This window comes from Saccopteryx leptura, chromosome 3, assembly GCF_036850995.1.
Source record: "Saccopteryx leptura isolate mSacLep1 chromosome 3, mSacLep1_pri_phased_curated, whole genome shotgun sequence".
Lineage (NCBI taxonomy): Eukaryota > Metazoa > Chordata > Mammalia > Chiroptera > Emballonuridae > Saccopteryx > Saccopteryx leptura.
Window position 1 is genome coordinate 160,771,832 of NC_089505.1, and position 131,064 is coordinate 160,902,895.

The 131,064-nt window shown below is 38.7% G+C and overlaps 1 protein-coding gene and 2 non-coding genes across 3 annotated transcripts; 1 reads left to right on the top strand and 2 right to left on the bottom strand.

Moving 5' to 3' along the window:
• The first annotated feature begins 19,022 nt into the window (after nucleotides 1–19,022).
• On the top strand, nucleotides 19,023–19,161 carry LOC136401620 (small nucleolar RNA SNORA29). Its single transcript, XR_010750643.1, has one exon. It is a non-coding gene; the product is annotated as a small nucleolar RNA SNORA29 (small nucleolar RNA).
• A 1,849-nt stretch (nucleotides 19,162–21,010) lies between these two features.
• On the bottom strand, nucleotides 21,011–110,979 carry ZNHIT6 (zinc finger HIT-type containing 6). The gene is made up of 10 exons (XM_066376698.1): nucleotides 110,125–110,979; nucleotides 108,943–109,008; nucleotides 108,750–108,856; nucleotides 108,579–108,664; nucleotides 88,090–88,193; nucleotides 44,022–44,090; nucleotides 42,561–42,641; nucleotides 40,393–40,470; nucleotides 26,986–27,110; nucleotides 21,011–22,005 (listed from the first exon to the last, which is right to left on the bottom strand). The coding sequence occupies exons 1-10, from the start codon at nucleotides 110,781–110,783 to the stop codon at nucleotides 21,965–21,967; spliced, it is 1,416 nt and encodes a 471-aa protein (XP_066232795.1). The 5' UTR covers nucleotides 110,784–110,979; the 3' UTR covers nucleotides 21,011–21,964.
• A 7,623-nt stretch (nucleotides 110,980–118,602) lies between these two features.
• LOC136401923 (U6 spliceosomal RNA) lies at nucleotides 118,603–118,709 on the bottom strand. The gene has a single exon (XR_010750846.1). It is a non-coding gene; the product is annotated as a U6 spliceosomal RNA (small nuclear RNA).
• Nucleotides 118,710–131,064: the final 12,355 nt, after the last annotated feature.

The following is a 131,064-nucleotide window of genomic DNA, read 5'->3' on the forward strand; positions in this document are numbered from 1 at the left end:
ATAAGAAATGATGACATAGGATCTTTTACAACAACATGGATGGGCCTTGATAACATTATACTGAGTGAAAGAAGTAAATCAGAAAAAACTAAGAACTATGTTTCCATACATAGGTGGGACATAAAGATGAGACTCAGAGACATGAACAACAGTGTTGGGGTTACAGGGTGGGGGGAGGAGAGGAAGGGGGTTGGGGGAGGGGAGGAGCACAAAGATCATGGCTTTTCAGCATTTGCCATATTCCTCCCTTAATCTACAGACAGACAGCAAATATTTATGTATGGTGTTCCCAGTATAAAGACTGTTGTCTTAGGGACAAATGCTGATAAACTATTTCAGCAGTTCCTCCTTCTTCAAAGACTTATATGTCAACATAGAGCTCCATGTTTCATAGGACATACTCAAGCTCACTCCATGCTCCCTGGAGCTTTAGCACAAGGGAATGCCTCCCCCCCCCCTTTTTTTTTTAGTATTTTTTCTTTTATTTATTTATTTTTTGTATTTTTCTGAGGATGGGGATGGGGAGGCAGTCAGACAGACTCCTGCATGCGCCTGACTGGGATCCACCTGGCATGCCTACCAGGGGGGAATGCTCTGCCCATCTGGGGTGTTGTTCTGTTACAACCGGAGCCATTCTACCGACTGGGGCGGAGGCCATGGGGCCATCCTTAGTGCCCAGGGTGGCTTTGCTCCGGTGGAGCCTTGGCTGCGGGCAGGAAGAGAGAGACGAAGAGGAAGGAGAGGGGGAGGAGTGGAGAGGTAGATGGGCGCTTCTCCTGTGTGCTCTGGCCAGGAATCGAACCCGGGAATCCTGCACACCAGGCCAATGACTCCGACGGGTCTACCATATCATGCTTTTTACTTAAAAAAAAAATAAAATAAAATAAAAATTTACATTTCTTTTGAATACTGATGAACAGGAGACACCAAATCTTTTTCACCTGCAAACTACTACCTTCTTTATTAGATCTAGCTAATAACACTGTTCTGTCTTTTTTCCAAATAGCTCCAGATATATGGAAAAGATTTATATAGGCGGATGGGGATCCTCAAACCCCTCAGCGAGATCTTCTGAGAATGGCTTTTAAAATACCTAGAGGCAGAAAAAGCCCAATAGAGATCAGGGGAACTACCAGCTTTTAGGATACACCCTTAAAGGCTCCAACGCCCCAAAGGGGTCTCATAGGATGCCATCTGGGTCCTGCTTCAATAGTGGAAAGGAAGGTCATTGAGCTAAAGCCTGCCAGGCTTACACGCCTCTGCTGTGAGGAAACAGGGACACTGGAAGGTGGGCTTCCCCCTCGCTCCTCTAAGGGAGGGTTCAGTCTCTTCCAGCCCTGCTCCAGCCACCTATGACCTAACCGTGCCCAGAAAGCTAGGGTTTGCCACTGAAGGCTGAAGGTGCCCAGGGCCGTTGGCCCCATCTACGTCACTGTGGATGAGCCTAGGGTATTTCTTCCAAGAAGCAAGTAAACTGATCTCATTTGCACAAGGGCCACTTAACTATGTCTTGCCTGAATAGTCAGGTTTTTTATTCTTCCCTCAAAGATCTCTGTTGTGGGTGTTGATAGTCCTATTTTCTGCTGCTTTGCTTAATATATAGTGTTTCCTTTATCCCTCCTACCTCAATGCCCCACTCATATTTCAGGCTGGGACCTACTCCTAATTTAGAGCTCTCTTTCCTCCTTTTGCCAACTTGTATTATGAATTTACCTTTGCCACCCAGCTTAGTGTATCCCAAGGTTCTCTTACCAGGCCACAGTCACAGAGCTCCAGGGAAAAGCAACCTGGTCTCAACAATCCAGGCAGAGGACAACAGAAGCTCCATATCCACGCATGCTGCAAATGGCTTTTTCCAGTCTACCTGAATCACTACCAGCTAGAAGCAGCGGTCATTGGGACTTGGACATGAGCTGCAAAGTATAGAATGGTGACAACAATTCCAGTGCCATGCGGACTTTTCCTGTGGGGAACTTTCCTGGACTCCTGCTCCCTGTGACAGCTCCTAACAGACTGAACTGTGGTTGGCTTGCATTTTTCAGGGATTTGGCATGGTGATGGGGCCAACTTGGACTTGGTGAACATGTTAAGGACACTACTCTTTTAGGGATTCTTGCTGTATTGGCCAAGAGTTTGCTTAAAGGCTTTTAATCACTGTAAAAAAAAAAAATAGAGGACTGGATGAAGAAGATGGGGCACATATACACCATGGTATACTATTCAGCTAGGAGAAATGATGACATCGGATCACTTGCAGCAGAATGGTGGAGTCTTGGTAGCATTGTGTGGGGTGAAATGGGCTAATCAGAAAAAAACAGGAACTGCAGGATTCCATACATTGGTGGGACATAGAAGCGAGACTAAGAGGCATGGACGGGAGTGTGGTGGTTACGGGGGGTGGGGGGAGGGAAGGAGGGAGAGGGGGAGGGGGAGGGGTACAGAGAGAACTGGATGGAGGGTGGCGGAGGACGATCTCTCTTCGGGTGATGGGTATGCAACAGAACTAAATGACAAGATAACCTGGAAATGTTTTCTTTGAATGTATGTACCCTGATTTATTGATGTCACCCCATTAAAATAAAAATTTATTTTAAAAAAAAAAAAGAACACCATTTAGTCAGGAGTGATAAGAAAATATAAAATAATTCTCTGTTCAGATTTAATTTTCCAAACAATAAAGTTTCTAATATTAACAAAAAAAAAAAAGTACACTTGCTGGGTCAAATGGTATGAATGTACTGAATTTTGATAAGTACTGACAAATTCCCTTCCAGAAAGATTGACCAGTTTATGCTTCTGTCAACAATGAAAGCGTGCCCTTTGTTCATTCACAATCTCATTAACAATAGATACGGCCAGTTTCTAAAGTTTGGCAGAACTTTTTGGCAAGAACAAGGTACTTACTTTACATTGTCTTTACGTGATCAGTAGTAAGATTAATCATCACGTTTAGTCTTTTCTTTTACTATGTTGCAATGAAAGACAAAACTGAAGGTGTGGTTTTATTTATTTTCTATACAGTTGATCAATGAAAACAGTGATAATTTGAGATACTGACCCCTAAGAAGATCCACATTTGAATGTTACATGTTTCCATGTTAGAGAAGTCAGTTATATTTGATTTCATAGCAGGCATAGTATAGTTGGGGGTGACCTCCACATAGCAAATATTTTTAAGTTTCTTGATCTCTGTGCTCAGGGAGTCTAATTCCATGGAGAAAAATTCTAATTGGCTTTACTTGGGCCTCAAGGGAAGGGAGGCTCTTAATTAAAGTCCCAACAGACTGAATCTACTGGGGAAGAGATCTTTCTTCAAAAGGAAATTAGGGTATTGTTAGGAAGTGAAATGGACGCTAGTTAGCCGAAACCAAAACAAAACTATCCTCTACACTAAACTTTCCAATTGTCACTTCTTTCTTCACCATTAAACCTGTCCAGTTCCCATAGTCACCACAGATGACCTGACAGCACACTGCTTACATACAGAATGGGAGCCCATGGGCAGAACAATGCAAACCATCATATTCTTTGCATATTTGTGCAATGCTTGCTCAAGTACTTTTCACTATTCCAGCCCTCAGATCAACATATTTAACTCTTAGAATAACAACCACACTGAAAGGTTTTCCTATTGGCCTTTATTCATTTTCCTTTCTCCTTGATTATCCTCAATGCTTAGAAATTCTGCATATTCACTTATTCATTTGTTCATCTATGCTACCACTGTCTATAGAGTGACCTTGTGCTCCACATTGTTCAGGGTGCCCAGGGAACAGCAGTGAAATGGAAAGACAAGATCTCTGTCCTGGTGACAGATAAGGCTGGAAGGAGTGGTTGGAATTTGGACTTTTGAACTTTATCTGTAAAGCAATAGAAAGCTACTCAAAGGTTTTGGGCAGGCAAAAAACATGACCAGATTATATTTCAGATACATTATTTTAATTGGTGTGTATTTCATGGACTGCAAGGGGAAAAAAAACAGAGGCCAAAAGACCAATCAGAGGGCCAATGAAGTAGCTAGATGAGAAAAGATGCTAGTCTGGACTAGTTTGGTGGCCAAAGAAATAAAGAGATATGAACAGAATAAAGAGATTTAGGTAGAATAAATATCAAGTGGTAGGAGTGTTATAGGAAAGGGAAGAAACAAAGATAATTCTGATACTTTTGAAAAGAGCAACTGGATGGTGATGACAATGGGTAACCCAGGAGAAACTGCTTAGGGCCAGGTTGAGAAAAGGATGAACTAGCTCTGGGTCACACTGAGTACGTGTATGATTCTCATGTCAAGTAAGCAGTCAAGAGAGAGATTCAGAATGTGAAGTTATTGGTGGTCACTAAGCCAAGGAGTTAGAAGTTCCCCAAGAAGAGGATAGAGACTGAACAGAGAGGGTCACTGTTGGACAGATAAAATATATTATGCTCACTTTGTTAAAGATGGAAGCCTGTCACCCAGGTGATATTAGTTGCCCTTCTTGGGATGGGTGTGATTAACATGTTTTGGGGCGGGTTGTGGGCAGGCAGGATCCTTGTAGCCTGGCACTTGGTTTTAGGACTAAGCCTTTCCACCCTTTTTGATGTGGGGTGGTACAATCCCATCATGCCTCAGATAAGTGACTTTGTATTAGAGACTTCCCTATTTTGTATATTGGATTAAAGGTTTTGATTTCTGCACTATAAAGTGGGGCAGACTGGGAGCTTGCTCTCTCGGTTCCTGGGATTAGCATTAGAGAGGAGAGCAGAGAAAGGCCACGTGGAGGAGGCCAGGAGAAGCAGCCAAGATGGCAGAGTGCTGAAGGAAAAGCCAGTTTGTGCAGAGTTTGTACAGGGAGAAGGAAGTTGATGGGGAACAGAGATGAATAAGTCTGGTGAGCTAGAAACCTTTGATTTTAGGAAACTCGGATAAGTCAGCTTTGTGAGCACTGAATGAGTAGGTTTTGGAGCCCAGAGTGTGTTTTTACTTGCCCGCTGGGTGCAAGCTAGGATTAAAGAGGATGGCCCATCAGATTTTGGCTCCGTTGTTTCTTTACCGACTGTCCGAATCCAATGTAAACCTGCATGGGCCAGGCAGCTGTGATGGTGGCAGTGCCTACTGGCTTTACAGTCACCAACATTGAACTAATATTTTAGATAAGAAAAACCTGTAATATTTGGCCTCAAGAACTATAACTTCTGTCTTCTGTGGAGTTCCACATGAATTCTTCTCTGCTGTCATTTTGTTTCTTCAGCATTAGCCAGCCTCCTCATAGAAGAAGAATAACTTAGGCCACATTCCTAGTGGACTCACCATTTGGACAAACTTGTAGAAAGATTCCCAACCAGTCTGCTCAGGTCCCCCAGTGGTCGGCAAACTCATTAGTCAACAGAGCCAAATATCAACAGTACAGTGATTGAAATTTCTTTTGAGAGCCAAATTTTTTAAACTTAAACTATATAAGTAGGTACATTCCTTATTGAGGTAGCGCCTGCACGTGGTATTTTGTGGAAGAGCCACATTCAAGGTGCCAAAGAGCCGCATGTGGCTCACGAGCTGCAGTTGGCCAACCGCTGCTCTAGTTTGAAAGAAGTGGTATTCCTCATCATGTTCACATCTGCACACAAATTTTCCACTAGAGCCTCCCACCTTTGGTTCAAGGGCTTATCGGTGTCCACGGCCATTGGATCCAGGGCTACACAGGCATATGGTCAATGGTGGTGAGATGGTGGGGTCCATCCACCTTTGAAGATAGCCCAGCCCTTCTACTCTGTTCCTTCATCCTCACAGCAGATTTGAGGATCGCATCCCCTCCACACAGTCCTCTCTGGCCTTATTTGCCCCTCTCCTGCCTCCCTTCCTCACTCCAGGGCTAGGTTACTCAGTCATTGGACATGGAAGGACGGCACTGAGTGAATCCTTTGGTTCTTTGTATCTGTTTCCATCTGCAATGCTCTCAGGTTTCAGGAAGAGAGAAGAGATATGCAGGAAGCCCATTCATAGGCTGAGCTAGCACTCTGCCACCCTTTCACATGACAGGTCACCTACAGACAGATGATTCAAAGATCAACCAGGCCAGGTGCCTTAGGAGGCTGGGAATGAGGGTGGAAAGATCAAACACCCAAGCTGCTAAAAACCACAGTTTTTTGGTAAATATATATACAATTTCAAAAATGTATTTGCAAAAATGTAGGTGTCTCCGGTCCAGCCCTCCTTATTAATCAAAGAAAATGCTTGAGCTTCTTGGCCTAGTTTATGATCCTACTTCTGACCACTGCTGCTCATGAAGGCCTCAATGAATTCCTCTTGAAGCCTCCAGACTTCCTTGGCTGGAGACTTGTTCCTCTTGGGACAGCTTCCGCCTGAGCTGAGCAGCCTGGCCCCCAGCTGTGCTGGGCCCTCCCTCCGGTAAGAGGAACTGCTTTCAGCTTAGTCTATTAACACAAACATTCAAAAGCAAACATTCAAAAGCCACAGATCATGTTCGAATAAATAAAATAGGATTGAGAAAAGCTTCACCCCATGAAACCAAAGGGGTGTTTAAAAGCTGCCCTTGCCTTCCAAGTAGGCAGGCAGGAAAGCCACAGCAATTCCAAAGGCTTGTGCGCTTGGGAGAGCTGGGTGGCTGTGGCCACAGGCCTTTGAAGAGGAAATGCCATGCCTGGGACAGGCAGCCAGCCAGCTCCTGAGTCCTGAAAGTACCAGAGAGAAGCAGAAAGCAGTGGCCAGGAAGGGGGAGCACAGCAAGGAAGCAAAAAAGAGGAGGAAGGTGCAAGAGACTCTTCCTAAATCCGGCCGGCCGCACCCAAACCGAGGAACCACTAGACAGAGCAATTCACTGTGTCCCTGAGGCAGCGCTGGGCAAGGAGAGTCCTGGGCGGCGGGCACAGCCCAGAGTGACTAAGGCTTTGAGGAGGGGTGTGAGTCGTCGCTGAGGGGTGGAGAGGGGTGGTGGTGTCTGGGCTGAAGGATGCTTTTGCTTTGAATGCTTTGGAGGAAATTAACTTTACAAGGTGCCTCCCTGTCTCCCAGAGTTATTAAAAGAAAGGAGGGAGCAAAAAAGAAATGGAAAAATGGTAATACTTCAGGAAGGGCTGTGTGATCCCAACAGAAGGAAATGGGAGGCAGATTAAGTGACTGACGAATGTGCAACCTCCCCTCAGGGAGGAAGAGCTCTGAATGTGACCTTGTACAAATGGAAATAAAGAGAAAAGCCACAACCAATGTGGCCAAGGACAACACACACACACACACACACACACACACACACGCATGCACACGCATACACACACGCACACGCACACACACACACACACACACACACGCACATACACACCTAGAGGTGAATGACTAATTAAATACCCCTAAAAAGCTGCAAATAAAAACGTCGGTTAGAACTCCCGTTTCTGTCTACGGCCACACCACCCTGCACGCGCCCGATCTCATCTGATCTGGGAAGCTAAGCAGGGTCGGGCCTGGTTAGTACTTGGATGGGAGAACTCCCGTTTCAATAAAGCAGCACTGCGTGTCATAGGAATGGCAGTGAGAGGGGGCGTTGGCATAAATCATGGGATCATCAAAAGGTACAACCCTAGGAGCCTTTGTGAGTCCTACCAGTGGGGCCCGGGGATGGGTATCTAAGCATTGAAGAAAAAAGAAAGCATTAGATCTAAAACTCTTCAAAAAAGAGGAAGCCAACTGAAGCCATCTATTTCACAGGGTAGGAAGCCAGGTGTTTTCCTGCATGTTAAAAAAACTAGGATTTAAATTTTAAAACCCTCCTGCCTGACAATAATCCTCAGAGCAGATGAGGCCACCCTCGCCCAACGCTGGCAAGCCCAGTCAGTGTTTGAAAGCACAATCCTTGGAAGCCCGTGCCTGCCCAGACACATGCACCCGGCGACTTCTCTACATTTGGAACTGTGCTCGGGTGGGATGGCAAATTGCAGGCTAAAAAAATACTGTGGGAGAGAAACACCCCATCTGCTGCTCCTTTTCTGTCTCTTCACTACTAAAGCTTTTGGTCTCTTAAAAGCCCTTTGGATGGAAAGTCTAGAGGACTTGGATGCTTCTAGAGGTTTAGACACTCAGAGTGAGTGACCTCCTGACAGAGGGAATGCCTCCCACAGTACCATTTAGAAAACTGGTGAGGGACACATCTCCAGCTGGTTTCTGTGGGCTCCTTCATCAAAGCTGTGCTCTGAGCCTCACAGCTCCGCTGCTCCCAATGTGGGAAGCCCTAGGAGGCTTGGGAATTTTCTTCAGGAAATTAAGAGTATCCTGATTGAAGGACTTCAGGACAGAAACGGGCTAAACCAAAGTATACAAGCTCACACCTCCAGTCTTCATGGACTAATCTTTATTTTCCTCTTTTCTTGTTATTTTGTGTGTGTATCAATAGATTTAGAAACCATCATACGTACAGCCAAGATGCTTTATATAGTACGTCCTCACAAAATGCTGATAGGTTCTGAAACTTTAAGTGAAAAGACATACAACAAAACCAATTTTACCACAGGCTAATCAATATGAGCAAGATTTATGTTCCTATAGCATCTCATCAACATAACGAAATGACATTCAATGAAATGTTATTCAAGGACCTCTATATGTAATTCTCATAAGCCTCAGACAGGTACCATATTGTGTCCTTGGTTAACTGAGGCTTAGAGAAGCTATACAGCTTGCAAAAGGACATTCAGCTAGTCAGTCAGAGTCAGGATATGAATTTAGTTCTATTTAACTCATAAACCAGTTCCTTCCATCAGTATACTGAATTGGCTCTAGGGGCCAAAGACAGGTTTATTCCTACAGCAGGGAGACATTGATAAGAAATACCATGCTGAGTTAGACCTTTAACTAGTATAATTAAATGTTCTATCTCTGATATTGTCTAGCGGGGACATAAGATAGACAAGGTTAGGTTATTGTGTTAAAAACGTTGAATAATCTCCTAAATATCTCTTAATCTTTCACTGATCTAGGTTAAGCCCAACTAATATTTTCAGTACACATCAGTCTATCGAATTCTGGGTTACATACATTTATTATTCTTTATTTACTACATTTTTATGTATCCTGCAATTACTTTTGTTGAGTTCAAGGGCAGCCCTCATGCTGTCACTCCCAGATTTAATATATTGGCTGATAGAATCAAGATCCAAAAAAATCTCAACAGACTGAAATGATGGAATGAAAATAATAAATTACAAATCGTAAACTACGGTTCAAATAATTAACCAGTTAACTAGACTGATGGTTAAAAAAAAGAAAAGAGAAAGAAAACTAGACGGTGTCACTCAATGGTCAAACATGGACATGGTGATTCCAGGCTGCCTTAATAAAAACACAAGGTCCAGGAGCTAGATCCACTAGTTTAGCCTACACTGTATATATGTGTTCTAGACACACAGTGTTAATAACAACAAAAAGATTTGAGTACTAAAAAAACTCAAAATAATAAGAAAATGCTGGAGTGAAAATCACATTGCATGAAGAGGGTTGGTGTTTGCGTGCGTGTGAAGTGAAGGGGGGGGGAGAGTAACTAAACGTTTGAAGGTGGGTAGTGGCTTCAGAGGGAAAAACTGGAACCAAATGTAAAGAAATTTCAAGGGATTGATTTTGGGGTAGTATAAGGGAGAAATTTCTGTGAGAACTGCAAAATGAAATGTGCTGTCTCAAATGGTATAAGCGTCCCATCCTTGGAGGTGTTCAAACAGAGGCTGAATAACCACTTGTGAGGCGTGCTCTGGAAGGAACTCTGACAGTGGACGAGACTTCATGATATCTAGGATCCTTCTAGGTATAAGATTGCAATCTCTCAATGTTAATTTACCATTTGGGCAAGCCCTAAAAAGGCTATTGAACTCTCAAAGCTTCAAGTTCCTCTTAAGTAAAAAGTATTCCCTTAAGTAAAAGTATTACTTTAACACCTGTGAAATCACAAGTTTGATGTGAAAATGCTAGTTGTATTTTATTAAGATTCATTATACTAATTACATTTATTAAAACTTAAAATATTCATGAATCACCTAAAAATCACCTGCATCAACTCTGAGGCACCTTGGGATCTCTAGACTAGTTAATCTCTATAAATCCTTTGGTTCTAAGATCCTAAGATTTTGTGGTTTTGTAGATTTCAATCACATATGTTGAAGGTGCCACAGGGGAGAGCTGTTTGGAGAAGATGACAAGACCACTAGAAGGAGGTACTCATTTAAATTCCCCCACACTTTCTGTATCACTTAGACAACTTTGTTATTGTTGTTGTGGCAAATGAGGGGGAAGCACTCCAGAATGACTGGAAAAGGAAGGCAAACCATTGTTACTAGGATCCATGTCTGAGCTCTCCTTCCAGGTGGATTCTCAGGCTGGCTCCCTTGTAGCACCCAAAATGGTGACAGCAGTTCTGAAGCTCACATCCCCACATAAGTTAGCCCAATGGGGAATAGAGATTAAATTCTAGTATTCCCAGGAAAAAACTGGGTCTCACTCTGGTATGGATTTACTGTGACTAAGAGGGAGAATGGGGCAAACAGGGTATTAGTCCCAACCAAACCATACACTTAAGAATGAAGGCAAGTAGTTCTCAAAGGACGTGTGGAGAACCAGATCGAAGGACTAACCAACGGGGAACAATCCAGCCTTTGGCTGACTATCATCAACCCACAGCTTCCACATATTCAGGTTATAGCTCTATCCCTGCCAAAGGGAAGTAATATGAAATCTCATCCAGTTACTAAAGCTAGCTCCAAGTCCAGCATTTCATGCCAATGTGCAAATCATGTCAAGTGACTCTTCATGGTTCAGTAATCTGTGGGTAAATAATTTTAACCCTACATCTAATAGGAGAGACAAAACACAACTACAATAAATATTCCAAAAATTGTAAAGGGGATCAGTCTTCACACACAGGACAATCTCCTTGGACAGAAATGGCAAAGACTCCCTGTTCTACAGTAAAATTTTGGGGCAGCCTTTATTTCACTATGCAACAGGATCTCCCTGGTCCATTATTTCTGTGAGAGCCTCTTCGGAGGACTAGGCAGTTTCACAGCCACTGCTTGTTGGGCCCCGAGGACAGACTTATGGGTTGGGCAATCAACTTTGTCAGAGTTGGGGATTTATCTGTGATGGAAATCTCTCATAACTATAGTTGGCTCCCATCTTTGTGTTTTTGGTTGTGATGGTTAATTTTATGCATCAACTTGACTGGGCCACAGTCAAGGATGCTCAGATATTTGGTCAAACATCATTCTAGATGTTTCTGTAAGGGTGTTTAGGATGAGATTAACATTTAAATCTGAAGACTAAGTAAAGCAGTTTGCCTTTTCTTAGGTGGGTGGGACATAGCCAATCAGAAGATGGCCTGAATATAACCAAAAGGCTGACTCTCTTCTTGCTCTGAACTGGGATATTCCTCCAGGCTTGAAATGAAACATCGGCTCTCCTGGGACTCTAGCTTGCCGTCTCACTAGGCAGACCTTGGGACTTACCAGACTCCATAATCAAACTAGCCAATTCCTGTAATAAATCTATTTCACTCTATCTATATATCTACATCCTATTGGTGCTGTTTCTCTGGAGAACCCTGATTAATACACTGGTCAATTCCATGGGTAGTAACTAGCGATCTAGTTGATTAATAGTTCTCATTTTATAACATAGGTTTAGATGGCTGTAAATTAGTGGCTTCTGATTCCATATAGGCTTTTGTATGGGACAATGCAAAGCAATGACCAGGAGAGGGAAGGAACACCAACTGTCCTTTTTCTGGAAGGCTGCACACCACCAGCATCTTTTCAGGGACAAGAATGTCCCTTCTGATATGTTTGGAAGGGTATAACAAGAGGATTCTAGAAGAGGCCTGGAAGATCACTTATTTCAGGTCCTAATCTTTCTTTATTATAATTTTCCCTTCTCCCTTCTTTTGCTTAAATTAACAAATTGAGGAAGGAATTTGGCTTTTCCATTGAGACAAGGATCCAGACTACTGTACTTAGTTGACTTAGACTGCAGATCACAGGCAGAAAGTGTTTCTTGTAGCAAGGCTTTATTTCATTCCTTCTTGGTTTTTAGAAGCATTAGTTTCAAAACACATCTCTCTTTTCTTAAAAGATTTACAAAACACATCCTATAGCCTGAATTTTTTGTCCAAGTCTCTTAATGCTGCAGCAGTCCAGGGAGACTATGTTCTGATGGTGCCAATATATATTAGACAATGGAATAACCAATTATTACAGTACCACAAAGCAAGAATTGCTAATAGCCAATTGTGGCAAAGACTGTTATTTCTCACTTAATCCTTCCACTTAGTAAGATCTGTAACTTTTAATTAGGCACATTGCCACCCAGAATAGACTCTTCCATTTCCTCGCAAGTAAGTGTGGCCACTTGGCCAAATTCTGCAAATAGGTCAACAGAAATGTTGTGTGCAACTTCTATAAAATGTCCTTAAGGGGACAGTTAAGATTGTTTTTCCTTTGTAACCCCTGCTAACATTCTAAGCCGAGGATACAGAGGTTCTCCTTACCATCTTGACTCAGCCAATTCCATAATCCAGGGCCTATAACTTGCCACACTTCATTTCCTGGTATTAAATTCTGATAGAGTTGACAGAAAATCCAACTTAAAGAAACTCAAATAAGAAAGAAATAAAAAAGGAATGTACTGGCTAATACAACCGAACATTCCACAGGGATAGATGGCTTGGCTTAATCTAGACCTAATCAGCTTCCTCCGAGTTGTCACCAGTTTCAGGCTGGCTGTCCTTAGAGTAGCAAAACAGGCTCACCTGCTTTGAGCCTCACCTCTTTACCGCAGGGAGGAGTCTGTGCCCTGCCTGTGCTGTGGTTCCCTTAGATTGCACCTTTGAACCAAGCACTGATTGGTCGCAGGTAGGACATTTTGCTGTTCAGATTGATGAAATCCTGCTCAGTACCTGACGTTGGGCTTAATCCCATCTAAACCAGATAGCTGACGGGGGAAGCTGGTAGTTTCCCAAAGGACACAAGGTATGGTTACCAGAAAGCAGGTGGATGCATGCTGGGTGGCAAACAACAGATTTTCACCATACCCTTTAATATAATTTATACTTGTACCATCACTTGGCCTAAGCATTATAGAATCATGACTACTCTTTGGAGAACTATTAAATAGGAGTATAGGAGATTACAGATTATAAAGTACTTTTGGGTGAGCTAAGTTACAGAATTTCAAGTAAGGTACTTTTGATGCACTAAAAGACCTGAGAAAGAACTTGCTTTCTCTCTCACCCATAAGGGGCACACCAGTTCGGCAGGGGAAAGAAGACTATGATTGCTTAGAGAAAAAAATCACATCGAACCTTACAACTGCTCTTCTTGTCACTCGGGAAAGAGAAAAAGAACCTCTGGATCACGCTCTCCCTTGGCCTGTCCACACACAGGTCAGCCACAAACAGTAGCTTCCTTCTCAGAGTCCCATTAATTCTTTACCTGGAAGACCGGCTGCCCGCTCGCACTTGGCTTTCCTTGCCACCTCGAGTTTTCCATTTCCAATACTTAGAAGTTTTGTTTGTGAGGGTCCAAATGTGGCAGAAACTATTTACAGGCTTCTTAGCTGCACTAGCTGCAGAGGCCAAGAATGTTGGCTGAACAACTGACAAACCTTTCCAAGCAGAGATCTGAAGCAGAGACTTTGAAAAAACACCTCCCAATCTGTCAGGAACATGGAAAAAGTTGCTGTCTCTTCTATGTTGGCAGGGACCCTAAAGCACAGCATCACAGCATCTGGTTAACCAACCACTGAAACTTCAAAACACAGAGATCAGACTCTACTGTTTTTCTTTAGGAACACAGAGCAGCAGTCAAGAAGCATAGGACCACAGGGCTCTAGGAAAAATAAGAAGTTATTGGGCTTTAGGGACTGTCTTTGCACCACAGATTCATACCATATGGACTTCAACTAGAATCAACTGTTCAAGGAGCCAAAAGAAATCATGATACCAAGAGGTAGTGTGCAACAATCTCTTTCCACAGCAAAAATAACTTCAAGTACTTAGCAGAAACCTGGGAGAAGGGGCGTTTTTCTGAAATACAGAAGGCAAAACCACTATTTGATAGTTACATACAGCATTACCTATCCGATAGGAAACTGCCCTTTTGAAAATCACGTGGCTTAGTTTAGCTCTCCTTGGTTATATAGTTCAGAACATGAACACTTGCTTTAATTCCATGAAATTAAGAATTAAGACTCATATTCTACTGTTTACAAGGCCTTTTATTTATTTATATGCTCCAGCCTTTTCATGAATTTTCTCCAAACATCCCATTTCCACTTCTGAAGCCATCATTTCCCCAGAATTCCAACAGGTCCTGAAATCACACTTCTTGTTTGGTTGTCCTGACTCCCCCTAGCCTGACCCCCAAGTTGCGCTGTCCAGAGACAATGCCCAACAGCTTTCAGACGGAGCCACCAGCATACCAAGCATGTGTTCCTCCTGCAGCTCAATATAAAGTCACGGTGACAGTCACTAACAGTTGTCTTTGCATCCCTATGCCCTTCACCAATGTAGTCCTGGACAGCTACATTCCCTGAGGTCTGCTGCTGCCTTGAGCTGTGTTCAGTTCAGTGGTGCGTAACTCATAATGGACACTGCAACAGACTTGATACTAATATCCTATCTTTGAATCCACTGAAAGAAAATAGTATTAGCATTAATAGCTGGTTTCAAACTAACGGAAGTGATTAAAGTTGTTATGCCCAAAACAGCAAAACATGTAACATTATAAAAGACAGAAACTAAACCTGCTAAGAGAAGCGCAGCCTGTAGTCCAACATTGAAAAGCCTCCAAGAAAAGTAGTTTCACAAATTATGAAGAAACTGTCCTACCTTTGCAAAAAAAATAAATTGATCAAGTAGCTTATTAAAATAATTATTTCCATTTTTAAGTGGCAGTAAACTACAGTATTCACTCCAAATCATCATGAAATACAGTAGGACTTTAGGATGGCTGAGCCCACGGAGGGGGTGACCTCTGAAGCCCAGCTTGCCTCGGTTTGAATCCTGGCTCACCTACAACATTTACTTCTCATGTGACCAATCTGTTTGGAACTCAGTTTCCTTGCCCGTATAAAATAGGGGTGATCGTCCTGTACTTACTCGACTCTAGAGCCTACATTGTAACATCTCTGAAATCTTTGGTCTCAAACAGCTTTAGGCCAGGCCAGTCTTGAGGCTGTTACTGCTTGTGTACATGTAGACTTGGTGGTTAATTTTGGAGGCATGAATGGACAACTGCAATCCTTCAAGATTTCAGTCCACAAATCATTGTCCTGATCATGGACAGAAGCCCTTTTGTTAACACCTGGTCAAGAAAACCAGCATCAGACCTTGTAGAACTTCGACGAAATTGCAGAAACAGTGGTGAAGTACTTCAGTGAGAGAAGCCGCACCACGAGGTCTCTGTCACAAATGTCAGACGGAATGTGAAGTTTAGGAATGGCTTACCCAGCTAATTTCACTTATGCTTTTCTTTTTATATAAGCAAAGAATGATATAAAAACTTGTCTTGATGCTATCGTACATAAATTCTGCACTTTTCTTTTTTCATATTTTACAGTGGCAAGCAGGGTGTGTCACACAATTAAGTAAGCCATGTTCTCAGTGGTATACAAAATACTGTGTCTTACAACTGATGGGAGTCAGGCTGATGAAATAAAATGCCAAAAAGAGCTCTTTATAGATGAATAATCATTCTAAATTGAATTTTTAAAAAGCATTATGTCATAACCCTAGAGAAGCAGCCTGTATATATCTAACACTTTGTTCACTTGCATTTAAGTTTAGAGGAAGCCCCAAGTAAAACAATGGACATGTATATAGAACTATTGCTCTTACTTACATGGTTTAATTATATTAAGATACACAAATTTAACTTGTTTTAATGTAGGCAAACTTAATTTTTGTCCATCTTACTGTTGATGTTAAAATAACATTCCTCCCCTGCACATTCTTTTCTTGACTCAAATGAAATATGAATGTATGGTTAAGGTAGGTGACAGACATGGCTGAGACAAATGCCTTAGTAAATAGCAATAACTTTGTCAAACTAAAAAAAATAAGCATTGTCATAATTGGTAGAATTTTTTCTTAGTGTTACATAAAATGGCACATTTTATAATAAATGACATTCTAGCTTCAATGAAAATAGCAGTGCCTAACCTCATAGAATTGTGAAGAGTTGATAATTAACAGTTGTGATGTGCTTAGAATGGTGCCTAGCTTATGATGAGTTCTAAGTTTTTAGCTATTAATACTATCCTATTAGTCAGGGCTTTGCTATAGATTGAGAGATAACAATCTATCAGACAGCCTTAATTTTTTTGTTGTTGTTTGTTTTCAACCTAGAAAGTTTCCCTACTGCTCCCACCTCATCTCAACACCCAGTCTTTATTCAGGAATTACTTTATGCCAGAAACTGGACTTGATGCTGGGAAGATGCAAGTATCAACCACAGATTTGGTTCCAAGCCCAGTTAAACACAGAAGAATTTTATCAATAATTACATAGACAGGAAGAAAGATAATGCCAGGCAGAGAGAGAAATTAAGAGAAGAAAAACATCCAAGCTCCATTATTTATCATTTAATAGTTTGACCTAAGAATATGCTTTTTGCCCTGGCCAGATAGCTTGGTTCATTAGAACATCGCCCCAAAGCACAGAGGTTGCCAGTTCAATCCCTGGCCAGGGCACATACAGGAATAGATTGATATTCCTCTCTCTCCCTTCCTTTCTCTCTAAAATCAATAAACACACACACAAAAAAGAAGCTTTAACCTCTATGAGCCTTGGTTTTCTGATCTGTAAAATGATTTATAGCCCTTCCCATCATTAATGCTGCCCAAAATAACATGAGTAAGTTCCCTTCTTTACCTAGTACCTGTTCATAAATTCATGTGGGCTCAAAGTCTTAACTCTTGGTGAAGGTGAGGATTATGAAAGTAAAGGTAAAGCCAGGCGAGGAAATGGCAGGCTGTCTCAGGAAATGGGGAGGCACAGGGTGGGTTTACCTCCGATCAGGTTGATGAAGTGGGCATCAACTACCTGAGAGATTCCTGGATTCACTCTGTTATCCTAGAAATACAAGTCAGACACAGGACCAACTCAGAATTGTCCCCACTGGTATTTTAACCTGGATGGACCTCTGCCACCATGTAGTGCCAAACTACAGAATGGATTTTAAACCTATAGTTAGGTGCTAGCAATTCCTAGAGAGCTAGCTGTACAGGCTCATCATGGACCCAGTTGGTGTTACTGAGTTTTTAGTACTAACTGCAGGACTTGACTGTTGTAGGATTGCTGTGAAAATTGAAAAGAGTTGCTGTTTTTAAAGTGCTTGTTAGTGCTTGGTATTTAGTAAACTACTGATACATATTAATTACTACTCTTATTACCAGTATGATACTAAAATCATTTAACAACCAGGATGGCATTAGCTTCAGCCAAGCAGGAGACATACACCATGAACACAAACACCACGTCCACATGGGAGGAACGCTGCCGCTACTGCTCAGCTGCTGCCCCTCAGGACAGGTAGAGCACATGCGTGTGGAGACAATGAAAGAGCAGAGGCCCTTTGGGCGGGGAAAAGCCTGATGCTCATATGGTAACCTTCATGTTGTTTTGTGACTGAAGGAAAGGGTGAAAAAAAAGAAGGAATGCTGCCAAGTTAGGTTAGGGCCCAGTCCTGGGAACCCATGGAGGGGAAGAATTTTGATAATTATTCAGCAAGAAAATAAAACCTAATAGCTGAGTCGTGTAGTAGCTCATCAAAGGTTAAAGAATGCATTTGGTTATGAAGTTCAAAACGAGTGGTCTGCCACACTTCAATACGGGAAATGTTTACATTCTAGTTCATTTTGAAGAACACAGGCACATATCCTCTAGATAGCTTCCACTGATCAAAGTTGAAAGAAAAGACTTTATAATTAAGTACAGATCCCCAAAGATTTATTTAAGGGCCAACTTTTACTGTTGTTGTCTTTATTTTTTCAAGCATTTCCCCTCAGTACAATTCTAATTTCAAAATGAATATTTCTCTAAAATGATTATTTCTCTAATGTTGATGCAATTGGAAGTTCCCAAATCCATGATGGAAATGGACCGGTGCTATGTGAATCTATCTGATCAAACCAGTAGCAACACAAAATCAAAGGCAAATGTAAAGCATTTCTTAAAAGCCCGTAAAGGCAAATCAAAGCAGTAATGGCATCAAAGGAATTAAAATTTCTAGTTAAAGCCACTGAGGGATTGTTTGTGTTAATTTTGAAAAGTTACTACATATCAGAAACTTCTTGCTACTCGAAATTCAAATAGCATGCAGTGGACACCTGTGACTTTTGTATTCTCAGTCACTACCTTTCCTCCCGTTCCCTACACGGTTCCTTTTTCTGATAATTTCCCTTTTCTCTGGAAGAACTTCTCTCCTGATCAGCTCAGGGATAAAATGTCATCTAATTTGGGAAAAATCAAAGTTCTTCCCCCAAATTTCATATCACCTGCTACCATGCTTTGGTTATGATGACATAAGCAGAAACTGTCAACAGTTGCCATCTACCATCCTTACTTCACTGTCTCTCACCCCCAACAGAACAGCCCCAAAGAGAGTCTGCTGAGACAAGAAAACCAATCCAAGAAGAAAAAAATTAGAGGCAAGTATGGCAGACAGAAAGATAGCTTCTTTGGGTGTTTGAACCCAGTCATGTGTGGACTTCCCTGTACATGACCAATCAACTGCACTTTAGGCTGACACCAGTATGAACTGAGTTTGTTACTTGCAACTGAGGGCCAACTGATTAATAATCCAAAGTGCACAATATCTTCCTGAAAATAACACTTTTTTTTCTTCTTTGAGGAGGGGAGACAGTGACAGACTCCTGCTGCATGTGCCTGACTGGGGTCCCCCTAGCAACCACCATATGTGGCTGATGCTCAAAATCAACTGAGCTATTTTTAGTGCCTAAGCTGATGCGCTCAGACCAACCTAGCTATCCTCAGTGCCCAGAGTTGACACTTAATTTAATGACTATTTTCTCCTAATAGTAGATTTTAGTGGCTATGCTAATGGGATAGGTTAAAACTGCCATGATCTGAAGAGGGAGGATTTGTTTCTGTCTTCTTCCTATATGAAATGGCTGAACAGAAAAAAAATTAATGACAAATATGAAATCAAGTACAACATATTTGTATACGTCAGCCAAATTATACAAAATATATAAAGAAAAAGTTTTGGCATTATAGTTAACATGTTTAATGTTTTACTCTACATTGTGAAATCGGAATCCCACTACTTGCTAAAGGGAAACAAATTGGCTTAACTACACTTTGGATTCTTAAATATCTTTATATTTAAATTATATAGTTAAATTTACATTATATTTAAGTTATACTTAAATTATAGAGTTAAATGATAGTAATTCTCTTTAATTTATATTTATAATATGAACAGGTGCAAGCTTTGTTTACTATAATTTATGGCTATTAATCCCATATGTGATAATTAGCAATTATGAAAAGCTTATCTTCACTTTGAAATCATTGTTTAAAAAATAAAGAAGGCCAGGTGGAGCTTTTATCCTTTTAAAATATGAGTCATGAACAATGCATGATGTTGCACTTACCATAGGTCAGGGAATTTGTTTATGCATCAGAATTTGTTAAGCATCCAAAATAGATAGGGTCATCAAAAAAAGAAATTGGGTCTCAATACTATAAACTTCTAGGTCTCTCAATAAATTATTCCAATTTCATCCCCTCCAAGCAGTTAACATGGTTATTCACTAAAACATATGTTTACTGTAAATCCTGTGGGAATAAATGTACACATTACTCAAATGAGCTGATAGTTATACTTAAAGGAACTGTGCTAAATTCATTCTTAAGGAATAGTCTATAATTGAAAAGTCTCATAGAATTCTAGACAATAGAGATGGCAAAGGTGCATTATTAAATCAGGCAGATTTTTCCCTTTCCTTTTCCTTCTGGGCAGGGGCAAAACATAGGATAAATTCTTTGGGTTTTGTCCAGTATTCAGTTTAAATTCTAGAAGGGATGGAACTCAACCCTTTTCTTGGAAATGAGACTACATCATAACAGATTTCACTGTCAGGAAATTCCTCTCCATCCTGATGTTCAGATCACATGTTCATGTGTACTTTATCCCACTTTTCCCAATAACAATTCTCTTCATCTACTCACACTTTTGATTAAATTCATCCTATTTCTTGTCTGTTTCAAGAAGACAAATTTCCCTTTTAGATTAATCTCTTGAAATCCCATTTAGTTGTCTCCCCAGTAATATTGTAGAATGACATAATTCTACACAAATTTTTTGTGTGAGAGAGAAGATTTCTGATGTTGCTTTAGAAAGTGTATATATATTTCAAATTGCAAGGCCTTATTTCCTATTAGACCCATTTCCACCATTACTTTTATACCAAGGGGCTCTGTGGCATTACTGTCTTTGGATTCTCTTCCAATTTCTACCCCAAGTTATATATATTTGTGTTCCACAAGTTTCTTCTAGGCTTGTCTTCTCATTTTTTCCCCATATTTCTAATCTTTACAAGTCTCTTCAATTATTTATTTATTTTTTACAGAGACAGAGAGTAAGTCAGAGAGAGGGATAGACAGGGACAGACAGACAGGAACGGAGAGAGATGAGAAGCATCAATCATTAGTTTTTCATTGCGCATTGCAGCACCTTAGTTGTTCACTGATTGCTTTCTCATATGTGCTTTGACCGTGGGCTTTCAGCAGACCAAGTAACCCCTTGCTAGAGCCAGTGACCTTGGGTTCAAGCTGGTGGGCTTTTCCTCAAACCAGATGAGCCTGCACTCAAGCTGGTGAACTTGGGGTCTCGAACCCAGGTCCTCTGCTCTGCATCCCAGTCCGACGCTCTATCCACTGTGCCACCGCCTGGTCAGGCAAGTCTCTTCAATTAATGCCTCTAGTTTCCTTTTGGTCTAAAACTTATTCCAATTATAAACTAAAATGCATTCCATTAATGTCCAGTTTTATTGTTGTTTTCTTAACTATTAAGTACACAGATGCAACACAGATGTAATAATCTTTTACTCTTTTCTAGTCATGCATGTTACAACTTCATAACTGTATAAATTCCAATAAAATTAGAAAAATTTAATTTCAATATGTGAGATCATAATGTATACAGAACTGCCATAAGGTATAAATTAAACCAGGTATATCTTAAATACACATATACATTACAACAACACTAAAGAGTTCCAAGTGTTTTTCTCTAGTGAACGCTAGATGTTTCAAAACATAGCATAAAACCAGGCATCACAACATCCCTGTGTGGCAATGACGATTAGAGTGGAAATGGCATGAAAGACACAGAATTCATAAGATACAGCTCAGTGTGTGAACAAGTGTGGCCAAATTTGTGAGCAGTGATGGTTCAAAGAATGTGGAGCCACTGATTTTCTGAACTGAATATTAGAAATAGTAGCCATTTGTATTTATTCAGCCTTTATACAAGACATCATACTGGGTGCTACCCAAGTATAAAAGACCCATTCAGTCATCTCAAAAGGGTTAGTTACATATAAATTCCAAAGCCAAGAATGGGCAACGGATGCTAGCTAGTGTATTGCGTGGCCTTTGACAACTTTGTGGCTAACACAGGTTTGGTCTTGCATCCACACAGAAAAGTTTTCAGCCTACACAATGCAGTATACTAAAAGTCAGGATCTAATTATAAGAAGCACTATGCCAATCAGGTGCAAAAGAGGAGTTCTTAATAGGAATAAAGGACCTTGTAAGTCAATTCAAGAGGCTAGAAAATACATCTTAAAAAAATTTTTTAGGTTAATTACTTTTCAGAAAAACAAAAAATTGCATCCACCCACTAACAATACCACAATCACCCAACAGCTAGTCAATGCACGGTCCTCTGCAATCTGGGAATTTCCTTCCTCCAGAAGTGCTCAATTTTCATTGCCAATGTTCTTGGTAGATTCACTTTTCACTGAAAAAAAATAAACATACAGTCAAGTGTTTGTACTGTTTCTATTTAGCCTGTTGTTTCCCCTCGTCTCTCCTCCCTTCTGATGCATACCAACAGCACTGCTCACAGGCACAGACAAACCATATCATGTCCCAGGCAGCCGGGATATATGATTCTGGCCACTATAGATAAAAGATGTCTGAAAGCAGCAATTACATTTTGTGAAGTAACATCCTTCCTGACTTTGTGGAAGACTTGGGAATGGTCACTTCAGTGTGGTTATGATCCCATACTTGTGCACCACTGAACAGATCACTATTATCACATAGGCTAGCCAAGAATGGTTGGGATAAATTTTTCTGTAATTTTTTTTTTAAACTTAAAATTGAGGGTCAGTATAGATTGAGTGAATGTGGCTGACAGAAGACTAGCTAAGTGCCATCTCCTTCCTTGCACGGAAAGCAGGCGCAGAGCAGAAGTGGAGTTCCTTTCAAGGGTCTGCCTTGACTAGAGCAAGCAAGTCTATGATTGCTCACTAAAGTGAGAGGACCCTGGGGACAGACTCTAGACCTTTCCTCCTTATGTCTATCCCCCAGTGTAGTGCGTCTGCTGAGTCAATATAAATGCAAGTCACTGTATCTTTTAATTTTTTTGTTTTTAATTTGAAATAATGGGAACCAGAATGTTCTATTTATTTCATTGTATGGTGAAGCTAAAAAGAGATAATGCATAAAAACACTATGAAAATTAAGGTTAAAATACAAATTATTTTGCTTGAAGCTTATACTCATTTATTTCCATTGTATACATAAGAAAAATGAAGCTCAGAGTGAATGTTCAAGGGCCCAAGCTAGTAAGAGTTGGTGCTAGAAAAAAAAATGTGGATCTTGCCTTATATTCCAATTGCCAAGTTCTTTGGAGTTTGCTGATAGTACCTAGATTTTAGATTGTACTAGCAACCAAACTGGTGTTTATTCAGTTCTTTTTATGAGTAAGGCCTTAAAATAGCTTCCATCCAAGATATGTCTCAATCCTTGTGGAATTTTATAAACTTTAGTGGAGTCCTTCAAGTGTCTCCATGATATTACAAATTAGTTGTTTTCTCTTCTGGCTCTTTCTGCACTTAATGCAAACTCTATTATAGTGCCTACTGTATTATAAAGCTTACATCTGTGTTCCTGTGCCTGAGATCCATCCCTTATCTTACCCCTTTACCTCACACACACTCGAAGAGAAAAAAGGAGAGGTAAGGAGGGATGAGAGGGAGAGGGAAGGAGGGAGAACGGATGAAAGGATTCAGCCAAGAAGAGACTGATGTATGAATAGCTGCTATGTCAGGTATTTTCACTAACTCAAGTAATCAATTCTGGGTTGGATTCCTTCTCAAAGGCAGAGGCATTTTCTAATTTCGAGTTATCTTGAACAACAGAGAAATATATTCTGCTGGTATTTTTAAATTAAGAGGGCTTTGTACTATCTGGCATTACAGTTTGCAGAAAACTTTTCCCTCTCTTTGCATACTGAAGCTGCCTAGTTTTCTTCTTTTAATAGAGCTCCATTCTTTTTTCCTTAGACTGAAATGCAGCATGCTTTCATCGAGTCATCTGATCTACTAGTTAGTTTTGGCAAACAAGGACCCGTGAAGCAAGTAACACTATTCTGACCACTTTGCACTGGACTGATACAAGATGGGTGGTTAGCACTCTACATCTCCCATCTAGTGGGCTACAGTAACTGCTTAACTTTTTAGTCAACTTTTTTTCATTCCTTAAAATGCAAAAAGCTAACAAACTTGTCTATTGCCCATCAATATAGGCAGATTTTTGAAAAAGTAAATTATGGCAATCTACAATCATAACAAAGATTATAACAACTATCAACTGTGAAAACTACTAAATCCCAGCCCAGAAACACATTTTCCCAAATCTAGAAGAGAGATATCTTGTGCTATGAACTCAAGATTAAAATCCAACTTCTGGGTTCTGAAGAAAGAATGTCAAGGCTTTCCAAAGAAAATGCCCTGTTCTTTTTTTCTTTTTTTTTACAGAGACGGAGAGAGTCAGAGAAAGGGATAGATAGGGACAGACAGACCAGAACGGAGAGAGATGAGAAGCATCAATCATCAGTTTTTTGTTGCGACACCTTAGTTGTTCATTGATTGCTTTCTCATATGTGCCTTGACCGCGGGCCTTCAGCAGACCGAATAACCCCTTGCTTGAGCCAGAGACCTTGGGTCCAAGCTGGTGAGCTTTTGCTCAAACCAGATGAGCCCGTGCTTAAGCTGGCGAACTTGGGGTCTCGAACCTGGGTCTTCCGCATCCCAGTCCGATGCTCTATCCAGTGCACCACCACCTAGTCAGGCGAAAATGCCCTGTTCTTACAGAACCCTACTTCTGCATTAAGGGACCACCTGGCAGAATATCCAATGCTGTGAGAAGTACAAAAAAACAGACACCTTGAAGTGCTTGCACAAAGATATATATGTATAGGGAAGACCTGGCATCATCATTCTTCTTATTTATTGATTTTAGAGAGAGGAAAAGAGGGAGAAAGAGAGAAACAGCAATGTGTTGTTCCTCTTATGCATTCATTGGTTGATTCTTGTATGTGCCTTGACCGGGGACTGAACCTACAACCTTGGCGTATTGGGACGATGCTCTAACCAACTTAATTACCCCTCCAGGGACCTGGCATTTTTTTTTATAGTCTATGTATTTATGATGTGACAACACTGGTGTGGTTCTTCAAATCCTGTCAGATTGTCTTTAGTTCTTTGGCTACAGCAGCTCTAAATGATCCTCTAGACTGAAAGTACGAGCCACTAGTGCTTCCTGTAAATAAGTCACATATCATATACCCAGCAAAAAATAGCAAATGTTACTGAAGAAGGTTCCAAGTACACTACAAAAGTAGCCTTTTCTTTTTGCTTCATTACAGGAAGCCTTACTTCAGTGTGCATTCCTAAACAAGGTGAAAGAGGAGCTGTGTGTGCTATGTTTATTTACACAGACAGTGTTTGCACTGGCTAGTAATCCACATTACTAAACAACTTTCCCTGAAACCAACATTTATAGAGAGCTATGTGAATTATATTAAGGAAAAAGTAACCTTTTAAAAAGCGAAACTGGTTATTTAAAATTAAAATTTCTAATTTAATTTGAGAAATAAAATTGAATAGTCTTACACTTTGAAAAATACAGTCAAGAATTAACCTCAAGATTTAGAGATCTATAACTGATTATTAGAAACTTAACATTTCCTAATTAAAAATCTAGTTTCCAACAATGGCACTGACAAAATGTTGGCCACATGGAAAAAAACATTTTCTCCTATTAACTTTGCCAAGGAAAAAAGCTACTATACACAGGTACAGAGAACGCCTTACAACAAAGGTTAATGCCTGTTACAGTCTATAATGCTGGTATAACAATAAAACCCAAACTAGGTATTTCAAGTAATATTATCTTTAAAAATAGAGTTCAATCCAATCCAAGGATTGTATGGTACTGTGGAGTTTGTTACAATGAAACTTGGTCTGTACCTATAATTCTTTTTTATTTAATTCTTTTTTATTTATTCATATTTTTAAGAGAGGAGAGATAGAGGAAGAGACAGAGAGAGAGATAGAGAGAGAGAAGAGGGGGAGGAGCAGGAAGCATAAACTCCCATATGTGCCTTGACCAGGCAAGTCCAAGGTTTCAAACCCGTGACCTCGGCATTTCAAGTCGACGATCCACCCACTGTGCCACCACAGGTCAGGCTGTACCTGTAATTCTTAGCTGAAAGTGGTAGCTAATGGTTTTGAGTTAAGGTAAGTAGCTTCTCTCCTTTTTAAAAAGTAATTTTTGGATTTTACTCATCCTCTAGAATCTGCATTCAGAAACACAATTAGCTTACTTTCATCAATACTTACAAATATGGATAAGTCATTTTATAACTAAGCTTTTACATACACCACTTTCAGCTCTATCCAGCATTTTATCACAACTCCACTGCTCAGCAAAGAGGGAAAAGTATATACTTCTAAAGAATCATGAAAATGCCAAGGAATATAGGCAAGAAAACAAATTCAAAGACTTAAAACAGTGGGTTTAGAAATAAAAGGCGATAAAGGGTTAAGGCAATGAATGGCACCTGATCCTTATGGCACATCATTTTAAATACAGTTAAAATTTGAAATGTAATTTTCCTTACAACATTTCTATTTCTATATGGTAGGACACTAGGAATGTTTTTGCAATCTCTCATTTTAGGTATCTCTTAAAAAAAGACTTTTTAACTAGGGAGTACATTTATCTGATCATGACAGACAGTTACTTAAAGACTACTAGCTTAAAAGAAGACAAAAACGTAAATGTCCTGGTTGGATAGCTCAGTTGTTTAGAGCATCGTCCTAAAGCACAGAGGTTGCGGGTTCAATCCTCAGTCAGGGCACATACAGGAACAGATCAGTATCCCTGTCTCTCTCTCACTTCCTCTCTTGCTAAAAATCAATGGGGGAAAAAAAAGGCAACACAAAGAAGCCAATAAAGCAGAGAGTATCTTTTGATAGCCAGACATTTAAACTAATTCATTCATTTTGGTTTTTTAAAATTTATTTATTTATTTATTTATTTATTTTAGGGGGGGGGGAGAGAGAGAGAGAGAGAGAGAAGGGGGAGGAGCAGGAAGCATCAACTCCCATATGTGCCTTGACCAGGCAAGCCCAGGGTTTTGAACCAGCAACCTCAGTGTTTCCAGGTTGACACTTTATCCACTGCGCCACCACAGGTCAGGCTCATTCATTTTAAATTGATACTATAAGCTCACATGCTCTCAAACCAGATAGAAAGAGCAGCTCCTTCATTTAGTCATTTACAGTATTAACTGTAGCTACAGAGTAAATTCAGTTAAGTGTGTAAATCTAGTGGGGAAAAAACACATAGAGAAACACAGACAGCCCTAATTGCTTCAGTTTCACTAGAATTATTCTCAGCATTACAGAAACAAACTTATACTTACCTAGGTGAAGAACATTCATGCCTTTATTGGATTCTTTTAATACCACATGTAATGTTGGGTACTCAGTAATCACTTTGTTCCTCAAATTGTCAAGGAGACTTTTGTGAGGATCCAATTCATAATATCTTATAATAAAAAAGCAAAACAAGAAAGTACTCTTAACATTAAAAATACTCAGATAAAATATGGCAGAGTCCCTTATATTAAAGAATTTATAAATGGTGATAATATTAATTCAGTAGTTATTTCTTTATAATATAGTAAGTTAAATACTACTAAAAAAACAGGTAAAAGAGCCATTATTATGGAGGTTCTAAAGCTGTATCAAAAGCATATCAAACAAATTGACATTAGGAAAGCTCTAGAATAAGTCATTCATTTTCATATCATAAGAAATAAAGACTAACTTTTATATAATATCTATGTTTAATGTATCATAAAATTTTCTTGGATAAAACAATGACTACCTAAAAATGGAAATTCTTCAAATATACTTAATTTTAGCCTTAAAAGAAAAACAAACATTATCCCATGCAGAATAATTTCTAGTAATATATATCAGTAAAATAACTGGCTACAACATACTTTTGTAAATGTTCATTCTAAATATAGTTTCCAGAAATTTATATTGGTAAAGAATTAAATATGACCTTCTTTTATTTAAAAAATTTAAAAGCCAGGTTTGGATTTCTGAATGAAGCAAAAGCACAAAATATAAGAAATATGGAGTTTGTCAGTCATGGTATCATATATGACATAGCTGTCAAATATGTTACAGGTAATTAGATGCTTATATTCCTTAAGGTATGAGATTCTCATGTCCTTACTTTTTTAAAAAATTGGTTTGATTAAAGATGCATTCCGCTAAGATTCTCCCTTGCCTGCTCTCTTGAATAAGAGAGAAAGTGGTGGGATTTCAGCTAGCTTTCAGGGAGTCACAAATAGGAATGTGTTGACATGTGAGTATCATGTCATGTCAGAGGAAAAAGTAGAGAACATGTCCACAAATACACAGAAGTTCTCTACTTTTTCTTCTGTACCAATGAGAGATGATATCCACGTGCACAACACACATCCCCAGGGATACCCAGCCTGATAGCTGTAACTCCATCCTTTCCCTCCTGCTCAAAAAAACATACTGGAATACAAATGATCAAAAGTGAGGTTATCATTAGTATACATTTGAATCTGCTATAATTTTAAGAGTAAATCCTTCCCAAACTTTGGTATTTCTTAATCAGTAACATATTATTTACCCCATAACGTGCAGCTGACTGAAACATATAGCACACTTACTAAGAACTGGTGTAGCGATTTCTTTGTGTTCTAGGTTTGTCCCATGTAATGGTTGTCAAATAAGGGAAAACAGAAGAACTTAACAAAATGCAAAGTCAAGCCCACTGTAAAAAATTGATTTCTTTTTAAAAAGTAGGTGACAAAGTGAGAGAACAAATGTTAAACCAAAAGTTTACTTATGTTTGCCTGACCACACACCTCAACCCTGGAATTAAATTCTTTATTTTAGAATCACAGAATATTTTTTATGTTGAAAAGAGACTTGAAATGCAAAATACCCAGTTTTCCTAAACCAGCCACTCTAGTACCCAAAGGCCACAGAAAGCATACATTCTCTTCCCCGTGTAATGTAATACAGATGTGCTTATAATACTTTTAAAAGTGGTTCCAGCATTCAAGGATTAAATGTTTCACATCTTTTAAGCATTATTTCTCTTTGAAATAAGCAGCATTAAAAAAAAAATCTAGCAGTTAATTATACAAAAAAAAAGATGAGACTGAATTAGTCACTAAAGTATAACATTAACTTATAAAATAAAATACAAAATGGATTTCACTAAATTTTTCTTAGGAGAAAAAAGACGAATTCTCAAATAGAAACTTTTCAAGTGGTATCCCTATGAAAACTCGCAGTAATTTATCTTCTGTGCAGTTTAACTGAATCATCAGGCTTCCATTAAGAGAAATTTCCCAAATAAAAAAATATTTTCTACTTATTTCAACTTCTGATAAATAATTTTCAGTGTATACTTAATGTTTTGGGTATTTTCTTTTTTTTTTTTTTTACAATATTAATATTTGTTAGGTTTCTGTAGATTTTCAAAGTTGAAGCAATTAAAAAATAGAAAGAAATTCTTCAAAAGCCACATGGTATCTAGAGCCTAATATTACTGCTAATACAGTATAACATATGTTCCCAGCCCAGAGACATTTAGAGATACTTAAAAATCACCGTGTTTTAATAAGTTATATATTATTTCAATCTTAAACTAGAATGATTACACTTGCTAAGCTTTTTTTTTTTTTAATTTGGTCCCTATTTTATGTTCCAATTAGGCACTTGCACAAAATATAATACTTAGGATGCAAATTTTTATAAAAATTTATAATGAATAATTTAAAAAATATATTATTCAAGTGCAAGGGAAATCTGGTTTGTTGTGTGGTTTTGATTAGAACCAATGGATTTTATTTAGTGTTTACTCTAAAATGTGGCAAACTTCTAATCACAGCAATATATAAATACATATATATTTTTAGCAAGAGAGAGAGATAGAGAGAGAGAGGCTGGAAGGGAGAGAGGCTGGAAGGGAGAGAGGTGAGAAGATCAACTAGTAGTTGTGTCACTTTAGTTGTTCACTGATTATTTTTCATATGTGCCTTGATCAAGAGGCTTCAGCCAAGCCAGTGACCTCTTGCTCAAGCCAGTGACCTTGGGTTCAAGTCAGCGACCACGGAATCATGTTGACAACTTCATGCTTAAGCTGGCAACCCCGTACTCAAGCTTGATGAGCCCGCACTCAAGCTGGCGACTTCAGGATTTTGGACCTGGGACCTCAGTGTCCCAGGTCGAGACTCTACCCACTGTGCCACCACCCATCAGGCAATACTGCTTATTGAGTGGGTCAGTAAGCTTCTAGGCCTTAGCTTTCTGGTCTATTAATAAAAGATGTCAGACGTTATTAGATAATCTTTTAGCTGAAATTCTGAGTTTCTTTGATTTTTTACTACGGTGACTATTCTTAGTCTACTACAGCGATTTTCAACTGGTATTACTCCAAGAATTTTTAAATCATACAATATCAGGGCCACTGACCCCTTTACCCTTAGATTGTCAAATAGAAAAATGACAACAGCCAACACAATAATAGCCACTCAGTGTGTATAAATCAAAATTTTACTATCTTTTGTCACACTGGCAAAATAATGCATTTTTTGGTGTGCCACAGAATTTTAATAATTAGCTTTATGTGTGCCATAAGATAAAAAGGGTTGAAAATTGTTAACTTAAGGCAGGAACACTATTTTACATTTGTATTACCTAAAATAACAATACATTCTTATAGAAACTTAGGACAAAGTCATCAAACTTCTTTAATAACAAAGAATAGCAATAGTTATATAAACACTGAAATACATATTTGCCATTCTATGCATTTTACATTTAAATGTATAGCCTTGCAACTTTTGGTAAGACCTTCAAACCATTATTTTGTATCACATTTACTTCCAAGATGCTAAAAGTACTTTGAATGTTTGTTTCTATTATCTTGTACCATATTGTACAGTCCAGCGTGGCATTGCCTAAAACATTTAGGCTTCAGCTCTTTTGCAAGCCATTAAGTCACTGAATCCTAAGAGACAGTTCTATCTTTTTGAAATTTTCAAAATCTCTGGTGTTCCCATTAGTAGAATAGCTCTACTACCATAAGACAAACTACTTAGGTTTGGAAGAGTTGAGATACCAACATTTGTCTTTTCTTTTTTCCTTAGGGGACCCTCTCACACATTTCCTTTTGTAATTTCACTTGCTTTCCCTCACAGGCTTGCTCGCTGACCCTGCTCCAGGCTGCTTCACAGGAGCATAGAAGGGCAGCATGGCTCAGTATGCTAAACAGGTGGTACAGTGATTGATATTATATGAATAGAAGTTGTCTCCATACTTAAGGGTATGCTTTTAATCTTGGCTCTGTTACTATTTTCAAAGAAACTGGTCATACTCCTGAACTTCTTTCTCTGCATTTTATTAGCAAGATAAAACAAAAACCAAAAAACAAAACTTCTCATAACTCAAAAGGACACAGAGAATAAAAAAAAAAGTCACTAGCCACTATTTTCCATTTGATCACTGACATCCCTTAGAGATCATTTCCCCTTTGATCCCCTAAAAAACACTGAAACTAAATTTGAATATTCTCCAACTTTAACAATATAATAGCAATTCCTAGATTACAGATTTTTTTTTCACCATAAAATAAGGTCACTGGATAAGGCAGTTACCAAGATCCCTCCAGCTTTAAAATACAAGTTTTGATATGTGTTTGCCAGAGGTAGCTCTTAACCAATATTCTTAATAGTCATACTTATTTCTCAGTCGAGATTTCTAGGTTAAAAGCAACTAACTGCCCTGGCCGGATAGCTCAGTTGATTAGAGTATCACCCCCAAGCACAGACTTGGATGGTTCGATCCCGTGTTAGAGCATATACAAGAACAGATGGATGTTCCAGTCTCTCTCTTACTCTCTCCCATCTACTCTCTAAAATCAATAAAATAAACATTAAAAAAAAAAGTGCAACTAACTGATTCCAAATGTATAAAGCTGAATCTTTGGATGTTTAAAAATATTAAACCTAATATAAATCAGTTAATGTTATCTGGAAACTAAAGGTTGTTAAAGTATGGCTCCACCCTGGCATTAGTGAATTCAGTACAGTTTCTGAATCAACTAGAAACTAAATGTTTTAGATTCATACTTATCAAATTCCTTTAAACTAACACAATCTTAAAAATACTAAATTTACTTTTAAGAGTAGAAAGAGAACAAACTGCTTTCAAAATCCAAACAAAAATGAAGAAGTCACATTGTTAATAAAGACTCAAAATAGGAGAAATAAAGATATATAATCAAACTAAATATATATATAAAATCAAACTAACTACAGAGGCAGACAGTTTTAACTCTTCTGTTCAGAAGAAAAAGGTATTATTTGAAATGTCTCCAAATAATACTGGGTGACAGTTTTTGTAACTCATACTGCCCCACTCCTATCAGAAACAGATCTTGGCAAGATAAAGTTTTTTCTTATCTAATCTTTTAGTTTTCATATTTACAAAATACAGTAATTGTATTAGTGGTTTGGTGTAATTTGCTTTGGGACTTTAATGTATCCATGTAGAAACAGATTATACATGCTTGACATGTGGCACTAGTCATGAGTTGGTTAGTGCAGACTGTATGCCTTTATTCAGAAAGCTCAACAGTTCAGAACTGCACTGGTAAAGGATCCTCATCTATCCATGATATGAAAGCTTTGGGATGCAGTAAAATAGCGACAAGCTGTGCATTTTAAAACATCCCTTATAGAGGGTTTTATAAGGCTCTTACTTGTTCTAGATACGACTTGTTCAGTCTTTTCTTATCCTAACTGGTAAGGTCAATTACTTTTAGATCCAGAAGGCCTGGCTTCCAGTCTAATCACTGATCCTATGAGCTGTGACTCCTGAAGGGTACTCAATTTTCCTCATCAGTATAATGATGGAAAGGATAACTATTCATCAGTTAGTTTGTAAAGGTTCATTGTAATAGGTGAAAATGTTTCTAAAATGTAATTTGCCCAACTAGTATCAGTAATAATAGTCTAACTCTACAAGAATTTAGTACCTCTCACAGGGAAATGACATACTTATCAGGAATTATGTTCATGATTTATGATGAAACTAGTTAGTAGAAAAAGCCTGAACTCTGTAGATAAACAGACCTGAGTACAAACCCTGGCTTTGTAAAGTGTAACATGGTTTCTTTGGGTAAGACAACTTCTCAGAGCCTAAGATTCATATCTTGTAGATTTACAATACCTACTTCATGTGAAAATGCAGTAAACAGTGCCTGCAATTTGTTCATCAATTAATTCCCCAATTATGTATTCAGGTCTACCATGTATAGATAGTCTGTTAGGTAATGGTAGTTCGTAGAAATAAATCTCAGTTTATTGGTGGTGCCAGTCAAATAAACTAGCACATTCTCGCTGGGACAAGATTCACCCTAGAAATCTAAAGCTAAGTAGATACTCAGTAAGCACTCTCTCTTGTTCCTTATCCACCGGCCACTGTTCTTTCAGGCTCACCATGCCTTCCATACCTAGGCATTTCATTTGCTAACCCTAGCTCTCCCTCACTTAATTGGTTCTTACAATTCCTCTTCCTCCACAGAGTTTCTCCTAATTAACATTGGGAATTTTAATTAGCCTAACCTTTGTTAACAAAATATGTCTCCTCTGGTGCTAAACCGAATGCAAAATTCTGATCAGTACAGACTCATATCTTCCAATCTTTATTGGGAAGTGTCACTTTCAAAATATGATTAGGTCTTTCAAAGAAGCTTTTGCTTAAAGGTCATATAGTTCATGAGTTACTACATAATAGAATTATGCTAACTTTAGAGTTAGCAAGAACTATGCTAGTCTTTACTGTCTTCCAGGTAGGGGTACTGAAACTCTGAGAAGTTAAGTATCTTACTCAGAATCACTCAAGGAGATGCAGAGTTGGGACTAGAAAGTAGATTGCTGAGTTCCTTTACTCAATTGTTTGCTTGTTTCTTCTTTACTCAACACATATTTACTGAGATCTACCATGTATCTATCACACACTGCTCCAAGCCCTGGGAATATAATGGTGAAGTATCAGGCATTCACTGAAGGTAAAAAGATGAAGGCTTTCTAGGAACAAAGTGTATACAAGGTGGGGCAAAAGTAGGTATTGAGTTGTAAATACACGAAACACTGTTTATTCTTGTACTATAATGTTCCATACAAACTGCAAACCTACTTCTGCCCTACCCAGTATACAAAATAAGAGTCAGGAATGTTTGGTGTCTAAAAGACTGAGTACAGCATGGATGTAGGAATACACACAGAATTCATATAGTTTTCGTATTTATAGCAAATTACAGTGAGAGGTCTGGTTGGAGAGAAGGTTAATGCTCTTTGGCTAAAAGGAAGTATCTGAATCACCTAGAAATTTCAAGTAATCAAGTCATTATTCCATCTGAAGAGTATGTATAGTTGCTTACAAATTATTATGTAAGAGAAGCAGAGTGGACAAACTGAAGAACAGATCCAAAAGGATGTGACAGGCCGATTCTTAGCAGATTATAAGCCTATAATTTACTTACTGATGCTCTCAATGCAAATATGTACTATTCTGATTATTGGTTAAGGGAATTATGTGAAATATAAAATGTTTTCTCTAATAACTTGGAAAATATATCTTAACTCTCAACTTGATTTTAAATTCTCAACAGTCACTGAAAGTGATTTGCTATGTGCCAAGCACTGTGCTAAGGAGCTAATAGGAATTACCTCTAAGTACTCTTCACAACCATGCAGTATTATTTGTCTTGATCCCCACTTTCAGATAGAAAAAGAGGGTTAGTAACTTTTTAAGGTCTGTATCAAATTATTACATTATTTTGATTTTATAGAGAATCTGCTTTGATACAGGTTTTTGAAGAAAAGCAAAAAGGTTATTTCAAACATAGCATAATTTGGGTTAGGTTTGAGAAGCAGTGATTTAATAAACTTAGTACTTGGTAGACCAAAAGTTTACCAAGTCTAACCTGAAACTTTAAAATAAGGCCTACTTCTCCATAGACTATATATTCTGAAAAAATAATATTACTATTTCTTACTGGAATGATATAATTTCACTCTGAAGGAATCCTAATAATAAAGTGTTAGTAAAAAAAGGCCATTCTTTTTGAAAATACTGTTTCCGAAAATGATGGCACTTTTACATGAAACTCAACATGCCTTAAACCTGTCATCCAGAAAACAAGTCCATCTCAGAAAATAGGTACATGACAGAAATCTCAATCACCTTGGCTTCATGTCTGTTTTCCCTATAACAGAACCTATTTGTTCTTGTATAAATTTCAATTTTCATTTATATATATAAAAAATTAAATGTGCTTAATAGTTTCTGAGCTAATTTGAAAAAAATTATTCCACAAAAGCTTAAACCACAAACTTGTCAAAACCAGAGTTTTATGTAACATCAAAGCATTTATGAAAACCAGAATTTTATATGTCAAAGCCGCAAAGTAAACATAAAGAGTAGAAAATGCATCAGAACTTCTTTATGAAAATAAACTGTTCTATTAGTAAATAAAAATATAATCAAGACCCCAAACTTAATAGACTTGGGAAATTACAACTGCACGGACAACAGCAAAGCTGAGAGAATTCTAAACTCTTCAGTAAATAACTGCAGTGAGCAGCAGTACATGGTTGCCGGATAATGCCGGGCACGACCAATGTAGGATTTTCTGCTTCAAAACCATTCATTTACATTCTGAGTGTAGAAAGCTGGTAAGAAGGGCAAGTCTGGTCTTACTAACACAGGCATCTTACATGAATTCTCCTCCCCATGGAATGTAAGCTCCACAGAGGCAGGAATGGTTTTCCTTACTGATATCACCCTACTGTCTAGAACAGTATCTGCACTATAGTAGATACTCAGTGTTTGGTGAATGAATAAAAGATTTTACTTAAAAAGCCATATTAGCTTTTATAAGACACAAATTCAAAACCTGTATATTCTGGAAAGAAAACTCCCAAATAGATCAACAGCAAATTTCTTAGCGTTAAACATATGTTTATCATCACCTAAATCTAAAAATAAAAGTTGTGTATGGCAAAGCTAAATCCTGGGAAACATTTAATATTACTCTAACTTATTAGGTATATCATTAGACAATTGTTATAAACCCTCAAAATACGGAAAACACAACCAGTGGAAATTGGCAACATCAAGTATTTGGTTTAAAAAAAAAAACCCTCCTTGTGTAGTTACTGGAATGTTCTAAATCGTAGGATACATTTAAAATCAAATAGCCACAAGGAAACTACTTGCTTTTGCCTTTAAAGCACTTTTCTGGAAATAATAAAATCTTTTTACTTAGCATGCTTATCTTGTATTAGAAAACTAACATTTTATAACCTATAATAACAAAATCTCTATCTTAATGTATCTCCATAATATCTAATTTCATTATTCATGATTAGATAATACTTACAATACTGGGGAGTTTTATAGAAATTAGGGGCCCTGGGTGGTTGGTTTAGCGGTAGAGTGTCGGTCTAGCATGTAGAAGTCCCAGGTTTGATTCCCAGTCAGGGAACACAGGAGAAAAAAACATCTGCTTCTCCACCCCTTCCTTTCCCCTTCTCTCTCTCTCTTCCCCTCCTGCAGCCATGGCTCAAATGATTTGAGCAAGTTGGCCCTGGGTGCTGAGGATGACTCCATGGCCTCACCTCAGGTGCTGAAATAGCTTGGTTGCTGAGCAATGGAGCAGTTGCCCCAGATGGGCAGAGCATCGCCCTGTAAGGGGCTTGAAGAGTGGATACCAGTTGGGGCACATGCAGAAGCCTGTCTCTTACTTAATAAAAAAAAAAAAAGAAAAGAAATTAGAATAACTATATCTTAAGGCTGACTTAATTTAAAACATAAGGATAAATCTTATCCCAACTTAGGTCCATCTTAGTAGCTACCTAAATAGGAGTTTCTGTCATTATTATTACCTTAAAGTGATGTCATTGCTACTCAAAGTTAAATAACGTAGGAATTTTTAAATCCCAAATTCCTGGACGTAGGCTGTAACCATCTACTTCTTTTTCTTTGGTGGTATTTTCTTATGTCACATTGAGTTCAAGCAAACAACTGAAATGGGGAAATCTGAAGGAAAGTATTCTACATAGATAGATAATAAGGTAAAGTTAAAGCACTTCTCATGTTACTCAGTCTGGTTCAGGTTTAGTATCAAAACAGCCTATTCTAGGTATTCCTTCAAGTTAACACCATTCACCTTTTACTTTATTAATCTATCATTTCCTCCTTTTTGGGAATAAAGATTAACCCAAGGCCCAACTTTGGTCCTCCCTGGGGTTCCCAAAGAAGGAAAGTTATAAAGTAAAACAAAGTAAAGGATCTTAAGGAAAATGAAGTACAGAAAAGCTGAATGCTTAGAATCAGGTCATCTGACCTTCATTTCAGTTCATTTCTTTGACCTTTCTCTGGGTTCAGGTTTACCCCCTTTGACTCTTAAGATAAACCATACCAATCTACTAGCATCTCCTGTGTTTTGGTCTCTATGTATTCTGACTTCTTCCTATGCAGCTGTATAAAACGATTTTCCCAACCAGTCCACCTGGATCATGTCACACATTCTGCCACACCCCTAGGAAACCCTGGTCTATTAGGACAAGCTGAAAGCTCTGTCCTCATTGCCTCTTCATGACTTTATAATACATATTTCCAAGTTAAAAATGAATGGTTTCTGGGTGCAAGCAATCTGTCCTATAGTATAAACTTTAAAATACTAAGTATCTTATATTTATCTTTTATCATATACAATTTTGGTTTCCTCAAATTTTGGAAAAAGAGAATATTTTTGCCAAATATTCAAGTTTAACTGGTTTAGTGAGTTGGCACATTTCTTCATTGGCCACAGCCCAATTTGCCTTAACTTAAAATGGAAATACAATAAACATTCCCTTTCAGGTAATGGAAGAAGTAAAAACAGAAACAAAAACCAAACTATAACAAAAAACAAAAATACAAGATACCTTTTGTTCTTACCAGTTGTACCAAATGATATAGGTTACTTTTCTTAATTTTGGTAAAGAAGCTTAAGTATATCACTGAGTAGGTTAAAAAAAAGGTGAATGTGGTCAAGTTGATACCCAAAATAGATATTTTTATTTAATAGTATAAAAGCAACCTGGTGTTTCAAGTACATATTAACTTAAAAAATAAAATAAATAATTCCATTTACACAGCCATTACAACACTACCCAGTGACCACTATTTATAATTTTCAAGGTCAGACAAACACACGCAAAGGAAATGAGGAGGCAATACATTTTATTTTCCTATTGCATTTAAGAATAAGAATTTCCTGAACTGAGATGGATAGTGCTTATACTGTGTCCCTCCTATTCCTTCTGGAATCATTTATATATTGTCCTCACACCAGCAAAGGAGTTGGTAAATGCTCAGATTGGTGCTGAACTGTTAGAATGGCTGGACGTGTTACCAGGTTGTCAGAAGACTGGGAAAACATACATTAGTTCTACAGCCTAGAGTTGAGATGAGACAATTATCCAAAAAGCAATTCCACCTTTCATAAAAACCCTCAGACAAGTGTTCTGTTAGCAGGCTTATGAGACTGAAGCCATGATATACTCATCAAGTATGCACAACAGTTTGAAAAATGAGTAACATTTACATAAACTAGCAAGATAAAATATGTTAAGAAAGAAACTAAATTTGGAAGAGGAAACATAATAAAAGAAGAAAAAAATAATCAATGATTGACCATAGGTAAATTAAATTCTAAGGAGCAATGCAAATTATTTTGTTTAAACATGAATTCTATGGAATTCACTTTAGGATTTTGCTAAACAAAACTGAAAAAAATGTACCTTTTATATTAGTATTTCTCATTAATTATATAAGGGATTACTGATTTCAGAAATAACTGATTTTGGTTAACAAGGATAGTATAACTCTGGATAACTATCTTTGCAGAAAGTAGAGAACTTTCTATCCTCTTTTGAGACCCCAAATCCTTTAGGGGAAGAAATGGAGATAAAGCATGAACTACATGTAAATATATTGAAGTAATAAGTCTAGGGCCCTGGTCAGTAAACTACAGTTTGTGAGCCACATGCGGCTCTTTGGCCCCTTGAGTGTGTCTCTTCCACAAAATACCACGTGTGGGCTCACAACTACCTCGATAAGGAATGTATCTACTTATATAGTTTAAGTTAAAAAAATTTGGCTCTCAAAATAAATTTCAATCGTTGTACAGTTGATATTTTGCTCTGTTGACTAATGAGTTTGCCAACCACTGGTCTAGGGAAACAACTATGTGATAGAAAACTTGAATTTTTCTTTTCTTTTTTTTAAAATTATAATTAAGTGAGAGGTAAGGAGGCAGAGAGAGACTCCCACATGTGCCCTGTCCAGGATCCACCCAGCAAGCTCACTAGGGGGTGATGCTCTGCCCATCTGGGGCTGCTGCTCCATTTCTTGGCAACCGAGCCATTCCAGCACCTGAGGCGAGGCCATGGAGCCATTCTCAGCACCCAAGGCCAACTTGTTCGAATGAGCCAGGACTGTGGGAGGAAGGGAGAGAGAGAGAGAGAGAAAGGAGAGGGGTTGAGAAGCAGATGGTCACTTCTCCTGTGTGCTCTGACTGGAAATTGAATCTGGGATTTCCACAAGCCGGGCTGCCAGTCTACCACTGAGCTAACTGGCCAGGGCTGAAAACTTGAATTTTTCAGCAATAAACTATGATCAATGATATAAAGCTAGGAGTTTTTGAGATAGGTTGGTAAGAAAAGTGGTCAAAATTTTGTGTTTAGATCCATCCTTAGTTATACAAATCTTATAATCTTCCAAGTAGACCTTTAGTAAGAATCTATTTATCTGTAGTAGTAGTAGTAGTAGTAGTAGTGATATAGTAGTTATAAATGCATGCATTTATCATGTGCTAAATGCCGTTTCTTAATCTCTTATGACAATCTTATAATTATTATTATCATCCTCATGTTAGACATGAGAAAATCAAAGCAAGTGAGGTTATATAACTCACTTGTTAACATAAATGGTAGCAGGTAGAGCTAGGATTCAAATGCAGCTCTGCTTTCACAGTTTGGATTCTCACAACTCTTAAGGCATATTAGCAAATCAAATTATAGGTAAGACCAACCAGATCTAGTCTTAATTGGATCTAGTAGTTTTGTTAATGAAACAATGGAAACAATTCAATATGCTGACACATAACCTACACTTAAGCAGACTTTGCAGAAATTCTCAGAGGTCATTCAATGTGTATTCTACTTCATTCCACTTAAAGAGAACAGACAGAGCCCAGTGACATTGAGAATTTTATCAAATCCTCAGTTTGTTAGAACCTGTCTCCCTTCACATTTCTATGCAGTGTTCTTTCTACTGCAATATACGCAATGGTCAGTTGGTCACAAAAATTTCTGTATTTCCAAAAACAAGTTGAACACTGGAACTGAGCTGGAATTCTTTTGGAGAGAATATTTCTTAAAATAAGTTAAAATGCAATTTAGAAATCATTTAGATGCACATGATTTTATTTTAAAATATTTCAACCTGAATAATTTTTCAACCAAATTTATCCTATAAGGGCGATTATTTTCAAATTTTAATTTGAAGGTCATTTTCTAAAGCCGAGGCTTTATTAATAGCTAGATAACTAGTATTATAATAAATAGCTAGCTACTTACACTAATCAAACTACTTAATTATATTGCAGAACTATAAAATATTTAAGGAAATGGGGAGGGAAGCAATTTTACCTTACTAAATTTTGCTGCATATTTTCAACCTTCATTAAAATTTGGACCCCAGTCTGACAGCGAATGTAGGCTTTCAACCTGAAATAAAAATGGCACATTGAAAAAGCAAAATTTATTTTTAATATATTTTGAAATAGTGTTCATGTTTGACCATTTATGAGTACCTAATACTTAAAATTTATTTATATAAGCATAGAAAAAAAGTTAAAGATATTTTCTAATCACAAATCTAAATTAAAATACCTTCTTACAGTACAGTTAAATAACTTAAATTAAGACATCTTGCTATTTATATTTTTAAGTAAGTTTATTTATTTATTTTCTTTACAGGGACAGAGAGAGAGAGAGAGTCAGAGAGAGGGATAGAAAGGGACAGACAGACAGGAACGGAGAGAGATGAGAAGCATCAATCATCAGTTTTTCGTTGTGACACCATAGTTGTTCATTGATTGCTTTCTCATATGTGCCTTGACCGCGAGCCTTCAGCAGACCGAGTAACGCCTTGCTTGAGCCAGCAACCTTGGTTCTAAGCTGGTGAGCATTTTTTATTTTGCTCAAGCCAGATGAGCCCGCGCTCAAGCTGGCAACCTCAGGGTCTCAAACCTGGGTCCTCAGCATCCCAGTCCAATGCTTTATCCACTGCGCCACCACCTGGTCAGGCTATATTTTTAATGCATGCAATTTGTTGGCAGGTATTTTGTTTTACTGACAAATACATAACCTGTAAAAACAACCTGACAATCAGTAATGAGAATGAAAGTCAAGTATTACACTGCCCCAAGACACTGTATATGTGACATGGGTCTGATTCAGTCTGGGCACTCCCAAAAGTAGATGATGGGATTTAACTACAACTGAGTCAGGCATTTTAGAATCTACTCAGTATAAATTTGAAACACCAGATTACTCTGAAACCAAACCAAGCATTCATATCCCAAGTAGGTACCATACTCTAATAATAGTTTCCTTTATAAAGCACTGCCTACCATGTGCTAGGCTCTATACTAGGAACTTTACATAGCCATTTTTTTTTTCCTTTTTCTGAAATTGGAAACGGGGAGAGACAGACTCCCGCATGCGCCCGACTGGGATCCACCCGGCACGCCCACCAGGGGGCGATGCTCTGCCCCTCCGGGGCGTCGCTCTGTTGCGACCAGAGCCACTCCAGCGCCTGGGGCAGAGGCCAAAGAGTCATCCCCAGCGCCCGGGCCATCTTTGCTCCAATGGAGCCTTGGCTGCGGGAGGGGAAGAGAGAGACAGAGAGGAAGGAGAGGGGGAGGGGTGGAGAAGCAAATGGGCGCTTCTCCTGTGTGCCCTGGCCGGGAATCGAACCCGGGACCTCTGCATGCCAGGCCGACGCTCTACCACTGAGCCAACCGGCCAGGGCTTACATTGCCATTTTTTAATCTTCATAACAACCCTATTTACTAATTATTATCAATCTTACTAGAAATAATAATGAAAAAAATTAAGGTCCATAAATTAAATAACTTGCTCCTGATCACATAGCTAGTAAGAAACAAAGTTGGCTATTCTAACCTAGACACTCATTACTGACTCTTTCTGCAATGCTATGTTAATTACTTTTGTTCATGCTGTATTTCTGAACAGGAGACAGAGTATATCTTAGTTTTATGAAGACTTGGCTGAAACAGGATTTCCTGTCTGTAACAGTTACTTGGAAACTGCTAAGTTTCAGTTTTTGGTTCAATTTGAAAGGCATTTGAAGTTTAAGGGTTAAGAGTGAAGACACGGACTGCAGCCTGCCTAGGTCTGAATCCCATGCTTATTAGCTATATGAAGTCATTTAGCCTCTTTATGGCTCCGTTTCCCCTTTTGTGAAATGGGTATAATACTAGTAATCTACCTTAATGAGTTACTGTGAGAATTAAATGAATTATTATTATCTGTTTCATTTATTATTATCTGCTTCAAAGGGTGTCTGGAACAGTAAAGAGTAAGTATAAACTACTGTTATTACTATCCAAAAGCATCATCTCTGACAAAGCCATGAGTAAAAACCAAGGAAATGGGACAGAAAGTAAATTAATGGCACTGTCACACCACAATCTAATAAAGTCATGACTTTCCATAATAGCTATGCATATATAACAAATATCTCAACATCTTAAATAATTTCAGAAAGTGACAAGATTTTAAAAACATACCTTTGACGAATTACAGGATCAGACTTCTCTGGGTCAATGTAAGGACTTAAAATTTCATGAATAGTTTTATCATCTGGTACTCTTCAGAACAAAAAAACAAAAACAAAACAATATTTATAATTTTCTATTAAAGGTGTTAACTTAGAATTACTAAATCTTGTGGTATTTTTGTTTAAGTGACTGAACACAGACCTTTTATTTTACTCTTGGCAAAATATAATGGCTTGTTAAGCAAAAATTACTTAGAAAAATATCTCAAAAAGACTTTTTGGACACACTTAACAAAGTCTTTAAATAATTATTTTGAGAAGCTCCTATAAATTGATTATAAAAACATGAAGCCTCTTTTAACACAAACCTGTGCTCAAAGATGAAAGAAGTCAGGATGAAATACATTTGAAAGTTGTAGGAAAAAAAATCTGGAAAAAAAACGTTTCAAATGATGCTAACTTCAGTGGATGTTCAAGTTTATTCATTCTAAATCATAAGACCAGGTTAAAAACTTGATACTATTTTCCTCGGAAACAGAGTATTTTAGGTTTCCCAACTTTTCTATATGTGTGCATATTGTTTTACTTAAACTGTAAAGCTGTAGAAACAAAATTAAGACACTGTTCTGAACTAGCAATTTTCCTTAATAATTTATATATACTATATATACAATTGTGCTATATAGCTCGATCTGTAAAATTTAAGTCCTTTCCCTGTCTAAAATTTTTCACTAAAATCTATATCACAATGACAAGGAAGGGCACCATATATAGTGTGAATATATGTTAATTATATTATTTAAAAAGCAGCTTTAAAATTTTCATAGTCCAAGGAATCAATCAGTACACAACTATTAAAACTTTTAAATGACACTTGAAAATATTCATAATATAGAAAATGATGAAAAAAATTACGTAAATTCCAATTATGAGTATGTATATATACGTCCAAAAAAATGCATTTCTAATAGTACTAATCTCTGCATAGTAGAAGTATGGGTCATTTTCTCACTTCTTACATAACCACCCAACTTAAGATATAGAGAGTTTTTAGCTCTCTTAATACTCCCTGCATCTCTCTCCGTAATCCTGCTCCCTATGCTGAAGTAAAACATAATCATGAATTCTGTGCTAATCATTTCCCTTAAAGTTCTACCATCTCTGTAGATATCCCCCAAAAGTATACATTTTGGGGTTTTCTTTTTCATATTTACAAACTCTATGCACCCTCTTCCTTAACGTGCTTTTCTTACTAAACATTATTTCTAGGATTCATCCATGTTGATGTGTGTAGAATGTCCTTCATTTTCAGTGGCGTTTAGCATTTCATTGTATATCAATACACCACAACTTAGTTATCTATTTTACTAACATATATTTATTGATATCACATTTAAGTTAACAATTTATTTTAAATACAGAGACATAATTAAAACAAGTAAGTTCTTAATAGACAGTGGTGATACTATACCTTTTTTCTATGTACACAGCTTGACTCTGAGGAAACTGGAGCTTTACATGCCAACAGAACTGTTGTTTTCTAAGAGAGAAAATAATCACATGAGGATCAAGGTAGAAAAGTTTGAACATAAATCAAACTTCCTAAATTTTTGTTTTCAGATAATAATTCTAAAAGTATTTTTAGATTTTAACATTTTTTCTAAGAGCTATTATCTGTTTCCTATGATTTTAGAGGCCATGTTTTTCAAACAATATACTTAAAAGGTTTTTTTAGTTTAGTTTTTTTTATTGATGAGAGAGAGATCAACTCGTTTTTCCACTTATTTATGCATTCAGTGGCTGCTTCTTGTATGTACCCTGACAGTGGATTGAGTCCACACCCATGGGATGTCCAGAATATGCTCTGCCCAAATGAACTACCAGGCAGAGACTCTTGCAAGACTTTTTAAGGAGAAAAAAAACATTAAGTGAAGCAATTCTGATTTTCAAGGATTTGACATTCCTGAATTAGAAGGCAATTTCTCATAGTTCAGGGGCCACTGAGATCAGTGTGTTACTACTTGAAGTTTACAAATCAATTTCCTCATGATTAAAAACAATGAGCTGATGCCTTTGCTTACTAGTCTGGAAATTAGGTGAATGAAGTATTGTCTGGTTGAGACCGGCTGGCTGCAGACACTTATAAGCCATGAGTACATGCATTCAGTAGCAAAACAGTAGACAACAAGTTGGTTGCTATGCAGACTGCATTCTAAGCCAGAGTCTCTTTGCTTTCAAGTCTAAACTTTGATACATGATCGACAGTAATAATTTACTAAATTCTGATTTTAGAAAAATGACCGTATGTTCTATTTACCATATCTAAATTTGGTAACACTAGACACCATTCTTTTAAAAAATATTTAACACTCAAAACATTGACTCCATCACAGGAATTTAAATATCTTCACTACATGATGGTTTTACACATTTTTTCCCTTACTTAGAAAAAATGTCTAACAATCCAGTTGCAAGTTAATGACCAGCAGCCTGCCCAATGGTCAGTATCTCCTACAAACTATGCCTTAGCAACATGGCCCTGAAATCTAAAATAATTTTTGTTGCCTGACCGGGCAGTGGCGCAGTGGATAGAGCATCGAACTGGGATGCGGAAGACCCAGGTTCGAAACCCTGAGGTCGCCAGCTTGAGCACGGGCTCATCTGGTTTGAGCAAAAGCTCATCAGCTTGAGCCCAAGGTCGCTGGCTCCAGCAAGGGGTCACTCAGTCTGCTGAAGGACTGCGGTCAAGGTACATATGAGAAAGCAATCAATGAACAACTAAGGTGTCGCAACAAAAAACTAATGATTGATGCTTCTCATCTCTCCGTTCCTGTCTGTCTGTCCTTGTCTATCCCTCTCTGTCTCTGTAAGAAATAAAAAATAAATAAAATAAAATAATTTTTGTTTCATATAATCTGGTAGAGTACCCACTAAACATTTATATGATTTAGTCAAACTATGGTCAGAAGACAATGACCAAAAAAATCAAGTAAAAATCCTTCTATTAGGGTAAGTAATCATCAATCTGCTTATGAAAGTTCTCTTTGATAGTAAGATGGATTTTGGCACTAGCTAGAGAAAAATAAGCTTGATTATTCTTACGACAATAGTGCCACTTATCATACAAGAAACAACTGTGTTTAATATCTTTTTGATAGAACATAGTTGTATGGCACCCTTTAATAACTTAAAGGCCAGATGTCTCAATTCTTGGAGGAAAAAAACTTTATTAAAAAATTCTGAATGCAAATACAAGTTACTGGTTTCAAATAAATAGTTCTAAAAGAAAATACCTTGCAATGGCTGTTATCTGTGAAACTGGCATAATATTATATATCATCATCAAGAGGATGAGAAAGACCACATTGACTTCTTCATTAGAAATAAACTGACTTTTAAATATTAATGCAAATAGTTTCTTCTTAAACATATTTGTTTTTCCATGTTAAGTTAAAGGGGGAAAATTATGAACTTGTCATCTTATAGAACTGTAAATCATACTCAATCACCCCAATCATTGCTTGAGTAGTTTGAAGAACCATTCACCTTTCTTAACATTCAATAGACCCTTTCTTAACATTCAATAGACCCTAAATACTTTCAGAAAGTACTCAACATTCCAAAAACAAGAGGAAAGCCCTTGGAAATAATTTTACTTGAGGTAGTTAACTACTTGTCTTTATAAGGAAATCATTCATTACTGTTTTTGACCTTAGTTCAAACATGAACAAATTTCAAAAGTACATTTACTTTTTTTTTTTTTTTTTTTACAGAGACAGAGAGAGAGTCAAAGATGGATAGATAGGGATAGACAGACAGGAACGAAGAGAGATGAGAAACATCAATCATCAGTTTTTCGTTGTGACACTTTAGTTGTTCATTGATTGCTTTCTCATATGTGCCTTGACCGGGGGGCTATAGCAAACTGAATAACTCCTTGCTTAAGCCAGTGACCTTGGGTCCAAGCTGGTGAGCTTTGTTCAAACCAGATGAGCCCGCACTCAAGCTGGCGACTTCGGGGTCTTGAACCTGAGTCCTCCGCATCTCAGTCCGACGCTCTATCCACTGCGCCATCGCCAGGTCAGGCTACATTTACTTTTAGAACATGTAATCTTACGATATTTCAAAAACAAAGAAAAAGAGAATAAGATAAAAAACACTCAATGTACTCATGCTTAAATTCAACCAATTTGCATATTGCCTTATTTGAGGTATTTTTTTCCTTCTAAGAAATAAAATGGTAATTGCTGATGATCCTTTGTACTGGTCCTTGATCTAATTCCCTTCTTATCATCATATGTCACTACTATCTTGAGGTTTGTACTACTATTCTTGCCATATACGGTTTTATGTTATCTAAATATATCTACCTATAAACAGTACAGTATTTCATGTGATATTAACATTTATTTCAATGTTATCATACTCTGAATTGGCTATGCCTTGTTTTCATTTAAATTATGCTTGAGAGGTTTATTTATGATACATATAGATTAGTTCATTAATTTTAACTGTTGTACAGTATTCCACTGTATGAAGAATGTCAAATCCATTTGTCCATACTCTACTGATAGACATTATGATTGCTTCCAATTTTTTACTATTGATCTTCTATATTAAATCATAGTAAAGAATAAAAGAATATCCCCAAGGATGGGGCTATGGTTTACCTCTACAGTACATAGAACTAGAAGTTAACTTCATTGAAAAACTACCTGTACTTTTTTAGTCTATAGTGGTATAAGAGGCATTCAAGAACAGTAATTCAGAACCAAGTGGGGGCAGAGAGGAGTAGTTCAGAGTAAGAGATTTAAGTGAAGGACTGGGCAAAAAAAGTTCAAAGAGAGTTTTGTTGAAAGAATTCCTAAAATGAGCGAGTTAATTATCTCTAAACTAGTTTCCAATTCTTTGGTGTTCTGAAATTGATGAAGTCCTGACAAGGTCAATCAAATGTCCTCCTAAGTCTCAAAGAATTACGTTTGTTTATCATACTTCATAATTATATACATTAGTGATACATGTCCCCTTTAAAAAACACACATAACCAAAATTAGAAAAACATTACTTGTGAAGGGAACGGTGGGTAATTATATATTTTGTTTATATTCATGTCTTCTAAAAGAACATACTTTATAAAGAAAAATATTAAAGTTAATGTTTCAGTGAGTATCTTTATGCATATGTAAAACTGCTTTTGTATTTTGGATTATTTTCTAAAGATAGTATCTAGAAAGGAGAATCATTAGGATAGAGCAGGGTTTTTCGAGCTTAGTAGGGCTTACATTTTGGACCAGATAATTATTATGTAGGTGGGCAGAAGAAACTGTCCTGTGTATTACAAGAGGTTTAGCAGCATCCCAAGTCTCTACCCATGAGATGTCACTGTCAACATCTAAACCCCCTGTTGTGCCCTTGTTATATTTATCAACATTCTAAGAGTAAAAACACTATACCCAGAATATTCTAGGTAACTTAGGCCCCCAAGGAAATATGTTTAAAGTTTGATAATAGAGCGATGAAGTTATTATTATTACTAATATAACAATTATTAAACCTGATGTTCCCTTCCAGATAGCCTAAAACACTGACCTCTTCTGAGTCCCATGAAAATGAAGTAACTATATATGCATAGCAAAGCCTCTTCTCTTCCTCCTCAAATACACACACACACACACACACACACCATGTATTCTCAATGGGGTAGCATCACCCCAAAAGGAGTGTAAACTGGTTCTGGGGGTAAAAATAACCTTAGATATTATAATGGCTTGTGGTCACTGTATAAATACAGTATATCTGTGGTAACTAAAGACATGCAGGGCATTAAAGGCCCTTTAGGATGTGATAATGAAAAAAAAATTGAAAAACACTTAGATGATACATGCATTAAATAAAGAAAAATATTATTTTATAGGTCTTTGGTTTTAGTGAGTTAATACAGGACACTTATGTAATAACTCTTGCTTACTAGAAACTGTTAAGAATCATTCTGTCCCATAATTTCATGCAAGTGATATGTGAATAAAGACAAATTTGGGCCTGACCAGGCAGTGGCGCAGTGGATCGAGTGTCGGACTGGGATGCGGAGGACCCAGGTTTGAGACCCTGAGGTCGCCAACTTGAGCACGGGCTCATCTGGTTTGAGCAAGGCTCACCAGCTTGAGCAAAGGGGTACTCGGTCTGCTGTAGCTCCCCAGTCAAGGCACATATGAGAAAGCAATCAGTGAACAACTAAGGTGCCGCAACGAAGAACTGATGCTTCTCATCTCTCTCCCTTCCTGTTTGTCACTATCCCTCTCTCTGACTCACTCTGTCTCTGTCACACACACAAAAAAGACATATTTGGGGGGAAGTTCTATACCCATATACTCAATTACTTTCTTCTGACTTCATGACTTAAAATGACTAATTTTCCTATGGAGTACTACCATAATTCCAAGGAAGAAGATGCAAATCAAAAGTCATCAGATTCTTTGAGGGGGATTCCAAGATGGTGATGGAGTAGATGGATGTTCCAACTGCCACTTCCCAGTACCAAACTGGATTACAACTTAATTTAAGAATCATCTTGAAAAACCAACTTTGGACTAAACGAAGAGGAGTCTATAACCTAGGATCATGGAAAAAGCCACACGAAGACTGGTAGGAAGGGCAGAGATGTGGCAAGGGCTGCCCCACTCCCAGAGTGAGTGGTGGAAGGTCCAGAGGTGCTCTCATTGAGGGGACGTTTGCCCTGAGAGGTGTGTGTCCTAAGTTCCAGGCCGGGCACCCCAGCCTGGAGCCCCAGAGCCTAGAAAAGGCACCCATACAGCATCTGGCAGTGAAAAGAGCTGAGGTTTCTGCCTGTGAGAAAGAGACAGAGCTCTAGGAGATGCAAGTTCTGTTGTAAAGGGCCAGTGCAAAAAGTCTCATTCATAGCCACTTACCTGAGCTCCAGTGGGGAGGGCTGAGAGGACTCGAGTTGCATAAGAAAAGTGTAAAGTTGATGGCCGAGGGACAGTCACCGGAACCCCTGTGCGGAGTCATCCTCTAATACTACAGTTGCCATCTCTCTTGGGTGGAGCAGTCCCCTATGAGTGGCATCAGCCTGGGGAAAAGCAACTGCCCTGCCCTCAGGAGTCTTTCTTGCCTATTCATGGAGACTGGGCCATTTGGAGAAGTCAGCCAGGAAGCAGGAGGCCCATCAGTGATTCAGTTTTCTGGTGTTGAGGCCTGATCCCCCCCACCCCCATGCTCTCGAGTCTATGACTAGTGCTTCTGCCTCAGAGATTCAGTAGAAATTGTCTGGACTGAAGGCAGACCACAGCTCTGGGTCTCAGAGGCCACACCCACCAGACTCCTGGGGGCCACACACTCCTGAGGTCTGTGAAAAATGTCTGGACTGACACCTGGGGCTCAGGGGCAGAGCCACACTCTGGAGCCATGCCCATCACCCTTCCTGATCCCTGAATTGCTTCAGGTTCTAGACTCTACCAGAAGTTTTTTAGTAGCAGAGCCCAGCAAGCAACCAGCAGACAGAGGCTGCAGGAGGTGACTCAAAGAACCTTGGCCTTTTAAGTGGACTTTCCCCCAGGCCCAATGTGGGTAAAAGCCAGTCTAGGTGTGCAGCTTGTTATTTCCATGTGCACATGGGCCCAGCAGAGGCAGCCATAAACTCTGGATTGCTTGTAGCTCCAAGGAAGTTGCTGAGGGCCAGTCATGGGCAGTGTCTCCCAATGGTCTGAGCCAGGCTCCCTCTAGGGAGGCCCAGGGTTGGCACATCCAGTGGACAGCTGCAGAGAACACACTGGTTCAGGACCTAACAACCCTTGCTAAAGTGATATCCAAAGGAAGGGCTCCTCACACTGGGCCTAGCTGAGGTGAGTTCTGCTTTCTGTGATCAACATCTGCACAGCGGCTCATGTGCTTTAATAGGGTGGAGCTTCACAGTCAACCAGCCTGGGTGGTAAATAACCTGCCCCACTGGGCTAGATTTCACAGCGGGAAGGGAGAGAGGCTTGGAGCATGGATATTTAAAGTGTGGGTCCTTTTGAGCCTACTGTTGGGTCTGGTCGAAGGGCTTAGCCACTTTCCGGGGGGGGGGGCACAGTCAGCCTCAGGACTCTCTCAGTCTTCCTCCTTCAGACCAGGGTCTCACCAGCTGTAAGAAGTTCTGCAGAAATGAGTGTCAGCCACACTCGATCTGAACCTGCTGTTCACCTTGTTGGGGAAAAATAAAATTTGAGTATCCAGCAGTGGCTGAGGGATTAGGTTCTTTAATAGGGGCCACTTCTCCTGTACTGAGCTCCTGACCAAGAAACTCCTGAAGTAGGGGGTCCGCGCTAATGCTGTATTCCCAACCTCAGCTGCCCTAACCCACCAAGCGTTCAACCTATAGAGGAGTTGGTTGGGTGAGGCCAGTCTGAGCGCACACTACAGTTATTTCTACAGAAGACTCTGTAGTTAGACCAGACAGCTCCAAGAGGAGGTGGAACAGCTGAAAGTGGAATGCAAATCTTACAGTGCTTGGGGATTTTACAGAGCTGCTGTCATCTCTAAGCAAGAGAAATCTGATCCTTATAAACAGATTGAACCCTCCCATACTACTCAGGCACAGAAAATTCAGACACAAACAGTGAAGAGGGCTATAGCTGCAGACAGGTAGCCCAGACCAGGTTATAAATGGCTTATGCCAACCCAAGAAGACCTAGAACCAACACAGCTAGTGGATGGCAGACAGCATCAACCCTAGACTCCGCTAGCTACACAAGCAGCACGCCCAAAGGAGGAGTCCAACAGGCACCAGACACTGTGCAGAATAAATATGCTCAAAAGGACAGACACTACACAGTGTCTAATACACATGATCAAAGTTTTCCCTTAGAACCAGCCAGCCTGAAGGGATAACCGCACCCATGAAAGGACCAACTATATTCAATACTCACATATAACAGGAGGGAAAATACTAAACTGAAGAAGCATTCCTAGAGCAAGGAACTCAGGTGGCCTGGAGGTCAGTACCACTGAGCTCATTTTTCTCAAAAAGACACCACAACAAATTTCCAAGTCAGACAGTGCTACCTAATACACAGACAAAATGGGCAAAAAAATACAACTTAAATGAATCAACAAGAGAAATCCCCAGAAAAAGAATTAAGTGAAATGGAAGTAACCAAACTGCCAGATGCAGAGTTTGAAATAATGATTTTTAGGATACTCAAGGATCTCAGAGCAACAATGGACGGTCACAGTGACCTAAATAAAGATATAGCCAGCATTAAAAAGGACACTGAAATCATAAAAAGGAACCAGTCAGAAAGGACAAATACAATATCAGAAGTGAAGACTGAACTAGAAGGAATTAACAGCAGGCTAGATGAAGGAGAGGATCAAATCAGCAATTTAGAAGGCAAGATAAACATAAGCACAGAAGCAGAGCAGCAAAATAAAAAGAGGTGCAAAAAAACTGAAGTAACTCTAAGAGACCTCTGTAACAACATGAAGAAAAACAACATCTAAATTACAGGAGTTCTTGAATGAGAAGAGAACAAGCAAGGGATAGAGAACCTGTTTGAAGAAAACAAAGCTAAAAATTTTCCTACATTGATAAATGAAAAAGTCACACAAGTTCAAGAAGCACAGTCACATTAAAGAGAAACCCAAGGAAGGCTAAACCAAGACACATCATAATTAAAGTGCCAAAGTTAAGAGACAAAGAAAGAATACTAAAAGCTGCAAGAGAAAAGCAGTTAATTATCTACAGAGAAGCCCCAAAAGAATGACATCTGACTTCCCAACAGAAACACTTGAAGCCAGAAATAATTGGCAAGAAATATTCAAAGTGATACAAAACAAGAACCTGCAACCAAGACTGCTTTCTTCAGCAAGAGTATCATTTAAAATTGAAGGAGAAATAAAAAGCTTCCCAGACCAAAAAAGACTCAAGGAATTCATTACAACCAAACCAGTACTGCAAGAAATTTAAGGGGCCTGCTGTAAAAAGAGGAAAGAAAAAGAAAATCGAGAAAAAGAGGATTGTAGATTTAAAGAATAAAATGGAAATAAATAAGTACATGTCAATAATAACCTTAAATGTAAATGGATTAAATACTTTAATCAAAAGACGTATGGTAGCTGTATGGATAAGAAAACAGGGCCCGTACATATGCTGTCTACAAGAGACACACCTCAGAACAAAAGATACACATAGACTGAAAGTGAAGGGATGGAAAAAAGTATTTCATTCAAATGGAAATGAAAAAAAAGCTGGGGTAAAAATACTTATGTTAGATAAAATAGCCTTTAAAACAAAGGCTATAGTAAGGGATAAAGGAAGCAACCCAACAGGAGGATATAGCCATTGTAAATATTTATGCACCTAATATACAAGCACCTAAATATATAAAGCAGATTTTAATGGGGAAAAAAGGCAGGATAGACAGCAATACTATAATAGTGGGGGATTTTAATACCCCGCTAACATCAATGGATAGATTCTCCAGACAAAAAATTAGCAAAGAAACAGCAGCTTTAAATGACACACTAGATTAACTGGATTTAATTGATATCTTCAGAACCTTTTACCCCAATGCAGCAGAATATACATTCTTTTCAAGTGCTCATGGTACATCCCCTAGGATAAATCACAGGTTAAGACACAAAACAAGTCTCAATAAATTGAAGAAGATTGAAATCATATCAAGCATCTTCGCTGATCACAATGGCATGAAACTAGAAATCAACTACAATAGAAAAAATGAAAAACATTCAAACACTTGGAGGCTAAATAGCATGTCATTAAGTAATAAATGAATTAACAATGAGATCAAGAAAGAAATCAAAATTTTCCTTTAAACAAATAAAAATGAACATACAATTACTCAAAATTTAAGGGACACAGAAAACACTACTGAGAGGGAAGTTCATAGAATTACAGGCATACCTTAAGAAGCAAGAAAAAGCTCAAATAAACAACTTAACCCTGCATCTAAAAGAACTAGAAAAAGAACAACAAATATAGCCCAGAGGAAGTAGAAAAAAGAAAATACTGATCAGAGCAGAAATAAATGACATATAGGCTAATATATATATAAATATATAAAAGTTCAATGAAACAAAGAGCTGGTTCTTTGAAAAGGTAACCAAGACTGACGAACCTTTAACTGGACTCATCAAGAAAAAAAGAGTGAGGACTCAAATAAATAAAATTAGAAATGAAAGTGGAGAAGTAACAAATGACACTGCAGAAATACAAAGGATTGTAAGAAAATATTGTGAAGATCTATGTGCCAAAAAATTGGACAATGTAGGTTAGGTGGTGAAATGGAAAATTCCTGGAAACATACAATCTTCTAAAACTCAATCTGGAAGAATCAGAAAACTTAGACTGATTACAACAAATAAAATTGAAACAATTATCAAAATACTCCCAGCAAACAAAAGTCCTAAACCGGATGGCTTTATAGGCGAATATAACCAAACATTCAAAGAAGAACTAACACCTATCCTTCTCAAGCTATTTCAAAAAATTCAAGAGAAGGGAAGACTTCCAAGCACCGTTTACAAGGCAAGCATAGTCCTCATTCCAAAACCAGGTAAAGACACTAAAAAGACAGAAAACTATAGGCTAATATCCCTGATAATTCAGATGCCAAAATTCTCAACAAAATATTAGCAAACTGGATCCAGCAATACATGAAAAAAAATATACATCAGGATCACGTGGGATTTATTCTGGGGATGCAAGGATGGTCCAATATTCGCAAATGTGATTCATCACATAACTAAAAGGAAAGAGAAAAACCACATGATAATATCAATAGATGTAGAGAAAGCATTTGATAAAATCCAGCACCCATTTGTGATCAAAACTCTCAGCAAAATGGGAAAACAGGGAACACACCTCCTCAACATGATAAAGGCCATCTAGGACAGACCCACAGCCAACATCATACTCAATGGGCAAAAATTAAAAACAATCCCCTTAAGATCAGGAACAAGGCAGGGTGTTGTTCTGGAAGTCCTAGCCACAGCAATCAGACTCAAGAATAAATAAAAGGCATCCAAATTGGAAAAGAAGTAAAACTATCATTATTTGTAGATGATATGATACTGTACATGGGAAACCCAAAAGTTGCAGTAAAAAAACTACTGGACCTGATAAATGAATTCAATAAGGTGGCAGGATATAAAATTAATCCTCAGAAATCAGAGGCATTTTTATTCACCAACAATGAACTGTCTGAAAGAGAAATTAAGAAAACAATCCCCTTCACTATTGCAACAATAAAAAAATAAAGTACCTAAGAGTAAATTTAACCAAAGAAGTAAAAGACTTGTACTCAGAAAATTATTAGTCATTGAAAAAAGAAATCAAGGAAGATACAAACAAGTGGAAGTATATACCGTGTTCATTGATAGGAACAAACATCTACATTACCCAAAGCAATCTATAAATTCAATGCAATTCCTATTAAAACACCAATAACATACTTCAAAGATATAAAAGAAATATTCCGGCCCTGGCCGGTTGGCTCAGTGGTAGAGCGGTGGCCTGGCGTGCGGGGGACCTGGGTTCGATTCCTGGCCAGGGCACATAAGAGAAGCGCCCATTTGCTTCTCCACCCCCCCTCCTTCCTCTCTGTCTCTTTCTTCCCCTCCCGCAACCGAGGCTCCGTTGGAGCAAGGATGGCCCGGGCGCTGGGGATGGCTCCTTGGCCTCTGCCCCAGGCGCTGGAGTGGCTCTGGTCGCAGCAGAGCGACACTCCAGAGGGGCAGAGCATCGCCCCCTGGTGGGCAGAGCGTCACCTCCTGGTGGGCAGAGCGTCGCCCCTGGTGGGCGTGCTGGGTGGATCCCGGTTGGGCGCATGCGGGAGTCTGTCTGATTGTCTCTCCCCGTTTACAGGTACAGAAAAAAAAAAAAAAAAAAAAGAAATATTCCAAAAATTTATATGAAACCAAAAAAGAACACAAATAGCCTCAGCAACCTTGAAAATGAAGAAATGGGAGGTATCACAGTTCTTGATATCAAGTTATACTACAAGGCCATTGTAATCAAAACAGCTTGGTACTGACATAAGAACAGGCATACAGATCAATGGATCAGAACAGAGAACCCAGAAATAAACCCATGCCTTTATGGTCAATTGACAAAAGAGGTAAGTAACAGCATATCATGGGGTAAAGACAGTCTCTTTAATAAACAGTGTTGGGAAAATTGGACAGGTACATGCAAAGAAGTGAAACTAGACTACCAACTTACACCATTCACAAAAATAAACTCAAAATAGATAAAAGACTTAAATGTAAGTCGTGAAACCATAAACATCTTGGAAGAAAACAGGCAGTAAACTCTCCGATACTCTTGTAGTAATATTTTTGCCGATTCATCTCCATAGATGAATCGGCAAAAATGAAATAAAGGACAGGATGAACAAATGGGACTATATCAAACTAAAAAGCTTTTGTATAGCTAAAGATACCACTAACAAAATAAAAAGACAACCCACACACACAGGAAAACATATTTGCCAATATGTCTGGTAAGGGGTTAATAACCAAAATTTATAAAGAACTTCTAAAACTCAACACCAGGAAGGTAAACAATCCAATTAAATAATGGGCAAAAGAACTGAATAGACACTTCTCCAAAGAGGATATACAAATGGCCAGTAGGCATACTGAAAAAAATGTTCAAAGTCTCTAATCATCAGAGAAATGCAAATTAAAACCACAATGAGAGAGACAAGATGGCCACAGAGTAGGCAGGCGCTTCAACTCCCACTTCCCAGAACCGAGATGGATTACAACTTAATTCTGAGAACACTCATCTTGAAAGACCAACTATGGACTAAACCAAGAGGATTCTACAGCCAAGAAACACCAAAGAAGCCACACTGAGATTGGTAGGAGAGGCAGAGATGCGGAAAGGGCTGCCCCGCTCTCGTGAGCGAGCAGTAGCCCGGGGGGACTCTCATGACAGGGAGGGTTGCCCTGCGAGTTGAGGGTCCTCAGCCCCAAAACCGGAATCCCAACCTAGAGCCCTGGAGCCTGGAAGGGACTTACACACTATATTTGGCCGAGAAAAGAGCCTAGATACTGTTTGAGAGAAGGAGGGAGAACTCTCAGACCCTGGCTCCGTATTAAAGGGACTGCATGGAGAGCCTCGCTGACAGCCACTTTCCCAGAGCTCCAAGAGCAGAGAGCGCTGGGAGGACTGGAGTTGCCAGGGGAGAGAGTGATCTCAGAGTCACAGGGGGAGACGCTTTAAAGGATGGACACCCTAACCCGGTGTTTCCCAACGTGGGACCCACGCCCCACAGGGGGGCAATTCGATAGTTAAGGGGGGCAATTTGAAAATGGACTCGACACAACTTGAACTCTTTCGCCCCGGGCCATTTAAATGCAATGGTGCCAAATATCGGTGCCAAATTTAACAAAAAATGCAATTCTTAAATAATTGCGGTAAATAATTATTGAGTATAATTTCGTTTGACGAGACCAAAATATCAACTGGGTAATTGGCGTCGTCAAGTAAACTTCGTCCTGGGTTCACCGCGGAGCATGCCGTCTGCCGCGGGGAACCCCGGACGTTTTAAAAACTCGCTAAACAACGCAGTTATTCTCACCTAATTGGCCCATCGCAACTTCTGTAGTGTTTCACATCATTCAGTTGGTGTTAATTTGAAATAAGTGTCAGTCAAAATTGTTGTAAAAGCTCGTTGATTTAATAAATATACATATATATATTGTATAGATATAATTGGTAAGTATTTGATTTTATTTTTATCAATATTAAACTCTTTATTAAGTACTTCTTGCATCGGGGCTAGAAAGCACTAATATTTTATAAATATTATTGGGACTATAATAGTGCATGCACGACAATTTTAATTTTAGAAGCATAACTTTCCAGAAAATTTTGTCAAGTGGAAAAAATATAGATATACCTTTTGATTTGCGGTGGTAGTGTAGTAAATGTGTTATATACATTTAAATAAATATGAATTTTTAGTATACGTTTACTCTATGTCACATTGAATATATTTTAACACATATTTTAACATTAGTTTTTAATTGATCTTATTTTTATTTCTTATAGCCCATAGTAAAATGAGTGGTGCAAGCAAGAAAAAAACTTGTCATTATTCGGAGGAATATTTAAAATTTGGGTTCATACCCGCTGTTCACGATGAGCGGATTCCTTTTTGACTTTTATGCCAGCAATGCTTGACCAACGAATCAATGAAACGAGGTCGTCTTAGGCGCATTTGAAGGCAAAACATAGTGCTCATATTAATTCAGATTTGAGTTACTTTAAAACTTTAAAGAAAATTTTTGAAAAAAGAACATTAAAGTCTCTATTTACTGCTCATACTTCAACTAATAATCGTGTTCTTGAGGCTAGTTATCAAATTTCTTTATTCATTGCTAAAACTGGAGAAAATCACACTATAGGAGAGAATTTAATAAAACCGTCAATATCAGCATTTCTTAAAACGGTTCTTGAAAAAGATGACAAAGATGTAAAAGCTATGCCACTCAGTAACAATTCTGTTAGCAGAAGAATAGACGAAATGAGTGAGGATATTGAAAAACAACTTATTGAAAAGCTGAAAACAAGAAAATTCTCCTTGCAAATGGATGAATCAACTTTGAGAGACAGTGAGGCAGTATTGATAACTTACGTAAGATATATTGATAAAGGACATTTTGCTGAAGAAATGTTGTTCTGTAAAAGATTAGAAAGCACCACTACCTCCAAAGATATATATAATAAGCTAAAAAACTACTTAGATGTCAATGATATACCAATGAAAAATATAACATCTTGTGCTGCAGATGGTGCTCCCAATATGATGGGCAAGAAAAATGGCTGCTTAAAATTGATGAAAGATGTGAATCCAGAAATGATTCTTGTGCATTGTGTTTGTTATTCATAGGGAAAACTTGGTAGCTAAAAACATCTTGCCTGTTCTGAATGAAGTATTACATACAGTAATAAAGTGTGTTAATGCTATTAAAGCTAGTGCCAAATGTGAGTGTCTTTTCTAGCTATTTTGTGAAGAACAAAATGAAGACCATGTGAGACTTTTTTTTTTTTTTGCATTTTTCTGAAGCTGGAAACAGGGAGAGACAGTCAGACAGACTCTCGCATGCGCCCGACCGGGATCCACCCGGCACGCCCACCATGGGGCGAAGCTCTGCCCACCAGGGGCCGATGCTCTGCCCATCCTGGGCATCGCCATGTTGCGACCAGAACCACTCTAGCACCTGAGGCAGAGGCCACAGAGCCATCCCCAGTGCCCGGGCCATCTTTGCTCCAATGGAGCCTTGGCTGCGGGAGGGGAAGAGAGAGACAGAGAGGAAGGCGCGGCGGAGGGGTGGAGAAGCAAATGGGCGCTTCTCCTGTGTGCCCTGGCCGGAGATCGAACCCGGGTCCTCCGCACGCTAGGCCAATGCTCTACCGCTGAGCCAACCGGCCAGGGCTCATGTGAGACTTTTACTTCATACTGAAGTAAGATGGCTATCTAAAGGAAACTGTTTGAAAGATTTATGGAATTGTTTGATACTCTTAGGGATTTTTTAAGCGACAAACCTGAAATGAAGTATCTGTTAACAATAGATGGTAAAGCATTTGTGAGTTATTTAGCCGATATCTTTGAAAAACTAAATATATTAAATAAGCAACTTCAAGGAACAAACAAAACTCTTGTCGATGCAAAAGCAAAGATATTTGGTTTCATTACCAATATTGAGTTATGTCAGAAACATATTAACAACAAAAACTTTAAACAGTTTTATTGGCTCCAAAAATGTGAAGTAACTGATACCGCTTTACTTGTTATTGTCAATCATTTGAATATTCTATCGGCTGATTTAAAAGAAAGATTTTCTGATTTAAAACAAATTGATTTCCCAACATGGATGATGCAGCCAATGTTAGTGGATTTGTCTGATATATCAAATATGCAGTATTAAGAAGAACTCGCAGAATTGCAAAATGAAGAGTCAGTTAAAGCTTTATTTAATATCAAAGGAGCGATGGAATGGCTTTGTGAGGAAACAGAAATCAAATACCCAAATTCAACCAAATGTGCAAGAAAACTATTGCTACCATTTCCATCTTCATTTTTAGCTGAATGTGGATTTAGTACTGTAAATGATTTACTGGTAAAAAAAAGAAATCGGCTGGATATAACAGAACGTGGAGACTTGAGACTAAAGCTAACCAAATTGGAACCTAATATAAAATCTCTGTGCAGCAAGCATCAAGCACAAGGATCACACTAAATTAAAATAATAAATTAATATAGAAAAATCTGTATTAAAATTATTTGGAATTTAAATTTCTGTTTTTCATTATATGTTTTGAAATTTTACTTACTGTGTTTTGTTAACAATTTCATAGTGATTTCTTCCTAGAACCTATCATTTATGTTTATTAAGTGAACAAATCAATTTTTTAATGTTAAAAATTATGTATGTTACATAGGGGGGGACATAAAAACTTTAGAAAGGTTAAGGTGAGGCATGGCACAAAAAAAGGTTGGGAAACACTGCCCTAACCCCTGGGCTGAGTCACTCCCCAAATCTAAAGTGAACATTTTTCCTGGGAGCACATCACTAGCAAAGGGAAGAAATTACCCCGTCCACTGGAGGCTCTCCTGCACCAGTTAGAACAAAGAGGTGCTTAGAGGCAGGCAGCATGTTAGGGACACAAATAGTGAGCACAGAGGTCTAAGGTCCTCCACCATCCCCTGCTGCTGCTGAGGCCAGGGCAGTCTGAGCAAGCCCGCACAGCCCGCAGAGACAAAAACCACGGCTGCTGCTGCTGAGGTCTAGGCTCACACACAGTCCTGCCTGTGGCGTGGGCCTGCCTGCCCTTGGATGGGGCGGAGCCCCAAGAGACAGCAGAATGGGGTCCGCACAAACACGCACGAGCCCACCAGCAAGGGCGGAAGCCGTGGTGGCTACTGAGGAGGTCTGAGCTGATGCGCAAACCCTTCTGCCACACAGACTCACCCTCAGAAGCAGCAGAAGCTGAAGCAGCCCGGAAAGCGCGGTGAGCAGGTATGCACGGGCCTACCGTGGAGGCGGAAGCCGTGGTGGATGCTGCGGAGGCCCAAGCCCCTGCGCAAACATGCCCAAGGCGCAGGCTCAACCTCAGCATTGATAAAAGAAATGAAGAAATATACAAACAAGTGAAGGCATATACCATGTTCATGGATAGCAAGAATACACATCATTAAAATGCAATTTTAATTTATAAATTCAATGCAATTCCTATTAAAATACCAATGACATACTCAAAGATATAGAACACACATTCCAAAAATTTATATGGAACCAAAAAAGAACACAAATAGCCTCAGCAACCTTGAAAAAGAAGAATAAAGTGGGTGGTATCACACTTCCTGATATCAATTTATACTACAAGGGCATTTTACTAAAACAGCTTGGTACTGACATAAGAACAGGCACATATAGATCAATGGAACAGAACAAAGAACCCAGAAATAAACTCACACCTTTATTTATGGACAACTGATATTCGACAAAGGAGATTATAGCATACAATGGAATAAAGACAGCCTCTTTAACAAATGGTGCTGGGAAAATTGCACAGCTACCTGAAAAAAAATGAAACTGGACCAGCAACTTACACCATTCACAAAAATAAACTCAAAATAGATAAAAGACTTAAATGTAAGTCGGGAAACCATAAGCATCTTAGAAGAAAACATAGGCAGTAAGCTCTCCGACATCTCTCGCAGCAATATATTTGCTGATTTATCTCCACAGGCAAGGGAAATAAAGGACAGGATAAACAAATGGGACTATATCAAACTAAAAAGCTTTTGCACAGCCAAAGACAATAAGAACAGAATAAAAAGACAAACTGCACAACGGGAGAACATATTCAACATTTCGTCTGATATGGGGTTAATAACCAAAATTTATAAAGAACTTGTAAAACTCAACACCAGGAACATAAACAATCTAATCAAAAATGGGCAAAAGAAATGAATAGACACTTCTCCAAAGAGGACATACAGATGGCCTATAGGCAGATGAAAAAATGTTCAACATCACTAATCATTAAAGAAATGCAAATTAAACCCACAATGAGATATCACCTCATACCAGTCAGAATAGCGCTTATTAACAAAACAACACAGAGTCAGTGCTGACTAGGATGTGGAGAAAAGGGAATCCTCCTGCACTGCTGGTGGGAATGCAGACTGGTTCAGCCACTGTGGAAAACAGTATGGAGATTCCTCAAAAAATTAAAAATGGAACTACCTTTTGACCCAGCTATCTCACTTTTAGGAATATATCCTAATACCAAATTGCTGATTCAAAAGAAGATATGCACCCCCATGTTTATGGCAGCATTGTTCACAATAGCCAAGATCTGGAAACAGCACAAGTATCTGTTGGTGGATAAGTGGATTAAAAAGCAGTGGTACATATACACAATGGAATACTATATAGTCACGAAAAAGAAGGAAATCTTACCTTTTGTGATGGCACATAGATAGACCTAGAGATTAATATGCTAAGTGAAATAAGCCAGGCAGAGAAAGAAAAATATCATATGATCTCACTTATATGTGGAATCTAATGAACAAAGTGAACCTAGTAACAGAATAGGGGCAGAGACGGGGTCACAGGGAGCAGAGGAACAGCTGTCAGAGGGAAGGGGATGAGGGAATGGGATCAGAGAAGGTGAAGGGATTAGTGAAATTATATATAAACATAACACATAAATACAGATAACAGGACAGCAAATCCCAGAAGGAAGGGATAGGGAGTTATGGGAAGGGGGGCAAAGGAGGTATAATGGGGGATGCATGCATGGGGAGTGAGGGTGTTATGTTGAGTGGGACACTTAAATCCATGTTAACACAATAAATTGAAATAAAAAATAAAAAATAAAAAAATAAAAAAAGTCATCAGATTCTTTTAAATGGCACTTAATAGTATTAAGATGCTCAAGATCATTTATAACCAAAGTAATGCAAATATAAATGAAATATTTTCACCCACCAGATTTACAAAAATGTTGTTAAAATTAAAAATGCTAGGAAAATGGACACTGTTCATTACTGACAGAAGTATAAACCGGTGCAAGTTTCTGGTGGTTCAATTTCACAAAAGGTATAAATAAAACTTTTTAATAAAAGTATACACATTTAAAAAATTTTTATTTATTGATTTTAAAGAGAGATAGAGAAACACAGATTTGTTGTTCCACTTATATATGCATTCATTCATTAATTCTTGCGTGTGCCCTGACATGGGAACTGAACTTGTAACCTTGAGCAACCTGGCCAGGGGACAAAAAATTATATATTTTTGCCTCAACAGTTTTATTCTCAGGAATTTATCCCAAAGAAATAATTGAAGATCTAATGACATATGTACAAAATGTCCACTGTATCATTTCTTAGAAAAATATTAGAAATAATGTAAATGTGTATCATTAAGAAAGTGATTTTAAAAATCATGGTGGACCTACATAATAATAAGGCAAAACTATATGCAATAAGGAAGAAAAATATGTGTGTTAATGATGGCATTTATATTTTAAAAATATGTACTTATACATTATTTACAAGTATAAATATATGCTCCAAACTTTGAACTATGGGAATTAACAAAAGGATTTAATTTTACTATATATGTCCGTATTAAATAAATTTTTGACATAGTGACTTGCTATTTTTTATAATCAGCAAAGTAAAAAGTATTTTCTGGGGAGGTATACAGAATGGTAGTCACAGAAGATGAATAATTTTAACATTCTTTTTAAACTTAAAAATATTTCATTATTCAAAGTTTTAAGATGCTACTTTTTTATCTGAGACATTATTATCCAACCAGAACTGGTGTTACTTATCTAATCATTTTGACAGCATCAAAGCTATTTTCCTTTAAAAAAAAAAAAAAAAAAAAAGGCTATAACTAAGAGTTACATATGGAGGCTGAATTTTAAGAAGATTTCTAATAAAAAGTTTAAATGAATTTAAATATTCTTGTTCTTAAAAAAAACAGAAACCAATTCTCAAACTGCCTGCTCCTTCACTGATTAAGCAACATTACTCAACACTTCTGAGAGCTCACTAGGCATTAGGGATGAAAGAGATCAAGGGGATGAGCCCACAACACATTTCTTTGTGAGTCTACCAAGAAGCCTGAGCACTGCACTTTCCCTTCCACATCACTATGAGAAGAGTACAGAGCTCTCACATGAAAGCACCCTATTCTTTATTGGCTCTGTACGTAGGAAGAATACTCAGTATGCTGTAATGCCAGAGACACGACAGAAAGTTAAGTGAACTCTCTTTGATTCCTGTTCTTCTTAACAATTTATTACTTGATGTCATCTTGTGCAAAAGACACATCTCCTCTGTGTCTTGTGTTTCTCACAGTAAAATTAAATGTGTAAACATACATCAAAAATTCAGAATATAGCAATTAAAAATGTTACTGTTATTACCATTGTTAAAATTTTACATTCAGTGTCCTGAATTAATGAAGCTTAGATGAGAAACACTGCAGTGCCTTTAACTGAGAATATTCCACATGAGTTCATAACCAGACTCTGCTGACACTGAACTTAGTGTTTAGGGGCTCAAGATGGAACTGGCTATGTGGATTAATACCAGAATGTAAAAGGCCATGAACGTTCTGCTAAACAGTATATATTTTATTCTGTGATTAATGCACCAACCACAAAGGTTTTTAAGGAAGAAATAAATGAGGGCTTAAAGGGAGATTCATCATCTTACTACTTAACGCTCCTAATAAACATTTCTATAGTATATTCAGGACATTAACTTTTCAGTCATTGGTTTTAGTTATTAAGGGAAGTATTTTCCACTGCTTTTGAGAAAGCACACTGATGTATTACGTTAGTTCAAATATGCCTAAAATTTCTACTTCTGATTTTTAAAATACTGGTCACTCCATGAGGTAAATAAACTGAAGTTAGACTTTCCACATGTCTGATCTCCAGAATACTACACCATTAATTAAATTAGAAAAGTCTATAGGTTATAAAAACTACCAGTAGATCCTTTTACCAAGGAGCACTAGTGAGTAGTAACAATAATAACAATAGTTTATTAAGTGTTTTTTATGTCAGACATTATTGTAATACATATAGTAATTCATTTAATCCTTGTAACTCTGAATCAAATGCTATTTTTTCATTTTATAGATGAGAACACTAACATAGAGAAAAGAAAGTCACTCTTACAAGGTCATTATACAGCTGAAAAGTGGCAGTGTACTATGCTATTATGAACTTTCCAGAACTGAAAATTCAATAATAAACCATGGATTTTTCTGTACTGCTAATTCAAAAGTATCTGAATTGTATTTTATTTTAAATATTTGCCTTGATATTTTAAAATCCTTTTAAAGAGTTATAGTGAATATTTTGATTGTCTACTTGGTATTCCTATACTGCCATCCTCCTTCCTAACCCATCACCGTATTTTGACAAATACCCCATCCCAATCTCCATGGGTATGCACTTACTGGTGGGCTTAAGAACATCACTAGTTTATAGTCTCCTGAACACAATGGCTCAGGATTGGGCAGATGGCTTAGGTGGTCCAATCATAATGAATTTTAGGTTTCTTGTCCAGTAATTCTGGGAGCGAAGCACTCCTGAATATTTACAGTAACTCAAACTGTACCCCAAGTATCCTATGACCATGAGATTCAGAAGACATCTTAGATAATACATTGGAGTATCAGCAATACACTGGGTCTCTGATGATATATATACTCTAGTCACAGTATCTATGAACCCTGAATTCCATCCCACCTGTGGGCATTCAATTATGAGGGTCAACAATACACTGTTTGATAGCTTAAACCAGTCTGGAGTATTTTATTTAATGCAAAAGAAAGCATCCTAACTGATACAAGAGATTAAAGTGTTCTTTTTTATCGCGATTTCATCTTTTATTTCTAAGCAAAAAAAAAAAAAAAAGATAGACTAATCTGTAAATTGTCAAATGGTATAAAATTTGGAATCAGCAAATAATACCCGAAGGAATTTCAGGGGAAAAGTGTTTTGTTCGACTATTGGTTGTAAAACCATATTTTAATTTAAAGCAGGAAGAAAATCTACCAAATTCGAAAACCCTTCAAGGAAAACAAAAAAAACCTCCCAAAACAAACAAACAAATGTAAAAATAATCTATATAATCTTTCACTCACAGGCATTTCATCTTTAAATATATTTTGAGATCAAAATTTAAAGTTTCAAAAATAAAATAAACTTTTCCTCATAAAAACAATCCATCTTTTTTATTAGGGCTGATACCATAGTAAGTGATTTTGGAAGAGTGAAGACCGATCTGTATAGTTACTCAGCATGGATTAAAATGACTGGAATTGAGGAGAACAAAAGCCAAAATTTTATGTCTTACATCATTATGAAAATAATTTGAGAGTTTCCAGTTATATATTTTGCTTTTTTAAAAATTAATTTCACCACTACTTAATAATAATAATAATGATAATAATAATAGGAAACAGGTTATGTATGTGGTATTGGCTTTAATAGAAACTATATTAAGAAAATGGACGTAGTAGGGAAAGATTGAAATGAAAAAGTACATTTTGCTTCAAATAATTGATAAATACTTGGGCACTTAATAAGGCAAGCAGTTCTCAACTGGCAGTGGTATCAACCTGGGTTGGGGGGGGGGGCATGTGGAAATGGCTGGGTAGTTTTGATTGTTCCAACACTGAGGAGTAATTTAGGCATTTAGTAGGCAGGGCCCAGAACTGCTAACCTTTATGTGATGCATGGGAAGGTCCCATACAACAAAAAATTGTCCTGCTAAAAATGCCAATTGAGCCACTACCAAGAAACACTGGAATGCAGAAAGGAGAGCAGATATATGCATACCAAAAACTGAATACCAGCATTAAATGCCGGCATCTGTTTCATATTACTGTGGAGAAAATATGTACTATAGGAATTCTGGCAAAGGAGAAATAACGGAGATGAGCTACCATTATGTGTACTTTCATAGGTAAGAAATATGGCAGGGAGGACATTCTAGAATTAAGAACAGTAACCAGCCTGGGTACATTTAGTTGAATACATTAGGAAATCAGGTGGGGACTGACTATGAAGACCCACATCTAGTATGGACCCCTCACAGGAACAGGAAACTTTCCTAATCAAGCATGACTGAAGTTAAACTCCCTGGTATGGCATATGAGGTCCTGCAAGGCCCAGCTCCAGCATGACTCTCTCCATGACCATCCCCTTACTCTTACCAACTCCAACTGAAGCTTCTAGACACACCAAACTATTACATTGTCTTAACTTTATTACTCTTATCTTTTTGTTTCTTTTATTCTCACCACAAGACCATCCTTCCCTTCTGTATGGATAAAAACATAGACTTAAAACCTTCTCCTTGCCCTTTAAAATCTGTTTGAATTCTATCTTCTGGGGAAATTGAATTTCCAGTTCCCAGCTCCCAATGAATGACATGCCCCCATGCGGCCCTCCTTCATGCTCTCACAGCAGTCTGTGAGGACTAATCAGAGCACTGACTACACTCTGTGTACGAGTTTGCAGACTTGACTTGTCTTCCCACTGACTGAACTACTTGAGAAAGAGGACAGTGACTTACTGGCATATAGGTCAGTGGTTTCCAGGTAGCAGTAAACAGCAAAATCATCTGGTGCTTTTTTTTTTTTTTTTTTTTTGGTATTTTTCTAAGGCTGGAAACGGGGAGGCAGTCAGACAGACTCCCACATGTGCCTGACCGGGATCCACCCAGCACGCCACCAGGGGGCGATGCTCTGCCCATCTGGGGCGTCGCTCTGTTGCGACCAGAGCCACTCTAGCGCCTGGGGCAGAGGCCATGGAGCCATCCCCAGCACCTGGGCCATCTTTTGCTCTAATGGAGCCTTGGCTGCAGGAGGGGAAGAGAGAGAGACAGAGAGGAAGGAGAGGGGGAGGGGTGGAGAAGCAGATGAGCGCCTATCTTGTGTGCCCTGGCCGGGAATCGAACCTGGGACTTCTGCACGCCCGGCCGACGCTCTACCACTGAGCCAACCGGCCAGGGCCCTTTTTTTTTAATTAAGACAATTTTTAGAGCACTTTTAGGTTCACAGCAAAATCAAGAGAAAGGTACAGATTTCCCATACACCTCTGCCCCCACACTCGCACATTTTCACCTAGTGCTTTTTAAAAATAAGGATGCCTAAACTCTAACCTATGTCCAATGAATTATCAACTCTGTTGGTCAGCACAGATATCTGCATTTTGAAATTGTCCACTTAATTCTAATGAGCACTCTAGATGGAAACCACATACTACACAAACTGACACTATTATTGTTTTCATCGTACAAATACGGCAATAGGTACAGAGAAGTAACTTGCCAAGAAAACTCCCTTACACATAAAAATTAAATGTCATGTTTAATACAAAATAAACATTCAAGAATTATATTATTCCTCTTTTATAAAGCAAATACATTGAGGATGACTCACATTATTTTGCTTAATGACAAATACTTGAAATATTATACTTCCAAATGCCTGAAAGGTAGCAATTTTAAATGGGGGTGGGATAAGAAAAGGTAGTTAATTTTAGGCCATGGAATAGGGTACACCACCTGTGGGCTTCAGACAGCCCAAGGTCAGGAGATGCCTATGGTCAGTGAAGGTATCTTTGTGCTAACGACTCCTGTAGGCACAGAAGCATTAAAGGATTCTGAGCAGGTGACATCACCATGAAAACATGTTTGGAAGGATGTACCTTGCAGCAGTGTATAAGAGGCGACTGAGGTGAAGAGACACTGAAAGTAGGGAGAGCACTTAGAAGTTCCCCAATAGTTCAGGGTGAGACAAGATGAGCTTGCATGGGAGAATACAGCTGATAAAAGCTGCAGTGAAGGAAATGAAAGGGACATATTCCAGAGGCACATTATGAAGGAGCACACTTGGTTAACTAGGGAAGGGCTTCCCTAAATGAACCAGTTTGAGGACCTATTCATTTCCATGAATGCTCACTAACTGCTGTTGTGGATACACCCTTTGTGAAACTACATCATAGGAACTTCCTCATCACTGTCTACACAGCTCCAGTAAGAAGATGCTGGACTGGGGGACCATTAGGTTTCCATTCTTTCACACGGTTTTTCCTTTATTTATTTATTTTTTAAGTGAGAGGAGGGGAGATAGTGAGATAGACTCCTGCATGTGACCCTACCAGGATCCACCTGGAAACCCCCATCTGGAGCAAATGCTTGGACCAACCGAGCCATCCTCAGCACCCAGGCCAATGCTCAAACCAGGTGAGCCACTGGTTGTGAAAGGGGAAGAGGGAGAAATGGGGGAGAGAAGCAGATGGCCGCTTCTCTTGTGTGTCTGACTGGGAACTGAACCCAGGACATCCATATGATGGGCCGACACTCTATCCACCAAGCCAAATGGCCAGGGCCACAGTGTTTTTCTATGTTCTTGCTGTTGCTCTGAAATTATTCCACCAAACTATATCAAAACTGTTGTGGCAGAGAAACTGAAGATTTAAACCTTTTCAATCATTAACAAGTTTGTACTGAGTGCCTATTACGTACTCCCCCAAAGACCACTTCAAAATCCACTTGTTCCCCATGACCACAACTGTTAAATCCATCATTTCATTTTCCTTTGCTCTCTTTTCTAAAGTCAGTTTGCAGAAAAGCACAAACCTGTATTACAAGACACTATGCAAAACAAAAACTACTGTGCTTTATTTAGGTGCAGAGGTGGATGAGTATATCATTGTAATATAATTAGAATGCTGTAATTTTATCCAAAGAACAAAAAGTAAATTTTTAAATCTGTAATAGGTTATTTCTTTACAAGAGAGACATCTAGTGGCTAGCTTCTAAAATAGGATCAGAGCACAAATAGTAATTTAATTTACATTTTTTGTTTAATAATGGGCACATTTCTACTATCTTAATATCTAAGTCTAAAAGAGACCCAGGGACAGAGAGATAAAGACCCCTGGGCTAAAAGGAAGTTAAAAACTCAGTTCTAAGCTGACAGTGGTAAATGAATGGTAAGGAGAACTGAGTTGCTTAGAACTGAGGGTTGAGGTCAGTGGGAGAAGAAGGTCAAAAGTTGAATCCATTTCTGGGGAATGGGTGGTTAGCCCCACACATGAGTCAAAGCCTGGAGTTAAGTTAAAGATATTGGGGAAGGGTCTCAGTCCAATTATTACTTTTTTTCCAATTGACAAATCAAAGTACATTCCCCACATCACTGTCAAATCCTCAAACTCAAATAGCCAGAAAATTTAGGCACTAATGAAACCAAATGAGACATGTTATCCAATAACAACCAGATAGTCTCCAGGTTTTATATCTATGGCTTCCTATAGCAAAACACTATATAACACAACTAAAGGAGTTGCAGCCATGGATAAAAATATGGAATTTCATGACAGTTTTTATACTTTTCAAAGATCACATTTACAACTCAAAATGTATAATGATCCTGCCTATATCAATGTTTTTTAAAATTATTTAAAAAATTCATTTATTTATTCTTAAAATAAGCTTTATATGCACATGGTCTAAAAATTCAAAAAGGTACAAAAGGGTACATAATTTCCATCCCCGCATGTCTCTACCCAATTTCCTTTCCTTAAGATAATCAGTTACCAGTTTATAATATAAGCATATATGTATAAAAACTTTATTTTCACATAACGCTAACATATAATTAACATGGTTCTGCATCTATCTTTATTCACTTAATATTTCTGGCAGTCAATCTACATTAGTATATTTAGAGCTGTTTCATTCTTTTTCTATTGTAAAAGTATGTTATAATTTATTTAGGCAGTTCATTATTGATGAGTATTTTAGATTCATACCACTTTTTTGCTATTACAATGTTGTACTGAGTATCTTTATACATGTTTCACTTTCTGTATAAAAGATTATATCTACCAGACAAATTCCAAGTAGAATTGCAGGGTAAACGTAATTCTCATGCCTTTCAGATCCGCCTCTTTCCCACTAATGACTTTATCTTTGTCCTGGGGCCAGTGCTTATTTTAAACATTAAAGGCAAGATGATAGAGAAGATAATCTGAAAACCCTTCCAATAGCATATGGTAAGAAACCCTGGAGAGATATACACCTACTGAGCTCATCATAAAGTAAAAAAAATCTTAGGGCCAAAAGAAAGCAGGAACTGCAAACAATAGTGGAATACTTAAGATACAAAAGCTCTGGAGGCCTTTGCCAATCTTGATAACCAATAGGCTTGTGTTTCAACAGCTACTGGGTGACATAAAGCAAGATCTTGGGCCCACATAAATTGGACCTTAAACTGAGATCATTGAATAAAATCATTGAAAGGGTGAACCAGAAAAATACTGACCACCAGCAAAGAGAGACTACAAGGAGACTAGTTGACCCCAGCTTGAGCTCTAGGAAGAGAATAAAGCTGATGAGGTAGGGAGAAAGGTTTCAATTGAGAATGTCTAACTACACCTTCCTCAGATCGGTTTGGGATTCAGATTATTCCTACTACTATAGCCTCAGAAGCTTCAGACTAGAAATTAAAGAAGGTTCTAGATTGGTGCCATAGTGTCTGGCATAAGCTAATGCATACTATCTTCTACATGAACTTGACTTCACGATTACATTTTAGGAAACAAACAAACAAACAACAACACAAAAAACACAAGGAAACCAGCCACCATAATCAAGAGTCAACTGAAATAGCAGGCTACTAGTAGTAATTGATTTACAAGCACTTCAGATACTGGAACTACTTATACAGATAATAAGTACCCTAAACTAATGAACAAAAGGGAGCTTAAAACATGAGAAAAGAACACAATTTTATCTAAAAGACCAGATAGATTTGGGAAAGAAACAACTTCTAGAAATAAAAAACATAACTGAAACAAAACAACATGGGCTAAAAGTCAGATTAATTAGATAGAGCTGGGGAGAGAAAATGACTTGGGTGATATAGTTGAGTAAATTACCCAGAATGTAGCAAAGAAAAAGACATAAGAGATTAAGATATTTCATTAGAATTTTCCAGAACTGCCATATTCAGGAGGACAACAAATCCTAAGGAAGATAAATAAAAAAGAAGACACACATCACAGTGAAACCGCAGAACACCAAAGGCAAAGACCTTAAAAGCAATGAGAAATAAAAAAGACGATATAAAACAACATTTTAAACAGTGGCAAAAGTGAGAGACAAACGAAGTACTAAAATAAATGCCAACTTAAGATATTTCATATTCACCTAAATGATCACACAAAAGTTAAGGGTAAGCTATATGATTCCATATATATACAATTTACAAACAGGCAACATCTTCAGGAAAAAAAAATATACTGCTCACAAAAATTAGAGGATATTTTATTGCTTCATATTCATTTTGAAATATCCCCTAATTTTTGTGAGCAGTATAGAACAGGCTGTCTTTGGGGAAGACAGGAACTAATTAGAAAAGCCTTTCTGGGGTGATGGTAAAGCTTATAAATTAATAGGGCATAGATTCCACAAGGTACATGCATTTGTTGAAACCCAACAAATGAACACCTACAATTTGTGTATTTCATGCATGTAAATTTTACATCATTAGAAAAAGTGAGCTTCATATTTTTCAATTGTTTAAAGTACAGCATATGGCCCTGGCCGGTTGGCTCAGCGGTGGAGCGTTGGCCTGGCGTGCGGGGGACCCGGGTTTGGTTCCCGGCCAGGGCACATAGGAGAGGCGCCCATTTGCTTCTCCACCCCCCCCCTCCTTCCTCTCTGTCTCTCTCTTCCCCTCCCGCAGCCGGGGCTCCATTGGAGCGGGGATGGCCCGGGCGCTGGGGATGGCTCTTTGGCCTCTGCCCCAGGCACTGGAGTGGCTCTGGTCGCGGCAGAGCGATGCCCCGGAGGGGCAGAGCATCGCCCCCTGGTGGGCAGAGCTTCGCCCCTGGTGGGCGTGCCAGGTGGATTCCGGTCGGGCGCATGCGGGAGTGTGTCTGATTGTCTCTCCCCGTTTCCAGCTTCGGAAATTAATGATAAAAAAAGAAAAGAAAAAAAAAAGTACAGCATATTTTTTTCCACTGAATACATCATAGATGTCATTCTATGACAGTACTTCTACATCTAACTTGTTTATTTAATGGCTACATAGAATTCCACTGCATAAAAGTAATATCATTAATTTAACTCATTCCCATACTGATGTATACTTGAGGTTTTTGAGTTTTTACACTATTAAAAACAATGCTGCATTTCTCTGAACATATGTACCCTGATTTATCAATGTCACCCCATTAAAATTAATTACAAAAAAAACAATGCTGCAACAAATATGTGTACATATATCTCTGTAAACTACACTAATACATTTGTCGGCTAAATTCCTTGAGGAGGCATATATAAGACTTTCATAAATATTATCAAACTGCCTTCTACAGAACTATTAATTTATACTCTCAAGAACAGTGAAGAGGAAAGGGTCTGGCTAACCTATACCTTCCTTATGTATTATTAATATATGCGTACAGCCATAGATAATATATGCGTAGATATCTTTTTATGACCACCTATTCTTATTTTACCTCTTTTCCTTATTAATTGCTAGTCTTTGTTCTTACTAATGCATATGCATTCTTTGTCATATATGTTATAGATTTTTTTGTCCATTCAATCTTTTAACTTTATTATGGCCCTTTTTTGCCATATAATTTTTAAAATTTTTATGTAAATTTAGGGTTTTTTTTTTCCCTTTAGGGCTTTGGATGGGCTGTTTCCTTTCCTTTCTTTAAGATTATTAAAATAGGAGACAAGATGGCCACGGAGTAGGCGGACGTTCCAACTCCCACATCCCAGAACCAAAGTGAATTACAACTTAATTTTGAGAATAGTCATCTTGAAAGACCAACTTTGGACTACACTAAGAGGATTCTATAGCCAAGGACCACCAAAGAACCCACACTGAGACACGTAGGAAAGGCAGAGACGTGGAAAGGGCTGCCCTGCTCCCTGGAGTTAAGTGGTGGCCCGGAGGGACTCTCGCGGTAGGCAGGATTGCCTGGCGGGTTGTGGGTTCTCAGCCCCAGAACTGGAGTCCCGGCCTAGAGCCCTGGAGCCTAGAGGGGCGAATGGACGGTATTTGGCTGAAATGGAGCCTAGATACTGTTTGAAAGGAGACAGAACTCTCGGACGCAGGTTCTGTATTAAAGGAACCGCACAGAGAGCCTCGCTCACAGCCACCTGCCCGAGGCTCCAGAAGCAGGAGCGCTGGGAGAACTGGAGTTGCCAGGGGAGAGTGTGGTCTTGGAGGCACAGGGAGTAGATATTTTGAGGGATGGACACCCTAACCCCTGGGCTGAATCACTCCCCAAATGTAAACCAAACATTTTTCCTCAGAGCAGCAACACCAGCAAAGGGAAGAAATTACTCTGTCCACCAGAGGCTCTCCTGCACCAGTTAGAACAGAGGCGCTTAGAGGCAGGCAGCATGTTAGGGACACAGGTAGTGAGTGCTGAGGTCTGAGCTACACTGCCCCCCCCCAGGCTGCTGAGTGCTCGCTGGGGGCAGGCGGGCGGGTGGTGGTGGGGCGCAGCTGCTGGAGGCAGTGCTGCCGAAGTGCATGCAGGCCTGCTCATGAAGGCGGAAGCTGCAGCGGCTGCTGCGGACGTCAGAGAGAGCGCGCAAGCCCGCCCACGGCTGAGCCCATGCGACTGCAGAGGCAGTCGGAGCAAGCATGTGCGGGCCTGCCCTCAGAGGAAGAGGCCACGGCAGCTGCTGTGGAGATCCAAGCTCATGTACAATCCCACCTGTGCCGTGGGCCCACCCCTAACAGCAGCTGAGGCCTGGGCGACAGCAGAAGCAGTCTGAACGGGTGCGCATGGGCTCGTCAGCAGAGGCGGAAGCCGTGGCGGGCTGCTGGGGAGGTCTGAGCTCCCACACAATCTCTCCCATGGCGCGAGCCAGCCCTTGACTGCGGCTGGGGTCTGAGCAGGCACGCGCGGGCCCACCTGGGGCAGCGGAAGCCACAGAGACCGCAGAGGTAGGCTGGCACTGGCAGCACGGGAGCCCAAAAGCAGGAGGCAGCAGCGGACAGACCACATATCAGGAGCACAGAGGCCATACCCACTGGACCCAAGACCACACTCTTCTGAGTGCTGAAAAAGAAGAAAAAAACAAACCAAAATAAAATAAAATATCTGGATAGAAAGACAGCTGAAGCTAAGGGGCAAGCCACATCTAGTACTGTACCTAATCAATGAATTATAGTACTGAGCCCAACAAGTAGCCAGCAATAAGAAGCAGCAGAGAGTGGATCTCAAGGGAACTTGAACTTTTAGAGGAACTTCCCCCAGGACAAGAGTAGATAAAAGCTAACCTAAGAGAGCAGCTGATACTTACAATAGCACCTGGGCCCAGCAGAGGCAGCCACAAGATCTGGATCGCCTGTATCTCCAAAAAGGTTGATAAGAACTAGTCATAGGCAGTGACTTCTACCCATTTGTGCCAGGCTCCAGCTAGGGAAGTCCAGTGCAGGCACATCCAGTGGCCAGATACAGAGAGCATCAGTTCAGGACCTAACAACCTTTGTTAGAGTGGTAGCTTAAAGAAGGGCTCCTCACACGTGACCCAGCTAAGACATAGAAAATGCTGACATAAATAGTAAAAAGAATAGTGATAGCAAATAAGTAGCCCACAGCAGGTTACAAACAACAGCTGATGCTAACCCAAGAAGACCTAGAAACAACACAACTGAAAATTGGAGGCAGACAATACCAACCCTAGACTCAGCTACACAAACAACACACCCAAAGGAAGAGTGTATACACTGATAAAATAGGAAGACAAAACACTGCAATCCAATTGAATCAACAAGAGAAATCCCCAGAAAAAGAACTGAGATGGAAATAACCAAACTACTGGATTCAGAGTTTAAAATAATGATTGTTAGGATGCTCAAAGATCTTAGAGCAACAATAGATGGATATAATGAACACTTAATAAAGATATAACAAGTATCAAAAGGCCATTGAAATCATAAAACAGAACCAGACAGAAATGAAACACAGTATCAGAAATGAAAACCACACTAGAAGGAATTAAAAGCAGGCTGGATGAATCAGATGATTGAATCAGCGACTTAGAGGACAAGATAAGCAAACGCACGAAAGCAGAACAGCAAAGAAAAAAACAAAGGATCAACAGTTTGAGGAAACTAAGAGAGTTCTGTGACAACATGAAGAAAAAACAATATCCGTATAATATGGGATCCTGAAGGAGAAGAGAAAGAACAAGGGATAGAGAACCTGATTGAAGAAATTATAGCTGAAAATTTCCCTAAATTGATACAGGAAAGAGTCACAAAGGTTCAAGAAGCAGAGAGAACCCAATTAAAAAAGAACCCAAAGAGACCCACACCAAGATACATCATAATCAAAATACCAAAGCTTAGAGATGAAAGAATACTAAAAGTTGCAAGAGAAAAAAAGTCAATCACCTACAAAGGAACCCCCATAAAGATGACATCTGACTTCGCAAAAGAAACACTTGAGGCCAAAAGGGAATGGCAAGAGATATTCAAAATACTGCAGAACAAGAACTTACAACCAAGACTTCTTTATCCAGCAAGGCTAATGCTTAAGATTGAAGAAGAAATAAAAAGCTTCCCAGACAAAGAAAAAACAAAAAACAAACGAACTCAAGCAATTCATCACAACCAAACCAATGTTGTAAGAAATGTTAAGGGTCCTGCTGTAGACAGACCAAAGTGGGAAATAAAAAATCTAGTGAAAGATGAATGTAGATTTAAAGAAAAAAAATGGCAACAAACAACTACATATCACTAATAACCTTAAATATCAATGGATTAAATGCTCCAATCAAAAGACATAGAATAGCTGAATGGATAAGAAAACAGGTCCTGTACGTATGCTGTTTACAAGAGACCCACCCCAAAACAAAAGATACACATAGACTGAAAGTAAAAGGATGGCAAAAATTTTTCATGCAAATAGAAATGAATAAAGCTGGGGTAGCAATACATATGTCTGACAAAATAGACTTTAAAACAAAGACTATAGTAAGAAATAAAGGTCATTACATAATGATAAAGGGAACAATCCAACGGGAAGAGATAACCATTATAAATATCTATGCACCTAATATAGAAGCACCTAAATATATAAAACAGACTTTGATGGACATAAAGGGTGAGATCAAAGCAATACTATAATAGTAGGGGATTTCAATACCACACTAACATCACTGGATAGATCCTCAAGAAAGAAAATTAACAAAGAAACAACAGAATTAAGAAACACACTAGATCAACTTGATTTAATAGATATCTTCAGAACCTTTCACCCTAAAGCAGCAGAATATACATTCTTTTCAAGTGCTTATGGTACACTCTCTAGGGTAGACCACATATTAGGGCAATAAAATGAGACTGAACAAATTTAAGAAGATTGAAATCATATCAAGTATCTTCTCTGACCACAATGGCATGAAACTAGAAATCAACTACAATAGAAAACCTGAAAAACACTCAAACACTTGGAAACTAAACTGCATGTTATTAAATAACGAATAGGTCAACAATGAGATGTAGAAAGAAATAAAAAATTTTCTAGAAACAAATGAAAATGAGCTTAGAACAACTCAAACTCTATGGGACACAGCAAAAGCAGTCCTGAGAGGGAAGTACATATAGAATTACAGGCATACCTTAAGAAGCTAGAAGAAGTTCAAATAAACAACTTAACCCGCCCTGGCCGGTTGGCTCAGTGGTAGAGCGTCGGCCTGGTGTGCGGGGGACCCGGGTTCGATTCCCGGCCAGGGCACATAGGAGAGGCGCCCATTTGCTTCTCCACCCCCACCCCGTCCTTCCTCTCTGTCTCTCTCTTCCCCTTCCGCAGCTGAGGCTCCATTGGAGCAAAGATGGCCCAGGCACTGGGGATGGCTCCTTGGCCTCTGCCCCAGGCGCTAGAGTGGCTCTGGTCACAGCAGAGCGACCCCCCGGAGGGGCAGAGCATCGCCCCCTGGTGGGCGTGCCGGGTGGATCCCAGTCGGGCACATGCGGGAATCTGTCTGTCTCTCCCAGTTTCCAGCTTCAGAAAAAATACAAAAAAACCCCAAAACAATTTAACCCTGCAACTAAAAAACTAGAAAAGGAACAGCAAGTAAAGCCCACAGGAAGTAGAAGGAAGGAAATAATAAAGAACAGAGTGAAAATAAATGACATAGAGACTAAAAAAACAATATAGAGGATCAATGAAACCAAGAGCTGGGTCTTTGAAAAGGTAAACAAGATCAATAAACCTTGGCCAGGCTCATCAAGAGACAAACGAGAGAGGATCAAATAAATAAAATTAGAAACAAGAGTGGAGAAGTTACAACTGACATGGTAGAAATATAAAGGACTGTAAGAAAATACTATGAAAAACTGTATGCCAAAAAATTAGACAACCTAGGTAAAATGGACAAATTCCTTGAAACATATAATCTTTCAAAAATCAATCTGAAAGAATCAGAAAACCTAAATAGACTGATTACAACAAATGAGATCGAAACAGTTATCAAAAAACTCCCAACAAAGAAAAGCCCTGGGGCAGATGGCTTCACAGGCAAAGTCTACCAAACATTCAAAGAAGAACTTACTCCTATACTTATCAAGCTATTTCAAAAAATTGAAGAGGAGGGAAGACTTCCAAGCTCCTTTTATGAGGTGAGCATAATTCTGATTCCAAAATCAGGCAAAGACAACACAAAGAAAGAAAACTATAAGCCAATATCCCTGATGAATTTAGATGCTAAAATTCTCAAGAAAATATTAGCAAACCAGATCCAGCAATACATTAAAAACATCATACATCAGGATCAAGTGGGATTTATTCTGGGGAGGCAAGGATGGTCCAATATTTGCAAATCAATCAATGTGACTCATCACATAAACAAAAAGGAAGGAGAAAAACCACATGATAGTATCAATAGATCCAAAGAAAGCATTTGATAAAATCCAGCAACACCCCCCCAAAAAAAAATCCCACACCCATTTACGATCAAAACTCTCAGCAAAGCGGGAATACAGGGAACATACCTCAACATGATAAAGGCCATCTATGACACACCCACAGCCAACATCATACTCAATGGGCAAAAATTAAAAGCAATCCCCTTAAGATCAGGAACAAGGCAGGGGTGCCCCCTTTCACCACTCTTATTCAACATAGTTCTGGAAGTCAGACAAGAAGACAAGACAGCAATCAGACAAGAAGAAGAAATAAAAGGTATCCAAATTAGAAAAGAAGTAAAACTACCATTATCCATAGATGATATGATACTGTACACAGAAAACCCTAAAGTCGCAGTCAAAAAACTACTGGACCTGATAAATGAATTCAGCAAGGTGGCAAGATATAAAAACAATCCTCAGAAATCAGAGGCATTTTTATTCACAACAATGACCTGTCTGAAAGATAAATTAAGAAAAACAATCCTGTTCACTACTGCAACAAAAAAGTAAAGTAACTAGGAGTAAATTTAACCAAGGAGGTTAAAGACTTGTACTCGGAAAATTATAAAACATTGATAAAAGAAATCAAGGAAGATACAAACAAGAGGAAGCATATACCGTGTTCATGGTTAGGTAATAAAGATCATTAAAATGTCCTTATTAACCAAAGCACTTTATAAATTCAATGCAATTCCTATTAAAATACCAATGACATACTTCAAAGATATAGAACACATATTCCAAAAATTTATATGGAACCAAAAAAGAACACGAACAGCCTCAGCAATCTTGAAAAAGAAGAATAAAGTGGGTGGTATCACACTTCCTGATATCAAGTTATACTACAGGCCACTGAACTCAAAACAGCTTGGTACAGGCATAAGAACTGGCACATAGATCAATGGAACAGAACAGAGAACTCAGAAATAAGACAATAAACTTTGTCTTACCACTATTTGACAAAGGTGGTAAGAGCACACAATGAAGTAAAGACAGCCTCTTTAACAAATGGTGCCGAGACAACTGGACAGCTACCTGCAAAAAAATGAAACTAGACCACCAACTTACACCATTCACAAAAATAAACTCAAATGGATAAAAGACTTAAATGTAAGTCATGAAACCATAAGCATCCCAGAGAAAAACATAGGCAGTAAGCTCTCCGACATCATTCACAGCAGTGTATTTGCTGATTTATCTCCACGGGCAAGTGAAATAAAGGACAGGATAAACAAATAGGACTATATCAAACTAAAAAGCTTTTACACAGCTAAAGACAATATGAACAAAATAAAAAGGCCAACCACACAATGGGAGAACATATTCGACAATATGTTTGATAAGGGGTAATAACCAAAATTTATAAAGAACTTGTAAAACTCAACACCAGGAAGATAAACAATCCAATCAAAAAATGGGCAAAAGAAATGAATAGACACTTCTCCCAGGAGGACATACAGATGGCCAATAGGCAGATGAAAAAATGCTCAACATCACTAATCATTAGAGAAATGCAAATTAAAACCACAATGAGATATCACCTCACACCAGTCAGAATGGTGCTCATTAACAAAACAACACAGAATAAATGCTGGTGAGGATGTGGAGAAAAGGGAATCCTCCTGCACTGCTGGTGGGAATGCAGATTGGTGCAGCCACTGTGGAAAACAGTACGGAGATTCCTCAAAAAATTAAAAATGGAACTAACTACCTTTTGACCCAGCTATCCCACTTTTAGGAATATATCCTAAGAATACCAAATCACTTCGATTCAAAAGGAGAAATGCACCCCCATGTTTATGGCAGCATTGTTTACAATAGCCAAGATCTAGAAACAGCCCAAGTATCCATCAGTAGATGAGTGGATTAAAAAGCAGTGGTACATATACACAATAGAATACTATGGCGCATGAAAAAGAAGGAAATCTTACTTTTTGTGACAACATGGATGGACCTGGAAACTATTAAGTTAAGTGAAATAAGCCAGGCAGAGAAAGAAAAATACCATATGACCTCACTCATCTGAGGAATTCAATGAACAATATGAACTGAGGAGCAGAATAGAGACAGAGGCACGATCAAAAGGTCCAGAGGGAAAGCGGATAGAAGGAAAGGGGATGATAGGATGGGATGAGAGCAGAGAAGCAAAACCGGGGGGACTGCGTTGCGGAGAGGAGGGCAAGGGTGATGTGGTTGGGAACACGGGACAGGGAGGAGGTATTCGGGGGGAGAGTAAAATTTATGTAAACCCAATAAATTAAAATAGAATTTTTTAAAAAATGAAGCATAAGAGGCACTTGGAGAAAAAACATAAGAAGGCCCAGATTTATTTCATCCTTAGTTTCTGACACCTTGTATCTTTATAATAAACGTCTCTCGTTTACAAAAAAAAAATTATGAAAATATTCCACTATTATTTATTTTACTTTAGGTTTTTGATCCACCTGGAAGTTCTCGTAAAAGATCCAGCTTTTCCCTACAAAATGGCAAGCAAATTGTTTCTACCTCATTAATGGAATATTTGTATTACTTTCAAATGCTATCTTGATCAAATATTCCATATTTCCCAATGTATAAGACGCATCCCCCCGAAAAAACTGGGGTCTAAAAATTGGGTGTATCTTATACAGTGGTCGTAGATTTTCTTACTTGCATTTCCCACTGGTTTTTGCGCTGATTGTTGAAGACATTGATTCCTCATCAGACACAGAGGAGGACAAGCTAATGGATGGGAGTTCTGACAGTGATGAGGAGTTGTATGAATTTTATGATGAATAAAACTTGAGTTCAATAACTTTATGTAATACTTTTTTAAAAATTTCAGGCCCCAAAATTAAGGTATGTCCTATACATGGGAGCGCCTTATACATGGGGAAATACGTTACATGTTTATCTCCTACAATCTAAGTCACTGTAGATTTCCATGTCAACACCATAAAACAATTAGAATTTCATAAGTTTTAATGAATCTAGCCTCATTGTTCTTTTTTCTCAGGTTTTCCCTTGTCTTCTTCCATGTTTATTACTATTATTATTTTTTGCAAGAGGGAAGCGGGAGAAAGGAGAGATGAGAAGCATCAATTTGTAATTGCATCACTTTAGTTGTTCCTTGATTGCTTCTTATATGTGCCTTGACCAAAGGGCTCAAGCCAGTAATCAAGGGCTTTAGGCCAGTAATCATGGGCTTCAAGCCAGCAATCCTGCACTCAGGCTGGTGAGCCTGCGCTCAAGCTAGATTAGCCCATGTTCAAGCTGGTAACTTCCAGGCCACAAACCTGGGATCTCAGCATCCCAGGCTGAGCTCCATCTACTGTGCTACTACCAGTCTGCCTCTCACGTTTGTTCTTCAGTAACAACAAAAATCCCATTAGTATTCTGATTAGGATCACATCAGATTTAAAGATCATTCATTTAAAAAATAACTGTTATTTTTAAAATACTGACTCTCCCCCAAACAAGGTACTTTTTCTACATTTGTTCAAATCTTTTCAGTCATTTGGTAGACTTAGTTTTCCTCATATATAGATCCTTTACCTTTCTTTCAACTGGTTTTGATTAGCATTGGGTAAAAGGGAACATAAAGTTATATGGCCCACCAAGAGATGAGGTAAAGGATTTACCTCTGAAAGAGTCACTATTTTATAGAGGTAGTTTGGGATCTGCTCAAAGTAGGGGAGCCTTCTATTGGACACATTTCCATACCATCCTCCTCTTTTTCATAATGAATGTTGGTTTTGCTTTGGCTCAATTATTCTTAACATATACATCCCTTAACTGTTCTTTGTTCATTAAAGCTATCCATTATGATGTCCTTGCAAATTCATCAGTCCTCTAAAATCCACTGCTATTAAATACTACATTTCTGACCTCACGGACTGGTTAGCGATACATCCCACTTTGACTATAAAGTGAAAATTACAGTTGCTGTTCTTAAATATATTCACACATTACATAATATTTTATGGAACTTTAGGAGATTCAGGGTGATACTGATCAAAAACTCCTGCCATAAAAGATGCCTGAGTTTGAATGAACCTATGCTTCTGAGGTAATTGATTGTGTCTACTGTTACATAACCTGCTGGTAGTTCTACAGAAGTAGTTCAGGCACATGACCAATTAGTACACTTCATATAGGGGTATTTAAATTTTTAAAAAACTTTATTTTGAAATAAGTTCAGACTTTATAGAAAAGTTACAAAAATATCCAAAGATTCTTCTTCACTCAGATTGATCAAGTTACCATTAGAACATTTGATTTTAAGTAAGTTCAATTTGAAGTTGTTTGTTTTGTTTTGTTTCTTAGCAAAAGAGAGGGAGGGACAGACAGACCAAAGGAAGAGAGATGAAAAGCATTAACACATAGTTGCGGTACCTTAGTTGTTTATTGACTGTTTTCTCATATGTGCTTTGACTGGGGGGTGGGGGGTTGGGTGGCTCCAGCGGAGTCAGTGACCCTTGCTCAAGTTACCGAGCTTGGGCTTCAAGCCAGCAGTGACCTTGAGCTTCATCAAGCCAGCAACCATGGGGCCATGTCTATGATTCCATATTTGAGTGGGCAACCCCAGGCTCAAGTCAGAGGAACCAGCATTCAAGCCAGTGACCTTGGGGTTTTGAACCTGGGTCAGTGTCCCAGGCCAACCGTCTATTCACTGCACCACCGCCTGGTCAGACAGTTCAATTTGAGCTTTTGATTATATTATAGTTCAAGCTGCTGGAACAAAGGACCAGTTTAATAGTTAGGGAGTAATAAAAATAATCTTAGTATAGGACCAATTTAATACCTAGGTAATAATAATAAACCTAGTGTAGGACCAAATCTCACATCAACAATTCCAAAATCCCCAAATATCAGAAACGAAATTTTTTCATAACTCCTTGTGCAGCAAAACCTGACTGAGCCCATTCACTGCCATTATTTACCCATTATAATGTGAGTAGTTGTAGGTTTCATGCAGAAATAGTATTGCATGATTATGTCATGCTGCCCCAGAACTACTACAGGTAAATATAATATATAGTAAATGTATTATATACCCAGATTTCAGATAAGAAAATGTAGAACTTTAGCTATCACTGTATATTATTTACTAAGAGCCAGGTGAAAACAATTCTTTTAAAAGATTTAGTATTCACTTTTTCATGCCTTCCAATAAATAATCCTACCATCATCTAATAGCTTGGTCATTTGCTTATGACTGGCTAAGAAAACAGAGTTATCAGAAAGCCGGTACTTCTGTTTCTTTTTTCATATTCTTCCCCTAGGCCTTATTTACTTATCTTAATATTTGCATACCACCTTTTAGCAATTGAAATTTTCTGTAATCCTAATTTTGCCATGCATAAGTTCAATAAGTATGTCTTTAGAATTCATCCAAATCAGCGTTTCTCAAATAAGAGTGATTTTGCCCCTCTCCTCCGCCCCCACTTCAGGGGGTATCTAACAATGTCTGGAGACATTTTTGTTATCATAACAGTGTGTGTGTGTGTGTGTGTGTGTGCAACATCTAGAGCAGGGGTCGGGAACCTATGGCTCGCAAGCCAGATGCGGCTCTTTTGATGGCTGTATCTGGCTTGCAGACAAATCTTTAATAAAAAAAATAATAACGTTAAAAACATAACACATTCTCATATATTACAATCCATTCATTTCCTACCACTCATGTTCATGGTTGCGGGTGGCTGGAGCCAATCACAGCTGTCCTCTGGGACAACACCAAATTTTTATTGAATAATGCATAACATACATGGGTCGTTGTATGGCTCTCACGAAATTACATTTTAAAATATGTGGCGTTCATGGCTCTCTCAGCCAAAAAGGTTCCCAACCCCTGATCTAGAGGGTAGAGGGCCAGGGATACTGCTACCATCCTAAAATTCACAAGACAAACTTCCACGACAAAGAATTCTCTGGCTCAAAATGTCAACAGTGCCAAGATTTAAATCAATGATGAAAATGAAGAACAAGAATGAACAAAATATTGGGATTAAAGAGATTTCCAAGCTAGGACTAGCCAATAATATTTTTTTTTTTTTTTTTTTTATAAATTTTTTTATTTATTCATTTTAGAGAGGAGAGGGAGAGACAGAGAGAGAGAGAAGGGGGAGGAGCTAGAAGCATCAACTCCCATATGTGCCTTGACCAGGCAAGCCCAGGGTTTCGAACTGGCCACCTCAGCATTTCCAGGTCGACGCTTTATCCACTGCGCCACCACAGGTCAGGCCGCCAATAATATTTTTTAAGTATGGCTTTCAGAGAGTTGGAACTCCTGTTAATGCTTTATTATTCACCTAACATCTGAAGACAGACATTTTAAATTCAGTTAATAGCAAAACCATTTTTCATTTAAAAAATATAACTGGCCATTTAACAATGAACAAATGGAAAAATTCGGTTACATAGATTAAAATTTTTTCCCACTGAACTCCCAAAATGGTTCTATGAATGATAGATCATTTTAAATTAGCAGACTGAATTAAAGTAAAATATTATACTTAAATTTTAAGATATCACTCTGAAACTTGTGGGCAAATATTCCAACTCAGTAGCAATTAAAATCAAATTAAAACAAAATATTATTTCAACCTTTAAAATTGGTAATTTTTTTAATTTTTATTTTTCCGAAGTGAGAAGCGAGGGGGGGGGGGGTAGGCAGACAGACAGACTCCCGCATGTGCCTGACCGAGATCCACCCAGCATGCCCACCAGGGGGTGATGCTCTCCCCATCTGGGGTGTTGCTCGGCTGCAATCGGAGCCATTCTAGCACCTGAGGCAGAGGACATGGAGCCATCCTCAGTGCCAGGACAACTTTACTCCAATGGGGCCTTGGCTGCAGGAGGGGGAGAGAGACAGAGAGAAAGGAGAGGGGAAAGGGTGGAGAAGCAAATGGGCACTTCTCCTGTGTGTCCTGACCGGGAATCAAACCCGGGACTTCTACACGCTGGGCCGACGCTCTACCGCTGAGCCAACCGGCCAGGGCCAGTAAATTTTTTAAGAGACAACTCAGGGCCCTGGCCGGTTGGCTCAGCGGGAGAGCGTTGGCCCCGCGTGCGGGGGACCCGGGTTTGATTCCCGGCCAGGGAGCATAGGAGAGGCGCCCATTTGCTTCTCCACCCCCCCCTTCCTTCCTCTCTGTCTCTCTCTTCCCCTCCTGCAGCCAAGGCTCCATTGGAGCAAAGATGGCCCGGGCGCTGGGGATGGCTCCTTGGCCTCTGCCCCAGGCGCTAGAGTGGCTCTGGTTGTGACAGAGCGATGCCCCGGAGGGGCAGAGCATCGCCCCCTGGTGGGCAGAGCGTCACCCCTGGTGGGCGTGCCGGGTGGATCCCGGTCGGGCGCATGCGGGAGTCTGTCTGACTGTCTCTCCCCGTTTCCAGCTTCAGAAAAATACAAAAAAAAAAAAAAAAGAGACAACTCAGTACTAGTGAGATGTTTACACAGGCATTCTCATATAGGACTACGAGCGGAAATAAAAACTGGCTTAACCCTAATTTATTTCTTGTCTCACTTTATAGATGAGGATACTGAAGGCAGAAAGTAATTGGCTTATGATAACATAGCTAGGAAAAGCCTGACCAGAGAAATTGAACTCAGGTAGCCTGGCCTAGTTTATATTCTTAACCACTCTATCAACTAGCTCTATGTTTTACAGATTTTTTTTATAACTATTTAAAATGCATCATAAATGGAAGACAAAATTAAAGGATAAATAGATTGATTAAAATGTTCAAATATATGTAACAGATCAAGATGATATATAAAGAAGCACATCTTAAAAGAAATAAAAAGAAAATTGAGAGATCAGCCTCTCTAACAATCATATAGGCAAGAGTTTAACTGATACTCAGTTAAAGTGCAGGTATAACTAAAATAGGCATTCTGAAGACCTGGACAGATAGCTCAATTGGTGAGAGCACTGTCCAGAAGCACAAAGGTTGCCAGTTTGATCTTCGGTCAAGGTGCATACAGGAACAGACTGATGTTCCTGTCTCTCTGTCTCTCTCTCTCCCTTTCTCTCACTAAAATCAAATAAAAAATAATAATAAAAATATATAAATAAATAAAATAGGCACTCTGATACTTTTTTTGATGAAGGTACAAAATGGTACTTTTTTGGAGAAAATAGGAATTTCTCTAAAAAGTTTAAATGCACGTAGTCTCTGACCCAGTAATTTCACTTTCTAGGGACTAATCCAACAGAAAAAGTTACATAAGCATACAAAACAACTTGTTCAATGATATTTATTACAACATTATTTGTAAAAAATTAAAAACTAGCAATAAGCTAAATGTTCATGAACATGGGAACAATTAAATAAATTAGTATATAGTAGTCATAGTCAGAGCAGAGATTTAAAAATGAGGCAGATTTGCATTCACAAGAAAAGAGGTCCATACTATATTGTTAAAGAGAAAAAAGCCAGCTGCAGAAAAAAGGTGTACTTTTATATTTGAGAAGGCACCAACCAGAAATTTCAAAAAACTATATCATCTTCCAAATGTTAGTTTCAAAATGTACAAAGGAATCATCTCACATTTGACAAATGGAAGACATTACTTTACTTCTGGAAGCCAACCAGGAAAAAGGAAAACCACCTTTACAAATATTTATGTCTTGAAACATATAAAAATATAAATGGATAACTTCATTATCTATTAATATAACATGGTTTAAAAAGGTAGAAAGTCTATTGGAATAACAACTCTGATGCTCTGCCTTTTCAATTTATGGAGTAGGAAAATTGGAAGGGAATCTTAGTTTACGTAGTATAACTTCCACATCACACAGATGAAGCCCAGAGGAAAGAAGTAATTTGTACAAGTTCTCATATATAATAAGAGACTGAAGAGGAGGGGACTCACTCAGTTTTTTACTCCAAATCCAAAATCCTGACTTTTAAAAGATATTACCCAATAATTCAGTGGGCTATGTACAGTACTCTGGAATCCTTACAGTATTCTATACCAGTGCGGCCTTTTTGATATAGTATTTTTGGAAAGCAGCAAATTAATCTCTATTGTATTGCCTGTACTCACACTCACTACAGAGTAAAATGTTTCCCAAGTCCCCAATCCTTCCCATCACTGGCTTTCAAATGAAATCTTATTTGAAATGCCAAAGTAGAAAGAATTCTAAAAAGCTGAGTTGCTCTGGTTAAAACTGTTCACGAATCCTGCTTTGATTCACTCCTTTGTCCCTGAAGCCTCTAATATACTTCCATGGTATCTTAGGCTTCAGAGACAAGACAGACACACAAACATAGAAAACACCACACATACATTCTGAAAGCCCACATTTTTATTAAGAGTCACACGAAACAAAATTAGCTTAAGTTTCTAAATGCTTATTTTCAATTTGTATAAATATGTTTTCATGGAAAAAATAACAAACAGCTCAAAAAAACCCAGATAGCTCATAGACATACTTTTGGTAGCTCTAGATCAAACCAAACCTTAAAAGATGATCCTGATAAAATCGAAACAGCTGATAGAAACTTACTTCTTATCGAAAAATGTTGAATTTTCTCTCCTCTTGCTGAATCCATTGGGTAGAAGTCTTAAATTAATACCTTGCCTTCGGGCACGATTTTTCATAAAGTACATCTAACAATCAAAGAAAAAAAGACTAATTTTAAAATGCCTTAAAGTTCAAAAGTGAGTAACTTTTAAAACATAATGGTTAAGATTTATTGAGTTACTTGTTTCACAAATGGTGCTAAGCAGCAATGTCATTTATTCCTCCAATACTATGAGAAAGATACTATTACCCCCCATTTTAGCAGTAAGAATTATTAAAATGATAATATAACACAACTATATATTTCTGAGAGGTAGAAACTGTATTCAAACCCAAGTCTGGAAATTCCAGGGCCTGAGCTTTTACTGATACACTGTATAAGCCAAGAGAAGGATTTCAAAAAAATACAGGTCAATTGGCAATCACAGGAGTTACCTATTCAGTTCTTTCTGTTTTACTGATAGTTTTATACCATAGTTAGTTAGATATACACACTAAACCATAATTAGCTACACACACATACAACACTTGCTTTTATTACTAGAAAGGCAGTTCACTCAGGGAGGAATCATGGCACTGTCAGGTACAAGGCCTATCTAACTTAAAGTAGCCCATGTTGTAGGCTGTACAAAATGGGACAAGAGAACATTCTGGCTTTGACATGTGTTACTCCATTGACCACCTGGGTTGGTTGAGCTAAACTAATCTACTCCAGAGATTAATAAAGGAAGTAATATCATCAAGGAAGAACAAAGATTACTCAAAGAAATGGCAAGGTATAGAAGCAAGTTTATTGGTTAACTGAATGGGGATCTAAAACATGCAATGTAAAGTTAAGAAAATCAAGACATAAGCCAAGAAAAAGAAAGGGCCAGCCATCACTGGCTAAGTATAAAAATGATTTAAGAAATTATATGTAATTTTATAACTATGGAACTTTCATTCAACTATGGCAGTGGTTATAATGACCAACCTTCCCAATGAAAGCATCCAAGAATACCAGACAATGGAGGAAATACATATATGTAATTAATTAAGTGTATTTTAAAATACATTAAAAGCACTGAGGAACTGACTGAAACAGGAAAATACTGGCCAATTTTAATAAAAAGTGAAAACTCAGAGGGGTAGTAATGTAATGAAGGCACTTTTGCTCACTCTGGCAAATACAGGCTTCCCCTTTCACAGCCTCCTCAGCAAGAGGGCCTGAGTCAAGACCTCGTTATCTTTTAGGAAGCCTTCCTTTAATGAAGCTGGGTCACTGAATAACACACCCTCAAAAAAAGGGTGGACCCAGTATAAATTCTACCCTGACAGCATGCTAAGAAATTTGCACTAGTCTAACTGAAACAGGAGGGGGAAAAATCCATTAGAAGTTGTTGTCACAATGACGTCAGAGAAATGGCACTGTAAGGAGCAATACCGATAAATTTCCCCAAAAATTCAATGAGATCTTCAACCAGAGACAGAAAAATCTATCCTTGGAGCCTCAAGAAGTTCCACCCTAAACACGAAGGTATGATTGAGCGAAAAATTGACTAAATATATAATCAACACAGAAGGAAATAAGGAGGAAGAAACACTCCGCCTTCCTCAGTAACCTAAATAAGGGCTGCTTTCACTGGGAACTGAGAGTATAGGAACTAGGGTGGGCATACGGTGCCGCAGAACCAGACTGCGGCACAAACGTCCAAACCAGGTTGTGGCATGGACATCCAAGCAGAGGAAAAACTATGCTTGTGGCAACCCAGTTAACACAAGCTAACGCTTGCGCCAAATCCAGACAAAGAAAGGCACTTGGGACAGCCATCCGCCCCGATCTCCTGGCCAGTGCGCACAGATAGTGGGCGAGAGATTCCTCCTAGAGCCCCAGGAGTGGGCACCTGTGTTACCGGACAGAGGGGCAAGGTCAGAGGCCTCTGTGTGGGCTGAAACCGGAATCAAGGGGTCGCCACTGCGCCCCGAAACGCAGCGCGTGGGGAGTGAGTGGGAGCGAAATTCCCTACGCTTAAACTTTTCCGTGCGGGCGGGGTGCCTCACCCGGAGTGAGAGGCAGCCGGCCTGATCTCCTCGTCGGCGAGCGCGGAGAGTGGGTGAGAGATTCTCCAGGAAGTGGGCGCCCGTGTTCCTGGACAGAGGGGCAGAGTCAGAGGCCTTTCTGTGGGCTGAAACCAGAGTCTTGAGGTCGCCCCTGCGCCCCCAAAAGCAGCAAGCGGGGAGTAAGTGGGAGCGAAATTTCCTACTCTGGAACTTTTCTGTGTGGGCGGGGTGCCTCACCGGGAGTGAGAGGCAGCTGGCCAGATATCCTGGTCAGTGAGCGCAGATAGTGGGCGAGAGATTCCCCCGGGAGTGGGCGCCCGTGTTCCCGGACAGAGGGGCAGAGTCAGAGGTCTTTGAGTGGGCTGAAGCCCCGCCTGATTATACTAACAGCTCTGAATGATTAAGCCTTACCCAGATCCCTGCACTGAGTGGGAATAGAGTGGGGATTTGCCAGCTCTTTGAGCCTCTTACTATCCAGGCAGAGGCAGCAGCAACCCCATAGCTGGATCATCAGGCTGCTAATTCAGGAAGGAAAGACTAGGAGAGAGGCTCCGGGAATACGGATTTCTCATTGGCGAAGCCTGCAAATGCTAATGAACCTCGACTGCCAACAAGACCGAAGCCCAATATATGGTATCGCCATAGAGACTTATCAACTGCAAACCTCTACCTAAGCGTGCCACAGGGGCAGAACCCGGGGTACAGAATCACCGACAAGGAAGAGGGAGAGAAAAGAAAAAGCAAGAAGATAACCTCTCAAAATCAAGAATAATCCACAGACTTTATAACCTATCCCATTTTATTATATTTGTTCATTTGTTTCTCTTGTCTTGATAATTTTCCTCCTCTTCCAATTTGGTCGTTTAATTCTCTGCTGGTCTTACTCTCTCCTCTCCTTGAACTACACTACCCATAAGTGTTACATCTCCCATTATCTTTTCTTTCTTCTTCCTTTCTCTCTATGAGGGTTGCACTCCAAAATGCTTAACTCTCTCTCTCTCTCTCCCTTCTTTTTTCTTCTTTTTGTGTTTTCCTCTTCCTTTTTTTTTCTCCCTCTATATTAGTTTCTTCTTTTCTCCTTTACTTTTCCTCTCATTCAATCTCAATCACGAACAAATTACTTTATCTGGGACTTAAATTTTTCTTTGTGGCGCTTTGGGGGTTTTTTATTTCGCTTTTTTAACTCACTAGCAGAGCTCCCAACCCTGGCTCTCCATTTTATCTAGTTCATGCTCCATTAAATACAATAGTACTTTTTAAATTTTTTCCCCTTTTTTCCTGTTTCCCTATTATTCCTCTCATCATACCTCTTAGTCAACCAGCACCTAAAAGCAAATCATTTTATTCTTGACCCCAATTTTTTCCTTTTTGCATTTTGTGGGCCCATACCCCGTTTTTTGCCCCTTGATCACCTCTCCCCAACTCAGGCCCTCCATTATAGGTAGTTTTTGTTCTATTTAGCACAATATGATTCACAGTTCACCACAAGATTTTCTCAAGAAGGAGGGGAAAGGAGAGGAAAGAAAAAAAGGGGGGGAATAATATTTTTTTTATTTATTCCTTTTTTTTTATTTTTTAACTTTTTATTCCTTATTAATTCTCATTAATACTATCAACAAAACCACCCACAGATGCCATTAAGGAAAAAAAAATAGAATATCATGGATACAAAAGACAGAGAGGTAGCACAGATAGATGAGGAAAAATCTATGGAGGAAAAATTTAATATATTGGAAACCTTGGAGATAAATGACAGAGAATAAAAAATAGAAATCCTAAAAATCCTCCAAGATACACAAGAAAACACAGAAAGGCAATTTAGGGAGCTCAGAAAACAACTCAATGAACACAAAGAATATATGTCCAAGGAAATTGAAACTATAAAAACAAATCAAACAGAGATGAAATACTCAATTCACAAGCTGAAAAACGAGGTAAAAAGCTTAGCTAATAGAACAGGCCAGATAGAAGGTAGGATTAGTAAAATAGAAGACAAGCAATTTGAAGCACAACAGAGAGAAGAAGAAAGAGACTCAAAAACTTAAAAAAATGAGAAAGCCCTACAGGAATTGTCTGATTCCATAAAAAACAATAACATAAGAATAATAGGTATATCAGAGGGAGAAGAGAGAGAAAATGGAATGGAGAACATATTCAAACAAATAATAGATGAGAACTTCCCAAGCCTGTGGAAAGAACTAAAGCCTCAAATTCAAGAAGCAAACAGAACTCCAAGTTTTCTTAACCCCAACAAACCTACCCCAAGGCACATCACAATGAAATTGGCACAAACCAATGACAAAGAAAAAATTCTCAAGGCAGCCACGGGAAAAAAGAATACAACATATAAAGGAAGGCCCATTAGATTATCATCAGATTTCTCAACAGAAACTCTACAAGCTAGAAGAGTGGACCCCAATATTTAAAGTCCTGAAAGAGAGGAACTTTCAACCAAGAATACTATACCCATCAAAGCTATCTTTCATATATGAAGGAGAAATAAAAACATTCACAGATACAGAAAAGATGAGGGAATTTATCATCAGAAAACCCCCACTTCAGGAATTACTAAAGGGGGTTTTCCAACCAGATAAAAAGAACAAAACAAAACAAAACCACAAGTAAAAGCTCCACCAAGAACATAATAAAACCAAATTTAAACTGTGACAACAACAAAAGAAAGGTGGGGGGAGAGGACAGAGATTAACAGTAGCAAAAGACGATGGAGCGCAAAAGTACTCACAAGATAGCACACTATAATGAACAGGGTAGGAACCCTTGTCATTACTTAATGGTAACCACCATTGAAAAAACCACCACAGAAGCAAATGATTTAAAAAAGAGCAACAGAAGAAAGATGTATGGAATACAACCAAACAAAAACAAAAGATAGAAAAACGAAAGAGAGGAATCAAACAAGGCACAAAACTAACAGAAAGTAATGTATAAAATGGCAATAGGGAACTCACAAGTGTCAATAATTACACTAAATGTAAATGGATTAAACTCACCAATAAAAAGGCAGAGTAGCAGAATGGATTAAAAAAGAAAATCCAACTGTATGCTGCCTACAAGAAACTCATCTAAGCAACAAGGATAAAAACAAATTCAAACTGAAAGGCTGGAAAACAATACTTCAAGCAAATAACATCCAAAAAAAAGCAGGCGTAGCAATACTCATATCTGATAATGCTGACTACAAGACAGCAAAAGTACTCAGAGACAAAAATGGTCATTTCATAATGATTAAGGGGACGCTGAATCAAGAAGACATAACAATTCTTAATATATATGCACCAACCAAGAAGCACCAAAATATATAAGACAGCTACTTATTGACCTTAAAACAAAAACTGACAAAAACACAACCATACTTGGAGACCTCAATACATCGCTGATGGCTTTAGATCGGTCATCCAAACAGAGAATCAATAAAGATATATTGGCCTTAAACAAAACACTAGAGCACCTGGATATGACACACATCTACAGGACATTTCATCCCAAAGTGACAGAGTATACATTTTTCTCCAGTGTACATGGATCATTCTCAAGAACTGACCATATGCTGGGCTACAAAAAGAACATCAGCAAATTCAGAAAAATCGAAGTTGTACCAAGCATATTTTCTGATCATAAAGCCTTGAAACTAGAATTCAACTGCAAAAAAGAGGGAAAAAAACCCCACAAAAATGTGGAAACTAAACAACATACTTTTAAAAATGAATGGGTCAAAGGAGAAATAAGTGCAGAGATCAAAAGATATATACAGACAAATAAAAATGACAATACGACATATTAGAATCTATGGGATGCAGCAAAAGCAGTGATAAGAAGGAAGTTCATATCACTTCAGGCCTATATGAACAAACAAGAGAGAGCCCAAGTGAACCACTTAACTTCACACCTTAAGGAACTGGAAAAAGAAGAACAAAGACCACTCAAAACCAACCGAAGAAAGGAGATAATAAAAATCAGAGCAGAAATAAATGAAATAGAGAACAGAAAAGCTATAGAAAAAATTAATAGAACAAGTAGCTGGTTCTTTGAAAAGATCAACAAAATTGACAAACCCTTGGCAAGACTTACCAAGGAAAAAAGAGAAAGAACTCATATAAACAAAATCCAAAATGAAAGAGGAGAAATCACCACGGACATCATAGATATACAAAGAATTATTTTAGAATACTATGAAAAACTTTATGCCACTAAATTCAACAATCTAGAAGAAATGGATAAATTCCTAGAACAATACAACCTTCCTAGACTGAGTCAAGAAGAAGCAGAGAACCTAAACAGACCAATTAGTAGGGAAGAAATAGAAAAAAAACTATTAAAAACCTCCCCAAAAATAAAAGTCCACGCCCAGACGGTTATACAGTGAATTCTATCAAACATTCAAAGAAGACTTGGTTCCTATTCTACTCAAAGTCTTCCAAAAAATTTAAGAAGAAGCAATACTTCCAAACACATTTTATGAGGCCAACATAACCCGTATACCGAAACCAGGCAAGGACAGCACAAAAAAAGAAAACTACACACCAATATCTCTAATGAATATAGATGCTACTAAACAAAATACTAGCAAATCGAATACAACAACATATTAAAAAAAATAATACATCACGATCAAGTGGGATTCATCCCAGAATCTCAAGGATGGTTCAACATACATAGAATGGTTAACGTGATAATACACCATATCAATAAAACAAAGAACAAAAACCAGATGATCTTATCAATAGATGCAGAAAAGGCATTTGATAAAATACAACACAATTTTATGTTTAAGACTCTCAACAAAATGGGTATAGAAGGAAAATAACTCAACATGATAAAGGCCATATATGATAAACCATCAGCTAACATCATATTAAATGGCACTAAACTGAAGGAGCAAGTTTCCCCCTTAAATCAGGAGCAAGACAGGGTTGTCGACTCTCTCCACTCTTATTTAATGTGGTGCTAGAGGTTCTAGCCAGAGCAATCAGACAAGACAAAGAAATAAAAGGCATCCATATCGGAAAAGAAGAAGTAAAGGTATCACTTTTTGCAGATGATATGATCCTATACATCGAAAACCCCAAAGAATCCACAAAAAGACTACTAGAAACAATAAGCCAATACAGTAAGGTCGCAGGATACAAAATTAACATACAAAAGTCCATAGCCTTTCTATATGCCAACAATAAAACATTTGAGAACGAACTCAAAAAACAATAATCCCCTTCACGATTGCAACAAAAAAAAAAAAAATACCTAGGAATAAACATAACAAAGAATGTAAAGGACTTATATAATAAAAACTACAAACCATTGTTAAGGGAAATCGAAAAAGATACAATGAGATAGAAGAATATTCCTTGTACTTGGATAGGAAGAATAAATATAATCAAGATGGCCATATTACCCAAAGCAATATACAAATTTAATGCAATTCCCATCAAAATTCCTATGACATTTTTTAAAGAAATGGAACAAAAAATCATCAGATTTATATGGAACTATAAAAAAACCTGAATAGCCAAAGCAATCCTAAAGAAAAAGAATGAAGCTTGGGGCATTACAATACTTGACTTCAAACTATATTATAGAGCCACAACAATCAAACAGCATGGTATTGGCAGAAAAATAGACTCTCAGACCAATGGAACAGAATAGAAAACCCAGAAATAAAACCACATATATATGATCAAATAATTTTTGATAAAGGGGCCAACAACACACAATGGAGAAAAGAAAGCCTCTTCAACAAATGGTGCAGGGAAAACTGGAAAGCAACATGCAAAAGAATGAAACTGGACTACAGTTTGTCCCCCTGTACTAAAATTAGCTCAAAATGGATCAAAGACCTAAACATAAGACCTGAAACAATAAAGTACATAGAAGAAGACATAAGTTCTAAACTCATGGACCTTCGTTTTAAAAAGCATTTTATGAATTTGACTCCAAAGGCAAGAAAAGTGAAGGCAAAAATAAATGAATGGGACTACATCAGACTAAGAAGTTTTTGCCCAGCAAGAGAAACTGATAACAAAATAAACAGACAGCCAACTAAACGGGAAATGATATTTTCAAACAACTGCTCAGATAAGGGCCTAATATCCAAAATATACAAAGAACTCATAAAACTAAACAACAAATAAACAATCCAATGAAAAATTGGGAAGAGGACATGAATAGACACTTCTCTCAGGAAGAAATACAAATGGCCAACAGATATATGAAAAGATGCTCATCTTCATTAGTTATAGAGAAATGCAAATCAAAACTGCAATGAGCCTGGCCTGTGGTGGTGCAGTGGATAAAGCATAGACTTGGAAATGCTGAGGTCGCCGGTTCAAAACCCCGGGCTTGCCTGGTCAAGGCACATATGGGAGTTGATGCTTCCAGCTCCTTCCCCCTTCTCTCTCTCTGTCTCTCCCTCTCCTCTTTAAAATGAATAAATTAAAAAAAATTAAAAAAAAAAAACTGCAATGAGATACCACCTCACACCTGTTAGATTAGCTATTATTAACAAGACAGGTAATGCTGGAGAGGCTGTGGAGAAAAAGGAACCCTCATTCACTGTTGGTGGGAATGTAAAGTACTACAACCATTATGGAAGAAAGTATGGTGGTTCCTCAAAAAACTAAAAATAGAACTACCTTATGACCCAGCAATCCCTCTACTGGGTATATACCCCAAAAAGTCAGAAATATTGATACGTAAAGACACATGCAGCCCCATATTCATTGCAGCATTGTTCACAGTGGCCAAGACATGGAAACAACCAAAAAGCCCTTCAATAGAAGACTGGATAAAGAAGATGTGGCACATATACACTATGGAATACTACTCAGCCATAAGAAATGATGACATCGGATCATTTACAACAAAATGGTGGGATCTTGATAACATTATACGAAGTGAAATAAGTAAATCAGAAAAAAGCAAGAACTGTATTATTCCGTACGTAGATGGGACATAAAAACGAGCCTAAGAGACATTGATAAAAGTGTGGCTGGGGGGGGGGGGAGGAAAAGGGGGAGGGTGTACAAAGAAAACTAGATAGAAGGTGATGGAGGAAAATCTGACTTTGGGTGATGGGTATGCAACATAATTGATGGACAAGATAACTTGGACATGTTTTCTTTGAACATATGTACCCTGATTTATTGATGTCAACCTAGTAAAATTAATTAAAAAAAATAAGAATAAATAAATAAAAAAGAAGTTGTAATCACAAGTTAGCCCTTGCTCAGATTTAAAATGAAAATTTGCCTTGCTTGTGTGGTCAAGGTAATCTTAACCTTGGTTTTAGATAGGCCCAGATTTGCAATGTTCTCAGGTACCAGGTAGAATAAAAAGCCTGTTCATCCTGTTTTCAAAAAATTCTCACAAATAATATCTTAAGGAAAAGAGCAGTATACAATAAAAAATAAACAAGCATAAACAATGTAGGAAAACTAGGCTTAGTGAGCAGGAGCCAAAAGAGATAAAAAGAGGTAGCTTAGAGAGTTCCAGATGTAATAAGAAACTTAAAAGAATCATACAGATTATAAAACAGCTCAAAATATTCAAAGTGATAAAAAGCAAAGACTTACTACCAATATCAAGCTACCCAACAAGGCAATCATTTAGAATCAAAGAAGAGATAAAAAGCGTCCCAGATAAGAAAAAGCTAAAGGAATTCATCACAACAAAACCAGTATTGCAACAAATGCTAAAGGGACTTCTTTAAGATAAAGATAAAAAAATGCTACTAATAAAATCAATAACTACATACCTATCAATTACAGTAAATGTAAATGGTTACATGCTCCAATCAAAAGACATGGCGTGGCTCAACAGTTAGGAAAACAAGACCCATACATATGCTGTCTAAAGGAGACCCACTTTAGATCAAAAGACACACACAGACTGAAAGTAATGAAATGGAAAAAAAATGTTTCATGCAAATGGAAACAATAAAAAAGCTGGGGTAGCAATAATTATATCAGACAAAACAGACTTTAAACAAAGGCTATAACAAGACACAGAGAAGGACCCAGCAATTCCACTTCTGGGTATTTATCCAAAGAAATCCAAATAACTAATTTGAAAAGACAAATGTATCCCTACATTCACTGCAGTCTTATTTACAATAGCCAAGATATGGAAGCAACCTAAGTGTCCATCAATAGACAATTGATAAAGAAGTTGTGGTACATATATACAAAGAAATATTACTCAGCCATAAAAAGAATGAAATCTTGCCATTTGTGAAACATGGATAGACCTAGAGGGTATTACGCTAAGTGAAATAAGTCAGACAGAGAAAGACAAATACCATATGAGTTCACTTATGTGTAGAATCTGAAAAACACAACAAACAAACAAACAGAAACAAACTCACAGACACAGAGAACAAACTGATTGCTGTCAGGTGCTGGGAGGTAACTGGGTGAAAAAGGTGAAGGGATTAAGAAATACAAATTGGCAGTTAAAATAGTCATGGGAGGTAAAGTACAACATAGAAAATATAGTAAAAAATATTGTAATAGCTATGTATGGTGTCGGGGGTACTATACTTATTAGGGGGATCACTTCATAAATTACATATACATTATATAAATGTCTAACCACTAAGCCATACTCCCAAAACAAATATAATATTGAATGTCACTTATAATTGAAAAATAAAAATTTGAAAGTCAAATATATAGGTAATTTTATCAAACTGTAAATGAAATTAATGATTCAGTTAAAAGTTAATAGATGTCAGACTTCAGAAAAACTAGAACTCAATTATATGGTATAGAGAAAAGACAGAACCAGAACATAAGGGTACAGAAAGACATAATAAAAGGGGAAAAATACACTATGGAAATACCAAGCAAAAGACTAGTAAATACTTCCTGAGGTATGCATCTAATAATTTAGCCTTAAAGTACTTAAAGCAAAACTAACTGAACCATAAGGAGAAACATACAAATCCTTTTGATTTTACCTAAACCTGACCTAAAAGGAAAATATAGAATACTATTATATATTCAGCAACTGCACAATATTTTTTATTTTTCAAGCAAACAGAACATTATAAAATACGGCCAAATGCTGGGTTATAAACACAAATTTTAATGTATTTTAAAGGAATGAACTCAGAATAAAGAATATGTTCTCTGACCACAATGTAATTAAATTAAAAAATTTTCAAAAGATGTAACAACAGTCAAGAGGACATATTAACAAAATAAAAAACAAATAATAGCAACTGATTATGAAAAATAGAAGACAAGTAACCAATACCACAAATGAAATTACTATGACTCATCACACACACACACACACACACACACAAAGAATATTAGAGAGAACTTTATGCCAACAAATATGAAAATTTAAGTCAAATGGACAAGTTCTTAGAAAAATGTAATCTATTAATAAAGGACTCAAGAAGACTCAGAAAATGGATCAGTTCCATAACTAATAAAGGTTGTCCCAGTAGAGCCCAAGCTCTAGGTCAGGGGTAGTCAACCTTTTAATACCTATTGCCCGCTTTTGTATCTGTTAGTAGTAAAATTTTCTAACCACCCACCGGTTCCATAGTAATGGTGATTTATAAAGCAGGCAAGAAACTTTACTTTATAAAGTTTAGAAAGCAGAGTTACAGCAAGTTAAAGCATATAATAATAATTACTTACCTAGTACTTTATGTTGGATTTTCGCTAAGTTTGGCAGAATAAATCTTTATAAAACAACTTACTATAGTTAAATCTATCTTTTTATTTATACTTTGGTTGCTCTGCTACCGCCCACCATGAAAGCTGGAACGCCCAATAGTGGGCGGTAGGGACCAGGTTGCCTACCACTGCTCTGCATCAATCAGGCATCCCTAATTGAATTCCCCATGCAGTGGGACACTCCTGCTTATCAGGAGGGCTGGCAGCCTCTTCAAGACTACTCTTGAGACAGCTATAAGGATTCTACTTATCCATGCTGACACCAACTGCCACCAGAGGAAAGACATGACCCACACACAAGTTAGTTGCAAGAATCACACAGGTAGTTTATTACTCACAAATCCCTTTTGCATGCCTGGGTACAGCTTAAGGGGGCCCCATCGTCGAGCACCTCTCAGCTGTCTTTGGTCAGAGCTGTGTGGAGACAGTCCAAGTTCACTTTGGAGTCTTCAGGACTACCACAGCAGGGGGGGCCCTTAGCTTGAGTACCTTTCTTGGCCATTGCCTTCTAACAGGTGTCAATCTATAAGATTATCAACTGAAATCACCTTTTTGGGAGTTCCTGGCAGGGAGCCCTTTTTATGTTAATCTACTAAAATGTTACATGAAGTCACTTTTAAGGTGTTCCTAGGAAAGCTTCTTGTTTATGTTAACCTACAGAATTATGACATCAAACCACTTATCTATATGTAACTTCACACACACACTAACTGAGCCCTGCGCGAAAGGCAGAGTCTGTATATCATATCTGTACACACTATATTAATTCCTATCCAGGCGGCATAACTTTAATTTCCTTAATTGCTTTTAATATATCCTAATTACTTTTATATATCTTCCATGTTTTTCTATCTATATATATGTATTTAATTACTTTAATCTTATATAACTGCAACATTATTATACCTCACTGACTCAAACTCAAATTCCATATTAGTTCAGTAATAAATTTCACCAAATTTCCAAGAAAGAAATAACTCCAGTAACTAATTTCAATAGTCCAATTTATTAAAGAACAACATGAATACATTCCTAAAGAGGTTTATGAAACTAGAATCATTCTGATACACAAATCTAAGGAGATACTAAAAAGGGAAATCAAAGGTCAATTTTACTCATGAAGAGAAATAAAAAATGAGTGAATGGATAACGTTTACACACATATACAAGTCAACTGAATTCCACAAGGTATAAAAAGCATGCTTTGTTAAGATCATAATAACACCATGTAAGTTTAGCTTAAAATAGGAAATAAATTAGGATTATTATTCATATTATTATCAGCATAGTACAAATTAAAAAACAAAAATAAAATAATCAAATACAGAAAAAGAATTTTGATAAAATATAGTAACTCATGATAAAATCTGTTAGCAAAGCAGAAATAGAACGTCCTTAATCCAAATAGCAAATTGTATCTACAAAAAAATTAAAAGCAAACATCATGGTGAATCTTGAAAGTTTTCCCTCTATAATCAGGATTTACAAAACAAAGATGTACAGAAGAGTTAACACAGGGGGCCTGAGACTGTTATCCTTAAAAGGTTCTGCTTACAAAGTTGACCCTTGGATGGTGTTTGGAAATTTGACTAACTGGTAAATGGTTCCCTACACTGACATAAAACTTTTCCAAATGATGAAAGTGGGTCATTGTGCCTAAATTGTTTGTATAAACAATGTGGTTTTATTTGCTTTCCTTCTGGGAGTCTGGGATTTGGCACATGCTGACCAGAGGGTACTTCAGCAACCAGCCCCCAATAAAACCCTTGAGCAGTGAGTTGCTAATGGGCCTTCCTGGTAGATAATACTTCACACATATTAAAACAACCCAGTGCCAAAGAATTAACTGTATACTATGTCACTCCAACAGCAGAGGACTTTTGGAAGCTTGTGGCTGAATTCTTCTAGACTTTACCCCAAATGCTTTTTCATTTGGCTATTTTTTCTCTGTATCCTTTCACTATAATAAATTATATCCATAAATTATATCCATGAGTACAACTGTATGTATTTCCAGCAAAATCATTCTATTAAGCCTGGGGTGAACTTGGAACTTGCAACATAAATATTTGACATTGAATTGGAAGTCATAGCTATTTCAACAAGGCAATAAATAAATAAATAAATAAATAAATAAATAAATAAGAAAGAAGAGATAGAGACACTAAAAAATTAAGGATAGAAACATAACGAATTATTTATACAGAAAACCTTAAGAATACAGTGGTACCTTGAGATATGAGTTTAATGTGTTCTGTAACCGAGCTCGTAAGTCAGTCAACTCGTATATCAAATTTCTCCCATTTAAAATAACTGAGATAGATTTAATCCTTTCCAGCCCTATGAAACATCCCCAAATCATCCTAAATTATGAAAAAAGACGTTTTTAATTAAGAAACACACATGTATACTTTACCAATGCATAACAAAATATATGAAGTAAAAGAAAAAAGTGTTATTTAGTACTGTATTATTACCTTGGAGACAGACTAGTGTGGCTAATGGAGGTGAATGGCAGAGGAGGAGGGAGGGAGGAAGGGATGCAGGCACTGAAAACTGAAACTGCACTTTCTTAACACTAAATGTAAACTAAAACTGCATTTTCTTTAAACAAAACTGAAACTACACTTTCTTAAAATGAAACCACAAAAACTTAACTGTAAAAAAATGCACTTTCTTAACTTTAAACTTAATCTAAGCTTAACATTATGTATTTTTTCATTTAATCACCACCTGCTTTTGCCTTTTTGGCTGCACTTTCGGCACTTTCACTTGCAGGACTTTTGAATAAAAATCTCTCCAAAGAGGTTTGCTTTTGCCTGCCTTTTAAAATGTCATGGAAATGTGACAACACATTAAAAAGTGTCATTAAAAAGGTGTCATTAAAAAGTGCTGAAGCTCAACCAGTTGAAACTTTTTCTGGGTGTTTCTTTTCAATGAAACTTGAAAGCTTCTCCCACATTGCCAGCATGTCTTTAATTTCACTTGTAGAAATCACTTCCTCTGACTCTATCTCCTTCTCACTACTAATCTCTTGCAAAAGCTTGGTATGTTGCATCATCTGTAGCTCCTTCAACTCCTCAGTTGAGAGTTCCTCCTCATGTTCCTCGATGAGCTCATTTATGTCACCCTCATCTACCTCCAGGCCCATCGACTTTCCGAGCGACAAAATCTCCTCCAATGCTTCTACTTCGGTCTCGGTCTCTGATTCGAATCCTTCGAAGTCCCTGTCTGCAACAACATCAGGCCATAACTTTTTCCATGCTGAGTTCTTGTAAACTCTTGCCATGCCAAGTCAATAATGTATAAACATATCACAACGTTGTAGTGATCTTTCCAAAACTCTTGGAAGGGTTAGCTCTGTATTCTTAGTCACCTGAAAGCAAGGTGGAACAAGTGCTTTGTGTAAAGCTTTTTAAAGTTGGAAATGACCTGCTGATCCATAGCTTGCAAGATTGAAGTCATGTTGGGTGGGAGGTAGAGGACTTGACGAATTTGAACTCATTGAGAATGTCATCTTCAAGACCAGGTGGGTGGGCTGGAGCATTTTCAAAGATGAGTAATGCTTTCATCAGGAGTTTATTTTCTTGAAGATATTTCTTCACTGTAGGACCAAAGAAGAGATTTACCCATTCAATAAAAAACTGCCGTGTAACCTATGCCCTAGCACTGGCGCGCCACATAACCTGCAGTTTTTCTTTAAGAATCTTGTGAATCTTAAAGACTCAAGGATTTTCAGAATGATACACTAGCAATGGCTTTACTTTAGAGTTACCGCTAGCATTTGCACACAATGCAAGGGTCAGACCGTCCTTCATGGGTTTATGGCCTGGCAGTTTCTTCTCTTCTGGGTGATGAAAGTCCTCCGGGGCATTTTTTTCCAACAAAACAATCCTGTTTCATCACAGTTGAACACTTGTTGGGGGATGTAGCCTTCCTTTGCGATAAGCACAGCAAAACGTGCCATGTACTCCTCAGCTGCCTTAACGTCAGCACTCGCAGCTTCACCATGCCTCACCACCGAGAGGATGCCAGATTTCTTAAATTTTCAAACCAGCTGTGACTTGCCTTAAACATATCTTCTGCTGCCTCTTTTGAGGTTGATGGTTCTTTCTTCTTCAAGTCGCCGTAAATAATATGTGCCTTTTCGAATATTACAGTCTCCATCACTGTATCTCCTGCCAGCTCTTTCTCTTTCACCCACACCAGCAGAAGTTTCTCCATTTCTTCATGGATATTTGTCCTTAATTGGGACAGAATTGTAGTTCCTTTCACTGGATTTGCACTTTTTTTTTTTGTATTTTTCTGAAGCTGGAAACGGGGAGGCAGTCAGACAGACTCCCGCATGCGCCCGAACGGGATCCACCCGGCACGGCCACCAGGGGGCGATGCTCTGCCCATCTGGGGCGTCGCTCTGTCACGACCAGAGCCACTCTAGCGCCTGGGGCAGAGGCCAAGGAGCCATCCCCAGCGCCCGGGCCATCTTTTGCTCCAATGGAGCCTCGGCTGCGGGAGGGGAAGAAAGAGACAGAGAGGAAGGAGAGGAGGAGGGGTGGAGAAGCAGATGGGCGCTTTTCCTGTGTGCCCTGGCCGGGAATCGAACCCAGGACTTCCACAGGCCAGGCCGACGCTCTACCACTGAGCCAACCGGCCAGGGCCTGGATTTGCATTTTTGATGGCATCCTTTTGTTTAGGATGGTACAAATTGTAGATGTATTGCAGTCATACAGTGTTGCCAGTTAAATCACTCGTACACCATGCTCATGTTTTTCTACTATTTCTTGCTTTACTTCTATCGACATCATTCTCTTCTTCTTCTCCTCACCACTGTCCTTTACACTCACTTTCTTCGGCCCCATGACAGCACACAAAAAAGGTAGTAAAAAATGCAAAAATGATGCAAGAATGAGTACAGTGCATGAGATTCGACTTGATTCTGTGGGTAACACAAGAAAGAACGAGATGCTGGTGTTGTGCTGCTGATACTGGACCCATGTGCCAACATGCCAACTAACGGCAGCTTCCCAAATCATAGCCTGTATCTCGGAATTTCACTCAGATCTCGAACAAAAGTATGAACCGAGATGCAGCTCGTATCTTAAAAAAAAAAAATTGTATGTTGGTCTGCTCGTATCTCAAGGCACCACTGTATAAAGATAAGGTACTAGGACAGATTTTAATATGGCTGCTCATTATAAAGTAAACAACAAAAATACTTAATTCTTAAATACCAGAAAAAGATAACTTTTTTTTAATGCTATCTAAATAGCCTCAAAAAGTAGTGCCCCCAGGAATAAATCTAACAAAAAATGTGCAAGACCTTCGCTGAGAAAATTACAGAAATATTAAAGAAGATACAAATAAATGCAGAGACACAGTCAAGGAATAAAGATTCAATGCTATAAAGAAGTCTAAGAATCACCCAAGTTATTCTTTAAAATAAATGCTACCCCAATCATACTTCCCAGGTGGGGGGAAAGAGGACTGTAGAATCAACAGGCTGATTCTTCCTATTTGTATAGAATTACAAAGAGTATAGCCATACTCTAGAAAATAAAAAAGTGGGAGGACTTAGTCTATCAGATAGCAAGTTTCAGTTAAAAAACAACAAAACTACAATAATTGAAAGACTGTGGGTTGGTCAAATAAGTTTGTAAATATGATATGTTTGCTCACTTTGAGTGTGGGAGACGGTCTGTAAGCTGGCAAAGTAATTATAGCCTAAGGCTTAGTTTTAAGACTAAATCTTTCCCTTCCTTCTGATACTAAGGTCTTCTCAAAACTAAGCTTTTCCCCACACCCTTGACTGTTGCATGATGTGGGGTGGTGCAATCTCATGAGGAATCCCATTATGCCTCAGATAAGTGACTTTGTATCAGAGACTTCCTTGTTTGTATATTGGATTAAAGGTTTTGATTTCTACACTATAAAATGGGGCAGAGGAGCCCATGCAAGAGGAGAGCAGAGAAAGGCCACATGGAGGAGAGGAGAAGCAGCCAAGATGGTGGAGTGCTGAAGGAGAAGCCAGTTTGTGCATAGTTTGTACAGAGAGAAGGAGATGGGGAACAGAGGTGAATAAGGCTGGTGAGGTAGAAACCTTTGATTCTAGGAAACTCAAATAAGTCAGTGGTTTGGGGAGTCCTAAATGGAAAGGGAAGTGTTTTCCTACTGTGTGCATTTCTTGCCCACCAGGTGCAAGCTAGGATGAAAGCTAATGGCCCACCAGTTCTTGGCTCTGAGATTGTTTCATTACCCTCTGTCCGAATCAAATGCGAACCTGCACGGGCCAGGCAGCGGTGATGGTGGCCATGGCTATTGGCTTTACAGTGTGGTATTGGTGTGGATAAACAAGTGGAACAGACAGGCCAGAAATTGACCCAAGCATATGTGGATGCTTGATGTACAAAAACACAGTTTGCTCACTTTGAGTGTGGGAGACAATAGGTACATTTAAATACTATTGGGAGCTGGTATAAGCACTTCGAAAAATGTTTTGGTAACATTTAGTCAAACTGAAGATATGTACACCCCACAACAAAGTAATTCCACTCCCAGAAGATAAACCTCAGAAAAATGTGCAAATGCAAACCACAATTCATAAACAAATTGTTCACAGTAGCATTGTTTCTATTTGTATGTATGTGATTACAGAAGACCCAAAGCCCACCAAGAGAAAAATGGATAAATTGTGGTATTAAATCCTAAACAAAAAAACTATTCAGAAATGAGAAGGGAACAAAATTTAAATTAATAAAAATTAAAAAGTAAAAAAAATGCCCTGGCTGGTTGGCTCAGTGATAGAGTGTCAGCTTGGTGATTGGAAGTCCCGGGTTCGATTCCCAGCCAGGGCACACAGGAGAAGCACCTATCTGCTTCTCCATCCTTCCCCCTCTCCTTCCTCTCTATCTCTCTCTTCCCCTCCTGCAGCCAAGGTTCCATTGGAGCAAAGTTGGCCAGGGCGCTGAGGATGGCTCCATGGCCTCCGCCTCAGGTGCTACAATGGCTCTGGCTGCAATGGAGCAACGCCCCAGGTGGACAGAGAATTGTCCCCTGGTGGGCATGCCGGGTGGATCCTGGTCAGGTGTATGCAGGAGTCTGTCTGCCTCCCCACTTCTAACTTTGGAAAAAATTTAAAAAAAAGAAAAAGAAATAAGAAGGGAACAAAGGGGTAGCAGGGAACTTTTGAGAAGCTGGTGAATGTTCTAATTTTAGAACCAAGTTAGAGTTACATGGATAACTTTATAATTATTCATTAAAGAGTGAATTTCTATTATGCTTTTCTAGTGTGCATGTCATACTTGACAAGAAAAAGAAATTAAAGTAATTTATCTTTTAAGTAGAGCTTGACCAGGCGGTGGCACAGTGGATAGAGCGTCGGACTGGGATGCAGAGGACTCAGGTTCGAGACCCCAAGGTTGCCAGCTTGAGTGTGGGCTCATCTGGTTTGAGCAAAGCTCACCAGCTTGGACCCAGGGTCACTGGCTCGAGCAAGGGGTTACTCAGTCTGCTGAAGGCCCGCAGTCAAGGCACATATGAGAAAGCAATCAATGAACTAAAGTGTTAAAAACGAAAAACTAATGATTGATGCTTCTCATCTCTCTCCATTCCTGTCTGTCTGTCCCTATCTATCTCTCTCTGACTCTCTCTGTAAAAAAAAAAAAAAAAAAAAAAATTATCTTTTAAGTAGAATTTTAATACGCCTGATTAAGCTTGAGGAAAAAAACTGATGCATGATAATTTTTCTTTCAGATATGTGTGATGTCACGTCTATACCAGTAACACCAATAAAAGGAGGTGTTTAAAAGGTATTAAAATTCTGCAACCTCAATATTAAAATAGTCTCTGAAACATGACATGCTTTAATAACAATATTAAAAAATTTCTGGAACTATAGAAGTTACAAAAATTTCAAATATGTAAGTTTTAATTTTGAATAGTGCTCATGAATGAAAAAGGGATGAGAAAGTGTGAAAATAAAGTAAGTGCATTGAAACAGCAAGTCCTGTTAACTCTTTCTTTAAGCCCAGAATCTAATTACTTCCTAATAAGTCTAATAGTATCATCTGTCACCTGAACCACAGCAACTGCCTTTTAACTCGTCTCCCTGCTTCCAATCTTCCACTCTTGCTAAAGCTCACTTTCCAGACAGCAGCAAGAGTGATCTTTCAGAAAGCACACTCTCGGAACCCTCTCGTGGCTTCCAGTTTCACTTAGAATTTAGAAATAAGGTTCAACATTCTGCTCAACTACACTTCAGTCACCTTACCCGTTTTAATTCTTCAAACACACCAATCTTGTTCCTGACTGTCTTTACTTTTGCTTTTGTCTCTACCTAGTACAGTCTTCGTGCAAATGTTCATGACTGCATCTTTCTCATCATTCATATTCATCTCGCAAAGCCTCTCCGACCACTCTATCGAAAGTAGTATCCTTACAACCTCCTCCCAACAAACAGCATTCTCATTTTATTTAATCTCTGGTACCTTCTTTATTTTCCACATGCATTTAATTCTATCTGAAATTATATTTGTTTTTCTACTCAACTCCTGTCTCTCCCCGTATAATACAAGCTCCATGAGGGGAAGGACTTTGTTTTGGTCAGTGCTTGTCTCCCTAGAAACTGGAATAGACACGGACCATGGTAGCCACTTAATACATTTGAGTGAAAAAATCAATCTAATTAATTAAAAGAAAATGTAAATGGAAAGGATGAGAAGAAATACTTACGTGTTTATTGCTTAATGGTTTTTTCAATAAAGCATCTCTGGAAATATGGTCTGCTGTTCTTGCCACATCTTCCAAAAATCGATAATCTAAAAATTTCAAAATAGAAAAATAAACAAACGACATATGCCAATAGCCAGGAAGCATCAATCCGCTATGCATTAGATAGCTTACCACTTAGGAGATCCATTTCAGTAAACTGTTGTAATGAAATATATGCAGTTTTATCTCGAACTCCATTACATTTCAGTTCTGCTTTGTGTTTCTTTACACAGGACAAACTGAAGAGACAAAGAGAAAGTACTTTGACACTCTGAGGTAAAAACGGCACAGATAGTGGTAATAAGGTAGGAAATTAAATATATACCTGCAGGAATACCGCATACAACGAGGACATCTGTACTTGGCTTCTCCTGTACCACAAGTTTCACACCTACAAAAGCCGACATGAAACTTAATCAATTATTAATTCTACTTATTTGCTTATAAAGTTTTAATCTGAGTCAATTATTCATCATAATCAACTTACAGACATAATCACAGTGAATAAAGCATATACAAGTAATTTTGATAAAATACATGATAGCTGTCAAACATCATTAATAAATTCTCCTGTAAAAAAGTGCCTCCAAATGACAACTACATTTATAATGTTGTTCATGATAGGTAATTCAAAAGAACAAGTATTAGATTTTTTAAAAGTCATCTCACTTTGATGACTTTGATTTCTTTTTCTACTATAATCAAAGAATGAGATTACTCAGTAACATTTTAACTTGTAATTCCTGGCAATCTCTTAATGACTGTGTGAGTGCATGCATATACCCAGAAGTTCAACAAATGAGCTATGTTTAGACCTCCTACAGACACACACACCAGTAAGATAATATATGACCCAGTCAAATTTAGGGAGTAGCAGTTGCATCAACTATATCAGAATAATCTAGGAATGCTATTATTACCCACTGTCTTCAACTACTCTTCTAGGATCTTGGGATAGTAACAACTTCTATTTTGCTTATTGATTTAGAATCAAGTTCCAAGAATTGGAACACTTTTATTTTCTATGCTGTTACATGATCACACACTACTGAAAAATTAAATAGAAATAATGAATATTCAAGCACCCATAGAAAATTAAACAATCAGATGAGTTCGAGTGCATTTTTCTCTAATTTCAAGTTAATCTGTTTTGTCATTGTTGGTTTTGCTAGACTTTTCCTCATCTCTATCCTCTCTGAAATACTGAGTCAAGAGCATATTAAGCCAAGCCAGAATCCGGTGTAAGGGTTTTGCTGGTCCCCAGAATTTTTATCTCCTGACTTGTCCACTGGGTACTACCAACTTCACATATGTTCACTGAATTTGTTGTTACCTTGACAAAACTCTCCATTCCCAATTACCCACTCCCCCATTCCCACCGCTCAGGCTCCAGGGACCCCAAACTTGTGCTTAGTTTTCTACACCTGCTGGAAGAGTGGTTTCCTTTAAACTAGACAACTGAGGACTCCACAGCTTTATTCCCCCAGTGGACTTCTCCCTGCCTTACCTTGACATAGCCAGTTTCCGCTTTGAGCCCACGGGAGGATTTATCTGAGGTTCTTCCTTCACCTTTGTATCATCCAACATTTCTTCCTTCAGGAAATACTTCTCTTCCTTCACCCACACTTCATCCATCACTTCCTCTTTTACGTTCTGGCCAAAAAGCATCTCCTCCTGTTTTAACTCTAAGTTATCTTTCCTCTCTTCCTTCACTTCTGGCCAGTCCATCACCTCTTCCTTCACCTTCACTTTCTCTTCCTTTATCTCTGGCTTCTCCTCTTTTACCATCAAACCATTATCCACCTCCTGCTTCACCTCCAACATGTCTGGTTTCTCCTCCTTCACCGCAGGCCCATCCTCCACCTCCTGCTTTATCTGCTGGCCATCTAGCATGCTTTCTTCCATTTCCGACCAGTCCATAACCTCTTGTTTCACAATCGCTGGATTCACTCGCATTTCTTCTGCCCTTTGCCCACTTCCCTCTTCTCTATCCCCTATCTTCTCCATTCCCGTCAGTCCATTCCCCGCCTCTCCACCGCCGGCCCCCTCCGTCTCGGCTTTGCCCCCGACTCCCTCGCTACCGGACTCGTGCCTCAGCCGCACCCCTTCAGCTCCACGCTGGACACGGCCCACGGACGTCGCTTCATTTTCAGCAGCAAAATCCATCTTGCCTTCCGCTGCCACTCTAATTTTCAACGTGGCCCGTCCACGCTCACAGGTATGAATTACCGGCGGAAGACTGACACAGAGAAGCCATCAGCCGTGAACGCCGACCTGGTGTGTTGCTCCAAATCGTCGTAAAGCAACGCTTTCGCGTCTCGCTACTTCACGACTCACCAGAGCTCTTTACGGCTCTACGGCGGTCCGCCCAGATCGTCAGTCAGCGACTAGGGCTGAGGCCACGCCCTCCGTGATCCCGCATTCGGGGCGGGCTATGCCAAACCCTGCCTCCGGCGAGGCATTCTCCTTTCCAGCTCGGCGCGCATGACCACAATTCTTGACTCTGAAGAGACTGGAGGACGTACTAGGACAGAAGCTAAACCATAGGCTTGGAATGGGAAGACCCACTCTGATCTGCGTTGAAAAGTAAATCTGATCATGTATGAAAATGGAAGAAATGCCTTATGCTACACTTCTACAAGCTTTAGTTTCTTCACCTATGCACTAGAGATGATGGTATTACAAATCTCTTAGCGTTACTGTGAAGATCAAATGCACTCGTGCATGGAAAGAAGCTAGCAGTGGCTGAAGCAAACTCAATATATGCTGGCTATATATTGGGACTCCTAATAGGTTTCAGGTAGAACAGAAGGTGTTAACTTTTATTATTTCAATTCTCTGTCAGTAACATCCCCTCCGTATCAACCAGCATCTGGGCATTGAACTTGAGACTGGCTTAAAGTTCAAACTACCAAGATTAGAAAATCTAAAAAACATACGGGGCATTAGGCACTTTCACCTAATCTTTACATCATGTCTGAGATGATGATGATGATGATGATGATGATTATTGCTGTATAAGGAGACCCCAAAGAAATGGCTTCTTAGCAGTAGGCTGTTTTGTGCTAACCCTTCAAATTCTGTTGTAGTTTGCAGGGTATTTAGCTATTGTCATTCATTCACCCATTGCTCAGGGAATGGGAATTTTGGGAGGGTGAGCAGAGTTAAGAAGAGGGGTAACTTTAAAACCTTAGTTGGGGCACCACCAATTACGTAGTGCTGGAAAGAACATTGAAGTAGCTGGGTTGTGAGGAAGAAGCTTCCAGAGGAACAATATAGACAGCCTTTTTTTTTTTTGGAAATACTTAGAGGTGCTGGCTGCTCATGAAGTCAAAAAACACCTAACTGAATTTTCAGACTAGATTACACATTTATTTATACTAAGAAGGCTAGCTGACAGAAAGAATCCATGTGGGCTGGATAGACAAGATTTGGAGAGGGGAGCACTGAGAGGGAGTCTTGACCCTCACAAGAATAAATTCATCTGGATTTCCATTTAAGATCGCAGAGAAAGTTCTGGAACTACAGATCAGACACCAGAAGCATAAAGCCTTTGGAAGATTTTGGAACTTTTGTCATTTCTACACATTTGTTTTTCTTGTGATCTGTGTATTTTTTTCACTGAAAGTATTTTAGTCACTGAAGAGAAAATTGTCAAACCAATAAGGATGCTTCATAGCATCACAGCTAATCACTTACATAAGCTAAACAATCAACACTGTAGGATGGTAGTTTTTTTATTCAGTGAGAGGAAGGGAGGCAGAGAGACAGACTCCCACATACAACCTCATTGAGATCCACCCTGCAAACCCACTAGGGAGCAATGCTCTGCTCATCTGTAGTGTTGCTCTGTTGCTCAGCAACCAAGCTCTTAGCAGCTGAGGCAAGCCCATGGAGCTATCCTCAGCACCAGGAGCCAACTCACTCCAATTGAGCCATGGCTGCAGGAGGGAAAGAGAGAGAGAGAGAGAGAGAGAGAGAGAGAGAGAGAGAAAACAGAGAGAGGGGGAGGGGTGTAGAAGCAGATGGGGATTTCTTCTGTGTGCCCTGCCCAGGAATTGAATCTGAGACCTCTACATACTGGGCCAATGCTCTACCACTGAGCCAACCGGAAATGTTGGAGTTTCTGGTGGTATTGTTAAATGGCAGTTTGGAAGGAAAAGTGAGGCGTGGGTGGTCCCGAAGAAGGGAACTTTGAGTTGTTGGAGTTTAGAGCCAGGGTATGCCTGCAAGAACAGAATCAGGGCAGGAACAGAGAAAGGGAGACACAAGTTACATGGGGTTGTCACTAAGATGCTATCCAGTTCCTCAAATCTGTTTTCCTTCCCTTTCTACCTCAATGGAGTAGAGGTTCAAGCCCAGCTTCTTCAGTATAAGTTTGAACCTTCTTGCTATACCCTATCATCTCTGTCTCTCGTTCCTGCACTATGTATCATGATGCAATTCTAACCACTTTGGGAGCTGGTCCTTTGCCAAAATAAAAGAGTGTAGTTTAATAGCTAGAAACCTGAGTTTGGTTTCTAAGAAGGTGTCTTGGCTGAGGCCGAAAAACCATGATAAAATGTGTATTAGCGATGTTTGAAATCACTTTGGTGGCTTAGTCGGCACTGTGTGTAGTCAACTGTTTGGTTGACTACAGAGTGAAGATTAGAAGGGCATTTCCTGACCCCTTCACGGACAGGTAAAAAAACAAAGACCCAGAGAAAAAAATTTATTTTCTCAATATTACATGACTATGAGTTGTCACAGACCAGCGCAGCTCCTAATAACGGTGTGGAATTAATGAAACGTACTCATCAAGAAAAAATGGGACCTGGCCCTGGCCGGTTGGCTCAGTGGTAGAGCGTCAGCCTGGCGTGCAGAAGTCCCGGGTTCGATTCCCGGCCAGGGCACACAGGAGAGGCGCCCATCTGCTTCTCCACCCCTCCCCCTCTCCTTCCTCTCTGTCTCTCTCTTCCCCTCCTGCAGCCGAGGTTCCATTGGAGCAAAAGATGGCCCGGGCACTGGGGATGGCTCCTTGGCCTCTGCCCAGGCACTGGAGTGGCTCTGGTCGCTACGGAGTGACGCCCCGGATGGGCAGAGCATCGCCCCCTGGTGGGCATGCCGGGTGGATCCCGGTTGGGCACATGTGGGAGTCTGTCTGACTGCCTCCCCGTTTCCAGCTTCAGAAAAAATAAATAAATAAATATAAGAAAAAAAAAGGGACCTGGAGGACTCTTCAAATGCTGATGGCAATATCCGAGTGCCCCATAGCCCCAGTTTGCTTTATTATATAGCCATATGCAAATCAAGAAAGTCCTTGATACAAAGTTACACATCGGAGGCTAAAACAGGAACTCTCCCAAGGTGTAAACAGGAATCCCCCCACCATGCATAAGTGAAATCAACCAACATCTGAACAAACAAAGAGAGAGAGGAAGGGCATGTAAATTGCTTCCAGCAAGTTAAGGAAGCAAATGAAGTGGGTGCAAATACTCAGCATCATAGCCAATATGGAGGTGAAGGGGGGGAGAACTTAGCCTTTTGCTAAGCCTCGAATCTACAGTGGCTTTTTGCCATTTACAGTCCACAACAATGAGTGGCAGTACTGAAACAAAAAAATTAATGTCCTGGTGAAAGCCCTGTGTTTGCACTTGAGACAGCTTAAGATAAAGGCCAGCAAGTGAAAGGCAGCTATGTCCCCACAAGAGACAGGAACCAGGAACCAGAAAGCATGGAAATCTGAATTTTATTTTGTATGGGTATGTGCAGTTGTTGAGCAAATGAGTTTGTAAAATTTGTATTTTTTGAGTTTGCACACTTTTATTGTTACAAAATGGCGCAGGGCAGTGCCAGGTATTTGTGAGTCTGTGAAATTGCAAATTACCTTCCTGTTTGGGAAGGGCCATTGTTTTGCTAATGTTTGCTAGAGGAGAAGTTTTCACACCAGAAAGTTTTGAAAAGAGAGAAGAGAAAGAGAAGGAGAAGCAGAAAGAAGCCATGTTTGCAGAGTGAGAGCAGAAAGAATGCAGAGTGCTGAAGAAGAAGCCAGTTTGTGCAGACAGGAGAAGGTGTGTAGACGGGGAACCAGAGGCGAGGGGCTCTGCAAGCTCTGCTAAGACTGGTGGGGCCTTTGATTCTAGGAGAAACCAGAGATTTTCCTGGTTGTGGAACCGGAGAATGTGTCAGTGGCTTTGGGAACCCTGTGTGTTTACTCATTTGGCTGGTGTGAGACTTTAATAAAGGAATGGCCCACCATTTTTTGGCTCCACTGTTTCTTTATCATCTGCCCGAATCCAATGAGAACGCGCATGTGCATAGTCACGACAGTGGCAGCTCCTGGCCATACAGCAGTGATGTGTTCACATTGGGTTATTCAGAAACAGGTGCTGACAGGAGTTACTAGGGATCAATACCTGTGAGAAGAAGGAAAGGAAAGCAGGATTGGTCAGAGAGTGAATTTAAGTTGCAATGCAGGTCTTGCAAAGCCTTAGCCTACTTGATAGTTAGTTTTGGAGAAAGCATTTTACTTCAGATTGTCCCATACCAGGCAGAACTACCTCTTATTTATGTCTGGCCTCAACCACCTGATACAGGCTGCTCCAGAGAGGGCATGATCTTGGGAAAGAAGCCTTGCTGCAGGCAGAGCTGACAGCTGGAGGCTGGAGGCTGGAGGCTGCTGGCTGCAGTCTATGTGACTGGGTAGCAAATTCTTCTTTGAAGGGGAATTTGGGCGGCACATCATCATGGCTACCACAGTGTGAATATGTGTTTGCATCTGGCCACGTGGCCTCTTCTCACTAAATCGGCTTCATTCTTCTTTCTTTAAGGCCAATTGTGTCTCTTCTCCATTACCTTGTTAAAAAATATAGCCACTTCACTATTCCAGGTGTATATATCTTGAACGCATACTATCATAGAGACGCACTATAGTCTGATTCCAAAAAGAATCTGATTGCTTCAGTAAAGTAAGGGAGGTAGGATCACTTAGTATAAACATGGTTGTAGAGTTGTTTGCGAAGAGCAGTTTGAGCTGGGCATTGTTTTCTTATACAGGAAAAACACTGAGTTACAATCTCCTTTGCCACTAGCGATGTAAATACAGTGAGTCTCAGTTAATTTCTTCTACCTGTAAAATAGAGGTAGTTATATCTATTTCACAAGGCTATTTTGAGAATTAAGTGAGAAAATATATGTGAAAGAGCTTTGTAAATAGGATTCTACAACTGTATTATTTTCCTCATTCTACCAGTAATTTTGAAAATCCTGCTGGTAATAGTTTGTTTTCTGTTTCAGATTGTGGAGAACAAAGTTGACATAATCAGATTCCCTAGTTCTTGGCACCCTTTCGTTGCCTGCAATAACTCTCTCTAATATTTTAGCCATTTATGTATTTTGCCTAGGCCAAGGTACCAAATATTTTCTTCTATACTTTATAGAAGTTTGATACTTTTAGCTCTGTGGATGAAAAAGAAATTTTTTTAATAAATCAGGATGTGGCCATGAACTGAATCTGACAAGCTCAGGAAAAGCCTACACAATGGCCTTGAGAACTCAGGGAACTAAGATAAATACAGGATGGTCTAAATCAAGCCTTTCTAACTAAAAGCAGTTTATGGTGAGTAGTTATGTCCTAGGGAAGAACTTTTTTGACACAAAGGTCAATGCTTGCTTTTACTCAAGCTTATCTGCTGTTTTTTGCATTTATGATAATGCACCTGATAACATGCCTTTGGAATATAAGGATCATCTTCCTTCTCCATCAGGCCAGACATCCCACCAGAGCAGAAGCCAACAGACCCCTCACTGTTATTGTTATGTGAACCATTAACTGTTAACTGTATTGTCTCTGCCTATGTAAATGGTTCAACAACATACATGTTTTCGATTTTATTCAATCCCAGAGATTTCTCTGCTTTCCCTTCTCCCACATCCCTAATAGATTATATCACCAATCAATTCCATGTAACTCCCTTATATCTTCCTCTTTTATTCTTATGTATAAAATAGGTGGTGAAACTGCCATTTTCTGGAACACTTTATCAATTCCTAGAGACTTTGCTTCCTGGCAATTGTCAACAGTTTGGCTCAAATGAACTCATAAAAAATTCTTACAGGTTTGGAAATTGTTTTACATTGATAATTCTTATATTTAGATTTATGATCCATTTGGCCTTTTTTTTTTTGTATGTAGTACAAAGTAACGATTTGAGTTCTTTGCATATGGATATTTTATTATCCAAGCACCATTTGTTGAACAAACTATTCTTCCTCCTTGAATTGCCTTGATATTTTGTATAAAGATTAAATGGCCACTGTAATGCCAGTAGCAAAGGCCACCATCACAGACGCCTGGCCCATGCAGGTTTGCATTTGATTCGAACAGATAGTACTGAAACAATGGAGCCAAGAACTGGTGGGCCATTACCTTTAATCCTAACTCGCACCCGGTGGGCAAGAAAATACATACAGTGGGAAAACACTTCCCTTTCCATTTGGGGCTCCCAAAGCCACTGACTTATGTGAGTTTCCTAGAATCAAAAATTTCTACCAGCCTTATTCACCTCTCTTCCCCATCTCCTTCTCTCTGCACAAATTCTGCATAAACTGCTTCTCCTTCAGCATTCTGCCATCTTGGCTATCTCTCCTCTGCAATGCTGATGACAGGATCTGAGAGAGAGAGCCCCCAGTCTGCTTTATTTTATAGTTGTGTGGCCAGTAGGCATGGCCACCATGACAGCCACCCCGTCCATGCAAGTTCGCATTGGATTCGGACAGATGGTAATGAAACAATGGAGCCAAAAGCTGATGGGCCATCATCTTTAATCCCAGTTTGCACCCGGCAGGCAAGTAAAAACACACACTGGGCTTCAAAACCCACTCATTCAGTGCTCACAAAGCTACTGACTTATCCGAGTTTCCTAGAATCAAAGGTTTCTACCTCACCAGCCTTATTCACCTCTGTTCCCCATCTCCTTCCTTCACCCTGCACAAACTCTTCACAAGCTGGCTTCTCACTCAGCACTCCACTATCTTGGCTGCTTCTCCTAGCCTCCTCCACATAGCCTCACTCTGCTCTCCTCTCTGCTCTCTCCTCTAATGCTAATCTCAGGGACGGAGAGAGAGCAAGCTCCCGGTCTGCCCCACTTTATAGTGTAGAAATCCAAACCTTTAATCCAATGTACAAACAAGGAAGTCTCTGATACAAAGTCACTTATCTGAGGCATAATGGGATTCCTCATGAGAGTGCACCACCCCACATCAAAAAATGTGGGAAAGGCTTAGTCCTAAAACCAAGCGCCAGGCTACAAGGATCCTGCCTGCCCACAGCCCGCCCCAACACACATTAATATAATCACGCCCAGCCCAAGCAATCACCTGGGTGAGGGGCTTCCATGTGGGCAGTGCCATCTTTAACAAAGTGAGTATAATATATTTTATCTGCCCAACAATAGTGTAGAAAATTAAGCCAATATAGAAATAAGGAAGTCTCTGATACAAAGCCACTTATCAGAGGCATAAATGGGATTCCTCAATGAGAGTGCACCACCCCCTATCATGCAACAGTCAAGGGTGTGGGGAAACGCTTAGTTTTGAGAAGATCTTAGAATTAGAAGGATGTTGAAAAGATCTCAGTATTAAAAGGGTAGGAAAGGTTTAGTATAAACTAAGCCGCAGGCTATAAGGACCTTGCCAGCTTACAGCCTGTCTCTCACACCCAATGCAAACTACAAGCAAGCAAACATATAATCATATTTACAAACTTATTTGACTAACAGCCACACTATAAAAATTTATTTCTGGATTTTCTATTCTGTTAATTGATCGATATGTCTGTTATTGCACTAACACCACACTCTCTTGATTACCATAACATGATAGTAAGTTGTAAAACTGGATAATTAAGTCCTCCTGCTTTGCTCTTCTTTTCAAAATTGAATTAGCTCTAGTGACTCTACTTATCCATACACACTTTAGAACAATGGTTCTCAAACTTTTTTTTTTTTTAAATATGGAATGCTTCACGAATTTGCGTGTTATCCTTGCGCAAGGGCCATGCTAATCTTCTCTGAATAGTTCCAATTTTAGTATATGTGCTGCTGAAGCGAGCACTCAAACTTTTTGAAGTCAGGGCACATTTAAAATTCTACAAATAATTGAGAAATATGTTATAATAATTAAGTCAAATATTAAAAAAAAATAAAGTCCAAGCATACTTTTATGGTAATTAAACAAAATAAAATACAAAAATTAAATTTATTCTGACATTAAAAACATTTTTATGTTACTTTTTTGAGTTATGATTTTTATTTTTTATTTTATTTATTCATTTTTTTTTTATGAGAGAGAGAGAGAGAGAGAGAGAGAGAGAGAGGGAACAGGGGGAGGAGCTGGAAGCTTCAACTCCCATATGTGCCTTGACCAGGCAAGCCCAGGGTTTTGAACCGGCGACCTCAGTATTCCAGGTCGACACTTTATCCACTGCGCCACCACAGGTCAGGCAAGTTATGATTTTTAGAATTCATAAAAAAGAGGGGTTAAAAATAAAAAAAAACGACAAAAAATTATCTTTTTATATATATATATAGATACAATCTTAGTAAGATTTAGTAAATTTGGCAGGTCCCGGCACGAATGTGTTAAGGTTTTTCATTCTTGTATTTATGAGAAATAGCCTGATGTGTCTTAGCAATTTCTTCAATGTTTGCGCATATATTTGAAAGGCAAACTCTCATTTTCTCATCAGTACATTGAAGAATTCCTCTCTTTTTACTCTTAATTGTGTTGAGGGTAGAAAATCGTAATTCACATAAATAAAATGTTGAAAATTGTATTAAAATGTTCAAAGCTTTTTAAAATATTGCCACATATTCTTCCTATATAAAAATCCAAAAGGCTTTAAGAGACAATTCCTTATGTTTAATCATCAATCCACGATCAGTGGATATAGCTGCCAGTTCTTCTTCTGTTAATGTTAAACCAAAATCACTTGAAGCTTCCATGAATGGGTTTCTTTCTTTCTTTTTTTTTTTCAGAAACAGTGAGAGTGAGTCAGAGAGAGGGATAGATAGGACAGACAGACAGGAACGGAGAGATGAGAAGCATCAATCATTAGTTTTTTGTTGTGCGTTGCAATACCTTAGTTGTTCATTGATTGCTTTCTCATATGTGCCTTGACCACGGGCCTTCAGTAGGTTGAGTAACCCCTTGCTTGAGCCAGTGACCTTGGGCTTAAGCTGGTGAGCTTTTGCTCAAACTAGATGAGCCCGCGCTCAAGCTGGTGACCTCGGGGTCCCGAACCTAGGTCTTCCGCATACCAGTCTGACGCTCTATCCACTGCACCACCGCCTGGTCAGGCCATGAATGGGTTTCTTATGCAATCGTATCTTTCACTGTTAAGTGATAGAAAATGCTATAAATTAAATTCTATCCATCAGTCTTCAAGTCCTATTTCATTTACACTTAACTTTTGCTCACTTCCAGAATTGGATTCTTCAATTTTACACTTCTTTTTGAGAAATCTATCCATTTTATTTGTATGTATTTATCTAAAAATAATATAATAAATATAATAATGATGTGTTAACAAAAAAGCAGTATTTCCATAATGAAATGGTATAATAGAGTAACTATATTTATTTTTATATCTGGGCACATGCTGTGAACCAGCGCAGCTAGTAATTCCAGGTCCCAAGTGGAAACGGTGCGGAATTAAGAAAATACTAGGTTGGGAGGGCCCAGTAATTCCTGCTGGCAAGAACAAACCATGCCCAAAAACCACATCTTGCTTTATTTATAGGGAAAAGTGAGGCCATTAGCAAATCTTAACTTTACACTAAACAAAGGATAAAAGAAACTTGCCTCCAGTTTTTCTGGGGAACATGGGGGGTAGTGTAAACAATCTAACATCACAGCTTAAAAGGCTTTTGCAACCTAAGCAGGCAACCTAAGTGTGGTGGGGGGTTGGGCAGACTGTCAGCTTACAGCCAATTCCCCACACCTCTGTCCCCCAAAAATCTAAACTCCAAAAATCGTGTTGGTTTTTTGGTCCCCAACAGGCACATATTTCTCTGGAATACAACAGGGTGCACCTGGAAATCTTCTAGGGTGCACCAGTGTGCCCTGATGCACACTTTGAGAACTACTGCTTTAGAATCAGTTTATCAATTTCTATGCAAAAGCTTGCTAGGTTTTTACAGAAATTTTGTGGAACATATAAATCAATTGGGAGAAAATTGGCATCTTAATAATAGTGTCTTACAACCCATGAAAATAGAATGTCTTTGTTGGGCAAATGAGTTTGTAAACTTTGTAATTTTGAGTTTGCTCACTTTTATTGTTAAAAAATGGCACTGGGCATCCACGTGTGTGCTTGCCTTCAGAGCAGAGCAGTGATTACAAATTTCCCATTGCATTCCTGCTTGGGAGAGGCCATTGTTTTGCTAATGTTTGTGGGAGGAGGGATCTTTGTGGGCCCAGCCAGTTTTGCAGGGAGAGTGGAGAGAAAGCAGAGTGCTGAAGAAGAAGCCAGTTTTGCAGGGAGAGAGAAGATGTGCAGATGGAGAACCAGAGCTGAGAGGCCTTGTGAGCTCCACTGATCTGGTGAGGCCTTTGATTCTAGGAAGAACCGGAGAAGATTCTCCTGGTTGTGGAAACAGAGAATGTGTCAGGGCTTTGGGAGACCTGAATGAAAGGGAAGTGTTTTCCCTGCTTGTCTGTTCGTTGGCCAGTGAAAGATTTTAATAAAGGAATGGCCCACCATTTTTTGGCTCCACTGTTTCTTTACTGTCTGCCCAAATCCAATGTGAACCTGTATGGCCACGATGGTGGTGGCCACTGGCCCCACAGTCTTCATTGAGTTATATTGTCTTTAATATAACTTAAAAATGCTTTGTAGTTTTCAGTATATAAGTTTTTGCATTCTTTTGCTAAATGTATACCTAAGTATTTTATTTTTGTTGATGTAATTTTTTGAAAGGAAATACTTAATTACATTTTTGGGTTTTTTATTGCTAGCATATAGAAAAACAATTGATATTAACTTTATATCCTGCAAGCACACTAAATTATTTATTTTATTATATATATTATATAATTGGATTCAATTAGCTAATATTTTGCTTAAGAGTTTCCATTTATGTTTATGAGTATATTTGTCTATAGCTTTCTTTGCTTGTAATGTTAGATTTTGCTATCAGGATTCTCTGCATACCTTTTTAATTTTATTTTTCATATCTCTTTATTGTTTCCAGATACTTTCTGGGAATTCCCTGATTTCTACTTTATTATTGTATCGGAACAGCAAGAAACAAATGTTTTGCCACAATTAAGTAGCCAAATTAAGGAGTCTTTATTTTAAAGCCAGTGACTGCATGGAGACCTAAGTTATTCAAATTGTGCGGCCCTGAACACAGTTTGGGGCTAACTCTTAAAGACAAAATCACATACTGGTTGGGTATGGGAAGGAGGGGGAGCCCAGTAAAGCATGGTACAAAAGCAATAAAATATACTCATTAATTTCACAAACAAGCTCATTAAATCTTACTGTCATATTACAATGTTTATCTATAGGATCAATTTGAAGAAAAAAAATATTTCTACACACTAAGGCCATAAGCTTTGAGGATAATAACACAGTAGTGATAAATGTTTCACATACTTAACAAAAACGTTTTTAAACATTCTAAGATTTATGACCCACCACTGATACATCTACAATTTGGTGAAACAAACTTCAAGACTGGGGGTAGGGAGTTTTAAACCTAAGTAAGTTCTGAGGTTACTTGGAGTTTAAGATAGAAGAGAAGCTAAATGAAGTTATGCTAAGAGCTTTTTTTTTCTATATTTCTATATTATTAATGTTATTTATGGCCCTGGCCGGTTGGCTCAGTGGTAGAGCGTTGGCCTGGCATGCAGAGGTCCCGGGTTAGATTCCCGGCCAGGGCACACAGGAGAAGTGCCCATCTGCTTCTCCACCCCTCCCCCTCTCCTTCCTCTCTGTCTCTCTCTTCCCCTCCTGCAGCCAAGGCTCCATTGGAGCAAAGTTGGCCTGGGCGCTGAGGATGGCTCTGTGGCCTCTGCCTCAGGCGCTAGAATGGCTCTGGTTACAACAGAGCGATGCCCCAGATGGGCAGAGCATCGCCCCCTGGTGGGCGTGCCGGGTGGATCCCGGTCAGGCGCATGCGGGAGTCTGTCTAACTGCCTTCCCGTTTCCAACTTCAGAAAAATACAAAATAAATAAATAAATAAATAAATAAATAAATAAATAAAATGTTATTTAATGGTATCTAATCTGTTAGTCAACCCATCCACTAAATTCATTTCAACTGATATACTTTTTATAACCAGTATCTTCAGCTTATTGCTTCATAATATTCTCCCTTATCCCTTTGGAGGTATTTCTTCTACTCATTTAAAATTTATTATTTTTTTTTGTTCTTCTAAGTACAAATTATTCAGTGTTCTATTGCATTAATTTATTTATTGAGCTAGTTTATATTGAATTTTCTTGAGTATCAATTACTTTGCCAGAGAAAGGGAAAACATGACAAATCAGATAAACCATAGTCCTTGCCCTCATGAACCTTTTAGTTTGTAGTAGAAGAAACATTTTAGTAAGCCATGATGTTAAATTTGTTGAATTTTTTATTTTGGCATTTGGCCCATTTACTCTCAGATCCATTTATTTTTTATTTTTTATTTTTTTTAAGGAAGAGAGAGAGAAACATCAATTTGTTGTTTCACTTCTTTGTGCATACATTGGTTCATCCTGTGTGCATTCTGACCAGGGATCAAGCCTGAAACCTTGGTGTGTTGGGATGACACTCTAACCAACTGAGCAACCCAGCCAGAGTGTGAGATCCATATCTTGTACCTTCCTTTGCCCTTTTATTTTAGATGGCTAACTCCAGATGTATATGCTTTCCAGACTTCTGTGTCTGTAGGTTGTTAGAGGTAGTATGTTGGAGACATCAGTGAGCGTTTGTTTTCCTCTTTCTGCCTGAGGCAGCATCTTGGGTAGTGACTGTGTCTGCTCCAGGGCTCCAGCTCAGCCTGGTGACTCCAAGTCCAGGAAGCATTAGTTCTTTGGGTCCTCCAGACCTAGGTGGTATTGACTTATTATTGTTCCTAAACTCTGGATTGTCTCACAAGCCCTACTGGGCATTTCACCCATTTTATCACCTGAGTAATGAATGATATCAATTAAATTTACTACTTTTGGAAAAAATAAATAAACAGGAGTACATCAAACAGAATTTTTGTATAGTGAAGGAAACCTTTAACAAAATGAAAAGAGAACATACTGAATGAGAGAAGATTTTTCCAAATGATGTGTCCAATAAAGGGTTACTATCCAACTCAACAGCAAAGAAAAAAACACCCTCCAAACCAAAGAACCTGATTAAAAAATGGGCAGAGGACTTGCATAGATGTTTTCCCAAAGAAGCAAACAGTTGGCCAACAGTTATGAAGAGATACTCAGCATCAGTATTCAGGAAAATGGAAATGAAAACTACAATGAGATAGCACCTCACACCTGTCAGAATGTCTATTACCAAAAAAGTCAACAAATAAATATTGGCAAGGATGTGAAGTGAAAACTTTCATTCACTGTTGGTGGGACTGTAAATTGGTGCAGCCACTATTTAGAAACAGGTTAGAGGTCTCTCAAAAAATTAAAAATAGATCCAACAAGTCTATTTCTGGTCATTTTGTCAAAGCAAACAAAAACACTAATTCAAAAATATATATGCCCCTCAATGTTCATTGCAGCATTATTTATAATAGCAAAGATACGGAAACAACCTAGGTATCTGTTGTGCAAATGAGTTTGAAAGATTTGTATTTATTGAGTTTGCTCACTTTATTTTTTTTTTGTATTTTTCTGAAGCTGGAAACCGGGAGAGACAGTCAGACAGACTCCCGCATGCGCCCGACCGGGATCCACCCGGCACGCCCACCAGGGGGCGACGCTCTGCCCACCAGGGGGCTATGCTCTGCCCCTCCGGGGCGTCGCTCTGCCGAGACCAGAGCCACTCTATCGCCTGGGGCAGAGGCCAAGGAGCCATCCCCAGCGCCCGGGCCATCCTTGCTCCAATGGAGCCCTGGCTGCGGGAGGGGAAGAGAGAGACAGAGAGGAAGGAGGGGGGAGGGGTAGAGAAGCAAATGGGCGCTTCTCCTATGTGCCCTGGCCGGGAATCGAACCCGGGTCCCCCGCACGCCAAGCAGACGCTCTACCGCTGAGCCAACCAGCCAGGGCCAGAGTTTGCTCACTTTTATTGTTACAAAATGGCGCTGAGCAGTGCCAGGCATATGTGGGTCTGTGAAATTGCAAATTACCTTCTTGCTTGAGAAGGGCCATTGTTTTGCTAATGTTTGCTGGAGGAGAAGTTTTTGCACCAGAAAGTTTTGAAAAGCGGAGAGAAGAAGGAGAAGAGGAGAAAGAAGCCATGTTGGCAGGGAGAGGAGCAGTGAGAGCAGAGAGAATGCAGGGTGCTGAAGAAGACATGTTTTGCAGGGAGAGAGAAGGTGTGCAGACGGGGAATCAGAGGTGAGGGGCTTTGTGAGTCCACTAGATGAAGGCCTTTGATTTTTAGGAGAAACTGGAGAAGATTCTCCTGGTTGTGGAAGTGGAGAATGTGTCAGGGCTTTGGTAGCTCTGAATGAGTGAAAGGGAAATGTTTTCCCTATGTGTTTGTTCGCTGGCCAGTGCGAGACTTTAATAAAGGAATGGCCCACCATTTTTTGGCTCCATTGTTTCTTTACCATCTGTCCAAATTCAATGTGAACCTGCATGTGAATGGCCATGACGTCCACGTCTACTGGCCATATGGTATCCATAAATAAATGGATAAAGAACACACACAGACACAATGGAATATTATTCAGCAATAAAAAAGAATAAAATCTTGCCATTTTTGAACTAGAGGGTATTATGATAAGTGAAATAAGTTAGATAAATACAAATACTGTATAATTTCACTTACATGTAGAATCTAAAAAAACAAAAACAAATAAAACAGAAAGTGACATAGATACAGAAAACAAAGGGATGGTTGTGAGAGGGGAGGGAAAAAGGATGTGAAAAAACTGAATGGAAATAAAAGAAGAAAATTCCAGTTATAAAATAAGTAAGTCATGAGGATTAATGTAGAACACAAGGAATATAGTCAATAATATTGCAATAATTTTGTAAGGCGATAGATGGTTACTAGACTTATCATGGTGATCACATCATAAGGCATACAAAAATGTAAAATTACTATTTTGTACGCCTGAAAGTGATAAAATATTTTATGTCACCTATACTTTAATCAAAATATTACCTAAGTGTGTTAGTTCACTTTTTTAATTCACTCAAGTATTTGTCTCTTCAATTCATTCCCCAAACTGTAGTCTGGGCATCTTTACAAACCACAAGTCTGGTAATGTCAGTCAAGTTCTTAAAACCCTTCAACGCCCAATTGTTACTCTTATAATAAAGAACTAAACCCTTATTATTGCCTTGCAAAGATCCCGTATATTATGACCAATATCTTCTTTTTGGCCTCATTTATAATTAGTCATCCTTCAGATTCCAAGCAAGCTTGTCTTCCCTAGGGAAGCATTCCTTAGCCATTCCTCCTTCCTGGTGCTCCAGCCCAGGTCAAGGTGTGGGTATGTATGTTTTTCAGAGCACCTATTTCTAGTTGTAATTATATATTCATGAGTCTCACCATTAGATTACCACCAGTTTCTCTCCTAGATAATAAGATCTTTGAGCACAGGGACCTTGCCTATTCTGCTCAATTTGAATTTTCAACTTAGAGTGCAGTGTCTAGTTCATAACACATAGTAAAACATGAAGACATGAAAGACTTGCACACCTCTATGTGCACCATGCACTGTGATGTTATCTGTGATCATAAACATTAAAATCTATACTCTGCCTTTAGGGAGGCCACTGTTAAGCAAAGGGAGACAAACATACAGAGCATTAACAACATTGAAGAAAGTGAACAATATGTTCTGTGGTCTAAAAAGGAAGCAGCGTGCATTCTTTTGTGGGGAAAGTTGGGAGAGTTTTACCAAGTTGTTAACTTGAAGAGTGAGTAGAAATTGGCCAGGAGGACAAGGAAGACGACTAAACAGAAGTTTAAAAAAGTGTAGTACATTCAGATGAATGAATATTATGTATTGCTAGGAATGGCCGGAGTGCACTGACTGATGAGAAAGAAAGGAGAGAAGGCTGACAGGTAATCAGAGGCTTGGTCACCAAGGCCTTATAAGCCTTCCAGAGAAGCTTGCATTTCTTGATCCTATCAGTGATCAGGAGTCAGATTTATTTCCTGAGCTTGAGTTCTGAGATTGGGATACAGAGTAAGTGGTCAGGGAAGAAACTAAAGGTTGGTTCTGGGTATGATTATTCTTTTTGTTTTTTTTTTACAGGGACAGAGTGAGAGTCAGAGAGAGGGACAGATAGGGACAGACAGACAGGAATGGAGAGAGATGAGAAGCATCAATCATCAGTTTTTCATTGCAACACCTTAGTTGTTCATTGATGGCTTTCTCATATGTGCCTTGACTGTGGGCCTTCAGCAGACCGAGTAACCCCTTGCTCGAGCCAGCGACCTTGAGTCCAACCAAGCTGGTGAGCTTTTTGCTCAAGCCAGATGAGCCTGCGCTCGGGGTCTCGAACCTGGGTCCTCTGCATCCCAGTCTGACGGTCTATCCATTGCACCACCGCCTGGTAAGGCTGGGTATGATTATTCTTTAGCAGGGTAGCATGACATACTGTGAATTGGAAGGGTCTGTTTCTAATACAACACAAGTAACTGTTTCCAAAAAATTGACTGGATCCATTATTGGCAGATCATGATTAGGGTAAACAAATAAATCATAATTTAGGAGGTTCAGTCATAATTGACGAGCCTTGCAGGCATCCCCAAACTACGGCCCGCGGGCCGCATGAGGCCCTCTGAGGCCATTTATCCGGCCCCCCGCCACACTTCCGGAAGGGGCAACTCTTTCATTGGTGGTCAGTGAGAGGAGCACTGTATGTGGTGGCCCTCCAACGGTCTGAGGGACAGTGAACTGGCCCCCTGTGTAAAAAGTTTGGGGACCCCTGCTAGAGGATCCAACAGAGGAATCCAGGATCTTATACAGAAGACACACTATTTGTGCAGGAAGTACATAAAATAGATTTCAGAAAAATATTTGTTTTTAAAAATATCTTTTTAATACCTGAAGACTGAAACCAGCAAGTTTAGCCAGAATACTTAGTTATAAAACCAAACTAAATAAATTCTGATTGTATTATTTTCTTATTTCAAACTATAAAATCAAAAACTTTTTGGTGTCTACTAATTAAGTTTTCTACAAATTTTTTTTTAATTTTTTTATTATAGGAAGACTTGAAAGAAATATACGTAGTAATATTTTGTGTTATACTGAATTATGTAGTAAATATTTGGGAACAATTAAAAATTATTTTAACTGAATGTTTTATATAGTATCTTGGCATTTTTTATTGGGAGTTAAATGGTTTAACCTCTTTTACAAATGTTCAAGTGAGAAAATTTGAATGTAATATCAATAATGTTTAATGTTTTTATTTTCTAATAGTCGATGAAGATTTTTATCCCTTTATGAAGAATGTCCTTTTTATGAAACTGGGTTTCTGGTATTTACCTCAAGAAGTGAGAAGTTTTCTCAAAGTTCAACTCTACATTTGTCCTGAATTAGTTACTTAGTAAAATAAAATTCTGTGTAATGGATTGTTACTGAGGTCATTCTTTGTACCTGTGTGCCATGCTACAATTCCACTGCCAGGTACAGCCAGTGTGGGGGCTCAGATTTCCCACCAGTTGCTCTACTCTATAGAGGTGCCATTTTTCTAATTTGGCTTTGAATTATACCAGAACTCTGAATTCAAAGCACACAGATTGCATAATTGTGTATCCAGGCTAAGGTGACAACTTCATCATACCAACATCGTAGCCAACTACTATGTAGGTCATGGTGAAAAAGTTATGCTTTAATAGGGCAGAGCACTGTACACTGAATGTTGTGCTTATGCTTATTTTTGAAACTATAAGAAAAAAACTGCTAGTCTTGCATGGGGTATAGGGGCACATTGCGGTGGGTAGAGGGTGTTATATTGAGTTGGACACTTGAAACTATGTCAACACAATAAATTAAAAATAAATAAAACCCAAAAAGAATGTTCAAAAAGGAGAAAAAAACTGCTAGTCTTGTATGGACAGGCTAAACTCACATGTGTGGCCGGAAAATAAAGTCTGCCAATGTGTCTGCTGCCAAACACCATGTTCCTACTGCTCAGGTCACATCTGTTCCCCTGAGCAGCGTTATCGCTGTTTATTGCAAAGTCATCAAATATGCAAGGAAAAAAATAAAACTCTTTGCTTCTTACTGAAAGAATTACATTTATGTTTCATTCCAGGTAAAAATCAGGGATAGATCTAAGTTTTGTGAGATCTGAGGCTCATACAATTTCTAGTCTTCATTATGAAACAGAATGAAAAATTGTACTTTCGCAAACTTTACAAACAGATGCCCATGTGAAGACATTTTAAGGCCACTACAGGGCTTTAAGTCTTGAATTTATTAACCTCACAGTAACTCTGCCTCTACAGAAAGTATATTTTAGGTAAAATGATTGAATTTTAAAATTAATTTGCTGTACCTTTTAGGCTTAGTGTAATGTGCTAAATTATCTCACTAATAGGAAAAATATTTTTACAGTAAAATTTGTGAATTTAAAGGTTTTAATTTTGACTTATGGTTACCTGTTTCCATGTGCATACATTTCATTTTTTTATTTTGGATATTCATATTGTTACTGTATGAAAATTTTTATGAAACAAGAAAATATAGGAGAAAATTGTTGCACTGTGATGATATACAGCCTTTTAGACCTGAACTCAACAAATTACTGTATAAGTAGTAAAAATGTAAAGTAAATACCTAGGTATATTATAGATGAATTAGTTAAAGCCAAAGAAAGATAAAGAGAAATATTGAAATAGGCAAGAGAAATAATATATCGCATATATGGCACAACAATATGAATGTTAACTTCTTATTACAAACAGTAGAAGCCAGAGATATTAGATTGACATATCCAAACTGCTGGGAAGGCCCTGGTCGGGTGGCTCAGTGGTAGAGCATCGGCCTGGTGTGTGGAAGTCCCGGGTTCGATTCCCGGCCAGGACACACAGGAGAAGCGCCCATCTGCTTCTCCACCCTTCCCCCTCTCCTTCCTCTCTGTCTCCCTCTTCCCCTCCCGCAGCGAGGCTCCATTGGAGCAAAGATGGCCCAGGCGCTGGGGATGGCTTCTTGGCCTCTGCCCCAGGCGCTAGAGTGGCTCTGGTCGCGACAGAGCGACGCCCCAGAGGGGCAGAACATCACCCCCTGGTGGGCAGAGCGTTGCCCCCTGGTTGGGCGCATGCGGGAGTCTGTCTGACTGTCTCTCCCCGTTTCCAGCTTCGGAAAAATGCAAAAAAAAAGAAAAAAAATTAAAATATGAAGGTCAAATAATAGGAGAAAAAAAAGAATTAATCACCAGCCATCCTACAGTATAAGAATGATAAAGGAAATTCTTCAGATTTAAAGGAATGACACCGGTAGTAATTTAACTATACAGAAAAATAGTTATATATATTTATTATTATTATTCAAAAAATATATAAATATTTAAAACAAAATTTACAATCATATATATATATATTTTTTTTTTTCTTTTTTTTTTTTTTTCTGAAGCCGGAAACGGGAGAGACAGTCAGACAGACTCCCGCATGCGCCTGACTGGGATCCACCCGGCACGCCCACCGGGGGCGACGCTCTGCCCACCAGGGGGCGATGCTCTGCCCCTCCGGGGCGTCGCTCTGTTGCGACCAGAGCCACTCTAGCACCTGGGGCAGAGGCCGAGGAGCCATCCCCAGCGCCCGGGCCATCTTTGCTCCAGTGGAGCCTCGGCTGTGGGAGGGGAAGAGAGAGACAGAGAGGACAGAGAGGGGGAGGGGTGGAGAAGCAGATGGGCGCTTCTCCTGTGTGCCCTGGCTGGGAATCGAACCCGGGACCCCTGCACGCCAGGCCGATGCTCTACCACTGAGCCAACCGGCCAGGGTCATAATCTTATATTGTTGAATTAATAATACATGTAGATTCCTGAAATGACTACAATATCTCAAAAATGAGGGGATTAAGGGAAAGTATATTGTCACAGGGTCCTCATATATTACTTTAAATAATTCAGCATCAGCTCTAAATAGATTGTGATAAATTATAGTTTATACTGTAGTCCCTAGAGTAACTACCAAAACAAAAATAAAGGACAGAAATTTTTCTCCCTTTTCATAGATAAGGAGACTTCTGTATCTAGCTATGATGAAATTGCTCATATCAGACATACTGCTAAGAACTATAAAATCTGGATAAATAAAAAAAATAAATGTTTGATAATATC

Coding starts and splice junctions, on each gene's coding strand:
- ZNHIT6 (XM_066376698.1), bottom strand. CDS start 110,783: ATGGATTTTGCTGCTGAAAATGAAGCGACGTCCGTGGGCCGTGTCCAG. Junction 109,009..110,124: donor CGGAAACTGGCTATGTCAAG/GTAAGGCAGGGA, acceptor CGGCTTTTGTAG/GTGTGAAACTTGTGGTACAG. Junction 44,091..88,089: donor TCAACATTTTTCGATAAGAA/GTAAGTTTCTAT, acceptor TTTCTCTCTTAG/AAAACAACAGTTCTGTTGGC.